The sequence below is a fragment of the Somniosus microcephalus genome, unplaced genomic scaffold (genome assembly GCF_052327205.1).
Source record: "Somniosus microcephalus isolate GS21.2 unplaced genomic scaffold, FLI_Smic_1.0 unresolved_chr3, whole genome shotgun sequence".
Lineage (NCBI taxonomy): Eukaryota > Metazoa > Chordata > Chondrichthyes > Squaliformes > Somniosidae > Somniosus > Somniosus microcephalus.
The window spans coordinates 61835700-61957595 of NW_028225181.1; the positions used below are offsets into that span (position 1 = coordinate 61835700).

A 121896-nucleotide genomic window follows, 5' to 3' on the forward strand; every position below is an offset into this window, starting at 1 on the left:
GTGAGAATGGTCAGATAAAGTCCCATTGACTCAGATACACACTGGTCCTTCAGATGGACTGTGGAGAAATGTCAGAGAGAGTCCCATTGACTCAGATAGACACTGGTGCTGGAGATGGAATGGGGAAAATGGTAAGAGAGAGTCCCATTGACTCAGATACACACTGGTCCTGTCTATTTATAAAGCCTCTGTCGCTGGTCCTGTCTCTTTATAAAGCCGGTGTTACTGGCCCTGTCTCTTTATAAAGCCTGTGAGACTGGTCCTGACTCTTTATAAAGCCTGTTTGACTGGTCCTGTCTCTTTATAAAGCCTGTGTGACTGGTCCTGTCTCTTTATAAAGCCTGTGTGACTGGTCCTGTCACTTTATAAAGCCTGTGTGTCTGGTTCTGTCTCTTTTGAAAGCCTGTGTGACTGGTCCTGTCTCTTTATAAAGCCTGTGTGACTGGTTCTGCCTCTTTAGAAAGACTGTGTGACTGGTCCTGTCTCTTTATAAAGCCTGTGTGTCTGGTCCTGTCACTTTATAAAGCCTGTGTGACTGGTCCTGTCTCTTTATAAAGCCAATTGTGACTGGTCCTGTTTCTTTATAAAGCCTGTGTGACTGGTCCTGTCTCTTTATAAACACTGTGTGACTGGTGCTGTCTCTTTATAAAGCCTGTTGACTGGTCCTGTTTCTTTTTAAAGCCCGTGTGACTGGTCCTGTCTCTTTATAAAGCCTGTGTGACTGGTCCTGTCTCTTTATAAAGCCCGTGTGTCTGGTCCTGTCTCTTTATAAAGCCTGTGTGACTGGTCCTGTCTCTTTATAAAGCCAGTGTTTCTGGTCCTGTCTCTTTATAAAGCCTGTGTGACTGGTCCTGTCTCTTTATAAAGCCTGTGTGACTGGTCCAGTCTCTTTATAACGCCTGTGTGTCTGTTCCTGTCTCTTTATAAACCTGTGTGACTGGTCCTGTCTCCTTATAAAGCCTGTGTGACTGGTCCTGTCTCTTTATAAAGCCTGTGTGTCTGGTCCTGTCTCATTATAAAGCCCGTGTGACTGGTCCTGTCTCTTCATAAAGCCTGTGTGACTAGTCCTGTCTCTTTATAATGTGTGTGTGACTGGTCCTGTCTCTTTTTAAGCCTGTGTGACTGGTCCTGTCTCTTTATAAAGCCTGTGTGACTGGTCCTGTCTCTTTATAAAGCCAGTGTGACTGGTCCTGTCTCTTTTTAAAGCCTGTGTGACTGGTCCTGTCTCTTTATAAAGCCTGTGTGACTGGTCCTGCCTCTTTATAAAGCCTGTGTGACTGGTCCTGTCTCTTTTTAATGTATGTGTGACTGGTCCTGTCTCTTTATAAAGCCTGTTTGACTGATCCTGTCTCTTTATAAAGCCTGTGTGACTGTTCCTGTCTCTTTATAAAGCCTGTGTGACTGGTCCTGTCTCTTTATAAAATATGTGTGACTGGTCCTGTCTCCTTATAAAGCCTGTCTGTCTGGTCCTGTCTCTTTATAAAGCCTGTGTGACTGGTCCTGTCTCTTTATAAAGCCTGTGTGACTGGTCCTGTCTCTTTATAAAATCTGTGTGACTGGTCCTGTCTCTTTATAAGAACTGTGTGACTGGTCCTGTCTCTTTATAAAGCCTGTGTGATTGGTCCTGTCTCTTTATAACGCCTGTGTGACTGGTCCTCTCTCATTATAAAGCCAGTGTGTCTGGTCCTCTCTTTATAAAGCCTGTGTGACTGGTCCTATCTCTTTATAAAGCCTGTGTGTCTGGTCCTGTCTCTTTATAAAGCCTGTGTGACTGGCCCTGTCTCTTTATAAGAACTGTGTGACTGGTCCTGTCTGTTTATAAAGCCTGTGTGACTGGTCCTGTCTCTTTATAAAGCCTGTGAGACTGGTCCTGTCTCTTTATAAAGCCTGTGTGACTGGTCCTGTCTATTTATAAAGCCTGTGTGACTGGTCCTGTCACTTTATAAAGACTGTGTGACTTGTCCTGTCTATTTATAAAGCCTCTGTCGCTGGTCCTGTCTCTTTATAAAGCCGGTGTGACTGGCCCTGTCTCTTTATAAAGCCTGTGAGACTGGTCCTGACTCTTTATAAAGCCTGTTTGACAGGTCCTGTCTCTTTATAATGCCTGTGTGACTGCTCCTGTCTCTTTATGAAATCTGTGTGACTGGTCCTGTCTCTATATAAAGCCTGAGTGACTGGTCCTGTCTCTTTATAATGCCTGTACATCTGGTCCTGTCTCTTTATAAAGCCTGTGTCACTGGTCCTGTCTCTTTATAAAGCCTGTGTGACAGGTCCTGTCTCTTTATAAAGCCTGTGTGTCTGGTCCTGTCTCTTAATAAAGGCTGTGTGTCTGGTCCTGTCTCTTTATAAAGCCTGTGTGACTGGTCCTGTCTCTTTATAAAGCCTCTGTGACTGGTCCTGTCTCTTTATAAAGCCTGTGTGACTGGTCCTGTCTCTTTATAAAGCCAGTGTGACTGGTCCTGTCTCTTTATAAAGCCTGTGTGACTTGTCCTGTCTCCTTATAAAGCCTGTGTGACTGGTCCTGTCTCTTTATAAAATATGTGTGACTGGTCCTGTCTCCTTATAAAGCCTGTGTGTCTGGTCCTGTCTCTTTATAAAGCCTGTGTGACTGGTCCTGTCTCTTTATAAAGCCTGTGTGACTGGTCCTGTCTCTTTATAAAATCTGTGTGACTTGTCCTGTCTCTTTATAAAGCCTGTGTGACTGGTCCTGTCTCTTTATAAGAACTGTGTGACTGATCCTGTCTCTTTATAAAGCCTGTGTGACTGGTCCTGTCTCTTTATAAAGCCTGTGTGTCTGGTCCTTTCTCTTTATAAGAACTGTGTGACTGGTCCTGTCTCTTTATAAAGCCTGTGTGACTGGTCCTGTCTCTTTATAAGAACTGTGTGACTGGTCCTGTCTCTTTATAAAGCCTGTGTGACTGGTCCTCTCTCTTTATAAAGGCTGTGTGTCTGGTCCTTTCTCTTTATAAAGCCTGTGTGTCTGGTCCTTTCTCTTTATAAAGCCTGTGTGACTGGTCCTCTCTCTTTAAAAAGCCTGTGTGACTGGTCCTATCTCTTTATAAAGCCTGTGTGTCTGGTCCTGTCTCTTTATAAAGCCTCTGTGACTGGCCCTGTCTCTTTATAAAGCCTGTGTGACTGGTCCTGTCTCTTTATAAAGCCTGTGTGACTGGTCCTGTCTCTTTATAAAGCCTGTGTGACTGGTCCTGTCTCTTTACAAAGCCTGTGTGACTGTTCCTGTCTCTTTATAAAGCCAATTGTGACTGGTCCTGTTTCTTTATAAAGCCTGTGTGACTGGTCCTGTCTCTTTATAAAGCCTGTGTGTCTGGTTCTGTCTCTTTTGAAAGCCTGTGTGACTGGTCCTGTCTCTTTATAAAGCCTGTGTGACTGGTCCTGTCTCTTTATAAAGCCTGTGTGACTGGTCCTGTCTCTTTATAAAGCCTGTGTGACTGGTCCTGTCTCTTTATAAAGCCTGTGTGTCTGGTCCTCTCTCATTATAAACCTGTGTGACTGGTCCTGTCTCTTTATAAAGCCTGTGTGACTGGTCCTGTCTCTTTATAAAGCCTGTGTGTCTGGTCCTGTCTCTTTATAAAGCCTGTGTGTCTGGTCCTGTTTCTTTATAAAGCCTGTGTGACTGGTCCTGTCTCTTTATAAAGCCTGTGTGACTGGTCCTGTCTATTTATAAAGCCTGTGTGACTGGTCCTGTCACTTTATAAAGCCTGTGTGACTGCTCCTGTCTATTTATAAAGCCTCTGTCGCTGGTCCTGTCTCTTTATAAAGCCGGTGTGACTGGCCCTGTCTCTTTACAAAGCCTGTGAGACTGGTCCTGACTCTTTACAAAGCCTGTTTGACTGGTCCTGTCTCTTTATAATGCCTGTGTGACTGGTCCTGTCTATTTATAAAGCCTCTGTCGCTGGTCCTGTCTCTTTATAAAGCCGGTGTGACTGGCCCTGTCTCTTTATAAAGCCTGTGAGACTGGTCCTGACTCTTTATAAAGCCTGTGTGACTGGTCCTGTCTTTTTATAAAACCTGTGTGACTGGTCCTGTCTCTTTATAAAGTCTGTGTGTCTGGTTCTGTCTCTTTTGAAAGCCTGTGTGACTGGTCCTGTCTCTTTATAAAGCCTGTGTGACTGGTCCTGTCTCTTTAGAAAGACTGTGTGACTGGTCCTCTCTCTTTATAAAGCCTGTGTGACTGGTCCTGTCTCTTTATAAAGCCTGTGTGACTGGTCCTGTCTCTTTATAAAGCCTGTGTGACTGGTCCTGTCTCTTTATAATGTGTGTGTGACTGGTCCTGTCTCTTTATAAAGCCTGTGTGACTGGTCCTGCCACTTTATAACGCCTGTGTGACTGGTCCTGTCTCTTTATAAAGCCTGTGTGACTGGGCATGTCTCTTTGTAAAGCCTGTGTGACTTGTCCTGTCTCTTTATAAAGCCTGAGTGACTGGTCCTGTCTCTTTATAAAGCCTGTGTGACTGGTCCTGTCTCTTTATAATGCCTGTGTGACTGGTCCTGTCTCTTTATAAAATCTGTGTGATCGGGCCTGTCTCTTTATAAAGCCTGAGTGACTGGTCCTGTCCCTTTATAATGCCTGTGTATCTGGTCCTGTCTCTTTATAAAGCCTGTGTCACTGGTCCTGTCTCTTTATAAAGCCTGTGTGACAGGTCCTGTCTCTTTATAAAGCCTGTGTGTCTGGTCCTGTCTCTTAATAAAGGCTGTGTGTCTGGTCCTGTCTCTTTATAAAGCCTGTGTGACTGGTCCTGTCTCTTTATAAAGCCTGTGTGACTGGTCCTGTCTCTTTATAAGGCCTGTGTGACTTGTCCTCTCTCTTTATAAAGCCTCTGTGACTGGTCCTGTCTCTTTATAAAGCCTGTGTGTCTGGTCCTGTCTCTTTATAATGCCTGTGTATCCGATCCAGTCTCTTTATAAAGCCTGTGTGACTGGTCCTGTCTATTTATAAAGCCTGTGTGACTGGTCCTGTCTCTTTATAACGCCTGTGTGTCTGTTCCTGTCTCTTTATAAACCTGTGTGACTGGTCCTGTCTCTTTATAAAGCCTGTGTGACTGGTCCTGTCTCTTTATAATGTGTGTGTGACTGGTCCTGTCTCTTTTTAAGCCTGTGTGACTGGTCCTGTCTCTTTATAAAACCTGTGTGACTGGTCCTGTCTCTTTTTAAAGCCAGTGTGACTGGTCCTGTCTCTTTATAAAGCCTGTGTGACTGGTCCTGTCTCTTTATTAAGCCTGTGTGACTGGTCCTGTCTCTTTATAAAGCCTGTGTGACTGGTCCTGTCTGTTTTTAATCTTTGTGTGACTGGTCCTGTCTCTTTATAAAGCCTGTTTGACTGGTCCTGTCTCTTTATAAAGTCTGTGTGACTGTTCCTGTCTCTTTATAAAGCCTGTGTGACTGGTCCTGTCTCTTTATAAAATATGTGTGACTGGTCCTGTATCTTTATAAAATATGTTTGTCTGGTCCTGTCTCCTTATAAAGCCTGTGTGTCTGGTCCTGTCTCTTTATAAAGCCTGTGTGACTGGTCCTGTCTCTTTATAAAGCCTGTGTGACTGGTCCTGTCTCTTTATAAAATCTGTGTGACTGGTCCTGTCTCTTTATAAAGCCTGTGTGACTGGTCCTGTCTCTTTATAAGAACTGTGTGACTGGTCCTGTCTCTTTATAAAACCTGTGTGACTGGTCCTGTCTCTTTATAACGCCTGTGTGACTGGTCCTCTCTCTTTATAAAGCCTGTGTGTCTGGTCCTGTCTCTTTATAAAGCCTGTGTGACTGGTCCTGTCTCTTTATAAAGCCTGTGTGACTGGTCCTGTCTATTTATAAAGCCTGTGTGACTGGTCCTGTCACTTTATAAAGACTGTGTGACTTGTCCTGTCTATTTATAAAGCCTCTGTCGCTGGTCCTGTCTCTTTATAAAGCCGGTGTGACTGGCCCTGTCTCTTTATAAAGCCTGTGAGACTGGTCCTGACTCTTTATGAAATCTGTGTGACTGGTCCTGTCTCTTTATAAAGCCTGTGTGACTGGTCCTGCCTCTTTAGAAAGACTGTGTGACTGGTCCTCTCTCTTTATAAAGCCTGTGTGACTGGTCCTGTCACTTCATAAAGCCTGTGTGACTGGTCCTGTCTCTTTATATAGCCTGTGTGACTGGTCCTGTCTCTTTACAAAGCCTGTGTGACTGTTCCTGTCTCTTTATAAAGCCAATTGTGACTGGTCCTGTTTCTTTATAAAGCCTGTGTGACTTGTCCTGTCTCTTTATAAACCCTGTGTGACTGGTGCTGTCTCTTTATAAAGCCTGTTGACTGGTCCTGTTTCTTTTTAAAGCCCGTGTGACTGGTCCTGTCTCTTTATAAAGCCTGTGTGACTGGTCCTGTCTCTTTATAAAGCCCGTGTGTCTGGTCCTGTCTCTTTATAAAGCCTGTGTGACTGGTCCTGTCTCTTTATAAAGCCAGTGTTTCTGGTCCTGTCTCTTTATAAAGCCTGTGTGACTTGTCCAGTCTCTTTATAAAGCCTGTGTGACTGGTCCTGTCTCTTTATAAAGCCTGTGTGACTGGTCCTGTCTCTTTATAATGTGTGTGTGACTGGTCCTGTCTCTTTATAAAGCCTGTGTGACTGGTCCTGTCTCTCTATAAAGGCTGTTTGACTGGTCCTGTCACTGTATAATGCCTGGGTGACTGTTCCTGTCTCTTTATAAAATCTGTGTGACTGGTCCTGTCTCTTTATAAAGCCTGTGTGACTGGTCCTGTCTCTTTATAAAGCCTGTGTGTCTGGTCCAGTCTCTTTAAAAAGTCTGTGTGACTGGTCCTGTCTCTTTATAAAGCCTGTGTGACTGGTCCTGACTCTTTATAAAGCCTGTTTGACTGGTCCTGTCTCTTTATAAAGCCTGTTTGACTGGTCCTGTCTCTTTATAAAGCCTGTGTGACTGGTCCTGTCTCTTTATAAAGCCTGTGTGTCTGGTTCTGTCTCTTTTGAAAGCCTGTGTGACTGGTCCTGTCTCTTTATAAAGCCTGTGTGACTGGTCCTGACTCTTTATAAAGCCTGTTTGACTGGTCCTGTCTCTTTATAAAGCCTGTGTGACTGGTCCTCTCTCATTATAAAGTCTGAGTGACTGGTCCTGTCTCTTTATAAAGCCTGTGTGACTGGTCCTCTCTCTTTATAAAGCCTGTGTGTCTGGCCCTGTCTCTTTATAAAGCCTGTGAGACTGGTCCTGACTCTTTACAAAGCCTGTTTGACTGGTCCTGTCTCTTTATAAAGCCTGTGTGACTGGTCCTGTCTATTTATAAAGCCTCTGTCGCTGGTCCTGTCTCTTTATAAAGCCGGTGTGACTGGCCCTGTCTCTTTATAAAGCCTGTGAGACTGGTCCTGACTCTTTATAAAGCCTGTGTGACTCGTCCTGTCTCTTTATAAAGCCTGTGTGACTGGTCCTGTCTCTTTATAAAGCCTGTGTGTCTGGTTCTGTCTCTTTTGAAAGCCTGTGTGACTGGTCCTGTCTCTTTATAAAGCCTGTGTGACTGGACCTGTCTCTTCAGAAAGACTGTGTGACTGGTCCTCTCTCTTTATAAAGCCTGCGTGACTGGTCCTGTCACTTTATAAAGCCTATGTGTCTGGTCCTGTCTCTTTATAAAGCCTGTGTGACTTGTCCTGTCTCTTTACAAAGCCTGTGTGACTGTTCCTGTCTCTTTATAAAGCCAATTGTGACTGGTCCTGTTTCTTTATAAAGCCTGTGTGACTGGTCCTGTCTCTTTATAAACCCTGTGTAACTGGTGCTGTCTCTTTATAAAGCCTGTCTGACTGGTCCTGTCTCTTTATAAAGCCTGTGTGTCTGGTTCTGTCTCTTTTGAAAGCCTGTGTGACTGGTCCTGTCTCTTTATAAAGCCTGTGTGACTGGTCCTGCCTCTTTAGAAAGACTGTGTGACTGGTCCTCTCTCTTTATAAAGCCTGTGTGACTGGTCCTGTCACTTCATAAAGCCTGTGTGACTGGTCCTGTCTCTTTATATAGCCTGTGTGACTGGTCCTGTCTCTTTACAAAGCCTGTGTGACTGTTCCTGTCTCTTTATAAAGCCAATTGTGACTGGTCCTGTTTCTTTATAAAGCCTGTGTGACTGGTCCTGTCTCTTTATAAACCCTGTGTGACTGGTGCTGTCTCTTTATAAAGCCTGTCTGACTGGTCCTGTCTCTTTATAAAGCCTGTGTGTCTGGTTCTGTCTCTTTTGAAAGCCTGTGTGACTGGTCCTGTCTCTTTATAAAGCCTGTGTGACTGGTCCTGCCTCTTTAGAAAGACTGTGTGACTGGTCCTCTCTCTTTATAAAGCCTGTGTGACTGGTCCTGTCACTTCATAAAGCCTGTGTGACTGGTCCTGTCTCTTTATATAGCCTGTGTGACTGGTCCTGTCTCTTTACAAAGCCTGTGTGACTGTTCCTGTCTCTTTATAAAGCCAATTGTGACTGGTCCTGTTTCTTTATAAAGCCTGTGTGACTGGTCCTGTCTCTTTATAAACCCTGTGTGACTGGTGCTGTCTCTTTATAAAGCCTGTTGACTGGTCCTGTTTCTTTTTAAAGCCCGTGTGACTGGTCCTGTCTCTTTATAAAGCCTGTGTGACTGGTCCTGTCTCTTTATAAAGCCCGTGTGTCTGGTCCTGTCTCTTTATAAAGCCTGTGTGACTGGTCCTGTCTCTTTATAAAGCCAGTGTTTCTGGTCCTGTCTCTTTATAAAGCCTGTGTGACTTGTCCAGTCTCTTTATAAAGCCTGTGTGACTGGTCCTGTCTCTTTATAAGGCCTGTGTGACTGGTCCTGTCTCTTTATAATGTGTGTGTGACTGGTCCTGTCTCTTTATAAAGCCTGTGTGACTGGTCCTGTCTCTCTATAAAGCCTGTTTGACTGGTCCTGTCTCTTTATAATGCCTGGGTGACTGTTCCTGTCTCTTTATAAAATCTGTGTGACTGGTCCTGTCTCTTTATAAAGCCTGTGTGTCTGGTCCAGTCTCTTTAAAAAGTCTGTGTGACTGGTCCTGTCTCTTTATAAAGCCTGTGTGACTGGTCCTGACTCTTTATAAAGCCTGTTTGACTGGTCCTGTCTCTTTATAAAGCCTGTTTGACAGGTCCTGTCTCTTTATAAAGCCTGTGTGACTGGTCCTGTCTCTTTATAAAGCCTGTGTGTCTGGTTCTGTCTCTTTTGAAAGCCTGTGTGACTGGTCCTGTCTCTTTATAAAGCCTGTGTGACTGGTCCTGACTCTTTATAAAGCCTGTTTGACTGGTCCTGTCTCTTTATAAAGCCTGTGTGACTGGTCCTCTCTCATTATAAAGTCTGAGTGACTGGTCCTGTCTCTTTATAAAGCCTGTGTGACTGGTCCTCTCTCTTTATAAAGCCTGTGTGTCTGGTCCTGTCTCTTTATAAAGCCTGTGTGACTGGTCCTATCTCTTTATATAGCCTGTGTGTCTGGTCCTGTCTCTTTATAAAGCCTGTGTGACTGGTCCTGTCTCTTTATAAGAACTGTGTGACTGGTCCTGTCTCTTTATAAAGCCTGAGTGACTGGTCCTGTCTCTTTATAAAGCCTGTGAGACTGGTCCTGTCTCTTTATAAAGCCTGTGTGTCTGGTCCTGTTTCTTTATAAAGCCTGTGTGACTGGTCCTGTCTCTTTATAAAGCCTGTGTGACTGGTCCTGTCTATTTATAAAGCCTGTGTGACTGGTCCTGTCACTTTATAAAGCCTGTGTGACTGGTCCTGTCTATTTATAAAGCCTCTGTCGCTGCTCCTGTCTCTTTATAAAGCCGGTGTGCCTGGCCCTGTCTCTTTATAAAGCCTGTGAGAATGGTCCTGACTCTTTACAAAGTCTGTTTGACTGGTCCTGTCTCTTTATAAAGCCTGTGTGACTGGTCCTGTCTATTTATAAAGCCTCTGTCGCTGGTCCTGTCTCTTTATAAAGCCAGTGTGACTGGCCCTGTCTCTTTATAAAGCCTGTGAGACTGGTCCTGACTCTTTATAAAGCCTGTGTGACTGGTCCTGTCTCTTTATAAAGCCTGTGTGACTGGTCCTGTCTCTTTATAAAGCCTGTGTGTCTGGTTCTGTCTCTTTTGAAAGCCTGTGTGACTGGTCCTGTCTCTTTATAAAGCCTGTGTGACTGGTCCTGTCTCTTTAGAAAGACTGTGTGACTGGTCCTCTCTCTTTATAAAGCCTGCGTGACTGGTCCTGTCACTTTATAAAGCCTATGTGTCTGGTCCTGTCTCTTCATAAAGCCTGTGTGACTTGTCCTGTCTCTTTAGAAAGCCTGTGTGACTGTTCCTGTCTCTTTATAAAGCCAATTGTGACTGGTCCTGTTTCTTTATAAAGGCTGTGTGACTGGTCCTGTCTCTTTATAAACCCTGTGTGACTGGTGCTGTCTCTTTATAAAGCCTGTTGACTGGTCCTGTCTCTTTATAAAGCCCGTGTGACTGGTCCTGTCTCTTTATAAAGCCTGTGTGACTGGTCCTGTCTCTTTATAAAGCCCGTGTGTCTGGTCCTGTCTCTTTATAAAGCCTGTGTGACTGGTCCTGTCTCTTTATAAAGCCAGTGTTTCTGGTCCTGTCTCTTTATAAAGCCTGTGTGACTGGTCCAGTCTCTTTATAAAGCCTGTGTGACTGGTCCTATCTCTTTATAAAGCCTGTGTGACTGGTCCTGTCTCTTTATAAAGCCTGTGTGACTGGTCCTGTCTCTTGATAAAGCCTGTGTGACTGGTCCTGTCTCTCTATAAAGCCTATTTGACTGGTCCTGTCTCTTTATAAAGCCTGTGTGACTGGTCCTGTCTCTTTATAAAATCTGTGTGACTGGTCCTGTCTCTTTATAAAGCCTGTGTGACTGGTCCTGTCTCTTTATAAAGCCTGTTTGACTGGTCCTGTCTCTTTATAAAGCCTGTGTGACTGGTCCTCTCTCATTATAAAGTCTGAGTGACTGGTCCTGTCTCTTTATAAAGCCTGTGTGACTGGTCCTCTCTCTTTATAAAGCCTGTGTGTCTGGTCCTGTCTCTTTATAAAGCCTGTGTGACTGGTCCTATCTCTTTATATAGCCTGTGTGTCTGGTCCTGTCTCTTTATAAAGCCTGTGTGACTGGTCCTGTCTCTTTATAAGAACTGTGTGACTGGTCCTGTCTCTTTATAAAGCCTGTGTGACTGGTCCTGTCTCTTTATAAAGCCTGTGAGATTGGTCCTGTCTCTTTATAAAGCCTGTGTGACTGGTCCTGTCTCTTTATAAAGCCTGTGTGACTGGTCCTGTCTCTTTATAAAGCCTGTGTGACTGGTTCTGTCTCTTTTGAAAGCCTGTGTGACTGGTCCTGTCTCTTTATAAAGCCTGTGTGACTGGTCCTGTCTCTTTAGAAAGACTGTGTGACTGGTCCTCTCTCTTTATAAAGCCTGCGTGACTGGTCCTGTCACTTTATAAAGCCTATGTGTCTGGTCCTGTCTCTTTATAAAGCCTGTGTGACTTGTCCTGTCTCTTTAGAAAGCCTGTGTGACTGTTCCTGTCTCTTTATAAAGCCAATTGTGACTGGTCCTGTTTCTTTATAAAGGCTGTGTGACTGGTCCTGTCTCTTTATAAACCCTGTGTGACTGGTGCTGTCTCTTTATAAAGCCTGTTGACTGGTCCTGTCTCTTTATAAAGCCCGTGTGACTGGTCCTGTCTCTTTATAAAGCCTGTGTGACTGGTCCTGTCTCTTTATAAAGCCCGTGTGTCTGGTCCTGTCTCTTTATAAAGCCTGTGTGACTGGTCCTGTCTCTTTATAAAGCCAGTGTTTCTGGTCCTGTCTCTTTATAAAGCCTGTGTGACTGGTCCAGTCTCTTTATAAAGCCTGTGTGACTGGTCCTATCTCTTTATAAAGCCTGTGTGACTGGTCCTGTCTCTTTATAAAGCCTGTGTGACTGGTCCTGTCTCTTGATAAAGCCTGTGTGACTGGTCCTGTCTCTCTATAAAGCCTATTTGACTGGTCCTGTCTCTTTATAAAGCCTGTGTGACTGGTCCTGTCTCTTTATAAAATCTGTGTGACTGGTCCTGCCTCTTTATAAAGCCTGTTGACTGGTCCTGTCTCTTTCTAAAGCCCGTGTGACTGGTCCTGTCTCTTTACAAAGCCTGTGTGACTGGTCCTGTCTCTTTATAAAGCCCGTGTGTCTGGTCCTGTCTCTTGAAAAAAGCCTGTGTGACTGGTCCTGTCTCTTTATAAAGCCAGTGTTTCTGGTCCTGTCTCTTTATAAAGCCTGTGTGACTGGTCCAGTCTCTTTATAAAGCCTGTGTGACTGGTCCTGTCTCTTTATAAAGCCGTTGTGACTGGTCCTGTCTCTTTATAATGTGTGTGTGACTGGTCCTGTCTCTTTATAAAGCCTGTGTGACTGGTCCTGTCTCTCTATAAAGCATGTTTGACTGGTCCTGTCTCTTTATAAAGCCTGTGTGACTGGTCCTGTCTCTTTATAAAATCTGTGTGACTGGTCCTGTCTCTTTATAAAGCCTGTGTGACTGGTTCTGTCTCTTTATAAAGCCTGTGTGTCTGGTCCTGTCTCTTTATAAAGCCTGTGTGACTGGTCCTGTCTCTTTATAAAGCCTGTGTGTCTGGTCCAGTCTCTTTAAAAGTCTGTGTGACTGGTCCTGTCTCTTTATGAAGCCTGTGTGACTGGTGCTGACTCTTTATAAAGCCTGTTTGACTGATCCTGTCTCTTTATAAAACCTGTGTGACTGGTCCTGTCTCTTTATAAAGCCTGTGTGACTGGTCCTGTCCCTTTATAAAGCCTGTGTGTCTGGTTCTGCCTCTTTATAAAGCCTGTTTGACTGGTCCTGTCTCTTTATAAAGCCTGTGTGACTGGTCCTGTCTCTTTATAAAGCCTGTGTGACTGGTCCTATCTCTTTATATAGCCTGTGTGTCTGGTCCTGTCTCTTTATAAAGCCTGTGTGACTGGTCCTGTCTCTTTATAAGAACTGTGTGACTGGTCCTGTCTCTTTATAAAGCCTGTGTGACTGGTCCTGTCTCTTTATAAAGCCTGTGAGACTGGTCCTGTCTCTTTATAAAGCCTGTGTGTCTGGTCCTGTTTCTTTATAAAGCCTGTGTGACTGGTCCTGTCTCTTTATAAAGCCTGTGTGACTGGTCCTGTCTATTTATAAAGCCTGTGTGACTGGTCCTGTCACTTTATAAAGCCTGTGTGACTGGTCCTGTCTATTTATAAAGCCTCTGTCGCTGCTCCTGTCTCTTTATAAAGCCGGTGTGCCTGGCCCTGTCTCTTTATAAAGCCTGTGAGACTGGTCCTGACTCTTTACAAAGCCTGTTTGACTAGTCCTGTCTCTTTATAAAGCCTGTGTGACTGGTCCTGTCTATTTATGAAGCCTCTGTCGCTGGTCCTGTCTCTTTATAAAGCCGGTGTGACTGGCCCTGTCTCTTTATAAAGCCTGTGAGACTGGTCCTGACTCTTTATAAAGCCTGTGTGACTGGTCCTGTCTCTTTATAAAGCCTGTGTGACTGGTCCTGTCTCTTTATAAAGCCTGTGTGTCTTGTTCTGTCTCTTTTGAAAGCCTGTGTGACTGGTCCTGTCTCTTTATAAAGCCTGTGTGACTGGTCCTGTCTCTTTAGAAAGACTGTGTGACTGGTCCTCTCTCTTTATAAAGCCTGCGTGACTGGTCCTGTCACTTTATAAAGCCTATGTGTCTGGTCCTGTCTCTTTATAAAGCCTGTGTGACTTGTCCTGTCTCTTTACAAAGCCTGTGTGACTGGTCCTGTCTCTTGATAAAGCCTGTGTGACTGGTCCTGTCTCTCTATAAAGCCTATTTGACTGGTCCTGTCTCTTTATAAAGCCTGTGTGACTGGTCCTGTCTCTTTATAAAATCTGTGTGACTGGTCCTGTCTCTTTATAAAGCCTGTGTGACTGGTCCTGTCTCTTTATAAAGCCTGTTTGACTGGTCCTGTCTCTTTATAAAGCCTGTGTGACTGGTCCTCTCTCATTATAAAGTCTGAGTGACTGGTCCTGTCTCTTTATAAAGCCTGTGTGACTGGTCCTCTCTCTTTATAAAGCCTGTGTGTCTGGTCCTGTCTCTTTATAAAGCCTGTGAGATTGGTCCTGTCTCTTTATAAAGCCTGTGTGACTGGTCCTGTCTCTTTATAAAGCCTGTGTGACTGGTCCTGTCTCTTTATAAAGCCTGTGTGACTGGTTCTGTCTCTTTTGAAAGCCTGTGTGACTGGTCCTGTCTCTTTATAAAGCCTGTGTGACTGGTCCTGTCTCTTTAGAAAGACTGTGTGACTGGTCCTCTCTCTTTATAAAGCCTGCGTGACTGGTCCTGTCACTTTATAAAGCCTATGTGTCTGGTCCTGTCTCTTTATAAAGCCTGTGTGACTTGTCCTGTCTCTTTAGAAAGCCTGTGTGACTGTTCCTGTCTCTTTATAAAGCCAATTGTGACTGGTCCTGTTTCTTTATAAAGGCTGTGTGACTGGTCCTGTCTCTTTATAAACCCTGTGTGACTGGTGCTGTCTCTTTATAAAGCCTGTTGACTGGTCCTGTCTCTTTATAAAGCCCGTGTGACTGGTCCTGTCTCTTTATAAAGCCTGTGTGACTGGTCCTGTCTCTTTATAAAGCCCGTGTGTCTGGTCCTGTCTCTTTATAAAGCCTGTGTGACTGCTCCTGTCTCTTTATAAAGCCAGTGTTTCTGGTCCTGTCTCTTTATAAAGCCTGTGTGACTGGTCCAGTCTCTTTATAAAGCCTGTGTGACTGGTCCTATCTCTTTATAAAGCCTGTGTGACTGGTCCTGTCTCTTTATAAAGCCTGTGTGACTGGTCCTGTCTCTTGATAAAGCCTGTGTGACTGGTCCTGTCTCTCTATAAAGCCTATTTGACTGGTCCTGTCTCTTTATAAAGCCTGTGTGACTGGTCCTGTCTCTTTATAAAATCTGTGTGACTGGTCCTGCCTCTTTATAAAGCCTGTTGACTGGTCCTGTCTCTTTCTAAAGCCCGTGTGACTGGTCCTGTCTCTTTACAAAGCCTGTGTGACTGGTCCTGTCTCTTTATAAAGCCCGTGTGTCTGGTCCTGTCTCTTGAAAAAAGCCTGTGTGACTGGTCCTGTCTCTTTATAAAGCCAGTGTTTCTGGTCCTGTCTCTTTATAAAGCCTGTGTGACTGGTCCAGTCTCTTTATAAAGCCTGTGTGACTGGTCCTGTCTCTTTATAAAGCCGTTGTGACTGGTCCTGTCTCTTTATAATGTGTGTGTGACTGGTCCTGTCTCTTTATAAAGCCTGTGTGACTGGTCCTGTCTCTCTATAAAGCATGTTTGACTGGTCCTGTCTCTTTATAAAGCCTGTGTGACTGGTCCTGTCTCTTTATAAAATCTGTGTGACTGGTCCTGTCTCTTTATAAAGCCTGTGTGACTGGTTCTGTCTCTTTATAAAGCCTGTGTGTCTGGTCCTGTCTCTTTATAAAGCCTGTGTGACTGGTCCTGTCTCTTTATAAAGCCTGTGTGTCTGGTCCAGTCTCTTTAAAAGTCTGTGTGACTGGTCCTGTCTCTTTATGAAGCCTGTGTGACTGGTGCTGACTCTTTATAAAGCCTGTTTGACTGATCCTGTCTCTTTATAAAACCTGTGTGACTGGTCCTGTCTCTTTATAAAGCCTGTGTGACTGGTCCTGTCCCTTTATAAAGCCTGTGTGTCTGGTTCTGCCTCTTTATAAAGCCTGTTTGACTGGTCCTGTCTCTTTATAAAGCCTGTGTGACTGGTCCTGTCTCTTTATAAAGCCTGTGTGACTGGTCCTATCTCTTTATATAGCCTGTGTGTCTGGTCCTGTCTCTTTATAAAGCCTGTGTGACTGGTCCTGTCTCTTTATAAGAACTGTGTGACTGGTCCTGTCTCTTTATAAAGCCTGTGTGACTGGTCCTGTCTCTTTATAAAGCCTGTGAGACTGGTCCTGTCTCTTTATAAAGCCTGTGTGTCTGGTCCTGTTTCTTTATAAAGCCTGTGTGACTGGTCCTGTCTCTTTATAAAGCCTGTGTGACTGGTCCTGTCTATTTATAAAGCCTGTGTGACTGGTCCTGTCACTTTATAAAGCCTGTGTGACTGGTCCTGTCTATTTATAAAGCCTCTGTCGCTGCTCCTGTCTCTTTATAAAGCCGGTGTGCCTGGCCCTGTCTCTTTATAAAGCCTGTGAGACTGGTCCTGAGTCTTTACAAAGCCTGTTTGACTAGTCCTGTCTCTTTATAAAGCCTGTGTGACTGGTCCTGTCTATTTATGAAGCCTCTGTCGCTGGTCCTGTCTCTTTATAAAGCCGGTGTGACTGGCCCTGTCTCTTTATAAAGCCTGTGAGACTGGTCCTGACTCTTTATAAAGCCTGTGTGACTGGTCCTGTCTCTTTATAAAGCCTGTGTGACTGGTCCTGTCTCTTTATAAAGCCTGTGTGTCTTGTTCTGTCTCTTTTGAAAGCCTGTGTGACTGGTCCTGTCTCTTTATAAAGCCTGTGTGACTGGTCCTGTCTCTTTAGAAAGACTGTGTGACTGGTCCTCTCTCTTTATAAAGCCTGCGTGACTGGTCCTGTCACTTTATAAAGCCTATGTGTCTGGTCCTGTCTCTTTATAAAGCCTGTGTGACTTGTCCTGTCTCTTTACAAAGCCTGTGTGACTGTTCCTGTCTCTTTATAAAGCCAATTGTGACTGGTCCTGTTTCTTTATAAAGCCTGTGTGACTGGTCCTGTCTCTTTATAAACCCTGTGTGACTAGTCCTGTCTCTTTATAAAGTTTCTCCGCCTCCGCCGTATCTGCTCCGACGATGCCACCTTCCACACCAGTGCTTCAGACATGTCTTCCTTTTTCCGCAACCGAGGATTCCCCTCTACCGTGGTTGACAATGCCCTCGACCGTGTCAGTTCTATCTCCCGCACCTCTGCCCTCACCCCTGCCCCTCCCTCCCGGAACCACGATAGGGTTCCCCTTGTCCTCACCTTTCACCCCACCAGCCTCCACATTCAACGGATCATCCTCCGGCATTTCCGCTACCTCCAAAGTGATCCCACCACCAAACATATCTTCCCCTCCCCTCCCCTTTCAGCATTCCGCAGGGACCGCTCGCTCCGAGACACCCTAGTCCACTCCTCTATCACCCCAAACAGCCCTTCCCCTTCGCCTGGCACCTTCCGTGCAAGCGGAGGAGATGTAACGCCTGCCCCTATACCTCCCCCCTCCCCACTGTCCAGGGCCCCAAACACCCCTTCCAGGTGAAACAGCGATTTACTTGTACTTCTCGCAATCTAGTATACTGTATTCGCTGCTCACGATGTGGTCTCCTCTACATTGGGGAGACCAAACGCAGATTGGGTGACCGCTTTGCGGAACACCTCCGTTCAGTCCGTAAGGGTGACCCCGAGATTCCGGTCGCCTGTCATTTCAATTCACGGCTCCATTCCCACTCGGACCTCACCGTCCTTGGCCTCTTGTACTGTTCCACGGAAGCTCAACGTAAACTCGAGGAACAGCATCTCATCTTTCGATTAGGCACTCGGCAGCCTTCCGGTCTCAATATCGAGTTCAACAATTTCAGATCATAACCTCGGCCCCTATTTCATTTTTACTTATATTTTTCCACTCCTTTCCTCCCCCCCGCCCTTTCCTTTTGTTTCTCTCTCACACCTGGCAGCTATCTTTCGCCCTGCCAGTACACTTTACACCTAAACCCAGCATATTACCATCTCGTCTAGCTTCTAATCTCCTTTACTTCTTTTGGGTCTTTTATTATTTTGTCCGATCGCAGCCCTGCCTTCGATCTAGTTCCTTTTCTCTCCAGTTTTGAAGAAGGGTCAAACCCGAAACATCAACTCAAATTTCTCTCCACGGATGTTGCCTGACCTGCTGAGTTTTTCCAGCATTTTCTGTTGTTATTTCTTTATAAAGCCTGTTTGACTGGTCCTGTCTCTTTATAAAGCCTGTGTGACTGGTCCTGTCTCTTTATAAAGCCTGTGTGACTGGTCTTCTCTCATTGGAAACCCGTGTGACTGGTCCTGTCTCTTTATAAAGCCTGTGTGACTGGTCCTGTCTCTTTATAAAGACAGTGCGACTGGTCCTCTCTCTTTATAAAGCCTGTGTGACTGGTCCTGTCTCTTTATAAAGCCTGTGTGGCTGGTCCTGCCTCTTTACAAAGCCTGTGTGACTGGTCCTGCCTCTTTATAAAGCCTGTTTGACTGGTCCTGTCTCTTTATAAAGCCTGTGTGACTGGTCCTGTCTCTTTATAAAGCCTCTGCGACTGGTCCTGTCTCTATATAAAGCCTGTGTGTCTGGTTCTGTCTCTTTATAAAGCCTGTGTGACTGGTCCTGTCTCTTTATAAAGCCTGTGTGACTGGTCCTGTCTCTTTATAAAGCCTGTGTGACTGGTCCTCTCTCTTTATAAAGCCTGTGTGACTGGTCCTGTCTCTTTATAAAGCCTGTGTGACTGGTCCTGTCTCTTTATAAAGCCTGTGTGACTGGTCCTCTCTCATTATAAACCTGTGTGACTGGTCCTGTCTCTTTATAAAGCCTGTGTGACTGCTCCTGTCACTTTATAAAGCCTGTGTGACTGGTCCTGTCTCTTTATAAAGCCTGTGTGACTGTTCCTCTCTCTTTATAAAGCCAGTGTGACTGGTCCTGTTTCATTATAAAGCCTGTGTGACTGGTCCTGTCTCTTTATAAACCCTGTGTGACTAGTCCTGTCTCTTTATAAAGTTTCTCCGCCTCCGCCGTATCTGCTCCGACGATGCCACCTTCCACACCAGTGCTTCAGACATGTCTTCCTTTTTCCGCAACCGAGGATTCCCCTCTACCGTGGTTGACAATGCCCTCGACCGTGTCAGTTCTATCTCCCGCACCTCTGCCCTCACCCCTGCCCCTCCCTCCCGGAACCACGATAGGGTTCCCCTTGTCCTCACCTTTCACCCCACCAGCCTCCACATTCAACGGATCATCCTCCGGCATTTCCGCTACCTCCAAAGTGATCCCACCACCAAACATATCTTCCCCTCCCCTCCCCTTTCAGCATTCCGCAGGGACCGCTCGATCCGAGACACCCTAGTCCACTCTTCTATCACCCCAAACAGCCCTTCCCCTTCGCCTGGCACCTTCCCGTGCAAGCGGAGGAGATGTAACGCCTGCCCCTATACCTCCCCCCTCCCCACTGTCCAGGGCCCCAAACACCCCTTCCAGGTGAAACAGCGATTTACTTGTACTTCTCGCAATCTAGTATACTGTATTCGCTGCTCACGATGTGGTCTCCTCTACATTGGGGAGACCAAACGCAGATTGGGTGACCGCTTTGCGGAACACCTCCGTTCAGTCCGTAAGGGTGACCCCGAGATTCCGGTCGCCTGTCATTTCAATTCACGGCTCCATTCCCACTCGGACCTCACCGTCCTTGGCCTCTTGTACTGTTCCACGGAAGCTCAACGTAAACTCGAGGAACAGCATCTCATCTTTCGATTAGGCACTCTGCAGCCTTCCGGTCTCAATATCGAGTTCAACAATTTCAGATCATAACCTCGGCCTCTATTTCATTTTTACTTATATTTTTCCACTCCTTTCCTCCCCCCCGCCCTTTCCTTTTGTTTCTCTCTCACACCTGGCAGCTATCTTTCGCCCTGCCAGTACACTTTACACCTAAACCCAGCATATTACCATCTCGTCTAGCTTCTAATCTCCTTTACTTCTTTTGGGTCTTTTATTCTTTTGTCCGATCGCAGCCCTGCCTTCGATCTAGTTCCTTTTCTCTCCAGTTTTGAAGAAGGGTCAAACCCGAAACATCAACTCAAATTTCTCTCCACGGATGTTGCCTGACCTGCTGAGTTTTTCCAGCATTTTCTGTTGTTATTTCTTTATAAAGCCTGTTTGACTGGTCCTGTCTCTTTATAAAGCCTGTGTGACTGGTCCTGTCTCTTTATAAAGCCTGTGTGACTGGTCTTCTCTCATTGGAAACCCGTGTGACTGGTCCTGTCTCTTTATAAAGCCTGTGTGACTGGTCCTGTCTCTTTATAAAGACAGTGCGACTGGTCCTCTCTCTTTATAAAGCCTGTGTGACTGGTCCTGTCTCTTTATAAAGCCTGTGTGGCTGGTCCTGCCTCTTTACAAAGCCTGTGTGACTGGTCCTGTCTCTTTATAAAGCCTGTTTGACTGGTCCTGTCTCTTTATAAAGCCTGTGTGACTGGTCCTGTCTCTTTATAAAGCCTCTGCGACTGGTCCTGTCTCTATATAAAGCCTGTGTGTCTGGTTCTGTCTCTTTTGAAAGCCTGTGTGACTGGTCCTGTCTCTTTATAAAGCCTGTGTGACTGGTCCTGTCTCTTTATAAAGCCTGTGTGACTGGTCCTCTCTCTTTATAAAGCCTGTGTGACTGGTCCTGTCTCTTTATAAAGCCTGAGTGACTGGTCCTGTCTCTTTATAAAGCCTGTGTGACTGGTCCTCTCTCATTATAAACCTGTGTGACTGGTCCTGTCTCTTTATAAAGCCTGTGTGACTGCTCCTGTCACTTTATAAAGCCTGTGTGACTGGTCCTGTCTCTTTATAAAGCCTGTGTGACTGTTCCTCTCTCTTTATAAAGCCAGTGTGACTGGTCCTGTTTCATTATAAAGCCTGTGTGACTGGTCCTGTCTCTTTACAAAGCCTGTGTGACTGTTCCTCTCTCTTTATAAAGCCAGTGTGACTGGTCCTGTTTCATTATAAAGCCTGTGTGACTGGTCCTGTCTCTTTATAAAGCCTGTGTGACTGGTCCTGTCTCTTTATAAAGCCCGTGTGTCTGCTCCTGTCTCTTTATAAAGCCTGTGTGACTGCTCCTGACTCTTGATAACGCCTGTGTGTCTGTTCCTGTCTCTTTATAAAGCCTGTGTGACTGGTCCTGTCTCATTATAAAGCCCGTGTGACTGGTCCTGTATCTTTTCAAGCCTGTGTGACTGGTCCTGTCTCTTTATGAAGCCTGTGTGACTGGTCCTGTCTCTTTAGAAAGCCTGTGTGACTGGTCCTGTCACTTTTTAAAGCCTGTGTGAATGGCCCGGTCTCTTTATAAAGCATGTGTGACAGGTCCTGTCTCTTTATAAAGCCTGTGTGACTCGTCCTGTCTCTCTATAAAGCCAGTGTGACTGGTCCTGTCTCTTTATAAAGCCTGTGTGACTGGTCCTGTCTCTTTATAAAGCCTGTGTGACTGTTCCTGTCTCTTTATAAAGCCAGTGTGACTGGTCCTGTTTCTTTTTAAGCTTGTGTGACTGGTCCTGTCTCTTTATAAAGTCTGTGTGACTGGCCCTGTCTCTTAATAAAGCCTGTGTGACTGGTCCTGTCTCTTTATAAAGCCTGTGTGACTGGTCCTGTCTCTTTATAAACCCTGTGTGACTGGTCCTGTCTCTTTATAAAGCCTGTTGACTGGTCCTGTCTCTTTATAAAGCCCGTGTGACTGGTCCTGTCTCTTTATAAAGCCTGTGTGACTGGTCCTGTCTCTTTATAAAGCCCGTGTGTCTGGTCCTGTCTCTTTATAAAGCCTGTGTGACTGGTCCTGTCTCTGTATAAAGCCTGTGTCTCTGGTCCTGTCTCTTTATAAAGCCTGTGTGACTAGTCCAGTCTCTTTATATAGCCGGTGTGACTGGTCCTATCTCTTTATAAAGCCTGTGTGACTGGTCCTGTCTCTTTATAAAGCCTGTGTGACTGGTCCTGTCTCTTTATAAAGCCTGTGTGACTGGTCGTGTCTCTTTATAATGTGTGTGTGACTGGTCCTGTCTCTTTATAAAGCCTGTGTGACTGGTCCTGTCTCTCTATAAAGCCTGTTTGACTGGTCCTGTCTCTTTATAAAGCCTGTGTGGCTGGTCCTGTCTCTTTATAAAATCTGTGTGACTTGTCCTGTCTCTTTATAAAGCCTGTGTGACTGGTCCTGTCTCTTTATAAAGCCTGTGTGTCTGGTCCTGTCTCTTTATAAAGCCTGTGTGACTGGTCCTGTCTCTTTATAAAGCCTCTGTGACTGGTCCTGTCTCTTTATAAAGCCTGTGTGGCTGGTCCTGTCTCTTTATAAAATCTGTGTGACTTGTCCTGTCTCTTTATAAAGCCTGTGTGACTGTTCCTCTCTCTTTATAAAGCCAGTGTGACTGGTCCTGTTTCATTATAAAGCCTGTGTGACTGGTCCTGTCTCTTTACAAAGCCTGTGTGACTGTTCCTCTCTCTTTATAAAGCCAGTGTGACTGGTCCTGTTTCATTATAAAGCCTGTGTGACTGGTCCTGTCTCTTTATAAAGCCTGTGTGACTGGTCCTGTCTCTTTATAAAGCCCGTGTGTCTGCTCCTGTCTCTTTATAAAGCCTGTGTGACTGCTCCTGACTCTTGATAACGCCTGTGTGTCTGTTCCTGTCTCTTTATAAAGCCTGTGTGACTGGTCCTGTCTCATTATAAAGCCCGTGTGACTGGTCCTGTATCTTTTCAAGCCTGTGTGACTGGTCCTGTCTCTTTATGAAGCCTGTGTGACTGGTCCTGTCTCTTTAGAAAGCCTGTGTGACTGGTCCTGTCACTTTTTAAAGCCTGTGTGAATGGCCCGGTCTCTTTATAAAGCATGTGTGACAGGTCCTGTCTCTTTATAAAGCCTGTGTGACTCGTCCTGTCTCTCTATAAAGCCAGTGTGACTGGTCCTGTCTCTTTATAAAGCCTGTGTGACTGGTCCTGTCTCTTTATAAAGCCTGTGTGACTGTTCCTGTCTCTTTATAAAGCCAGTGTGACTGGTCCTGTTTCTTTTTAAGCTTGTGTGACTGGTCCTGTCTCTTTATAAAGTCTGTGTGACTGGCCCTGTCTCTTAATAAAGCCTGTGTGACTGGTCCTGTCTCTTTATAAAGCCTGTGTGACTGGTCCTGTCTCTTTATAAACCCTGTGTGACTGGTCCTGTCTCTTTATAAAGCCTGTTGACTGGTCCTGTCTCTTTATAAAGCCCGTGTGACTGGTCCTGTCTCTTTATAAAGCCTGTGTGACTGGTCCTGTCTCTTTATAAAGCCCGTGTGTCTGGTCCTGTCTCTTTATAAAGCCTGTGTGACTGGTCCTGTCTCTGTATAAAGCCTGTGTCTCTGGTCCTGTCTCTTTATAAAGCCTGTGTGACTAGTCCAGTCTCTTTATATAGCCGGTGTGACTGGTCCTATCTATTTATAAAGCCTGTGTGACTGGTCCTGTCTCTTTATAAAGCCTGTGTGACTGGTCCTGTCTCTTTATAAAGCCTGTGTGACTGGTCGTGTCTCTTTATAATGTGTGTGTGACTGGTCCTGTCTCTTTATAAAGCCTGTGTGACTGGTCCTGTCTCTCTATAAAGCCTGTTTGACTGGTCCTGTCTCTTTATAAAGCCTGTGTGGCTGGTCCTGTCTCTTTATAAAATCTGTGTGACTTGTCCTGTCTCTTTATAAAGCCTGTGTGACTGGTCCTGTCTCTTTATAAAGCCTGTGTGTCTGGTCCTGTCTCTTTATAAAGCCTGTGTGACTGGTCCTGTCTCTTTATAAAGCCTCTGTGACTGGTCCTGTCTCTTTATAAAGCCTGTGTGTCTGGTCCTGTCGCTTTAAAAAGTCTGTGTGACTGGTCCTGTCTCTTTATAAAGCCTGTGTGACTGGTCCTGTCTCTTTATAAAGCCTGTGTGTCTGGTTCTGTCTCTTTTGAAAGCCTGTGTGACTGGTCCTGTCTCTTTATAAAGCCTGTGTGACTGGTCCTGTCTCTTTAGAAAGACTGTGTGACTGGTCCTCTCTCTTTATAAAGCCTGCGTGACTGGTCCTGTCACTTTATAAAGCCTATGTGTCTGGTCCTGTCTCTTTATAAAGCCTGTGTGACTTGTCCTGTCTCTTTACAAAGCCTGTGTGACTGTTCCTGTCTCTTTATAAAGCCAATTGTGACTGGTCCTGTTTCTTTATAAAGCCTGTGTGACTGGTCCTGTCTCTTTATAAACCCTGTGTGACTAGTCCTGTCTCTTTATAAAGTTTCTCCGCCTCCGCCGTATCTGCTCCGACGATGCCACCTTCCACACCAGTACTTCAGACATGTCTTCCTTTTTCCGCAACCGAGGATTCCCCTCTACCGTGGTTGACAATGCCCTCGACCGTGTCAGTTCTATCTCCCGCACCTCTGCCCTCACCCCTGCCCCTCCCTCCCGGAACCACGATAGGGTTCCCCTTGTCCTCACCTTTCACCCCACCAGCCTCCACATTCAACGGATCATCCTCCGGCATTTCCGCTACCTCCAAAGTGATCCCACCACCAAACATATCTTCCCCTCCCCTCCCCTTTCAGCATTCCGCAGGGACCGCTCGCTCCGAGACACCCTAGTCCACTCCTCTATCACCCCAAACAGCCTTTCCCCTTCGCCTGGCACCTTCCCGTGCAAGCGGAGGAGATGTAACGCCTGCCCCTATACCTCCCCCCTCCCCACTGTCCAGGGCCCCAAACACCCCTTCCAGGTGAAACAGCGATTTACTTGTACTTCTCGCAATCTAGTATACTGTATTCGCTGCTCACGATGTGGTCTCCTCTACATTGGGGAGACCAAACGCAGATTGGGTGACCGCTTTGCGGAACACCTCCGTTCAGTCCGTAAGGGTGACCCCGAGATTCCGGTCGCCTGTCATTTCAATTCACGGCTCCATTCCCACTCGGACCTCACCGTCCTTGGCCTCTTGTACTGTTCCACGGAAGCTCAACGTAAACTCGAGGAACAGCATCTCATCTTTCGATTAGGCACTCTGCAGCCTTCCGGTCTCAATATCGAGTTCAACAATTTCAGATCATAACCTCGGCCCCTATTTCATTTTTACTTATATTTTTCCACTCCTTTCCTCCCCCCCGCCCTTTCCTTTTGTTTCTCTCTCACACCTGGCAGCTATCTTTCGCCCTGCCAGTACACTTTACACCTAAACCCAGCATATTACCATCTCGTCTAGCTTCTAATCTCCTTTACTTCTTTTGGGTCTTTTATTCTTTTGTCCGATCGCAGCCCTGCCTTCGATCTAGTTCCTTTTCTCTCCAGTTTTGAAGAAGGGTCAAACCCGAAACATCAACTCAAATTTCTCTCCACGGATGTTGCCTGACCTGCTGAGTTTTTCCAGCATTTTCTGTTGTTATTTCTTTATAAAGCCTGTTTGACTGGTCCTGTCTCTTTATAAAGCCTGTGTGACTGGTCCTGTCTCTTTATAAAGCCTGTGTGACTGGTCTTCTCTCATTGGAAACCCGTGTGACTGGTCCTGTCTCTTTATAAAGCCTGTGTGACTGGTCCTGTCTCTTTATAAAGACAGTGCGACTGGTCCTCTCTCTTTATAAAGCCTGTGTGACTGGTCCTGTCTCTTTATAAAGCCTGTGTGGCTGGTCCTGCCTCTTTACAAAGCCTGTGTGACTGGTCCTGTCTCTTTATAAAGCCTGTTTGACTGGTCCTGTCTCTTTATAAAGCCTGTGTGACTGGTCCTGTCTCTTTATAAAGCCTCTGCGACTGGTCCTGTCTCTATATAAAGCCTGTGTGTCTGGTTCTGTCTCTTTTGAAAGCCTGTGTGACTGGTCCTGTCTCATTATAAAGCCTGTGTGACTGGTCCTGTCTCTTTATAAAGCCTGTGTGACTGGTCCTCTCTCTTTATAAAGCCTGTGTGACTGGTCCTGTCTCTTTATAAAGCCTGTGTGACTGGTCCTGTCTCTTTATAAAGCCTGTGTGACTGGTCCTCTCTCATTATAAACCTGTGTGACTGGTCCTGTCTCTTTATAAAGTCTGTGTGACTGCTCCTGTCACTTTATAAAGCCTGTGTGACTGGTCCTGTCTCTTTATAAAGCCTGTGTGACTGTTCCTCTCTCTTTATAAAGCCAGTGTGACTGGTCCTGTTTCATTATAAAGCCTGTGTGACTGGTCCTGTCTCTTTACAAAGCCTGTGTGACTGTTCCTCTCTCTTTATAAAGCCAGTGTGACTGGTCCTGTTTCATTATAAAGCCTGTGTGACTGGTCCTGTCTCTTTATAAAGCCTGTGTGACTGGTCCTGTCTCTTTATAAAGCCCGTGTGTCTGCTCCTGTCTCTTTATAAAGCCTGTGTGACTGCTCCTGACTCTTGATAACGCCTGTGTGTCTGTTCCTGTCTCTTTATAAAGCCTGTGTGACTGGTCCTGTCTCTTTATAAAGCCCGTGTGACTGGTCCTGTATCTTTTCAAGCCTGTGTGACTGGTCCTGTCTCTTTATGAAGCCTGTGTGACTGGTCCTGTCTCTTTACAAAGCCTGTGTGACTGGTCCTGTCACTTTTTAAAGCCTGTGTGAATGGCCCGGTCTCTTTATAAAGCATGTGTGACTGGTCCTGTCTCTTTATAAAGCCTGTGTGACTCGTCCTGTCTCTCTATAAAGCCAGTGTGACTGGTCCTGTCTCTTTATAAAGCCTGTGTGACTGGTCCTGTCTCTTTATAAAGCCTGTGTGACTGTTCCTGTCTCTTTATAAAGCCAGTGTGACTGGTCCTGTTTCTTTTTAAGCTTGTGTGACTGGTCCTGTCTCATTATAAAGTCTGTGTGACTGGTCCTGTCTCTTAATAAAGCCTGTGTGACTGGTCCTGTCTCTTTATAAAGCCTGTGTGACTGGTCCTGTCTCTTTATAAACCCTGTGTGACTGGTCCTGTCTCTTTATAAAGCCTGTTGACTGGTCCTGTCTCTTTATAAAGCCCGTGTGACTGGTCCTGTCTCTTTATAAAGCCTGTGTGACTGGTCCTGTCTCTTTATAAAGCCCGTGTGTCTGGTCCTGTCTCTTTATAAAGCCTGTGTGACTGGTCCTGTCTCTTTATAAAGCCTGTGTGTCTGGTCCAGTCTCTTTCTAAAGCCTGTGTGACGAGTCCAGTCTCTTTATATAGCCGGTGTGACTGGTCCTATCTCTTTATAAAGCCTGTGTGACTGGTCCTGTCTCTTTATAAAGCCTGTGTGACTGGTCCTGTCTCTTTATAAAGCCTGTGTGACTGGTCGTGTCTCTTTATAATGTGTGTGTGACTGGTCCTGTCTCTTTATAAAGCCTGTGTGTCTGGTTCTGTCTCTTTTGAAAGCCTGTGTGACTGGTCCTGTCTCTTTATAAAGCCTGTGTGACTGGTCCTGTCTCTTTAGAAAGACTGTGTGACTGGTCCTCTCTCTTTATAAAGCCTGCGTGACTGGTCCTGTCACTTTATAAAGCCTATGTGTCTGGTCCTGTCTCTTTATAAAGCCTGTGTGACTTGTCCTGTCTCTTTACAAAGCCTGTGTGACTGTTCCTGTCTCTTTATAAAGCCAATTGTGACTGGTCCTGTTTCTTTATAAAGCCTGTGTGACTGGTCCTGTCTCTTTATAAACCCTGTGTGACTAGTCCTGTCTCTTTATAAAGTTTCTCCGCCTCCGCCGTATCTGCTCCGACGATGCCACCTTCCACACCAGTACTTCAGACATGTCTTCCTTTTTCCGCAACCGAGGATTCCCCTCTACCGTGGTTGACAATGCCCTCGACCGTGTCAGTTCTATCTCCCGCACCTCTGCCCTCACCCCTGCCCCTCCCTCCCGGAACCACGATAGGGTTCCCCTTGTCCTCACCTTTCACCCCACCAGCCTCCACATTCAACGGATCATCCTCCGGCATTTCCGCTACCTCCAAAGTGATCCCACCACCAAACATATCTTCCCCTCCCCTCCCCTTTCAGCATTCCGCAGGGACCGCTCGCTCCGAGACACCCTAGTCCACTCCTCTATCACCCCAAACAGCCTTTCCCCTTCGCCTGGCACCTTCCCGTGCAAGCGGAGGAGATGTAACGCCTGCCCCTATACCTCCCCCCTCCCCACTGTCCAGGGCCCCAAACACCCCTTCCAGGTGAAACAGCGATTTACTTGTACTTCTCGCAATCTAGTATACTGTATTCGCTGCTCACGATGTGGTCTCCTCTACATTGGGGAGACCAAACGCAGATTGGGTGACCGCTTTGCGGAACACCTCCGTTCAGTCCGTAAGGGTGACCCCGAGATTCCGGTCGCCTGTCATTTCAATTCACGGCTCCATTCCCACTCGGACCTCACCGTCCTTGGCCTCTTGTACTGTTCCACGGAAGCTCAACGTAAACTCGAGGAACAGCATCTCATCTTTCGATTAGGCACTCTGCAGCCTTCCGGTCTCAATATCGAGTTCAACAATTTCAGATCATAACCTCGGCCCCTATTTCATTTTTACTTATATTTTTCCACTCCTTTCCTCCCCCCCGCCCTTTCCTTTTGTTTCTCTCTCACACCTGGCAGCTATCTTTCGCCCTGCCAGTACACTTTACACCTAAACCCAGCATATTACCATCTCGTCTAGCTTCTAATCTCCTTTACTTCTTTTGGGTCTTTTATTCTTTTGTCCGATCGCAGCCCTGCCTTCGATCTAGTTCCTTTTCTCTCCAGTTTTGAAGAAGGGTCAAACCCGAAACATCAACTCAAATTTCTCTCCACGGATGTTGCCTGACCTGCTGAGTTTTTCCAGCATTTTCTGTTGTTATTTCTTTATAAAGCCTGTTTGACTGGTCCTGTCTCTTTATAAAGCCTGTGTGACTGGTCCTGTCTCTTTATAAAGCCTGTGTGACTGGTCTTCTCTCATTGGAAACCCGTGTGACTGGTCCTGTCTCTTTATAAAGCCTGTGTGACTGGTCCTGTCTCTTTATAAAGACAGTGCGACTGGTCCTCTCTCTTTATAAAGCCTGTGTGACTGGTCCTGTCTCTTTATAAAGCCTGTGTGGCTGGTCCTGCCTCTTTACAAAGCCTGTGTGACTGGTCCTGTCTCTTTATAAAGCCTGTTTGACTGGTCCTGTCTCTTTATAAAGCCTGTGTGACTGGTCCTGTCTCTTTATAAAGCCTCTGCGACTGGTCCTGTCTCTATATAAAGCCTGTGTGTCTGGTTCTGTCTCTTTTGAAAGCCTGTGTGACTGGTCCTGTCTCTTTATAAAGCCTGTGTGACTGGTCCTGTCTCTTTATAAAGCCTGTGTGACTGGTCCTCTCTCTTTATAAAGCCTGTGTGACTGGTCCTGTCTCTTTATAAAGCCTGTGTGACTGGTCCTGTCTCTTTATAAAGCCTGTGTGACTGGTCCTCTCTCATTATAAACCTGTGTGACTGGTCCTGTCTCTTTATAAAGTCTGTGTGACTGCTCCTGTCACTTTATAAAGCCTGTGTGACTGGTCCTGTCTCTTTATAAAGCCTGTGTGACTGTTCCTCTCTCTTTATAAAGCCAGTGTGACTGGTCCTGTTTCATTATAAAGCCTGTGTGACTGGTCCTGTCTCTTTACAAAGCCTGTGTGACTGTTCCTCTCTCTTTATAAAGCCAGTGTGACTGGTCCTGTTTCATTATAAAGCCTGTGTGACTGGTCCTGTCTCTTTATAAAGCCTGTGTGACTGGTCCTGTCTCTTTATAAAGCCCGTGTGTCTGCTCCTGTCTCTTTATAAAGCCTGTGTGACTGCTCCTGACTCTTGATAACGCCTGTGTGTCTGTTCCTGTCTCTTTATAAAGCCTGTGTGACTGGTCCTGTCTCTTTATAAAGCCCGTGTGACTGGTCCTGTATCTTTTCAAGCCTGTGTGACTGGTCCTGTCTCTTTATGAAGCCTGTGTGACTGGTCCTGTCTCTTTAGAAAGCCTGTGTGACTGGTCCTGTCACTTTTTAAAGCCTGTGTGAATGGCCCGGTCTCTTTATAAAGCATGTGTGACTGGTCCTGTCTCTTTATAAAGCCTGTGTGACTCGTCCTGTCTCTCTATAAAGCCAGTGTGACTGGTCCTGTCTCTTTATAAAGCCTGTGTGACTGGTCCTGTCTCTTTATAAAGCCTGTGTGACTGTTCCTGTCTCTTTATAAAGCCAGTGTGACTGGTCCTGTTTCTTTTTAAGCTTGTGTGACTGGTCCTGTCTCATTATAAAGTCTGTGTGACTGGTCCTGTCTCTTAATAAAGCCTGTGTGACTGGTCCTGTCTCTTTATAAAGCCTGTGTGACTGGTCCTGTCTCTTTATAAACCCTGTGTGACTGGTCCTGTCTCTTTATAAAGCCTGTTGACTGGTCCTGTCTCTTTATAAAGCCCGTGTGACTGGTCCTGTCTCTTTATAAAGCCTGTGTGACTGGTCCTGTCTCTTTATAAAGCCCGTGTGTCTGGTCCTGTCTCTTTATAAAGCCTGTGTGACTGGTCCTGTCTCTTTATAAAGCCTGTGTGTCTGGTCCAGTCTCTTTATAAAGCCTGTGTGACGAGTCCAGTCTCTTTATATAGCCGGTGTGACTGGTCCTATCTCTTTATAAAGCCTGTGTGACTGGTCCTGTCTCTTTATAAAGCCTGTGTGACTGGTCCTGTCTCTTTATAAAGCCTGTGTGACTGGTCGTGTCTCTTTATAATGTGTGTGTGACTGGTCCTGTCTCTTTATAAAGCCTGTGTGACTGGTCCTGTCTCTTTATAAAGCCTGTTTGACTGGTCCTGTCTCTTTATAAAGCCTGTGTGACTGGTCCTGTCTCTTTATAAAATCTGTGTGACTGGTCCTGTCTCTTTATAAAGCCTGTGTGACTGGTCCTGTCTCTTTATAAAGCCTGTGTGTCTGGTCCTGTCTCTTTATAAAGCCTGTGTGACTGGTCCTGTCTCTTTATAAAGCCTGTGTGACTGGTCCTGTCTCTTTATAAAGCCTGTGTGTCTGGTCCTGTCTCTTTAAAAAGTCTGTGTGACTGGTCCTGTCTCTTTATAAAGCCTGTGTGACTGGTCCTGACTCTTTATAAAGCCTGTTTGACTGGTCCTGTCTCTTTATAAAGCCTGTGTGACTGGTCCTGTCTCTTTATGAAGCCTGTGTGGCTGGTCCTGTCTCTTTATAAAGCCTGTGTGTCTGGTTCTGTCTCTTTTGAAAGCCTGTGTGACTGGTCCTGTCTCTTTAGAAAGACTGTGTGACTGGTCCTGTCACTTTATAAAGCCTGTGTGACTGGTCCTGTCTCTTTATAAAGCCTGTGTGACTGGTCCTGTCTCTTTATAAAGCCTGTGTGACTGGTCCTGTCTCTTTACAAAGCCTGTGTGACTGTTCCTGTCTCTTTATAAAGCCAGTGTGACTGGTCCTGTCTCTTTATAAACCCTGAGTGACTGGTCCTGTCTCTTTATAAACCCTGTGTGACTGGTCCTGTCTCTTTATAAAGCCTGTGTGACTGGTCCTGTCTCTTTATAAAGCCCGGGTGTCTGCTCCTGTCTCTTTATAAAGCCTGTGTGACTGGTCCTGTCTCTTTATAAAGCCTGTGTGTCTGGTCCTGTCTCTTTATAAAGCCTGTGTGACTGGTCCTGTCTCTTTATAATGCCCGTGTGTCTGGTCCTGTCTCTTTATAAAGCCTGTGTGACTGGTCCTGTCTCTTTATAAAGCCTGTGTGACTGGTCCTGTCTCTTTATAAAGCCTGTGTGACTGGTCCTGTCTCTTTATAAAGCCTGTTTGACTGGTCCTGTCTCTTTATAAAGCCTGTGTGACTGGTCCTGTCTCTTTATAATGTGTGTGTGACTGGTCCTCTCTCTTTATAAAGTCTGTGTGTCTGGTCCTGTCTCTTTATAAAGCCTGTGTGACTGGTCCTGCCTCTTTATAAAGCCAGTGTGACTGGTCCTGTCTCTTTTTAAAGCCTGTGTGACTTGTCCTGTCTCTTTATAAAGCCTGTGTGACTAGTCCTGTCTCTTTATAAAGCCTGTGTGACTGGTCCTGCCTCTTTATAAAGCCTGTTTGACTGGTCCTGTCTCTTTATAAAGCCTGTGCGACTTGTCCTGTCTCTTTATAAAGCCAGTGCGACTTGTCCTGTCTCTTGAAAAAGCCTGTGTGACTGGTCCTGTCTCTTTAAAAAGCTGGTGTGACTGGTCCTGTCTCTTTATAAAGCCCATGTGACTGGTCCTGTCTCTTTATAAAGCCTGTGTGACTGATCCTGCCTCTTTATAAACCTGTTTGACTGGTCCTGTCTCTTTATAAAGCCTGTGTGACTGGTCCTGTCTCTTTATAAAGCCTGTGTGACTGGTCCTGTCTCTTTATAAAGCCTGTGTGACTGGTCCTGTCTCTTTATAAAGCCTGTGTGACTGGTCCTGTCTCTTTATAAAAACTGTGTGACTGGTCCTGTCTCTTAAAAAAGCCCTTGTGTCCGGTCCTGTCTCTTTATAAAGCCTGTGTGACTGGTCCTGTCTCTTTAAAAAGCCGGTGTGACTGGTCCTGTCTCTTTATAAAGCCAGTGTGACTGGTCCTGTCTCTTTATAAAGCCTGTGTGACTGGTCCTGTCTCTTTATAATGTGTGTGTGACTGGCCCTGTCTCTTTATAAAGTCTGTGTGACTGGCCCTGTCTCTTTATAAAGCCTGTGTGACTGGTCCTGTCTCTTTATAAAGCCAGTGTGACTGGTCCTGTCTCTTTTTCAAGCCTGTGTGACTGGTCCTGTCTCTTTATAAAGCCTGTTTGACTGGTCCTGTCTCTTTATAAAGCTGGTTTGACTGGTCCTGTCTCTTTATAAAGCCTGTGTGACTGGTCCTGTCTCTTTATAAAGCCTGTGTGACTGGTCCTGCCTCTTTATAAAGCCTGTTTGACTGGTCCTGTCTCTTTATAAAGCCTGTGAGACTGGTCCTGTCACTTTATAAAGCCTGTGTGACTGGTCCTGCCTCTTTATAAAGCCTGTTCGACTTGTCCTGTCTCTTTATAAAGCCTGTGTGACTGGTCCTGTCACTTTATAAAGCCTGTGTGAGTGGTCCTGTCACTTTATAAAGCCTGTGTGACTGGTCCTGTCTCTTTATTAAATCTGTGTGACTGGTCCTGCCTCTTTATAAAGCCTGTGTGTCTTGTCCTGTCTCTTTATAAAGCCTGTGTGACTGGTCCTGTCTCTTTATAAAGCCTGTGTGACTGGTCCTGTCTCTTTATAAAATCTGTGTGACTGGTCCTGTCTCTTTATAAAGCCCTTGTGTCCGGTCCTGTCTCTTTATAAAGCCTGTGTGACTGGTCCTGTCTCTTTATGATGCCTGAGTGACTGGTCCTGTCTCTTTATAAAATCTGTGTGACTGGTCCTGTCTCTTTATAAAGCCTGTGTGACTGGTCCTGTCTCTTTATAAAGCCCTTGTGTCCGGTCCTGTCTCTTTATAAAGCCTGTGTGACTGGTCCTGTCTCTTTATGAAGCCTGAGTGACTGGTCCTGTCTCTTTATAAAATCTGTGTGACTAGTCCTGTCTCTTTATAAAGCCTGTGTGACTGGTCCTGTCTCTTTATAAAGCCTGTGTGACTGGTCCTGTCTCTTTATAAAGTCTGTGTGACTGGTCCTGTCTCTTTATAAAACCTGTGTGACTGATCCTGTCTCTTTATAAAGCCTGTGTGACTGGTCCTGTCTCTTTATAAAGCCTGTGTGACTGATCCTGTCTCTTTATAAAGTCTGTGTGACTGGTCCTGTCTCTTTGTAAAGCCTGTGTGACTGGTCCTGTCTCTTTATAAAGCCTGTGTGACTGGTCCTGTCTATTTATAAAGCCTGTGTGACTGGTCCTGTCACTTTATAAAGCCTGTGTGACTGGTCCTGTCTCTTTATAACGCCTGTGTGTCTGGTCCAGTCTCTTTAAAAAGTCTGTGTGACTGGTCCTGTCTCTTTATAAAGCCCGTGTGACTAGTCCTGTCTCTTTATAAAGTTTCTCCGCCTCCGCCGTATCTGCTCCGACGATGCCAGCTTCCACACCAGTGCTTCAGACATGTCTTCCTTTTTCCGCAATCGAGGATTCCCCTCTACCATGGTTGACACTGCCCTCGACCATGTCAGTTCTATCTCCCGCACCTCTGCCCTCACCCCTGCCCCTCCCTCCCGGAACCACGATAGGGTTCCCCTTGTCCTCACCTTTCACCCCACCAGCCTCCACATTCAACGGATCATCCTCCGGCATTTCCGCTACCTCCAAAGTGATCCCACCACCAAACATATCTTCCCCTCCCCTCCCCTTTCAGCATTCCGCAGGGACCGGTCGCTCCGAGACACCCTAGTCCACTCCTCTATCACCCCAAACAGCCCTTCCCCTTAGCCTGGCACCTTCCCGTGCAAGCGGAGGAGATGTAACGCCTGCCCCTATACCTCCCCACTCCCCACTGTCCAGGGCCCCAAACACCCCTTCCAGGTGAAACAGCAATTTACTTGTACTTCTCGCAATCTAGTATACTGTATTCGCTGCTCACGATGCAGTCTCTTCTACATTGGGGAGACCAAACGCAGATTGGGTGACCGCTTTGCGGAACACCTCCGTTCAGTCCGTAAGGGTGACCCCGAGATTCCGGTCGCCTGTCATTTCAATTCACGGCTCCATTCCCACTCGGACCTCACCGTCCTTGGCCTCTTGTACTGTTCCACGGAAGCTCAACGTAAACTCGAGGAACAGCACCTCATCTTTCGATTAGGCACTCTGCAGCCTTCCGGTCTCAATATCGAGTTCAACAATTTCAGATCATAACCTCGGCCCCTACTTCATTTTTACTTATATTTTTCCAATCCTTTCATCCCCCCCGCCCTTTCCTTTTGTTTCTCTCTCACACCTGGCAGCTATCTTTCGCCCTGCCAGTACACTTTACACCTAAACCCAGCATATTACCATCTCGTCTAGCTTCTAATCTCTTTTACTTCTCTTGGGTCTTTTATTCTTTTGTCCGATCGCAGCCCTGCCTTCGATCTAGTTCCTTTTCTCTCCAGTTTTGAAGAAGGGTCAAACCCGAAACGTCAACTCAAATTTCTCTCCACGGATGTTGCCTGACCTGCTGAGTTTTTCCAGCATTTTCTGTTGTTATTTCTTTATAAAGCCTGTTTGACTGGTCCTGTCTCTTTATAAAGCCTGTGTGACTGGTCCTGTCTCTTTATAAAGCCTGTGTGACTGGTCTTCTCTCATTATAAACCCGTGTGACTGGTCCTGTCTCTTTATAAAGCCTGTGCGACTGGTCCTCTCTCTTTATAAGGCCTGTGTGACTGGTCCTGTCACTTTATAAAGCCTGTGTGACTGGTCCTGTCACTTTATAAAGCCTGTGTGACTGGTCCTGTCTCTTTATAAAGCCTGTGTGGCTGGTCCTGCCTCTTTACAAAGCCTGTGTGACTGTTCCTGTCTCTTTATAAAGCATGTTTGACTGGTCCTGTCTCTTTATAAAGCCTGTGTGACTGGTCCTGCCTCTTTATAAAGCCTCTGCGACTGGTCCTGTCTCTTTATAAAGCCTGTGTGTCTGGTTCTGTCTCTTTTGAAAGCCTCTGTGACTGGTCCTCTCTCATTATAAACCTGTGTGACTGGTCCTGTCTCTTTATAAAGACTGTGTGACTGGTCCTGTCTCTTTATAAAGCCTGTGTGACTGCTCCTGTCACTTTATAAAGCCTGTGTGACTGGTCCTGTCTCTTTATAAAGCCTGTGTGGCTGGTCCTGTCTCTTTACAAAGCCTGTGTGACTGGTCCTCTCTCTTTATAAAGCCAGTGTGACTGGTCCTGTTTCATTATAAAGCCTGTGTGACTGGTCCTGTCTCTTTATAAAGCCTGTGTGACTGGTCCTGTCTATTTATAAAGCCCGTGTGTCTGGTCCTGTCTCTTTATAAAGCCTGTGTGCCTGTTCCTGTCTCTTTATAAAGCCTGTGTGTCTGCTCCTGTCTCTTTATAGAGCCTGTGTGACTGCTCCTGACTCTTGATAACGCCTGTGTGTCTGTTCCTGTCTCTTTATAAAGCCTGTGTGACTGTTCCTGTCTCTTTATAAAGCCCGTGTGACTGGTCCTGTCTCTTTATAAAGCCTGTGTGACTGGTCCTGTCTCTTTATAATGCCTGTGTGACTGGTCCTGTCTCTTTATAAAGCCTGTGTGTCTGCTCCTGTCTCTTTATAAAGCCTGTGTGACTGCTCCTGACTCTTGATAACGCCTGTGTGTCTGTTCCTGTCTCTTTATAAAGCCTGTGTGACTGGTCCTGTCTCTTTATAAAGCCTGTGTGTCTGGTCCTCTCTCTTTATAAAGCCTGTGTGGCTGGTCCTGTCTCTTTATAAAGCCTGTGTGACTGTTCCTGTCTCTTTATAAAGCCAGTGTGACTGGTCCTGTTTCTTTATAAAGCTTGTGTGACTGGTCCTGTCTCTTTATAAAGTCTGTGTGACTGGTCCTGTCTCTTAATAAAGCCTGTGTGACTGGTCCTGTCTCTTTATAAAGCCTGTGTGACTGGTCCTGTCTCTTTATAAAGCCTGTGTGACTGGTCCTGTCTCTTTTGAAAGACTGTGTGACTGGTCCTGTCTCTTTATAAAGCCTGTGTGACTGGTCCTGTCTCTTTATAAAGACCATGTGACTGGTCCTGTCTCTTTATAAAGTTTCTCCGCCTCCGCCGTATCTGCTCCGACGATGCCACCTTCCACACCAGTGCTTCAGACATGTCTTCCTTTTTGCGCAACCGAGGATTCCCCTCTACCGTGGTTGACACTGCCCTCGACCGTGTCAGTTCTATCTCCCGCACCTCTGCCCTCACCCCTGCCCCTCCCTCCCAGAACCACGATGGGGTTCCCCTTGTCCTCACCTTTCACCCCACCAGCCTCCACATTCAACGGATCATCCTCCGGCATTTCCGCTACCTCCAAAGTGATCCCACCACCAAACATATCTTCCCCTCCCCTCCCCTTTCAGCATTCCGCAGGGACCGCTCGCTCCGACGCACCCTAGTCCACTCCTCTATCACCCCAAACAGCCCTTCCCCTTCGCCTGGCACCTTCCCGTGCAAGCGGAGGAGATGTAACACCTGCCCCGATACCTCCCCCCTCCCCACTGTCCAGGGCCCCAAACACCCCTTCCCGGTGAAACAGTGATTTACTTGTACTTCTCGCAATCTAGTATACTGTATTCGCTGCTCACGCTGCGGTCTCCTCTACATTGGGGAGACCAAACGCAGATTGGGTGACCGCTTTGCGGAACACCTCCGTTCAGTCCGTAAGGGTGACCCCGAGATTCCGGTCGCCTGTCATTTCAATTCACCGCTCCATTCCCACTCGGACCTCACCGTCCTTGGCCTCTTGTACTGTTCCACGGAAGCTCAAAGTAAACTCGAGGAACAGCACCTCGTCTTCCGATTAGGCACTCTGCAGCCTTCCGGTCTCAATATCGAGTTCAACATTTTCAGATCATAACCTCGGCCCCTATTTCATTATTATTTATATTTTTCCACTCCTTTCCTCCCCACCGCCCTTTCCTTTTGATTCTCTCTCACACCTGGCAGCTATCTTTCGCCCTGCCAGTGCACTTTACACCTAATCCCAGCATATTACCATCTCGTCTAGCTTCTAATCTCTTTTACTTCTTTTGGGTCTTTTATTCTTTTGTCCGATCACAGCCCTGCCTTCGATCTAGTTCCTTTTCTCTCCAGTTTTGAAGAAGGGTCAAACCCGAAACGTCAACACAAATTTCTCTCCACGGATGTTGCCTGACCTGCTGAGTTTTTCCAGCATTTTCTGTTGTTATTTCTTTATAAAGCCTGTCTGACTGGTCCTGTCTCTTTATAAAGCCTGTGTGGCTGGTCCTGTCTCTTTATAAAGCCTGTGTGACTGGTCCTGTCTCTTTATAAAGCCTGTGTGACTGGTCCTGTCTCTTTATAAACCCTGTGTGACTGGTCCTGTCTCTTTATAAAGCCTGTGTGACTGGTCCCGTCTCTTTATAAACCCTGTGTGACTGGTCCTGTCTCTTTATACAGCCTGTGTGACTGGTCCTGTCTCTTTATAAAACCTGTGTGACTGTTCCTGTCCCTTTATGAAGCCAGTGTGGCTGGTCCTGTTTCTTTATAAACCCCGTGTGACACACACACACAATTAATAATTAAATCACAATGTGATTGTGAGGATCGATTTTCGCCTCTTGATACCTTCCGTGTCCACCGGTCGAGGAAGGTATCAAGTGAACAGGTGGACACCGCCTGCTCCCTCTCCAGGGCCACCCGGGCAGGGACAAGACCATGGGAGAGAGGCAGGCAGCCAGAGTGACCCCATGGGCCCCGCCCATCCTGGGCCTACAAATTGCTGTTTTCGCCAGGCCCAAGAGCATGTCCAGGAGAAGATCCTCCCACTTACCCACCACCACTCCGCACGCGGTGGCCAAAGATTAGGAGCGTGGGGCTAAAGTGTAACCAAGAGTTGAGGAGCAGCCCCTTCAGGGAACTACACAGGGGCTGTAACCTCTCACACTGAATATATACACGGCCCATGGACTACTCTAGGCCACAGAAACCACACCTGGCCTTGGAGTCCAGAAATGAGCTTAAAAACTGTTGCACACGAGAGCTCCCTGCCACAGTCTCCACCCCAGATCCCCAATGGTGCTGGGAAGGACTCCCGCATAGAGAGCCCTCCATTGGGGACCCTCACCTCCGTCAGACAGCAAGATCACCCACCAGTCTGATTGAGATTGGGCAATAAACAAAATTAATCAATAAATTATACAGAAACCCGAGTCCCCGGGTCCTCAGCCCTGGTGTGAAGTACGCTGGCCACCAATTTTCCGTTACTAACTCGCACCTCAGGCCCCGCCCAGTCTGGTTTAATTACTAAATGTTTTCTAACTCAGGTTCAGGCCTGTCATTCTGAGGGAAAGAAGGCCTCATATATTGGTGTGTCCCACCCGAGCGGCTGTTAATGGCTTTAATAAACTGGTAGCAAGGTTTTTTTTAAAAAGGTGGAGAGGTGAAAAACGCAACTAGTGATGCCTCAAAACTCACGGAGAGAGAAATCCACTTCATCAGCGCCCCTGCCACAGGACTCAATATCCACCCCCTCCACCACTGGTGCACTGTGTCTGCAGTATGTACGGTCTACAAGAGGACTACGGTCAGGCCGTGTGGAGTCAAGGGCCAGGCAACAGAATGGATGGAAAGATCACAACATACTTCCCTTAACTCCAACCCTCTGATTTCTGATTTGTAGCCAGCTTTCCATCCATTCTGCTGCCTGGCCCTTCCCTCCACACGGCCTGACCTTGGTCATCTTGTCGATCTTACATACTGTTATGGATAGCAAGCTGGTCAAAAAACAGGAGTGTGTGTGTCGGGGTTAGTAATAGCTACTCAGACTGGCAAAAGGTGGGAAGTGGTGTTCCACAGGGATCGGCGCTGGGATCACTATTGTTCACCATTTACATAAACAATTTGGACGCGTGAATCAGAAGAACAATTTCAAAGTTTGTCGATAACACCAAATTGGGAGGTAGAGTTAATACTGAGGAAGACAAAATGCAAGACATTAATAAATTTCAGAATGGGCGTGTAATTGGCAAATGAATTTCACTGTAGATCAGTGTGAGGTGCTGTGTTAATGAATTTCACTGTAGATCAGTGTGAGGTGGTGTGTTAATGAATTTCACTATAGATCAGTGTGATGTGATGTGTTAATGAATTTCACTGCAGATCAGTGTGAGCGGGTGTGTTAATGAATTTCACTATAGATCAGTGTGAGGGGGTGTGTTAATGAATTTCACTATAGATCAGTGTGAGGGGGTGTGTTTTGGTGGGAAGAATAAGGAGGCCACTCACTACTTGGACAAGGGGGTGAAATTGGGTTGCTTTGTGCCTCCCGCGATATTCAGCGGGAGGTTAGCGGCGTAGGTAGTCGGTAGCTCCCCGTGGCACTGCACCGCCGGCAATGACATCATTGCCAAGCGCAGCACCCCGGGTTACGACCCCTGACCTATCACCGGACGATGTGTCCGACAGGGTCAGGGGTCGTTTCTGCAGCCGCGATGCCACTTAAAGGGCAGGTGTCGGGCGGCAACTTTTTATTTTGGCCGACTGCCAGCACCTGCCCCCTTCCCCTTTCTTCTTCGGGGTGTCGGCCGCAATCGCACAGCCCGGCGCTCCTCTTGATCCGACACCCCGCTCCCCGGTGGTCCAGCAGGGCCCAGATGTGCGCAGTGCTGCGCCCCTCCCCTTTAATCAGGGAGGGAGGTCTGCTATGGCATGGTGCTACGTGCCGACCGGCATGGCGCTGTGACACGAAGCACCGTGAAATTCACTGGTAGCGCCTCAAGAGGGAGGGGAACGCTTCCAGTAGAACCCTGCCTCCTGCCTGGGGCGCTACCACTGAATTTAATGCGCAGGGGCGCTAACTTTTTCAGGGCGTTAAAATTAGCCCCAGGGACGTTAGCGACCCAAAGGGGGCATCACCGAATTTCCCCCTAAGAGTCTAAATGGGCTGGAGGAGCAGAGGGATCCAGGGATCCAGATACACAAATCACTAAAAGTAGCAACACAGATTAATAAGGCCATTAAAATAAAAGCACTGGGGTACATTCCTAAAGGAGCCTTCTGTTCCGTGCCTAGGAGCTCTGAACCATGGCAGAGAGTGGCTGGGACACGTTTCTCACACGCCTCGAGATTAACCCGCACGGCAACTTTGCTGTCAGTGAAGAGAGACAAGAAAAACCAAAGTGCCATTTGCCCCTCTCAGTGTGGCCCTGAAGGACTGTGTCCAGGCTGGAATTCTGTTCCCACTGCACGATCCTCCCCTAGATTGTCCTTTGAGCTCCAGCCAGGTGATGCTAAACACTCAGGTGGGAAAGAAGAAAATCTACAATAATGTGTTTAAAAAAAAGCTGGTTTATTTGACATCTATCCAGAATATTAAACTCCAGCCCAGTTATAGGGGTCATTAACATCAGCAGAAACAAACCCCAACTGTCAGAATGAACATGGTTCAGTCCTGGATGTGATTAACAGCAGCAATAACAGCAGAATCCAACCCCTGCAGTCATTTGTGAACTCGCTGGTGTGTCAGCAGGTTGGATGACTGAGTGAATCCATTCCCTCACACGGAGCAGGTGAACGGCCTCTCCACAGTGTGAACTCGCTGGTGATTCAGCAGGTTGGATGACTCAATGAATCCCTTCCCACACTCAGAGCAGGTGAACAGCCTCTCCCCAGTGTGACTGCGCTGGTGTACAGTGAGCTCAGATGATCGCCTGAACCCAGTCCCGCAGTGAGAGCACCTGAACGGTCTCTCGTCAGTGTGAACACGTTGATGGTATGTCAGTTCCCTGGAACTTTTAAAGCACTTCTCACAGTCCGGGCAATTAAAAGGTCTCTCATCAGTGTGAACTCGCTGGTGATTCAGCAGGTTGGATGAATTAGTGAATCCCTTCCCACACTCAGCAGGTGAACGGCCTCTCCCCAGTGTGAATACGCTGGTGTCTCAGTAGGTGGGATGACTGAGTGAATCCCTTCCCACACTCAGTGCAGGTGAACGGCCTCTCTCCAGTGTGAACACGCTGGTGTGTCAGTAGGTGGGATGACTGAGTGAATCCCTTCCCACACTCAGTGCAGGTGAACGGTTTCTCTCCAGTGTGAACTCGCTGGTGATTCAGCAGGCTGGATGAATTAGTGAATCCCTTCCCACACTCAGTGCAGGTGAACGGCCTCTCTCCAGTGTGAACACGCTGGTGTGTCAGTAGGTGAGATGAATTAGTGAATCCCTTCCCACACTCAGAGCAGGTGAATGGCCTCTCCCCAGTGTGAACTCGCTGGTGTTTCAGCAGGCTGCATGACTGAGTGAATCCCTTCCCACACTCAGTGCAGGTGAACGGCCTCTCTCCAGTGTGAACACGCTGGTGTGTCAGTAGGTGAGATGAATTAGTGAATCCCTTCCCACACTCAGAGCAGGTGAATGGCCTCTCCCCAGTGTGAACTCGCTGGTGTTTCAGCAGGCTGCATGACTGAGTGAATCCCTTCCCACACTCAGTGCAGGTGAACGGCCTCTCTCCAGTGTGAACAAGCTGGTGTGTCAGTAGGTGAGATGAATTAGTGAATCCCTTCCCACACTCAGTGCAGGTGAACGGTCTCGCCCCGGTGTGAACACGCTGGTGTGTCTGAAGGTCACATGACTGAGTGAATCCCTTCCCACACAATGAGCAGGTGAATGGCCTCTCCCCAGTGTGAACTCGCTGGTGTGTCAGCAGGCTGGATGACTGAGTGAATCCCTTCCCACACTCAGAGCAGGTGAATGGCCTCTCCCCGGTGTGAATGCGCTTGTGTCTCGATAGGCCAGAGGGTTGGCTGAAGCCTCGTCCACACACAGAACACGTGTACGGTTTCTCCCCGCTGTGAATGGTGCTTTTTGCTTCCATGTTCAGAGGCCGGTGAGATTCAGATCCGGCGAGTAGTGACTCTGTCAGATCTTGAAGTGATGTTTGGTTTCAGCTTACCGTCTGTAAATCCTCCCCTTCCAGTGCCCTGTAAAATTAATATAAAACAGGGAGTGAGAGAGACAACCCACAGGAAAACAAAGGCAGGTTGTGAAATTGAGCTCAATGAATCTGGTCAATTGTGAAGTGACCATGAAAGCTGCCGGATTGTCATAAAAACCCAACTGGTTCACTGATGTCCTTCGGGAAGGGAATACGCCACCTGGTCTGGGCCTACACACAACTCTGGCCTCTATTTGGGGGGGGGGGGGCGGGTGGGGAGCGGGAGAGCAAAGGAAAGGAACTTTATACATCTGCAACTCGACCAGAACTTTGATAGAACCTCCAAAACCCGCAACCTCCACCACCTAGAAGGACAAGGGCAGCTGTTGTATGGGAGCACCATCACATCCAAGTTCCCCTCCAAGTCACACACCACCCTGACTCAGATATATTCATCGTTGCTGAGTCATAATCCTGGAACTCCTTACCGAACAACATTGTGGGAATACCTTCACCACACGGACTGCAGTAGTTCAAGAAGGTGACTCACCACCCCCTTCTCAACGGGAAACTGGGGATTGGCAATATTTGCTGCTCTTGCGAGCTACGCCCACATCCCAAGAATGAATTAAAACAAATCTGTAGATGTAAACTGGATTAAAAGCCTGTACAGAAATACTTATTCCTAAAACAATACTCTTTTACATTGTACGGACAGTGTCTGTGTAACAACCTAATCTCCCCTAGAATCCACCTCCCTTGACAGTCTCACATTGGAAATTGTTGGGTCCTCCTGGGCTCAGAAGTACTGGGGGTTAAACCCAGCAGCTTCTCCTCCATCTCCACTCCAGCTCAAACTGAAACATAGAAACATACAAACAAAGAAGATAGGAGCAGGAGTAGGCTATTCGGCCCCTCAAGCCTGCTCCGCCATTCAATGCGATCATGGCTGATCATCCAAATTCAGTACCCGGTCCCTGCTTTCTCCCCATATCCCTTGATCCCTTTAGCTTTAAGAAATATATCCAATTCCTTCTTGAATATATTTAATGTATTGGCCTCTACTGCCTTCTCTGGTAGAGAATTCCACAGGTTCACCACTCTCTGGGTGAAGAAATTCCTCCTCATTTCTGTCCTAAATGGCTTACCCCGTATCCTTAGACTGTGACCCCTGGTTCTGGACACCCCGACCATCAGGAACATCCTTCCTGCATCTAGTCTGTCCAGTCCTGCCAGAATTTTATAAGTTTCAATGAGATCCCCTCTCATTCTTGTAAACTCCAGCGAATACAAGCCCAATCATCCCAATCTCTCCTCATACATCATTCCTGCCATCCCAGGTATCAGCCTGGTGAATCTTCGTTGAACTCTTTCCACGGCAAGAACATCCTTCCTCAGATAAGGTGACCAAAACTGCACACAATACTCAAGATGTGGGCTCACCAAGGCCCTGTACAACTGCAGCAAGACATCCTTGTTCCTGTACTCAAACCCTCTCGCTACGAAGGCCAAGATACCATTTACCTTCTTAACTGCCTGCTGCACCTGCATGCTTACCTTCAGCGAGTGGTGCACAAGGACACCCAGGTCTCGTTGCACTTCCCCTTCTCCCAATCTATTGCCATTCAGATAATAATCTGCCTTCCTGTTTTTGCCAGCAAAGTGGATAACCTCACATTTATCCACGTAATATTGCATGTGCTATGCTTCTGCCCAATCACCCAACCTGTCCAAATCATCCTGTAGTTTCTCGGCATCCTCCTCGCAGCACACACGCCCACCCAGCTTTGTGTCATCTGCAAATTTGGAGATATTACATCTAGTTCCCTTGTCTAGATCATTAATATATATTGTGAATAGCTGGGGTCCAAGGACCGATCCCTGCAGTACCCCACTAGTCACTGCCTGCCACTCGGAAAAAGACCCGTTTATTCCAACTCTTTGCTTTCTGTCTGCCAACCAGTTCTCTATCCAAGTCAATACCTTGCCCCCAATCCCAGGTACCTTAACTTTACATGCTAATCTCTTATGCGGGACCTTATCGAAAGCCTTCTGAAAGTCCAAATACACATCCACTGGTTCTCCCTTATCTATTTTACTAGTTACATCCTCAACAATGAAGCAACAAAAAGACCTACACAGGCGGCCAGGGACCTACCTTCCGTCAGCCTGCAATAAAACTCTTCCCCACAGCCACTGACTAATGGCGGCTGCAGCACCCGCAATTCCCCGTGCCCCAGAAACCGCTCTATGCAACGCACCGATTTCCCCGCTGAGAGTGCGCATGCTCCCCGGGGCCGTGGGCCATTCTGGGAGCCTGGCTCCTGTCCTTTTCCCAATTTGGACTCGGTGGAACCGGCTGAAGAAACCGGGAAGCGGCGGCTCGGATGGGAGAGGCGCTGCACCCTGGGTTTCCTGGTGCCGGGGCCCTGGCCGCACGTCCGCCAGGCCCAGCCGCCCTGATTCTGATTGAGTTTTTGATGAGGTAACAGAGAGGGTTGATGAGGGCAATGTGGTTAACGTGGTGTACATGGATTTCCAAAAGGCGTTCGACAAGTGCCACATAATAGACTTGCCAGCAAAGTTGAAGCCCATGGAATAAAAGGGACAGTGGCAGCATGGATACGGAATTGGCAAAGTGACAGAAAACAGAGAGCAGTGGTGAACGGTTGTTTGTCGGACTGGAAGAAGGTATACAGTGGTGTTCCCCAGGGGTCGGCACTAGGACCACTGCTTTACTTGATATATATTAATGACTTAGACTTGGGTGTACAGTGCATAATTTCAAAATTTGCAGATGACACAAAACTTGGAAGTAAAGTGAACAGTGAGGAGGATAGTGATAGACTTCAAGAAGACAGACAGGCTGGTGGAATGGGCGGGCACGTGGCAGATGAAATTTAACGCAGAAAAGTGCGAAGTGATACATTTTGGTATGAAGAACCAAGTGAGGCAATATAAACTAAAGGGTACAATTCTAAAGTGTGTGCATGAACAGAGAGACCTGGGGGTATGTGTGCACAAATCATTGAAGGTGGCCGGGCAGGTTGAGAAAGCGGTTAAAAAAGCGTGCGGGATCCTGGGCTTAATAAATAGAGGCATAGAGTCCAAAAGCAAGGAGGTTATGATGAACCTTTATAAAACACTGGTTCGGCCTCAACTGGAGTATTGTGTCCAATTCTGGGCACCGCACTTTATGAAGGATGTGAAGGCCTCAGAGAGGGTGCAGAAAAGATTTACAAGAATGGTTCCAGGTATGAGGGACTTCAGTTAGGTGGATAGACTGAAGAAGCTGGGGTGGTTCTCCTTAGAGCAGAGAGGTTGAGAAGAGATTTGATAGAGGTGTTCAAAATCATGAGGGGTCTGGACAGAGTAGAGAGAGAGAAACTGTTCCCATTGGCGGAAGGGTCGAGAACCGGAGGACACAGATTTAAGGTGATTGCCAGAAGAACCAAACGCGACATGAGGGAAAACCTTTTTACTCATTGAGTGGTTAGGATCTGGAATGCACTGCCTGAAAGGGTGGTGGAGGCAAATTCAATCACTGCTTTCAAAAGGGAATTGTGTAAGTGCCTGAAGTAAAGAAATTTGCAGGGTTACGGGGAAAGGGCGGGGAGTGGGACTAGCTGAAGTGGTCTTGGAGAGCCGGCACGGGCTCGACGGGCCAAATGGCCTCCTTCTGTGCTGTAACCATTCTATGATTCTATAAAATATTAGAAAGTTTGTTCCGCAGAAGCACGAGGTTTATCTGCTTTTATTGATGAATTTAAAAAGTCTCTATTAAAACCTGAGCCAGTGTGTTGTGAGCCAAAGAGCCTTGTGTCCAATGAGGGGAATAAAGGCCCACAGCCTCCCCTGGCCCCGGGCCCTGAACAAGGGACTGGAGAAACTCGCTCCCCTGTGGGTCAGACAATCAGCCGGCGCTAGTCCCGCCCCTCGGGCTCCTCGATTGGTTGGAGGACCCGCCGCCGGCTCGCTCCTCCAGCCCCGCCCCGCTTGCTCCCTATTGGTCGGAAGCACCCGTCAATCAGGCCGCGGGCCCGGGTCACGTTTCCCGAGGAGCTCACGTCACCGTCCAACTGACGCCGCTCGGTCCGGGGCCTCGCGGACTCAGTTTTTACTGTTTCTCTTTATTCTCTCCCGATCCACCCCTCCCACACCACCCCGCGCAATTCTCCACCCAATCGGAGCGGAGAAAACTCACTTTGCGCCACCGATCACGAATCTGGAACCGACACCAAGGCCTTTCCCCGGAATGGCACGCACCAACTCCGTCCGGCAGGATCCAAGTGCGTAGGCGCAGCTCCGAGTGCAGCAGCGGGGTTGGTGTCCCCTGGGCATGCGCGGTTGTTGCCCTCGCTGACCGTGAGAGGTCGCTGTGCCGGATCCGGTCCAAACCGCCGCTCCCTGTGCGCATGCGCGGACTATCGTCTGTCAATCAACCATCAGCCAGAAGAGGTCGCTGGTGAGACCAGTGAAGAAAGAAAGACTTGCATTTCTATAGCGCCTTTCACCACCACCGGACGCCCCAAAGTGCTTCACAGCCAATGAAGTACTTTTGAAGTGTAGTCACTGTTGTAATGTAGGAAATGTGGCAGTCAAATAGCACACAGCAAGCTCCCACAAACAGCAATGTGATAATGACCAGATAATCTATCTTTTTGTTAACTCTGTTTCTCTCTCTACGGATGTTGCCTGGGCTGCTGAGTGTTTCCAGCATTTCCTGTTATTTCAGATTTCCAGCATCCGCAGTATTTTGCTATTATCCTTTTGTTACATTGATTGAGGGATAAACATTGGCTAGGACACCGGGGATATTTCCCCTGCTCTTTCCCCACATTACAACAGTGACTACACCTCAAAAGTACTTCATTGGCTGTAAAGCACTTCAAGACGTCTGCTGGTCATGAAAGCACTATATAAATGCAAGTCTTTCTGTCTCAAAATAGTGTCATGGGATCTTTTACATCCACCTGAGAGAGCAGGCAGGGCCTCAGTTTAATGTCTCATCCGAAAGACGCCACCTCTGACAGTGCCTCAGTACTGCACTGGAGTGTCAGCCTGAATTTTTGTGCTCAAGTCTCTGGAGTGAGACTTGAACCCACAACCTTATGCCTCAGAGGCAAGAGTGCTACCATAGAGTCATAGATTTATACAGCACAGAAAGGGGCCCTTCGGCCCATCGTGTCCGCGCCGGCCATCAAGCCCTGTCTATTCTAATCCCATTTTCCAGCACTTGGTACGTAGCCTTGTATGCTATGGCATTTCAAGTGCTCATCTAAATGCTTCTTGAATGTTGTGAGGGTTCCTGCCTCTACCACCCTTTCAGGCAGTGAGTTCCAGATTCCAACCACCCTCTGGGTGAAAAAGCTTTTCCTCAAATCCCCTCTAAACCTCCTGTCCCTTACCTTGAAACTATGCCCCCTGGTTATTGACCCCTTTACTAAGGGGAAAAGTTCTTTTCTATCTACCCTATCTATGCCCCTCATAATTTTGTACACCTCAACCAGGTCCCCCTTCAGCCTTCTCTCCTCTAAATTAGAGTACGAGAGATGGCAGTTGAATTGTACAGGTATTTTGTATTGGTCTTCACCACAGAGGATACAAGTAACATCCCAGAAATAGCTGTAAATCAGGAAATGGAAGGGAGGGAGGAACCAGTGTGTATCTGAGTCAATGGGACTCTCTTTGACCTTTCTCCCCAGTCCATCTCCAGGACCAGTGTGTATCTGAGTCAATGGGACTCTCTCGGACCTTTTCCCCCAGTCGATCTCTGGAAACTCTTTGAATCGGAAGAGTTCTCTCCGGTTGGTGCTCTCACAATCCTGTGTTGGTTCACCTGCTGTCGTTCCTCAGTCTACAATCCCTGTTTACTCTCAGCTGTGGACCTCTCAATCACTCAGTCTTTCACCAGGAGATCTAATTATGGCAGGACTGAAAATAACAACATGAATAGTGTGAAGTAATGTAATGTAGACTTTTCTTCAGCTTAATAAAAATAAAAGTTTGGGTCCGAGTGCTTCTGTCTGATGTTGTCCCTTTTCTCAGATCCCCGCCACGCCCGCCTGGGCTTCCAGCAAATCACCAAAGTTCTGGATAGAAATGCACAATTTCCCTGTGCTTTAGGCAAACCGAAGCTGGGGCCATCTTTCCCACGTAACACTGTCTGATCTCACTGGACCCATCCTCCCCGGGTTACACACTGTCTGATCACACTGGGCCCATCCTCCCCGGGTTACACACTGTCTGATCTCACTGGGCCCATCCTCCCCGGGTTACACACCGTCTGATCTCACTGGACCCATCCTCCCCGGGTTACACACTGTCTGATCTCACTGGGCCCATCCTCCCCAGGTAACACACTGTCTGATCTCAGTGGACCCATCCTCCCCGGGTTACACACTGTCTGATCTCACTGGGCCCATCCTCCCCGGGTTACACACTGTCTGATCTCACTGGGCCCATCTTTCCCAGGTAACAGACTATCTGATCTCACTGGACCCATCCTCCCCGGGTTACACACTGTCTGATCTCACTGGGCCCATCCTCCCCGGGTTACACACTGTCTGATCACACTGGGCCCATCCTCCACGGGTTACACAATCATAGAAATTTACTGCATAGAAGGCTGCCATTCAGCCCATCTTGTCCGAGCCGGCTGACAAAGATCTATCCACTCTAATCCCACTTTCCAGCACTTGGTCCGTAGCCTGGTAGCTTACGGCACTTCAAGTGCATATCCAAGCAGTTTTTAAACGTGATGAGCTTCTCTGCCTCTACCACCCTTTCAGGCAGTGAGTTCCAGACCTCCACCACCCTCTGGGTGTAAAAAACTTACCTCAAAACCCCTCTAACCCTTTGACCATCTGCTTTAAATCTATGCCCCCCTGATTATTGACCCTTCTGCTAAGGGAAATAGATCTTTCCTATCCACTCTATCTAGGCCCCTAATAATTTGATACACCTCAATCGAGTCTCCCCTTGGCCTTCTCTGTTCCAAAGAAAACAACCCCAGCCTATCCAATCTTTCCACATAGCAAAAATTCCCCAGCCCAGGCAAAATCCCCGTAAATCTCCTCTGCACCCTCTGTAATGCAATCACAGCCTTCCTGTAATGTGTTGACCAGAACTGCACGCAGTATTCTAGCTGCGGCCTAGCTATACAGTTCACGCATTACCTCCCAGCTCTTATATTCTATGCCTCGGCTAGTAAAGACCTTTCTCCCCAGTCCATCCACTAGAGGGTGCAGAGCAGATGTAATTTTTTTCACCCAGAGGGTGGTGGGAGTCTGGAACTCACTGTCCGAAAGGATGGTCGAGGCAGAGACCCTCAGCACATTTAAAAAGTACTTGGGTGTACACTTGAAGAGCCGTAACCTACAGGGCTGTGGAGCAAGAGTCTGCAGGACGGGTTCATGGAATCCATTCGGGACAGTTTCCTGGAACAAAATGTCATGGAACCAACAATGTTAGAACTTGTATTGTGTAATAAGACAGGGTTAATTAGCAATCTCATAGTAAAGCATCCTCTGGGGCAGAGTGATCATAATATGTTAGAACTTCACATTAATTTTTGAGAGTGACTTGCCTAAGTCCGAAACTAGTGTCTTAATCTTAAATAAAGCCAATTACATTAGGTATGAGGGGAGAGTTGGCTGAGGTAGATTGGAAAAATAGATTAAAAGGTATGGCGGTAGATAAGCAGTGGCTAGCATTTAAAGAAATATTTCATAATTCGCAACTAAAATACATTCCATTGAGAAACAAAAACTCCACGGGAAGTGATCCAACAATGGCTAACTAAAGAAGGTAAGGATAGCATTAGATTGACAGAAGCTTATAATGTTGCAAAGAATAATAGTAAGCCTGAGGATTGAGAGTTTCAGAAACCAGCAAAGATTGACCAAAAATTGATAAAAAATGCAATGACAGAAAACGAGCAAGAAATCTAAAAGCAGATTGTAAGAATTTCTACAAGTATGTAGGAAGGAAGAGAGTAGCAAAAGTAAACATTGGTCCCTTAGAGGCTGAGACAGGCGAAATTATTGTGGGGAATAAGGAAATGGCAGAAACGTTAAACAAGTATTTTGTATCTGTCTTCATAGAAGACACAAAAAGCAGACCAAAAATGGTGGGGAACCGAGGGTCTACTGAGGGTGAGGAACTGAACGTAATTCATATAAGTAGAGAAAAAGTACTAGAGAATCGAATAGGACTGAAAATCGACAAATCCCCTGGGCCCGACGACCTACATCCTAGGTGTTGTGTATGTACCTTTAAGAGAGAACTGTTTTCCAGCTCCTGTATACTGTAGTACCGGCAGTGACCACACCTGTATATAAAGCCGGAGCAGGATTCTGTACCCCAGTCTTGAGACTACTCCACTCCTGTAAATACCTGTTGATTGTTAAGTTACAGCATCCGTGTAGTTCTTGGGGAAACATCCTGTTTAAAGAATCACCGATCTAACAGTGGCGACCAGTGGCGATTCGAATCTACCTGCAACTCTGCATTTCCCTTCGAGGATTCGCTCCGGGAGGGCGGTGGAAGAAAGTCGAGGCCAGAAACACGGGCGTCGACCACGAGCAACCGCCTAGTCATCCGGCAGAGAGTGAACATCGCAGGGGAGGCTGTGGAGAGCCGGGCTTGGTTCCCCAGCCACGACGGTCAGCAACAGACTGACGACAGGTACAGCGCAGACCCTTCCCGGACAGCGGCGGCTGGAGCCGACCGACGGCAGAGAAAAAGCCGAGCAGCGTCGACGGGGTAAGATAGAGGGTGAAGCGTACAAGGCGCAGCCGGGGGTTGAAAACTGAGCGGCGTCGAGGAAAAACAAAACAGAGAGAGGGTAAAGCAGCAGCCGGGTTCAGGACCGAGCGGCGGAAACGGGAAAGGCGCACAGAAAAAAAAAACAAGCGCAGAACACAACCAGGGTTCAAGGGCTGAACAGTGTCCGCGGGGAGAAGAAGGGAGAGCGCGGGAGACGCCATTGAGCCGCGGAGAAGGAAGAGCGCGGGAGACGCCATTTTTAGAAGCCGCAGCGGAGAAGGGTGAGCGCGGCGAAGAAGGGAGAGCGCGGAGAAGAAGTGAAAGCGTGGGAGATACCATTTTTGACAGTTAAATCACACCCAGGGATGCCGAAGAGTGGCAGTATCTCTACGTTCGACAATGAAGTCGAAGATTGGGCGACATATGTGGAACGTATTGAGGTGTACTGCAGGGCGAATGAAGTGCCAGATGCTAGGAAAGCACTGGTTTTGTTAAATTCCATGGGTGCAAAAACTTATGGGTTACTGCAAAACCTAATAACCCCAGAGAAGCCTGTGAATAAGAATTTCGAAAGCATAGTAGAAATCCTACAGGACCACTTAAACCCCACACCGCTGCTGATAGCAGAACGATTTAAGTTCCATAAAAGGAACTAACACAAAGACGAAAGCAATGCTGAGTACTTAACGGAACTGCGCAAGCTATCGAAACACTGCCAGTTTGGAGTGGGACTAGCAGATACGTTAAGGGACAAGTTTGTGTGTGGGCTTCAAAGTGAAGGAACCCAGAAACGGCTTCTATCAGAAACGGATCTTACGCTGGACAAGGCTTTCAGTATGGCAGTATCACACGAAGCAGCCGCAAGGGGCGCTGCAGAGATACAACGGAGACCGCAAGAATATGGCACCAATGAAATGTCCTATGGAACAGGGAAGTGTTATCACTGCGGCAGAACAACACACAACCAGAAGGGTTGTTGGTTCAAGGACCAAGTGTGCAGACAGTGTGGAAAAGCAGGACACATAACAAGAGTCTGCAGGTCTGGGAAGAAAACCAACAGCAAGAAATCTCCACAGGAGAAGTACAAAAAGATACACAAGGTGATGGACAGTCGTTCAGACGAACAGAAAAGTGATAGACTCCGGAAGCAAGGAGCTGGGTTGTCTGAAACTACATAAGGTAACCAAAATGGAGGATCACCAGACTATCTGGGTTACACTCAAGATAGACGGAGTCCAAGTGAAAATGGAATTGGACACAGGATCAGCCCTAACAATCATAAACCAAAGGGACTACAAGCGGCTATTTTCACATATACCCTTGAAAGCTACAGAGATTGTCTTGAAGACGTACACTGGGCAAAAAGTCTACCCCAAAGGAAAAATAAGGGTAAAAGTGATATACAAAGGCCAGGAAATACCTAAAATAGACATATGTATTGCCAGATGGAGGACCACCACTGCTAGGACGTGAATGGATCCGGAAGATACAATTAGATTGGCATTCCATACAGGCACTAAAGGTTGAGGCCAAAAAGGATGATGACGTCACACCTGGACGACTGTCAAAAATGCTGACGCAAAAGAAGTGTTCCAGGAGGGACTCGGAACACTAAAAGGCATAACAGCAACGATTAAAATAGAGGAAAATGCAAGCCCAAAGTTTCTTAAGGCCAGACCAGTGCCTTATGCGGTCAGACCAGCCGTCGAAGCAGAGCTGGAAGGGTTGGAACGTTCAGGAGTACTGTCCAAAGTAGACTGGAGCGAGTGGGCTACACCCATCGTTCCTGTAATGAAGAAGTCGTTGAGTAATACGCCTGGGGAACCAAAGAAGGTCCGCATCTGTGGGGATTTTAAGGTGACAGTGAACCCAGTCCTTCACACTGTACAATATCCGCTTCCACGAATTGAGGATATTTTCGCCTCGCTTTCTGGAGCTAAACGCTTCACCAAAATTGATCTAGCCCAAGCATACTTGCAAATGGAGGTAGAAGAAGCCTCAAAACAATACCTCACGATCAACACTCAAAGGTCTCTATCAATACAACCGGCGGTGTTCGGGGTAGCATCGGCTCCGGCTATTTGGCAAAGGGCGATGGATCAAGTCCTGCAAGGGGTTCCAGGGACCCAGTGTTATTTGGACGACATCCTGGTCACGGGCGAAAATGACAGTGATCACCTCGCCAACTTGGAGAAGGTGCTCACCAGATTAAAGGAATATGGGCTACGAGCTAATCACCACAAGTGCGAGTTTTTCCAGAAGCAGATCTCGTATTGTGGCCACATCATCGATGAAGAGGGGGTTACATAAGTCCCCTGAAAAGATTGAGGCAGTAGTCAAGGCTCCAGCACCGGAAAATGTGTCACAACTGAGGTCGTTCCTCGGGCTGGTAAACTACTACCATAAGTTCTTACCAAATTTGTCCACGGTATTACACCCACTGAACACCCTACTGCAAACAGGGGTGCCATGGAAGTGGAATGACGAACGTAGACGAGCTTTCCAGAAGTGTAAAGAATTGATCACATCAAAAGAGGTGTTGGCCCATTTCAACCCAGCACTACCAATTCGTTTGGCATGTGATGCATCACCCTATGGTATTGGAGCGGTACTGTCGCACAAATTCCCAGACGGGTTGGAGAGGCCAGTAGCCTTTGCGTCTCGGTCACTAACCTCAGCCGAGCGCAACTACGCCCAGATTGACAGGGAGGCCCTCAGCCTAGTATGGGGAGTAAAAAGATTCAACCACTATCTGCATGGGCAGAAGTTCACCTTGCTGACTGACCACCAACCACTTGTCTCCATCTTTAATCCTAAGACGGGCGTTCCAGTGATGACTGCACAACGGTTACAAAGACGGTCCTTGTTTCTAGGGGCGAATCAATATGAAATAGAATATAAAGGCACGAAACAGCATGGAAACGCTGATGGGCTATCACGCCTGCCACTGCCTACTGAGAAGGAAGCACCAGCAGTGGACCCTATCGAGATATTTTATTCATCAATAATTGAAAGATTGCCAGTAACGAACGCGGATATAGAGGGGACCCACAATGATCCGACATTGTCTCGGGTATATGATTTGACGGTGAGGGGATGGCCAACACATGGCGACTCACTGCTGCCAGCATTCTCATCCAGAAGAGAACAGCTGTCAGTATGCCAGGGGACAGTGATGTGTGGATCCCGAGTGGTGATTCCACCCAAGTTAAGGGAGTGAGTGCTACATGAGCTTCATGAAGGTCATCTGGGAGGGGTGAAAATGAAAAGCCTTGCTAGGGCTTGTGTGGGGTGGCCGGGGATCGATCAGCAAATCGAGGACCTAACCAAGAGCGGCTCAGGATGCCAGAAGGTCCAAAATGCACCACCACATGCCCCTCTACACCCATGGGAGTGGCCCTCCTCTCCATGGCAACGGGTGCATATTGATTTTGCTGGTCCATTCATGGACTTAATGTTCTTAATAGCAGTGGATGCTCACTCGAAATGGCCTGAGGTGATAAAGATGTCTTCAACCACTACAGAGAAAACAATTGCAGTCCTACGGACCATATTTGCCAGGAACGGCTTACCAGAGCAGATTTGCTCTGATAATGGACCACAGTTTGTGTCCGAAGAGTTTTGTAAATTTATGAGAAGGAATGGGGTAAGGCATTACACATCCGCCCCGTATCAGCCAGCCACAAATGGATTGGCTGAAAGGTTCGTACAAACCTTTAAAAAGGCGATAAAGGCCATGTGCGATGATGAAATTCCACTACAGCATAAGGTGGACAATTTCCTATTAGCCTACAGAAATGCGACACATGCAGTTACCAACCAGACCCCGGCCATGATGTTCTTTAACCAAAGGTTGAGCTCTCATCTGGATTTGCTCAGACCCAATGTGCGAAGAAATGTTGAGGATAAACAATTCCAGCACATCAACGAGAAGCCGACAAGGAGCTTCAATGTAGGACAACCAGTCTTGGCCCGTGACTACAGAACAGAGAAATGGCAACCCGGAACGATATGCACAAGGCAGGGGCCATTAATGTACACAGTGGATGTTGGGGAGAACATTGTGAGATGCTACGTCGATCAGATCTTAGCGTCACAGGAACGAGTCTACCTCATGTCTCGAGTACCTGGGGATGAACCCGACATACCGGTAGCATCTACCTCCGAACCAGTAGCAGTAGAAACCGATGAACTAACCGACAAAAAGGGGCCAGAATCGCCTCCGCACCAAGAACAAGAACCTCAGGAAAGGCGCTATCCCGAAAGGATCAGGAAGCCGCCCCAAAGACTGAATCTATAAATGGACTATTTTCAGTTAATGTTGCATGTTAAAGATGTTAATTGTTAAATGAATGTTATGGTACTGTTCATCTAAAAGGGGAAGAATTGTTGTGTATGTACCTTTAAGAGAGAACTGTTTTACAGCTCCTGTATACTGTAGTACCGGCAGTGACCACACCTGTATATAAAGCCGGAGCAGGATTCTGTACCCCAGTCTTGAGACTACTCTATTCCAGTAAATACCTGTTGATTGTTAAGTTACAGCATCCGTGTAGTTCTTGGGGAAACATCCTGTTTAAAGAATCACGGATCTAACACTAGGGTTGTAAAAGAGGTGGCTGAAGAGATAGTGGATACATTGGTTTTGATCTTCCAAAATTCCCTAGATTCTGGAATGGTCCCAGCGGATTGGAAGGTCGCAAATGTAACACCGCTATTCAAGAAAGGAGGGAAGAGAGAAAACAGGGCACTGCAGGCCAGTTAGTCCGACATCAGTCATTCGGAAAACACTGGAATCCAGTGTTAAGGAAGTGGTATCAGGGCACTTAGAAAAATCATAACATGACTAGGCAGAGTCAACATGGTTTTATGAAAGGGAAATCATGTTTGACAAACTTATTAGAGATTTTTTGATGATGTTACTAGCAGGGTAGATAAAGGGGAACCAGTGGATGTAGTATATTTAGATTTCCAAAAGGCATTCGATAAGGTGTCACATAAAAGGTTATTGCACAAGATTCGGGCTCATGGGGTTGGGGTAATATAGTAGCATGGATCAAGGATTGGTTAACAGACAGAAAACAGAGAGTAGGGATAAACGGACCTTTTTCAGGTCGGCAGGCTGTAACTAGTGGGGTGTCGCAAGGATCAGTGTTGGGGCCTCAGCTATTTACAATCTACATTAATGACCTAGATGAAGGGACAATGTGTAATGTATCCAAGTTTGCTGACGATACAAATCTAGGTGGGACGGTAAGCTGTGAGGAGAACACAAAGACCTCGAGTCGCTTCGCCAGGAGCAATTGGAAGACAAGCACAGGCAGCGCATGTCAACCCAAGCGCCCCACCCACACCCCACACCGCCCTCTTCGCCCCAAGCGCGCGCGCGCACCCCGCCACACTCACCGCACCATCCGCCGCTCCTCAGTCCCGCCGCCATTTTATCTCCTTCCTCAAACAGGAGCCTCATCCGGGGACTGCGAGCAGCGCCGTGCATGCGCACTGCGGCCACGCAGCGCGCGCTTAAAGTCCCTCACGGAGTCCATCTCTTCTATTGGCTGCGACTCGTAGATTGACAGCTGCGCTAACCAATCGCAGCCCACAACGCCTCGGGGCCCCGCCCACTGTGTTAAAAGGCCGCCGCCAGCTCCGGGGTCACGTGGCTCCTGATCGGCCGTTCAACCGCCTCAGCGCGCGGGTGAGGTCATAGCCCCGCCCACCCGCGAACCCTTGTTGCCCAAGGTGCCGGCCGACTGCTGTCCCTTCTCCCCGGGCGGGCGGCTGTCCTTCCCCCGGGGGGGGGGTGGACTCCTCTCTAACTCGGTTCTCCAACTGCTCCTCCCCCCCCCCCCGCTCCGGCTTTTATAGCAGCCGCCGGCCCCGCCCAGCCCAGCCGCGCCTTCTGACTGGCTGAAAACCCGGCAAATCTCCGCCTCTGATTGGCGCGTTTTTCAATCCGCTCCAACCTCGGACACCAACGAAAAAGGCGGCTTATAGAATAAGAGCTCGTCTGTGAATCAGACTCGTTATTGTTAGTGATGGCCCTCTGTGGGACTGAATATTAACCAGTTATTAAAATAATTGCATCTGTGGGACTGAATATTAACCAGTTATTAAAATCACTGCATCTGTAGGACTGAATAATAATCATTATTGTTTAAATTATTGCATCTGTGGGATTGAATAATAATCATTATTGTTAAAATAATTGCATCTGTGGGATTGAATAATAATCATTATTGTTTAAATTATTGCATCTGTGGGATTGAATAATAATCGTTAAAATTATGGTATCTGGGACTGAATAATAATTAAAACTATGGCATTTGTGAGACTAAATAATAATCATTACTGCTAAAGATTGTCATCTGTGGGACTGAATAATCATTAAAATGGCATCTGTGAGACTGAATAATTCATTATTAAATTGTGAATTATGGCAAATTGATCCTTTAAAATTACTGGTTCCTGAATTGACAGATTTAATTTCATTTTAGCTTTTCAGCGACCCGCTTGTAAATGAGATGCCGGTGTCGGGTCGGGGTGGACCTGCTTCAGCACCTTGTAGATGTAGATGCTGTAACTCTGCTTCCTGCGCTTCTTCTCGCCTTTGGCCCGCTTCTTGGTGGCCGCTTTCTTCGGCCCCTTTTTCGGGGCGATGCCCCTGGACGCCGCTTCAGTCCTGGTGAATGGACGCGAGGGTTTGTGATGGAGAAAGTCTCCCGGACGCGCTATTTAATAGCTAGCCGTATGCAAATGAGGAATCAGAAAGTGAAGGATTCCTATTGGTGAACCAGCGCATAAGTATCTATTGTGAGTTAGGAACAAGGGGTGCAACCTGGCCAATCAGAAACGCTCATGGTGTTGCAGCTGGTTTCAGGCACGTGGGGGAGAGTCTCCACATGGCTGCAGCTTGAAAAATATATTACAATAGGAAAATACTGCGGAATCTGAAATAGCAACAGAAAATGCTGGAAATACTTGATGAAGGGTCCCAGACCTGAAACGTTAACTCTGTTTCTCTCTCCACGGATGCTGCCTTGCCAGCTGATTATTTCCAGCATTTTCTGTTGAAAAATATATTTTTGGTACCATAAGTTGCCCTGTTAAATTGCAGACTGCTTGCCCGACATTGATCCAGCTGAATGTTGGGAAGACCGGTCCCCGCCACTAACTGCGTCCCCACGTCACCGACTCCCTCCCTCTCCCTGGGCAGCTGGCTGAACCAGACTGTTCGCAACTGTGGTGCCATATTTAAACCCCCACCCCCGCCCCCTCAGATGAGCTTCCAACCACATATCCACGCCAGCACTAAGACCGCCGATTTCCGCCGCCGGTACATCACCCGACCCCGCCTCTGCCTCAGCTCATCTGCTGCTGAAACCCTCATCCACGCCTTTGTTATCTCTAGACTTGACTATTCCAATGCACTCCTGGCCGGCCTCCCACATTCCACCCTACGTAAACTTGAGGTCATCCAAAACTCTGCTGCCCGTGTCCGCACTTGCACCAAGTCCCGTTCAACCATTACCCCTTGTGCTCGCTGACCTACAGAGGCTCCCGCTTAAGCAACGCCTCAATTAAAAAATCTCATCCTTGTTTTCAAATTCCTCCATGGACTTGCACCCCCCCTCCTCCCCCACACACACACAAAGCTAGGTGGGCATGTGTGCTGTGAGGAGGATGCCGAGAAACTCCAAGATGATTTGGACAGGTTGGGCAATTGGGCAGATGCATGGCAGATGCAGTATAATGTGGATAAATGCGAGGTTATCCACTTTCGTGGCAAAAACAGGAAGGCAGATTATTATCTGAATGGCAATAGATTGGGAAAAGGGGTAGTGCAACAAGACCTGGGTGTCCTTGTGCACCAGTTGTTGAAGGTAAGCATGCAGGTGCAGCAGACAGTTAAGAAGGCAAATGGTATGTTGGCCTTCATAGCGAGAGGATTCGAGTACAGGAGCAACGATGTGCTGCAGTTGTACAGGGCCTTGATGAAACCACACTTTGAGTATTGTGTGCAGTTTTGGTCGCCTTATCTGAGGAAGGATGTTCTTGCCATGGAGGGAGTGCAGCGAAGATTCACCAGACTGATACCTGGGATGGCAGGAATGACGTATGAAGAGAGATTGGGTCGATTAGGCTCATATTCGCTAGAGTTTAGAAGAATGAGAGGGGATCTCATTGAAACTCATAAAATTCTAACAGGACTAGACAGACTAGATGCAGGAAGGCTGTTCCCGATGGCGGGGAGTCCAGAACCAGGGGTCATAGTATAAGGATAAGGGGTAAGCCATTTAGGACGGAGATGAGGAGGAATTTCTTCACCCAGAGAGTGGTGAACCTGTGGAATTCTCTACCACAGAAGAGAGTTGAGTCCAATTCATTAAATATATTCAAGAAGGAGTTGGATATATTTCTTAAGGCTAAAGGGATCAAGGGATATGGGGAGAAAGCAGGGACCAGGTACTGAATTTGGATGATCAGTCATGATCGCATTGAATGGCAGAGCAGGCTCAAGGGGCCGAATGGCCTACTCCTGCTCCTATCTTCTATGTTTCTATGTTTCCAGATTCGTCGTGGTTTGCTGTGCACTTCACAACATGGTACAGCATCGTGTCTTGCAGATGCCTGAGGAACAAGTGGCTCATCACATAGCCTCCTCAGATGAGGAGGAGGAGGAGGAGGAGAGTGACAACGACCAGCTTGCAGAGGCGCATCAACCAGCGGCAGCAGCATGCGAGCACATTGCTGGCCGGGATGCAAGGCACGCACTCATCTTGGCCAGATTTGCTTAACCTAGCCAATCAAGCACTTTTGCCTCACAGCTTCTTACCAGAGCATCGACAATGGCCAAGAACCTGCAGTTCCTACCACTCTGACCACCATACTGACAATTGCAAGTCATCCTAAGCCCTCAATGTGGAAGTCCCATTAGCGATATTACACACGCCACAACTGCAACAGTTGACATCAGAATTTTTAATGACAATAACCAACTGATGGCTTTTTAACATTAAACATAACGGCCCAGAAATTCGGGTCGGGGGCTTCCCGCGGGTGCAAGCCCCCGACCTACACTTACCTAGCGCTCCGGCCGTTGAGGCCTGGGCCTGCGTGAATTTCCTCTCTGAGGCCTGGCCCAGAGGTCAGTGCGCTGTGCTTCCGTGTTCCAGGGGCGTAGTTAGTGTGATGCGTCCCCTGGGATCATGTGAGCCATGGGCAGCCAATCAGAGGAGGGAGAAGATTGACAGAAAGACCTGTCAGAACGTATGAATGCTGAGGGCCCAAAACAGTACTTAGCATTCAAATAAAAAAAAATTTAAATCACACTTTTTAAATAAACTACAAATTACATTAAATAACTATTTTAAACAATAATTTAAATTTTTGAAAATAATAATTTTATAAAAAAACAGGGCTAAAAATAAACTTACCTTACTTTAAAGTATTTAAAAATAATTAACCTGTGGAAAAAATGTTTTAATTTTAATTAATTGACCACTTACCTTGTAAAAAGCAGGCTTTACGCCTGCTTTTTAAATGTGTAAATCCTACAGGCTTACCCTCAAGTGAAAACCTGTAAAAAAAAACTAAGTTCAAAGCGGACGCGCAGCCTCCCCTGCGCGCGCGTTCCACCGCTGAACCCCTTTGTTCAGAGGATCGGAAGTGCCGGTTTCCCGCGCATGCGCTGTGCATGCAAGAAACTGGTACTTCCATCGGGTCCACGCGTGAGTACCCCGTGCGTACTCACGCGCTGGGACCAGAATTTCTGGGCCAATATTTCACCCAAGTGACTACCCTTGTGACTACTTGTGCATTATCTTCCTTTTACGCGTGCTCCTACGTGGTGCTTCCCCTGTGGCTTCAGCGGATGTGGAGGCCCCTTGCTCACTTTTTTGCTGCTCCTGTCTCGACACCTTTGACGGGTGTCCTCTGGGATTGCGAACATGTGGGGGCTCGGCAACAGTCTGCTGCTCCTGCGACTGTGCAGGGGTTGAGATGCCGATTTCAGTTGGGTGGGGACTCTGGTGGGTCTCTGACCGAGGTCTCTGCAGTGGCATGGTCGTGTGAGCGCTTGGAGTGGAGCCCCCACTTCCTTGTTGTATGCCACCAACATCCCTCTAATGTGTCAGCTCCACTTCAGAGCTAGCAAGTAGCTTGACAGCACCTTAGAGCTGACCATTGCTCCTCAAGAGATATCAGTCTATTCTGAACAAATACCATGTTTTCCATACCCTGGCGACTAAGCTCCTCCATGGACGTAGTCATCCTCTCCTCTACCATTGCCATCCTCTCCTCTACCGTAGCCAGCCTTACCATGGAGGTAGCCATCCTTTCCGCGGAGGTTGCCATCATTTCTGTGGTGATGCATTCATGCGCCAACGCCTCCACAAAGGCTCTGCTCATGTTAGTGAAGGACTCCTCCATTCACTCCACACTCGCAGCGACCCTGGAGACAAAACCTGCCAGAGACTCCTGCACCTGTTCCTGGAGTTCCAGCACTGCTCTTCTTCTGGATGGACCCGGAGGCAGAGGGTCAACATGCTGCTGAGCCGAGCTGGCAGAGTCCTGCGCCCTCCGACTAGGACTCTCCACAGCTGTCCCTGTCTCCACCATCTGCTGATGCTCACTTGTGCGCTGTGATACACCAGGTGACAACACTGCACTATCTCGCAAAGGTACCACCGAAGTGTGAGTGTCTGCGCTGGTGCTGGGTGCACTGAATTTTGCTGACGCTGCACCCTCAGAGGTTGCAGCTTCCTCTGAGGAGTTTGGAGGCTCAGGCTGTTCCTCCTGGATAGTGGGGACGGGGGCTTTTGATGGTCCTGTGGGGGAGTAAAGGAAAGAGTCAGAGATGTGATGCCAAGGTTACATGCACATTGAATATTGCAGATGATCAAAAGTCAATCTGTTAGAGCATCAGAATCATTATCAGTGACTCATGCATTGACAATGAGAGAGATGATAAACTATTCTGTCACCAGCTTGCTCTGATGCACCCGTCTGTCCGTCCCCCACTTGCGCATCCTCCTCCACGCCCATGATCTCCAGGGCCGGCTCCTCCGAGGGGGTGAGCTGGGCTACTGAGGGTGGCCTTCCTCCTGTCCTCACTCTTTCCCTCTTATTGTGAGTGATCTTTTCCTGCAATGAGGGAGACAAGTGGAGTTTGAGTGAGAATGAAGGAGTGAGTGTAGAGAATCCATATCATTGGTGGTTAGAAGGAGACAAAGATGGAGTGAGATGGCAAGACCAAGGGCCCTCCCTGTGTGTTGTAAGTTGTTTTCATAGCATCACAGCGATAGGGAGTGTGAGGGCTGCATAGTCGAATAGTTAGGTGAATGTGACCATAGAGAGAGAGGGAATGGGTAAGGGTTCAGGGATGTCAGTGTCAAGTGGGATGTGGAGGAAGAGGTTGTCAAAGCTGAGTGCTGACAAGGAGAGGCAATGGGGATCAGATTGAGGGTGATGGCAAAGGCATACTCACTTTTCCAGTGCGCAGAAGGTCATGAAACCTCTTCCTGCACTGAAGCCAGGTTCTGCGGATGAGGGACAACGAGTTGACCTCCTAGGCCACCTGGATCCGCACAGCCTTCGTCTGCTGGGGAGGCTTCTTCCTCCCTGAAGAAGGGAAGAGCACCTCCTTACTAGCTCTTGCTCCCTCCACCAAAGCTTGCAGGGCGACGTCATCAAATCTGGGAGCAGACTTAGGTCTCCCGCTGCTCATTCTGCCTCCAGGTCCCTCTCACTACAAAGGCCAAAAGGTTGGCAGTCTGCAGAAGAAGCAAGGCTTCTTGCAGACCTTAAATGCAGAAGCAATGATGACGTCATCGGAGGCGAGCTTCAGACTGAAAAAACTAATTGGGCCATGGGTTCCCACACGCTGGAACTCAATTGCCCAATTATGTGAAAATCGCATCAATCTCCCACATCGATTTGGAATGGGGTGGATAACACGAAAAGTGGATGACATGACCCCAGCCCGCCTCAAAGACAAAATCCAGCCTTTGGACTCCAGGGGAATCAAGGGATATGGGGATTGGGTGGGAAAGTGGAGTTGAGGTTGATGATCAGTCATGATCTTATTGAATGGCAGAGTAGGCTCGAGGGGCCGTGTGACCCACTCCTGCTCCTAATTCTTATGTTCTTATGTAAAACTTTAAAAGGAGTAGAGGAGCAGAGTGATTCAGGAGTTCAGGTACAGAAATCTTTAACAGTGAGCAGACAAGTTGATGAAGCTGTTTTAGAAATTGTATAGTGGGCTTTAATAAATAGGGGTGTAGAGTACAAAAGGGCAGAGCTCATGTAAACCTGTACAAAATCATTGGTGAGGCTGCAGTTAGAATATTGTGTCAGGTTCTGGGGCATCTTACTCAAAGAAGGATGTCAAGGCCGTGGAGAGGTTGCAGAGAGATTCACTGAGAGGATACCAGGGAAGAGAGCCTTTAGTTATCAGGAGAGATTGGAGAAACTGGGCTCTTTTCATTAGAACAAAGAAGGGTGAGAAGAAATCTGAGGGAGGTGTTTAAAATCTGTTCAGGAAGATCAGGAAAAAGTATTTCACTGGTCGGTGAGTCAGTAACTAGAGGGACTTAATTTCAGATTATCACCGGAAGAATGAAGGGGGTTTGGAGGATTTGTTTCAGCAGAGGATTCGGACGCAGAAGGCCCAGGGTGGAAGACCCAGAGGAGAGAGTCCTAGGCGGGAGGCCCAGCATGGGGGACCCCAGGTGGGAGGCCCAGCATGGAGGACCCTAGGTGGGAGGCCCAGCACGGAGGACCCTAGGCAGGGGGCCCAGGGCGGAGGACACAGAGGAGAGTGTCCTCGGCGGGAGGCCCAGCATGGAGGACCCCAGGCGGGGGGCCCAGGGCGGAAGACCCAGAGGAGAGTGTCCCAGGTGGGAGGCCCAGCACGGAAGACCCCAGGCGGGAGGCCCAGCACGGAGGACGCTAGGCGGGGGGCCCAGGGTGGAAGACCCAGAGGAGAGTGTCCTAGGCGGGAGGCCCAGCACGGAGGACCCCAGGTGGGGGGCCCAGGGCGGAAGACCCAGAGGAGAGAGTCCTAGGTGGGAGCCCCAGCACGGAGGACCCCAGGCGGGGGCCCAGGACGGAGGACCCAGAGGAGAGTGTCCCAGGCGGGAGGCCCAGCATGGAGGACACCAGGCGGGAGGCCCAGGGCGGAGGACCCAGAGGAGAGTGTCCCAGGCGGGAGGCCCAGCACGGAGGACCCCAGGCGGGGGGCCCAGCACGGAGGCCCAGGGTGGAAGGCCCAGAGGAGAGAGTCCTAGGCGGGAGGCCCAGCACGGAGGACACCAGGCAGGAGGCCCAGCACGGAGGACCCCAGGCGGGGGACCCAGCACGGAGGACCCCAGGCAGGTGGCGCAGCACGGAGGACCCCAGGCGGGGGCACAGCACGGAGGACTCCAGGCGGGGGGCCCAGCACGGAGGACCCACGGCGGGGGGCCCAGCACAGAGGACCCCAGGCGGGGGGCCCAGCATGGAGGACCCCAGGCGGGGGGCTCAGCACGGAGGACCCCAGGCGGGGGGCCCAGCATGGAGGACCCCAGGCGGGGGGCCCAGCACGGAGGACCCCAGGCGGGGGGCCCAGGGTGGAAGACCCAGAGGAGAGTGTCCTAGGCGGGAGGCCCAGCACGGAGGACCCCAGGTGGGGGGCCCAGCATGGAGGACCCCAGTCAGGAGGCCCAGCACGGAGGACCCCAGGCGGGGGGCCCAGGGCGGAGCGGCTGGTCGACAGAAGCGGAGTCGGGAGATGCTGTGGGTGAGCATGCTGCACGGTTTCTAAAGTTGAAGAACGGTCTCCGGCCCGAATGAGTTCCAGCGGCCCCGCCTGTGCTCCATTTGGTGGCAGCTGTGATGCTTTTTCTTGGTAACGGGTGCCGGTTTGTGCGCTGCCATTCTGGTGGAGGAAAGACAGACTGTTTCCATCTGTAGTATGGAGCTTGAGCGGCCATAAGATGGGAAAAGAGAACGGAATAAAAGTGAAAAAGGAAAATAAAAGGAAGATAAAAGGCAAAACACAGTAATATCGGCAAGGAATAATGAATGTCTTGATGGCTGGGTCCTGTGAGTGATAACAGCAAGAAGAAGGAAATTTGAGTAGTCGTTTTCCTCTTTTACGTATTTGAGAAAGTGGTCGGCTTCTTTTCTGTGGGAAAGTTGAAGACTGTGGACAAGGATCATGACATTATATGGTTAGATAACATCAAGTGAAAACGAGGAGTTATTAGAGTGCCAATAGGACTGGCGTAGAACTGGTATTTACTTGTTTTGTTGAAGAAGTTTCGGGTTCTGGTTAAAAGTAGTTTACTTGAAGTTTTAATTGATTTCTGATATGGTTATGGGACTTTGTATATTGTGGTGTTATTTAGTGTTAAAGCCTTCCTTAATCGAACGAACGAAGGCTCAAGTGAACGCATGCATGCGGACACAAATAATACGCACGCACACACAATGGAACTTACATTCGACCAAATGAAGGGCCCTCGCTCCCCAGGATGAAGGCCCGCTTGGTGAGCGTGAGGCCTGCCGGACGGATGAACAAACGCATGCATACACACAGGTAGACAAATGACACGTACGCACGCATACACAATGGAACTTACGTTCGACCGAATGAGGGGTTCTCGCTCCCTAGGATGAAAGTTGGCATCCTATTGGGTGAGCGTGAGGCCTGTCTGGACGGATGAATGAACGCACGCATGCGCACATGTAGACAAATGAAATGCAGACCTGCACAATGGAAGTGACGCTTGAGCGAACGAATGAATGGAGGAATGAATGACCGAATGATTGAGCGATGCCAGTTGGACTTTCTTTTCTTGGTTTATTAAATAGTGGCAGTTTGTACTGTAAACATTATTGATTTACCTGTAAAAATGTATTATTGTATTTATATTGTTGACCATAAAGCCATTTTTTGAGGCTTTATCCTTTTTATTGTGGTCAATGAATGTAACGGATTTACTATGTAATTGATGAGTTATATAAGTACTGTTGTACTTGAATGTTAAAAAAGGACAACAGGTAATACCAAGCAAAAACAAAGAGTTACCAGATTGCCAATGGGACTGGCGTAAAATTGTTTTTCACTATGGGTACCTGTACTGTTAATATTATTGGTTTATCTGTAAAATTTACCACTGCATTTATACTGTTAACCCTAAAGCTGTTTTTAAGGCTTTGTTTTATTGCGGCTAATGAATGTAATGGATTTATTATGTCATTGATGAGTTGTAACAAGTACCACCATATTTAAATAAATATGTTTGATTTTTTTTTAAATGAACCCCGGGGGGGCACGGGCTGCTCACACCCCGAGTGCGGCCCCAGGCCCCATTATTAAAACACTCAACATTATCCGCTTCACACACACCCCGAGTGCGGCCCCAGGCCCCATTATTAAAACACTCAACATTATCCACTTCACACACACCCCAAGTGCGGCCCCAGGCCCCATTATTAAAACACTCAACATTGTCCGATTCACACACACCTGGGGTGGGCCTCAGGCCCCGAACAAGAGCCTCCGGGCCGGGCGTTTGCCCCGAGCGGGGCGGCAGCTGCGGGGCTTTCTCCCGGCGACAGGCCCGGGGTAATGGCCACCATCTTGAGAGGCTCAGGGGGCAGCAGGGCGCATGCGCAGCCTCCTTGGCCAGGAACCAGGAGGAGAGAATCTTGTCAATTTCTATCCTGGACTCACAGTGATGGCTTTTGTAAACTCCTTTTACAGGCTGTGAGAAGGGCAGCATTTACACACCACAAACTCAGACCAACAACTACTTTCCTTTATATAGCACCTTTAGAAAGTCACAGTAACGCAGTCAGACAATAATCGATACACATACTTTGTTTGTGGTCCAGTGCACTAACACAAAGTTCCTTCACAACTGTAACAATTTTATTGCGGTTGCTGTGAAGGCTGCGCTAACTCTGCTTGTACACCTGGTCTCCAAAGGAGACAAAACCGGACTAATGCTGCCGAGCTCAGCTCTCCATGTTTTTCCAGTGGCTGAAGGGTCTGTAACCCTGTCAGGGGCGCCCCTGCCACAGGACTCAATATCCACCCCCTCCACAACTGGTGCACTGTGTCTGCAGTATGTACGGTCTACAAGATGACCACGGTCAGGCCGTGTGGAGTCAATGGCCAGGCAGGAGAATGGATGGAAAGATCACAACAAACTTCCCTCAACTCCAACCCTCTGATTTCCATTTTGTAGCCATCTTTCCATCCATTCTGCTGCCGGGCCCTTCACTCCACACGGCCTGACCTGGGTCATCTTGTCGATCTTACAAACTGTTAATGGATCGCAAGCTGGTTACAAAACAGAAAACAGAGAGTAGGGGTTGGGAGTAGCTACTCAGACTGGCAAAAGGTGGGAAGTGGTGTTCCACAGGGATCGATGCTGGGATCACTGTTGTCCATAAACGATTTTGACTCGGGAATCAGAAGAACAATTTCAAAGTTTGTCGATAACACCGAAAAAGGTAGAGTTAATACTGAGGAAGACAAAATGCAAGAAGCTATTAATACATTTCAGCATGGGGGTGTAATTGGCAAATGAATTTCACTGTAGATCAGTGTGAGGTGGTGTGTTAATGAATTTCACTATAGATCAGTGTGAGGTGGTGTGTTTTGGTGGGAAGAATAAGGAGGCCACACATTACTTGGAAAAGGGGGTGAAATTGGGTTGCTTTGTGACTGTGATATTCAGCAGGAGGTTAGCGGCGGTGGTAGCCGGTAGCACCCCGCGGCACTGCACGGCCGGCAATGACGTCCTCGCCATGCGCAGCACCCCGGCTGCAACCTTGGGTTGCACCCCCTGACCTATCGCCGGACGATATGTCCAACAGGGTCAGGGGTCGTTCTTGCAGCCGTGGCAGCACCAGTTAAAGGGAAGCTGTCGGGCGGCAACATTTCATTTTGGCCGACTGCCAGCACCTGCATCCCTTCCCCTTCTTTGGGGTGTCAGCCGCGATCGCTCAGCCCGGCGTTCCTCTTGATCCGACACCCGCTCCCCTGTGGTCCAGCAGGGCCCCAGTGTGCGCAGTGCTAGGCCCCTCCCCTTTAGTCACGGAGGGAGGTCTGCTATGACACGGTGCTATGTGCCGACGGGCGTGGCGCTGTTACATGAAGCACCGCGAAATTCACTGGTAGCGCCTCAAGAGGGAGGGGAGCGCTTCCAGTGGCACCCCGCCTCCTGCTTGGGGCGCTAGCACTGAATTTAATGCGCAGGGGCGCATACTTTGTCAGGGGGCTAAAATTAGCCCTGGTGATGTTAGCAACCCAAAGGGGGTGCCACCGAATTTCCCCCTAAGAGTCTAAAGGGGCTGGAGGAGCAGAGGGATCCAGGGATCCAGATACACAAATCACTAAAAGTAGCAACACAGGTTAATAAGGCCATTAAAAAAAAGCACTGGGGTACATTCCTAAAGGAGCCTTCTGTTCCGTGCCTAGGAGCTCTGAAACATGGCAGTGAGCGGCTGGGACATGTTTCTCACATGCCTCGAGATTAACCCTCATGGGGACTTTGCTGTCAGTGAAGAGAGAGAAGAAAGACCAAAGTGCCGTTTGCCCCTCTCAGTGTGGCCCTGAAGGACTGTGTCCAGGCTGGAGTTCTGTTCCTGTCGTACGATCCTCCCCCAGATTGTCCTTTCTGAGCTCCAGCCAGGTGATGCTAAACACTCAGGTGGGAAAGACAAAAATCTACAACAATGTGTTTTTAAAAAAGTTGATTTATTTGACATATATCCAGAATATTAAACTCCAGCCAAGTTCCCGGAGTTATTAACATCAGCAGAAACAATCCCCACCTGTCAGAATGAACATGGTTCAGTCCTGGATGTGATTAACAGCAGCAACAACAGCAGCAGAATCCAATCCCTGCAGTCACTTGTGCACTCGCTGGTGTGTCAGGAGGTGGGATGACTGAGTGAATCCCTTCCCACACTCAGGGCAGGTGAACGGCCTCTCCCCAGTGTGAACTCGCTGGTGTGTCAGCAGGTGGGATGAGCAAGTGAATCCCTTCCCACACACGGAGCAGGTGAACGGCCTCTCCCCAGTGTGAACTCGCTGGTGATTCAGCAGGTTGGATGACTGAGTGAATCTCTTCCCACACTCAGAGCAGGTGAACGGCCTCTCCCCAGTGTGAACTCGCTGGTGATTCAGCAGGGTGGATGACTGAGTGAATCCCTTCCCACACACGGAGCAGGTGAACGGCCTCTCCCCAGTGTGAACTCGCTGGTGATTCAGCAGGTTGGATAACTCAGTGAATCCCTTCCCACACTCAGAGCAGGTGAACGGCCTCTCCCCAGTGTGAACTCGCTGGTGATTCATCAGGTTGGATGACTGAGTGAATCTCTTCCCACACTCAGGGCAGGTGAACGGCCTCTCCCCAGTGTGAGTGCGCTGGTGTACAGTGAGCCCAGATGATCGCCTGAACCCAGTCCCGCAGTGAGAGCACCTGAACGGTCTCTCGTCAGTGTGAACACGTTGATGGCACATCAGTTCCCCGGAACTTTTAAAGCACTTCCCACAGTCCGAGCAATTAAAAGGTCTCTCGTCAGTGTGAACTCGCCGGTGTGACAGCAGTTTGTATGAATTAGTGAATCCCTTCCCACACTCAGAGCAGGTGAACGGCCTCTCCCCGGTGTGAACGGTGCTTTTTGCTTCCATATTCAAAGGCCGATGATATTCAGTTCCTGATGAATCGAGTGACTGTCAGATCTTGACGTGATGTTTGGTTTGAGTTTCCCGTCTGCAAATCCTCCCCTTCCAATACCCTGTAAAATGAATTTAAAACAGGGAGCGTGAGAGAACCCACTAAAGAGGCAGGTTGTGAAATTGAGCTCAATGAATCTGGTCATTTGTGGGGCCGGCACTAGAAAAAAGTGACCATGAAAGCTGCTGGATTGTCATAAAATCCGACTGGTTCACTAATGTCCCTCAGTGAAGGGAATCTGTCACCTGGTCTGGGCCTCTGGCCTCTATGGGAGGAGAGAGAGAGAGAGAGAGAGGTGGGAGTGGGAGGGGGCAAAGGAGATGGACTTTATACATCTGCAACTCGACCAGAACTTTGACAGAACCTCCAAAACCCACAACCTCCAGCACCTAGAAGGACAAAGGCAGAAGGTGCATGGGAGCACCATCACCTCCAAGTTCTCCAAGTCACACACCATCCTGACTTGGACATATATCGCCGTTGCTACATCATCACTGGGTGAAAATCCTGGAACTCCTTACACAACAGCATTGTGGGAGTACCTTCACCACACAGACTGCAGCGGTTCAAGAAGGCGGCCCACCATCACCTTCTCAACGGGAAAATGGGGATTGGCAACATATTCTGGTCTTGCGAGCGACGCCCACATCCCAAGGATGAATTAAAACAAATCTGCAGATGTAAACTGGATTAAAAGCCTCTACAGAAATACTTATTCCTAAAACAATACTCTTTTACATTGTAGGGACAGTGTCTGTGTAACAACCTAATCTCCCCCAGAATCCACCTCCCTTGACAGTCTCACATTGGAAATTGTTGGGTCCTCCTGGGCTCAGAAGTACTGGGGGTTAAACCCAGCTGCTTCTGCTCCATCTCCACTCCAGCTCAAACAGAAGCAACAAAAAGACCTACACAGGCGGCCAGGGACCTACCGTCAGCCTGCAATAAAACTCTTCCCGACAGCTGCTGACTAATGGCGGCCGCAGCACCCACAATTCACCGCGCCCCAGAAACCACTCTATCCAACTCGCTGATTTACCCGCTGAGAGTGCGCATGCTCCCCGGGGCTGCGGGCCATTCTGGGAGCCTGGCTCCTGTCCTTTGGCCTGAGTCGGACTTGGTGGAACCGGCTGAAGAAACCGGAAAGCGGCGGCTCGGATGGGGGAGGCGCTGCACCCAGGGTTTCCTGGTGCCAGGGCCCTGGCTGCATGTCTGCCGGGCCCGGCCGCTCTGATTCTGATTGAGGTTCTTGATGAGGTAACAGAGAGGGTTAATGAGGGCAATGCGGTTAACATGTTGTACATGGATTTCCAAAAGGCGTTCGACAAGTGCCACATAATAGGCTTGCCAGCAAAGTTGAAGCCCATGGAATAAAAGCGACAGTGGCAGCATGGATACGGAATTGGCAAAGTGACAGGAAATAGAGTAGTGGTGAACGGTTGTTTTTCAGACTGGAGGAAGGTATCCAGTGGTGTTCCCCAGGGGTCGGTACTAGGACCACTGCTTTTCTTGAGATATATATATATATACATACATATATATATATATCTATATATATAAAGCGGCTCTTCTGTCTGTCCCGATGTCTGTCTGTCTGTCCGCCTGGTCTATATACGTTTGGAAGTTACAGAGCGTACCAACGCGCGCGTCGCCTCAAAAGAAAGCTTGCGATTCCGGACCGGTCATAGGCGTATTTACGTTTCGGCCGGACAAAAATCCCGCCCGCGGTATCCCAAAAACGTTCAGTGTTCCGCTCATTAGCATCTCATTAGCGACCGTGTGACGTCGAGGTCTTCCTACAGTTGAGTGTCGAGTGACTCGACGATTGACCAATCCTACGCTTCGGTGACCTGACCGGTCGACCAATCGGTGCGTGTGTGGGCGGGCCTTATCCTTCTGAACCGAGGTGTGTGGCCGCCATCTTGATTTTCCACGATTTTTTCCCCCACACTTTCTGTGTGTTAGGGAACTAAGGTAAATATTTCAATTATGTGTTAGGCAATTAATTAACAATTTATTTGAGTTTTATATTGTGTTTAGCAACCCCCCCCCCACCTCCTCCTCACCCTCGCGCAGGGGGGACTCGGGGCCTGAAGCTGAAAAAATTTCTCTCTCTCTCTCTCTCTCTCTTCCCTCTCTCCTTCTCCTCTTCCCTCTCTCTCCTTCTCCTCTTCCCGCTCTCTCCTTCTCCTCTTCCCTCTCTGTCTCTCTCTACTTCCCCCTCTCAGGTGTCGCGGACGGAGCGCGGGCGCGCCGCCCGAAGTTTCCCGCTCGCTAACGGCCTTGCCGGCTCCCGCGGGCCGCTCGCACTGACCGCGCATTCGCCGCCCGCACTGACCGCGCATGCGCTGCCCGCACTCACCGCGCATGCGCCGCCCGCACTCACCGCGCATGCGCCGCCCGCCCACCCGCAGCGGCCGTCCATCAGCCGCGCGATACGCGGGGGACCTCAGCAACGGCACCGGACCTCAGGCGCTAGGCAGGGGGAGGGGCCGGAGAGAGGGAGAGAGGGGAGTGGGGGAGCGGAGGGGTGAGAGGGAGACAGGGGAGGGGAGGGAGAGAGGGGAGAGGAGGGGAGGGAGAGAGGGGAGGGAGGGATAGGACAGGGAGAGGACATGATAGGGAGAGCGGGGACACACAGGGGCAGGGAGACCAAACGCCCCAAAATTGCCCTCGCGCCCCAAAATTGCCCTCGCAACGCAGGGCTCCCCAGCTCGTGCATGTATGTATGAGTCGATCTCTCTGTCTGTCCTTCTGTCCTCGGGTGTGCGTCTGTCCGGCTATGCACTCGAAAGTTATAGAGCGTACCTACGCGCGCGTTACCTCCGAAGAAAGCTTACGCTTCCGGGACGGTCGTAAGCGTATTTACTTTTCGGTCGCACGAAAATTGTTCGCGCCTTATGCAAAAAACCTTCAAAATTAAACTCATTATCTGCTACTTAGCATTGATTGACTGACGTCAAGGTTCGACCAATCCTGTGCCGTCACGATTGACCAATCCGACAGTATGGTCCCCTGATGGTTGGCCAATCGGTGTGTGTGTGTGTGGGCGGGACTAATCGTTTTCATCTCAGGGATCTGGCAGCCATTGTTTCACTACCATTACTTCAGCTTCCAGCTCAAACTACTTTGATCATCCAGCTTTGAAAAAGTTAGTATCTCTTTTAAAAATAACATAAGATTTACCAAAAACGTTTTATAAGTACTTTCACTTTCATCTTTCAAAGTATTAAAAGGTAGAAATGTTGCCCGGCAGCAGATTCACAAAGGGACAGAGACAGGGCCCAAAAGCCTGGGACTCGATTTAAAATGTTGCCCGGCAGCAGATTCACAGAGGGACAGACAGGCCCCAAAGCCTCGCACTCGATTTAAACCGCCCAGCCCAAAACAGCCCTGGCAAAGCCGGGCTCCCCCAGCTAGTATATATTATATCTATCTATCTAGGATACATCTGTCTGTCTATCTGTCTGTCTGTCGAGCTATACACTCTAAAGCTATAGAGCGTACCTACACGTGCGTTACATCAAAAGAAAGCTTGCGATTCCGGAACGGTCGTAAGCGTATTTACGTTTCGGCCGGACAAAAATTGCGCCCGCAGTATCCAAAAAACGTTCAAAATTCTGCTCATTATCTGCTCATTAGCATTGAGTTACATCGAGGTCGACCAATCGTATGGTCCAGCGACCCGACGGTCGACTAATCGCGGTGTGGCGGGGGCGGGTTCCTGGCGTGTGTGGGCGGGCCCCCCTAGAGTCGAGTGACAGGACGATTGACCAATCCTACGCTTCAGTGACCTAACGGTCGACCAATCGGTGCGTGTGTGGGCGGGCCTTATCGTTCTGAACCGAGGTGAGTCGACGCTATCGTGATTCCAAACTTTTCATTTCTTTTTCCCGCTTTCTGCGTGTTTCTTTTCAAATCTACATTTCCACCAAAAAAAGTCGCTTTTAAAACACAAAATGTTTAAAAAAGTTAATTCATTTGTAAATCTTTTTTCTAACCTCTATAATTTTCCTACCTTTCACCGTTTTTCCAGGCAGGCCTCGAAACCTGGGCGTCTGTTGCCCAGCCACGCCCGAGCTACGCACCGGCCATCCCGCTGGGCCCGATTCCGAACCAGCGGCCAGCCATCTTGGTAAAGGCTGGCTGGGCTCACTGCAAGCTCCTCGCGCTGCACGGCGCACCTCCACACAGAGCGCGGCCAGAGGGAAGCGAGCAGGCTCGGGGGGGGGCGGGGCTCGGGAGGGGGAGCGGAGAGGTTTACTCCGGCAACCGGGCTCGCCAGCCGCAATCGGCCGTCTCAAGCCGCTCAGGCCCGGAGATCGGGAGGCGGAGAGTTACCAAGGCAACCAGGCCCGGCCAGCCGCAATCGGCCGTCTCAGGCCCGGCCTCGGAAGGGCGGGGCTCGGGCTCACTGGGGCGCTGCGCTCGGCATGTCAGTGCGTGGGGCGGCACGGAGCTCAGCGGAGCCATCGCCGGCAGAGGGGAGAGGGTCTGCTGGCTCCCCCCTCCCTTCCTCCCCCCCTTGGTGACCGGGAGGGGTCGCTGTGCCGGACTCAGTCCAAACCGTCGCTCCCTGTGCGCATGCGCGGACTATCGTCTGTCAATCAACCATCAGCCAGAAGAGGTCGCTGGTGAGACCAGTGAAGAAAGAAACACTTGCATTTCTATAGCGCCTTTCACCATCACCGGATGCCCCAAAGTGCTTTACAGCCAATCAAGTACTTTTGAAGTGTAGTCACTGCTGTAATGTAGGAAATGCGGCAGTCAAATTGTGCACAGCAAGCTCCCACAAACAGCAATGTGATAATGACCAGATAATCTATCTTTTTGTTAAATCTGTTTCTCTCTCTACGGATGTTGCCTGGCCTGCTGAGTGTTTCCAGCATTTCCTGTTGTTATTTCAGATTTCCAGCATCCGCAGTATTTTGCTATTATCCTTTTGTTACATTGATTGAGGGATAAACATTGGCTAGGACACCGGGGATATTTCCCCTGCTCTTTCCCAACAAACCGTCTATATTCTCCTGTAGCCTGAGGCTTCCCTCCTCGCTATTTACCACTCCACCAATTTTCGTGTCATCTGCGAACTTACTGATCATACCTCCTACATTCATATCTAAATCATTAATGTACACTACAAACAACAAAGGACCCAGACCCTGTGGTACACCACTGGACACAGGCTTCCAGTCACAAAAACAACCTTCGACCATCACCCTCTGCCTCCTGCCACTAAGCCAATTTTGGATCCAATGTGCCAAATTGCCCTGGATCCCATGGGGTCTTACCTTCTTGACCAGTCTCCCATGTGGGACTTTGTCAAAAGCCTTACTGAAGTCCATGTAGACTACATCAACTGGACTGCCCTCATCCACACACCTAGTCACCCACATCGAAAAATTTAATCAAATTGGTTAGACATGATCTCCCCCTGACAAAGCTATGCTGACTATCCTTGGTTAATCCTTGCCTCTCCAAGTGGAGACTAATTCTGTCCCTCAGAATTTTATCCAATAATTTCCCTACCATTGATGTTCGGCTCACTGGCCTGTAATTCCCTGATATATCCCTACTACTACCCTTCTTGAATAATGGTACTACGTTAGCTGTTCTCCAGTCCTCTGGCACCTCCCCTGTGGCCAGAGAGGTTCTGAAAATTTGTGTCAGAGCCGCTGCAATCTCCTCCCTTGCCTCACACAGCAGGCTGGGATACATCTCGTCTGGGCCTAGGGGTTTATCCACTTTTAAGCCCGCTAAAACCACTAATACCTCCTCCCTCTCAATACTAATTTGTTCAAGTATATCACAATCCCCCTGCCTGATTTCTATGCCTGCATTGTCCTTATCCATAGTGAACACAGATGCAAAATATTTATTTAAAACCTCACCTACATCTTCTGGCTCTGCACACAGATTGCCACTTTGGTCCCAAATGGGCTCTACTCTTTCCCTGGTTATCCTCTTGCCCTTAATATACTAACAAAACACCTTGGGATGTTCCTTTATTTTGCCCGCCAGTGTTTTTTCATGACCCCTCTTCGCTCTCCTAATTCCTTTTTTTAAGTACCCCCCTGCACTTTCTGTACTCCTCTCGGGCTTCCACTGCTTTTAGTCCTTTGTATCTGCCAAAAGCCACCCTTTTTTTCCTAATCCATTCTTGTATGTCCATCTCCAGCACCGGTGTGTATCTGAGTCAATGGGCCTCTCTCTGACCATTCTCCCCAGTCCATCTCCAGGACCAGTGTGTATCTGAGTCAATGGAACTTTCTCCCCAGTCCAACTCCAGGACCAGTGTGTATGAGTCACAGGGACGCTCTCTGACCTTTCTCCCCAGTCCATCTCCAGGACCAGTGTGTATCTGAGTCAATGGGACTCTCTCTGAACTTTCTCCCCAGTCCATCTCCAGGACCAGTGTGTATCTGAGTCAATGGGACTCTGACCTCTCTCCCCAGTCCATGTCCAGGACTAGTGTGTATCTAAGTCAATGGGACACTCTCTGACCTTTCTCCCCAGCCCATCTCCAGGACCAATGTGTACCTGAGTCAATGGGGCTCTCTCTGACCTTTCTCCCCAGTCTATCTCCAGGACCAGCGTGTATCTGAGTCAATGGGACTCTCTCTGACCTTTCTCCCCAGTCCATCTCCAGGACCAGTGTGTATCTGAGTCAATGGGACTCTCTCTGACCTTTCTCCCCAGTCCATCTCCAGGACCAGTGTGTATCTGAGTCAATGGGACTCTCTCTGGCCTTTCTCCCCAGTCCATATCAGTCTTTACAGTAGAAGACACTAAGAATATCCCAACACTGGACAAACAGGGGGCTAAAGGGGGGGAGGAGCTAAACATGATCAAAATCACGAAGGAAGTGGTACTCGGTAAAATAATGGGACTCAAGGCAGATAAATCACCTGGACCTGATGGCTTACATCCTAGGGTCTTGAGGGAAGTGGCGGTAGGGATTGTGGATGCATTGGTAATAATTTTCCAAAACTCCCTGGACTCGGCAAAGGTCCCAGCAGACTGGAAAACTGCTAATGTAACACCCTTATTTAAAAAGGGCAGTAGACAGAAGGCTGGAAACTATAGACCGGTTAGCCTAACATCTGTGGTAGGTAAAATTTTGGAGTCCATTATTAAGGAGACAGTAACAGGACATTTGGATAATCATAATTTAATAGGACAAAGTCAGCATGGTTTTATGAAGGGGAAGTCATGTTTGACAAATTTGCTGGAGTTCTTTGAGGAAGTAACATATAGGGTGGATAAAGGGGAACCAGTGGATGTAGTGTATTTAGACTTCCAAAAGGCATTTGACAAGGTGCCATGCAAAAGATTATTGCTTAAGATAAAAAACCACGGGATTGGGGTAATATTCTGGCATGGATAGACGATTGGCTATCTAACAGAAGGCAGAGAGTTGGGATAAATGGTTCATTCTCAGACTGGCAATCAGTAACTAGTGGTGTTCCGCAGGGGTCAGTGCTGGGTCCCCAACTCTTTACAATCTATATTAACGATTTGGAGGAGGGGACCGAGTGTAACATATCAAAGTTTGCAGATGATACTAAGATGGGAGGGAAAGTAGTGAGTGAGGAGGACATAAAAAACCTGCAAGGGGACATAGACAGGCTAAGTAAGTGGGCAGAGATTTGGCAGATGGAATACAATACTGGAAAGTGTGAGGTTATGCACTTTGGCAGGAAAAATCGTAGAGCAAGTTATTATCTTAATGGCAAGAAACTGGAAAGTACTGAAGTACAAAGGGATCTGGGGGTCCTGGTGCACGAAACTCAAAAGGTTAGTATGCAGGTGCAGCAAGTGACTAAGAAGGCCAATGGAATGTTGGCTTTCATTGCTAGGGGGATAGAATATAAAAATAGGGAGGTATTGCTTCAGTTGTACAATGTATTGGTGAGACCGCACCTGGAACACTGCATACAGTTTTGGTGTCCATACTTAAGAAAGGACATACTTGCTCTCGAGTCAGTACAAAGAAGGTTAATTCAGTTAATCCCGGGGATGAGGGGATGGACATATGAGGAGAGGTTGAGTAGATTGGGACTCTACTCATTGGAGTTCAGAAGAATGAGAGGCGATCTTATTGAAACATATAAGATTGTGAAGGGGTTGGATCAGGTGGATGCAGGGAAGATGTTCCCGATGATGGGTGAAACTAGAACTAGGGGGCATAGTCTTAGAATAAGGGGCTGCTCTTTCAAAACTGAGATGAGGAGGAACTACTTCACTCAGAGGGTGGTAGGTCCATGGAATATGCTGCCCCAAAAAGCTGTAGAAGCTACATCATTACATAAATTTAAAAGAGAAATAGACAGTTTCCTAGAAGTAAAGGGAATTAAGGGTTACGGGGAGCGGGCAGGAATTTGGACGAGTCTAGGTTCGGATCGGTCATGGCCCTGAGGGTAGCGGAGCGGGCCCAGGGGCTGTGTAGCCTGATCCTGCTCCTATTTCGTGTGTCTAATTCTGTTAGATTCAGGAGATGGTTCTGTGATAGTGGATTGGCGTTTAGGACCAGGTCAGCCATGATCTTATTGAATGGCGGAGCAGGCTCGAGGGGCCGATTGGCCTACTCCTGCTCCTATTTCTTATGTTCTTATGATATGTCAGACAGGGTCAGGGGTCGTTCCTGCAGCTGCGGCGACACCACTTAAAGGACAGGTGTCGGGCGGCAAATGTTTATTTTGGCCGACTGCCAGCACCTGCCCCCTTCTCCTTTCTTCTTCGGGGTGTCAGCCGTGATTGCTCAGCCCAGCGCTCCTCTTGATCCGACACCGCACTCCCCGGTGGTCCAGCAGGGCCCCGGTGTGCGCAGTGCTAGGCTCCTCCCCTTTAATCAGGGAGGGAGGTCTGCTATGACGCGGTGCTATGTGCCGACGGGCGTGGCGCTGTTACACGAAGCACCATGAAATTCACTGGTAGCGCCTCAAGAGGGAGGGGAGCACTTCCAGTAGCACCCCGCCTCCTGCTTGGGGCGCTACCACTGAATTTAATGCGCAGGGGCGCTAACTTTTTTAGGGGGCTAAAATTAGCCCCGGAAACGTTAGCAACCCAAAGGGGGCGCCACCGAATTTCCCCCTAAGAGTCTAAATGGGCTGGAGGAGCAGAGGGATCCAGGGACACAGATAAACAAATCACTAAAAGTAGCAACACAGGTTAATAAGGCCATAAAAAAAAGCACTGGGGTACATTCCTAAAGGAGCCTTCTGTTCCGTGCCTAGGAGCTCTGAACCATGGCAGAGTGTGGCTGGGATACGTTTCTCACACGCCTCGAGATTAACCCGCACGGCAACTTTGCTGTCAGTGAAGAGAGACAAGAAAGACCAAGTGCCGTTTGCCCCTCTCAGTGTGGCCCTGAAGGACTGTGTCCAGGCTGGAGTTCTGCTCCCGCCGTACGATCCTCCCCCAGATTGTCCTTTCTGAGCTCCAGCCAGGTGATGCTAAACACTCAGGTGGGAAAGACAAAGATCTACAACAATGTGTTTAAAACAAAGTTGATTTATTTGACATCTATCCAGAATATTAATAACTCCGGGAAATGGGCTGGAATTTATCAGCAGAAACAATCCCCAACTGTCAGAATGAACATGGTTCAGTCCTGGATGTGATTAACAGCAGCAACAACAGAATCCAACCCCTGCAGTCACTTGTGAACTCGCTGGTGTCTCAGCAGGTTGGATGACTGAGTGAATCCCTTCCCACACTCAGAGCAGGTGAACGGCCTCTCCCTAGTGTGAACTCGCTGGTGTCTCAGCAGGTTGGATGACTGAGTGAATCCCTTCCCACACATGGAGCAGGTGAACGGCCTCTCCCCAGTGTGAGTGCGCTGGTGGACAGTGAGCGCAGATGACTGCCTGAACCGAGTCCCGCAGTGATGGCACCTGAACGGCATCTCCCCAGTGTGAGTGCGCTGGTGTACAATGAGCTCAGATGACCACCTGAACCCAGTCCCGCAGTGAGAGCAGGTGAACGGTCTCTCCCCAGTGTGAACACGTTGATGGTGTATCAGTTCCCCGGAACCTTTATAGCACTTCCCACAGTCCGAGCAGTTAAAAGGTCTCTCGTCAGTGTGAACTCGCTGGTGATTCAGCAGGGTGGATGAATCAGTGAATCCCTTCCCACACTCGGAGCAGGTGAACGGCCTCTCCCCGGTGTGAACACGCTGGTGTGTCAGCAAGTTGGATGAATTAGTGAATCCCTTCCCACACTCGGAGCAGGTGAACGGCCTCTCCCCGGTGTGAACACGCTGGTGTGTCAGCAAGTTGGATGGATTAGTGAATCCCTTCCCACACTCGGAGCAGGTGAACGGCCTCTCCCCGGTGTGAACACGCTGGTGTGTCAGCAGGTTGGATGAATTAGTGAATCCCTTCCCACACTCGGAGCAGGTGAACGGCCTCTCCCCGGTGTGAACACGCTGGTGTGTCAGCAAGTTGGATGAATTAGTGAATCCCTTCCCACACTCGGAGCAGGTAAACGGCCTCTCCCCAGTGTGAACTCGCTGGTGTATCAGCAGGTTGGATGAATTAGTGAATCCCTTCCCACACTCAGAGCAGGTGAACGGCCTCTCCCCGGTGTGAATGCGCTTGTGTCTCGATAGGCCAGAGGGTTGGCTGAAGCTTCGTCCACACACAGAACACGTGTACGGTTTCTCCCCACTGTGAACGGTGCTTTTTGCTTCCATGTTCAGAGGCCGGTGATATTCAGATCCGATGAGTCGACTGACTCTGTCAGATCTTGAAGTGATGTTTGGTTTGAGCTTACCATCTGTAAGTCCTCCCCTTTCAGTGCCCTGTAAAATTAATTTAAAACAGGGAGCGTGAGAGACAACCCACAAAGGCAGGTTGTGAAATTGAGCTCAGTGAATCTGGTCATTTGGTGGGCCGGCACTAGAAAAAAGTGACCATGAAAGCTGCTGGATTGTCATAAAAACCCAACTGATTCACTAATGTCCTTCAGGGAAGGGAATCCACCACCTGGTCTGGGCCTACACAAGACTCTGGCCTCTATGGGAGGAGAGAGAGAGGTGGGAGTGGGAGGGGGAGGGGGCGAAGGAAAGGAACTTTATACATCTGCAACTCAACCAGAACTTTGATAGAACCTCCAAAACCCGCAACCTCCACCGCCTAGAAGGACAAGGGCAGCTGTTGTATGGGAGAACCATCATATCCAAGTTCCCCTCCAAGTCACACATCATCCTGACTCAGATATATTCATCGTTGCTGGGTCATAATCCTGGAACTCCTTACCGAACAACATTGTGGGAATACCTTCACCACACGGACTGCAGTAGTTCAAGAAGGCGACTCACCACCCCCTTCTCAACGGGAAACTGGGGATTGGCAATATTTGCTGCTCTTGCGAGCTACGCCCACATCCCAAGAATGAATTAAAACAAATCTGTAGATGTAAACTGGATTAAAAGCCTGTACAGAAATGCTTGTTCCTAAAACAATACTCTTTTACATTGAACGGACAGTGTCTGTTTAACAACCTAATCTCCCCTAGAATCCACCTCCCTTGACAGTCTCACATTGGAAATTGTTGGGTCCTCCTGGGCTCAGAAGTACTGGGGGTTAAACCCAGCAGCTTCTCCTGTATCTCCACTCCAGCTCAAACTGAAGCATAGAAACATACAAACATAGAAGATAGGAGCAGGAGTAGGCCATTCGGCCCCTCAAGCCTGCGCCGCCATTCAATGCGATCATGCTGATCATCAAAATTCAGTCCCCGGTCCCTGTTTTCTCCCCATACCCCTTGATCTCTTTAGCCTTAAGAAATATATCCAACTCCTTCTTGAATATATTTAATGTATTGGCCTCTACTGCCTTCTGTGGTAGAGAATTCCACAGGTTCACCACTCTATGGGTGAAGAAATTCCTCCTAATTTCTGTCCTAAATGGCTTACCCCGTATCCTTAGACTGTGACCCCTGGTTCTGGACTCCCTGACCATCGGGAACATCCTTCCTGCATCTAGTCTGTCCAGTCCTATCAGAATTTCATAAGTTTCAATGAGATCCCCTCTCATTCTTCTAAACTCCAGTGAGTACAAGCCCAATCGTCCCAATCTCTCCTCATACGTCATTCCTGCCATCCCAGGTATCAGCCTGGTGAATCTTTGTTGAACTCCCTCCCCGGCAAGAACATCCTTCCTCAGATAAGGCGACCAAAACTGCACACAATACTCACGATGTGGTCTCACCAAGGCCCTGTACAACTGCAGCAAGACATCCTTGTTCCTGTACTCAAACCCTCTCGCTACGAAGGCCAACATACCTTTTGCCTTCTTAACTGCCTGCTGCACCTGCATGCTTACCTTCAGCGACTGGTGCACAAGGACACCCAGGTCTCGTTGCACTTCCCCTTCTCACAATCTACTGCCATTCAGATAATAATCTGCCTTCCTGTTTTTGCCACCAAAGTGGATAACCTCGCATTTATCCACATTATACTGCATCTGCTATGCTTCTGCCTAATCACCCAACCTGTCCAAATTATACCGGAGTTTTTCAGCATCCTCCTCACACACGCCCACCCTGCTTTGTGTCGTCTGCAAACTTGAAGATGTTACATCTAGTTCCCTCGTCTAGATCATTTATATATATTGTGAATAGCTGGGGTCCTAGGACCGATCCCTGCGCTACCCCATTAGTCACTGCCTGCCACTCAGAAAAAGACCCGTTTATTCCAACTCTTTGCTTCCTGTCTGCCAACCAGTTCTCTATCCAAGTCAGTACCTTGCCCCCAATCCCATGTGCCTTAACTTTACACGCTAATCTCTTCTACGGTACCTTATCGAAAGCCTTCTGAAAGTCCAAATACACCACATCCACTGGTTCTCCCTTATCTATTCTACCAGTTACAATCTCAAAAAATTGCAGTAGATTAGTCAAGCATGATTTACCTTTTGTAAATCCATGTTGACTTTGTCCGATCCTGTCACTGTTTTCCAAGTGCTCTGCTATTACATCTTTTATAATGGACTCTAGCATTTTCCCCACTACCGATATAATTCCCCGTTTTCTCTCTACCACCTTTTTTGAATAGTGGGGTAATATTAGCTACCCTCCAATCCATGGGAACTGTTCCAGAGACGAGCGAATTTTGGAAGATGACCAGCAATGCATCTACTATTTCTAGGGCTACTTCCTTAAGTACCCTAGGATGTCGATTATCAGGCCCTGGGGATTTATCGGCCTTCAATCCCGTCAATTTCCCCTAACACCATTTCCCTACAAATACTGATTTCTTTCAGTTCCTCCCTCTCATTAGACCCTATGTTCCCCGACATCTCTGGAAGGTTATTTGTGTCCTCCTTTGTGAAGACAGAACCAAAGAATGTATTTAATTGGCCTGTCATTTCTTTGTTCCCCATTATAAATTCCCCTGATTTTGACTGCAAGGGTCCTATGCTTGACTTCACCAATCTTTTTCTCTTCACATATCTACAGTTAGTTTTTATGTTCCCTGAAAGCTTACTCTCATACTCTATTTTCCCCCTCTTAATTAATCCCTTTGTCCTGCTTTGCTGAATCCTAAACTGCTCCCAATCCTCAGGTTTACTACTTTTTCTGGCCAATTTATATGTCCTCTCCTTGGATCTTATGCTATCCCTAATTTCCCTTGTTAGCCACGGTTGAGTCACCTTTTTTGTTTTATTTTTATGCCAAACAGGAATGAACAAATTCTGTAGTTCATCCATGCAATCTTTGAATGTTTGCCATTGCCTATCCACCATCAAGCCTTTGAGTAACATTCCCCAAGCAATCCTACCCAACTCGCGCCTCATACCATCGTAGTTTCCTTTATTTAAATTCAGGACCCTAGTCTCTGAGTCAACTACTTCACTCTCCATCTTAATGAAGAATTCTATCATATTATGATCGCTCTGACCCAAGGGGCCTCGCACAACAAGATTGCTAATTAATTCTTTCTCATTACATAATACCCAGTCTAAGATGGCCTGATCTCTAGTTGGTTCCTCGACATATTGGTCCAGGAAACCATCCCGTAAACACTCCAGGAATTCCTCCTCCAGAGGATGGTTACTAATTTGTTTAGCCCAATCTATATGTAGATTAAAGTCACCCATGATAACTGCTGTGCCCTTATTGCACGCATCTCTAATTTCCCATTTAATGCAATCCCCAACCTCTGCATTACTGTTTGGAGGTCTGTATAACACTCCCACTAACGTTTTCTGCCCCTTGGTATTTCTCAGCTCTACCCATACAGATTCCACATCATCAGAGCTAATATCCTTCTTTTCAATTGTGTTAATCTCCTCTTTAAAAAGCAATGCTACCCCACCTCCTTTTCCTTTTTGCCTATCTTTCCTGAATATTGAATACCCCTGGATGTTGAGTTCCCAGCCTTGGTCACCCTGGAGCCATGTTTCCGGAATCCCAATCATATCATATCCGTTTACATCTATTTGCGCAACTAATTCATCCACCTTATTACGAATGCTCTTTGCATTAAGACACAAGGCCTTCAGGCTTGTCTTTTTAACACTCTTACACCTTTTAGAATTATTATTTACTGTGGCTATGTTTGATTTAAACCCATGATTTCTCTGACTGCCACTTTTGTTTTTCTCCTTCCTGTCTTTTGCTTCTATCCTTGTTTCCCTTTCCTCTGTCTCCCTGCTCAGGTTCCCAACCCCCTGCCATTTTAGTTTAAACCTTCCCCCAGAGCACTAGCAAACACTCCCCCTCGGACATCAGTCCCGGTCCTGCCCAGGTGCAAACCGTCCGGTTTGTACTAGCCCCACCTCCCCCAGAACTGGTTCCAATGTCCCAGGAATTTGAATCCCTCCCCCTTGCACCATTCCTCTAGCCACGTAGTCATCTGAAATATCCTTCTATTTCTACTCTGACTAGCACGTGGCACTGGTAGCAATCCTGAGATTACTACCTTGGAGGTCCTATTTTTTAATTTACCTCCTAACTCCATTTATTCAGCTTTTAGGACCTCATCCCATTTTTTTACCTATACCGTTGGTACCTATATGCACCACGACAATTGGCTGTTCACCCTCCCCTTCCAAAATGTTCTGCAGCCGCTCTGAGACATCCTTAACCCTTGCACCAGGAAGGCAACATACCATCCTGGAGTCACGTTTGCGGCCGCAGAAACGCCTATCTATTCCCCTTACAATAGAATCAATTCAATTCAATTCAATTCAAATCGCTTTATTGGCATGATAAGGTACATCTTATGTTGCCAAAGCATCAAAATACATTCATGGTTGAACACATAAACGCAGTTCTATTCATACAGTGTATAAACAGGTATATCCCTGAGTGTATAAATATACATTCGCATTATTTATATATACTCTTTTCTTAGGTTTACTGGTTGTCCCTCTGTTCATGGCAAGCTGTAACCTAGTGTGCCGCCAGTGCTACACAGCTTCTCTCCTCCCCCAGTAGGTATGGGAGTTTTTGGTCGTCATTCAGATTTCTGAATTCAGGGCATATTTGTGAGAATTTTTGGTAGAAATTCTCCCTGATGCCCTGATATTTTCCACAGGCTGTGAGGAAGTGCATCTCTGTCTCCACTACTCCCTGACTGCAGTGAGAGCATATCCTGTCCTCTCTTGGCAGCCTGGTCTGCCTGTGTCTGCCTTTTTCGATCGCTTATTACTATAGCTCTCCCACTCTTTTTCCTCCTGTCCTGTGCAGCAGAACCACCCACGGTGCCAGGAAATTGACTGCTGCTGCCTTCCCCTGATAAGCCATCTTCCCCAACAATATCCAAAGTGGTATATCTGTTTGAGAGGGGGATGCCCACTGTAATGAAATCTGTTTGTTCTTGCCTGTATTCGTTTTGCACTCATGTATATTACCCTCCCCCACACGGTGTATGGTTTCACTTCCTCTTTCCTGACTAACCTGTATGGCTCATTCCTGCGAGCCAGTCAGTGTGTTGAGATGTTAGCTCTGATCTTAGTGATTAAAAGCCAACTTGTTAAAGTCTATAACTTCTAGTTTTGTGGTTATTGAAGGCACATCACCCACAGGGGACCCCTGCACTACCTGCCTGCGCCTGCTACTCTGCCTGGTGGTCATCCATTCTCTTCCTGCCTGTGCAGCCTTTACCTGCGCTGTGACCAACTCCCTAAACGTGCTATCCACGATGTCCTCAGCATCGCGAATTCTCCAGTATGTATCCACTCACAGCTCCAGCGCCGCAATGCGGTCTGTCAGTAGCTGCAGCTGGATACACTTCCCGCACACATGGTTATCAGGGACACAGGAATCGTCACAAGAATTACAGACACCCTATAAACTCCGCCGCCTCGCTCTTTATATCACCGCCGCCGCTCCTCACAGGTCCACTGCTGTGGGGCCAACCTGCTCCACCACCTCACTTTATATCACCGCCGCCGCTCCTCACAGGTCCGCCGCCACCGCCACTGTGGGGCCTACCTGTGCCTCGGATTATAGATACATAGAAGATAGGAGCAGGAGTTGGCCATTCGGACCCTCGAATACCTGAAGGAAAGAAATTTGCAGGGTTACAGGGAAAGGGCGGGGAGTGGGACTCCCTGAAGTGGTCTTGTAGAGAGCCGGCATGGCTCAACAGGCCGAATGGCTTCCTTCTGTGCTGTAACCATTCTATGATTCTATAAAATATTAGAAAGTTTGTTCCACAGAAGCACCAGGTTTATCTGCTTTTATTGATGAATTTAAAAAGTCTCTATTAAAACCTGAGCCAGTGTGTTGTGAGCCAAAGAGCCTTGTGTCCAATGAGGGGAATAAAGGCCCACAGCCTCCCCTGGCCCCGGGCCCTGAACAAGGGACTGGAGAAACTCGCTGCCCTGCGGATCAGGCAATCAGCCAGCGCTAGTCCCGCCCCTCGGGCTCTCCGATTGGTTGGAGGACCCGCCACCGGCTCGCTCCTCCAGCCCCGCCCCGCTCGCTCCCTATTGGTCGGAAGCTCCCGTCAATCAGGCCGCGGGCCCGGGTCACGTGTCCCCGAGGAGCTCACGTCACCGTCCAACTGACGCCGCTCGGTCTGGGGCCTCGCGGACTCTCAGGTTTTTCTATTTCTCTTTATTCTCTCCCGATCCCCCCCTCCCCCCCCCAACCCACGCGATTCTCCGCCCAATCGGAGCAGAGAAAACTCACTTTGCATCACTGATTGCGACTCTGGAACCGACATCAAGGCCTTTCCACGGAATGCCCCGCGCCAACTCCGTCCGGCAGGATCCGAGTGCGCAGGCGCAGCTCCGAGTGTGGGGGGGTGTTTGGTGTCCTCTGGGCATGCACAGTTATTACCCTTGGTGACCGGGAGGGGTCGCTGTACCGGACTCGGCCCAAACCATCGCTCCGTGTGCGCATGCGCGGACTCTCGGCTGTCAATCAATCAACTAACTGCCAGAAGAGGTCGCTGGTGAGAACAGTGAAGAAAGAAAGACTTGCATTTCTATAGCGCCTTTCACCACCACCGGACGCCCCAAAGTGCTTTACAGCCAGTGAAGTATTTTTGAAGTGTAGTCACTGTTGTAATGTAGGAAACGCAGCAGTCAATTAGCGCGCAGCAAGCTCCCACAAACAGCAATGTGATAATGACCAGATATTCTATCATTTTGTTACATTGATTGAGGGATAAACATTGACTATGACACCGGGGATAATTTCCCTGCTCTTTCCCACATTACAACAGTGACTACACTCCAAAAGTACTTCATTGGTTGTAAAGCACTTCAAGACGTCTGGTGGTCATGAAAGGCACTATATAAATGCAAGCCTTTCTTTCTTGAAATAGTGCCATAGGATCATTGACGTCCACCTGCGAGAGCAGACGGGGCCTCAGTTTAACGTCTCATCTGAAAGATGCCACCTCCGACAGTGCCGCACTCCCTCAGTACTGCACTGCAGTGCCAGCCTAGATTTTTGTGCTCAAATCTCTGGAGTGGGACTTGAACCCACAGCTTTCTGACTCAGAGACGAGAGTGCTACCACCTGAGCCACAGCTGACACTAAATAAGTAGTTCTGACGAAAGGTCATCGACCTGAAACGTTAACTCTGTTTCTCTCTCCACAGATGCTGCCTGACCTGCTCAGTTTTTCCAGCATTTTCTGTTGTTATTAAAGAAACGAGGGAGTGATTGCTGATGGGAAGAATGTTGGGTTGTCCTGCGCATGCGCACCTCCCTGGCGGCTGAGGCGAAACACTGACTCGCTCCCACCTGAGCCGCGCACGCATACCAGATGTTGCGGCCCCGCATGTGCGCCCGATGTTCCACCCGCGGGATTTTGTGCGCTGAGCATGCGCATTGCGGACCGATCGGAACGGGTGATTGTACAGCATGAGTGAAAGCGCGGGGGCCATGAGCACATGCGCAGGACTCGGCGTCAACAGAGCGCTTTCTGCAGTGCCGGGGGCTTGTGGGTATTACAGCCGCCATTACTGCTGATCCTTTCAACCAACCTGTGCAGCAGCTGGGGCCTGAAAATCAGCTTCACTGCCCCTAGGTTCAGAAATGTGAAAATTAAACAACAGCTTGCCTCTGATCCTTTTCTGAACTCGATTTACAGGGTTATAGAAGTGGAGCAGTTACAGACGGGAAGCTCAGACCAAACATCACGTCAAAATCTGAGGGTCGCTCGATTCATCAGGACCTGAATATCATCGGCCTTTGCACATGGAAGGAGAAAGCAGCGATGACAAACCGCACACGTGTTCAGTGTGTAGACACGGATTCAGCCGATCGCCTGACCTGGTGGGACACGTGCAACGTCACACCGGGGAGAAACCGGGTAAAGGTGGGGACAGTGGGAAGGGAGTCAGTTCCCCGTCTGCATTGGAAGTTCAACGGCGCAGTCACACCAGGGACAGTCCATTCACCTGCTCCGTGTGTGGAAAGGGATTTGTTTGTTCATCCCATCTGCAAACACACCAGCGAGTTCACACTGGGGAGAGACCATTTCAATGTCCTGACTGTGGGAAGAGCTTTAAAGGCCTCGGGATCTGAAGGGACACCAGTGCCTCCACACTGTGGAGAGGCCATTCACCTGCACCGTGCGTGGGAAGGGATTCTTGCAGTCCTCCACACTGCTGACACACCAGCTTGTTCACACTGATGAAAGGCCATTTAAATGTTCTCACTGTGGGAAGAGCTTTAAAATCCCCCGGGAGCTCAAGCAACACCAGCGAGTTCACACTGGAGAGAGGTCATTCACCTGCTCCGTGCGTGGGAAGGGATTCTTGCAGTCCTCCACCCTGCAGACACACCAGCTTGCTCACACTGACGAGAGACCCTTTAAATGTTCTGACTGTGGGAAGAGCTTTAAAAGCTACTGGGAGCTGAAGAGACACAACACCTACACACTGGGGAGAGGCTGTTCACCTGCTCCGTGTGTGGGAAGGGATTCGCTCAGCCCTCCAACCTGCTGATACACCAGCGAGTTCACACTGACGAGAGACCCTTTAAATGTTCTGACTGTGGGAAAAGCTTTAAAAGCCCTGGGGAGCTGAAGAGACACTGGCTCCTCCATGCTGGGGAGAGGCCATTCACCTGATCTGTGTGTGGGAAGGGATTCGCTCGGTCCTCCAACCTGCTGGCCCATCAGCGAGTTCACACTGGAGAGAACGCCTTTAAATGTTCTGGCTGTGGGAAAAGATTTAAAAGCTCCAGGGAGCTGAAGAGACACCGGCTCCTATACACTGGTGAGAGGCCGTTCACCTGCTCCGTGTGTGGGAAGGGATTCACTCAGTCATCCCACCTGCTGATACACCAGCGAGTTCACACTGACGAGAGCCCCTTTAAATGTTCTGACTGTGGGAAGAGCTTTAAAATCTCAAAGAGCCTTAAGAGACACCAGCGTGTTCACACTGATCATCAAATCCAACAGCACAGAAGGAGGTGTTTCGGCCCATCGAGTCTGTGCCGGCTCTTTGAAAGAGCTGTCCAATTTAGTCCCAAACCCCAGCTTTATCCCCAGAACTGTGCAAACTAGTCCTCTTCAAGGATATGTCCAATTACTGTTTGAAAGTTCCTGTGGAACCTGATTCCAGCATCCTTTCAGATGGTGCGTTCCAGATCTTAACAACCCTCTGTGTGAAAACAATTCTCCTCATTCCCCTCTAGTTCTTTTAGCAACTATTTTAAATCTGTGACCTTTGGTTACCGACCCACTTGCCAGAGTGAACAGTTTCTCCCTACTTGCTCGATCAAAACCCCTCATCATTAGGTCTCCTCTTAACCTTCTCTGCTCTAAGGGGAACAATCCCAGCTTCTCCAATCTCTCCACATAACTGAAGTCCCTCATCCCTGGTACCATCCTGGTCAACCTCCTCTGCACCCTCTCCAAGGCCTTGACATCCTTCCTAAAGTGTGGTGCCCAGAACTGTACACAAGACTCCAGCTGAGGCCAAAACCCTGCAGCTGTACAACACCCTGGTTAGACCACACCTGGAGTACTGTGAGCAGTTCTGGGCACCACACCTTAGGAAGGATATATTGGCCTTGGAGGGAGTGCAGCGTAGGTTTACCAGAATGATGCCCGGACTTCAAGGGTTAAGTTACGAGGAGAGATTATATAAATTAGGGTTGTATTCCCTAGAATTTAGAAGATTAAGGTGTGATCTGATCGATGTTTTCAGGATATTAAGGGGAACAGATAGGGTAGATAGAGAGAAACTATTTCCGCTGGTTGGGGATTCTAGGACTGGGGGCAGTCTAAAAATTAGAGCCAGACCTTTCAGGAGTGAAATTAGGAAACACTTCTACACACAAAGGGTGGTAGAAGTTTGGAACTCTCTTCCACAAATGGCAATTGATGCGAGATCAATTGTTAATTTTCAATCTGAGATTGATAGGTTTTTGTTACCCAAAGGTATCAAGGGATATGGGCCAAAGGCGGGTGTATGGAGTTAGGTCACAGATCAGCCATGATCTCATTGAAAGGCGGAACAGGCTCGAGGGGCTGAATGGCCTCCTCCTGTCCTGATACAAAGATGGGTGGGAAAGCAAGTTGTGCAGAGGACTCAAAGAACCTGCAAAGGGATATAGACAGGCTAAGTGAGTGGGCAAACATTTGGCAGATGGAGTATAATGTGGGAAAGTGCGAGGTTATACACTTTGGCAGGAAAAATAAAAAAACAAATTATTTAAATGGAGAGAGATTACAAAATGCTACAGTTCAGCGGGACCTGGGGGTCCTTGTGTATGAAACACAAAAAGTTACCATGCAGGTACAGCAAGTAATCAAAAAGGCAAATGGGATGTTGGCCTTTATTTCAAGGGGGTTGGAGTATATAAGCAGGGAAGTCCTGCTCCAACTGTACAGGGTATTGGTGAGACCACACCTGGAGTACTGCGTACAGTTTTGGTCTCCTTATTTAAGGAAGGATATACTTGCATTGGAGGCAGTTCAGAGACGATTCACGAGGTTGATTCCAAAGATGAAGGGGTTAACTTATGAAGAAAGGTTGAGCAGGCTGGGCCTAAACTCATTGGAATTTAGAATAACGAGAGGTGATCTTATTGAAACATATAAGATACTGAGGGGGCTCGACAAGGTAGATGCAGAGAGGATGTTTCCCCTCGTGGGGAAATCTAGAACGCAGGGGCACAGATTCAGAATAAAGGGTCGCCCTTTTAGAACGGAGATGAGGAGGAATTTCTTCTCTCAGAGGGTCGTAAATCTGTGGAATTCTCTGCCGCAGAGAGCTGTGCAGGCTGGGTCATTAAATATATTTAAGGTGGAGATAGACACATTTTTGCAAGATATGGGAGTGAAGGGTTATGGGGAGCGGGCAGGGAAGTGGCTTTGAGCCCAAGATCAGCCATGATCTTATTGAATGGCGGAACAGGCTCGAGGGGCTGAATGGCCTCCTCCTGTGCTATGTTCCTAACTAGTGATTTGTAAAGATTTAGTATAACTTCCTTGTTTTTGTATTCAATGGCCCTATTTACAAAGCCAAGTATCCCATACGCTTTCTGAAACCTCACCAACTTGCCGTGGCACTTTCAAAGATTTGTGAATATGGACCCCCAGGCCCCTCTGCTCTTGCACCCCCTCAAAATAGTCCCATTTAGATTATACGGCCTCTCCCTGTTGTTTCTCCCAAAGTGCATCACTTCACACTTATCCTCATTTAATTTCACCTGCCTTGTGTCTGCTCATTTCACAGTCTGTCTCTGTCCTCCTGAAGTCTGCTACTACTATGCTCACTATTTACTACGTTGCCAAGTTTTGTATCATCTGCAAACTTTGAAATTGTACACCTATACCCAAGTCCAGGTCAGTTATATATAACAAGAAAAGCAATGGTCCTAATCCTGACCCCTGGGGGAACCCACTGCATACTTCCCTCCAGTCAGAAAAACATCCCTCAGCACTGCTCACTGCCTCCTCTCCCTTAGCCAATTAGCAGGAGTGGGCCATTCGGCCCCTCGAGCCTGCTCCACCATTCAGTAAGATCATGGCTGATCATCGATCTCCATATCCCATGATTCCCCCAGAGTCCACAATCTATCGATCTCAGCCTTGAATATACTCAAAGACTCAGCATTCACAGCCCTCTGGGGCAGAGAATTACAAAGATTCACAACCCTCTGAGTGAAGAAATTCCTCCTCATCTCAGTCTTAAATGGCCGGCCCCTTATCCTGAGACTGTGCCCCCTAGTTCTAGACACTCCAGCCAGGGGAAACAACCTCGCAGCATCTACCCTGTCAATCCCCTTCAGAATCTTGTATGTTTCAATGAGATCACCTCTCATTCTTCTAAACTCCAGAGAGTATCGGCCCATTCTACACAATCTCTCATCATCGGACAGCCCTCTCATCCCAGGAATCAATCTAGTGAACCTTCGTTGCACCGCCTCCAAGGCAAGTATATCCTTCCTTAGATAAGGAGACCAAAACCGTGCACAGTACTCCAGGTGTGGTCTCACCAAGGCCCTGTACAATTGGAGCAAGACTTCCTTACTCTTATACTCCAATCCCCTTGTAATAAAGGCCAACATGCCACTTGCCTTCCTTATTGCTTGCTGTACCTGCACGCTAGCTTTCTGTGTTTCTTGCACGAGGACACCCAAATCCTTCTGAACACCAACATTTGAAAGTTTCTCACCATTTAAAAAAGATTCTGTTTTTGTATTCTTCCTACCAAAGTGAATAACCTCACATTTCCCCACATTACACTCCATCTGCCACCTTACTGCCCACTCACTGAGTCTATCTATATCCCTTTGCAGAGTCTCTGTGTTCTCCTCACAGCTTACTGTCCCACCTAGCTTTGTATCATCAGCAAACTTGGATACATTACACTCGGTCCCTTCATCTAGGTCATTAATATAGATTGTAAATAGCTGAGGCCCCAACACTGATCCTTGCGGCACCCCACTAGTTACAGCCTGCCAACCTGAAAAAGGTCCGTTTATCCCTACTCTCTGTTTTCTGCCTGTTAACCAATCCTCTATCCATGCTACTATATTACCCCCAACCCCGTGAGCCCGAATCTTGTGTAATAATATTTTATGTGGCACCTTGTCGAATGCCTTTTGGAAATCCAAATATACTACATCCACTGGTTCCCCTTTATCTACCCTGCTAGTTACATCCTCCAATAACTCAAATTTGTCAAACACGATTTCCCATTCATAAAACCATGTTCACTCAGCCTAACCATGTTATGATTTTCTAAGTGCCCTGATACAACTTCCGTAACAATGGATTCCAGCATTTTCCCAACGACTGATGTCAGGCTAACTGGCCTGTCGTTCCCTGTTTTTTCTCTCCCTCCTTTCTTGAATAGCGGTGTTACATTTGCGACCTTCCAATCCGCTGGGACCGTTCTAGAATCTCGGGAATTTTGGAAGATCAAAACCAATGCATCCACGATCTCTTCAGCCACCTGTTTTAGAACCCTAGGATGTAGGCCGTCAGGTCCAGGGGATTTGTCGGCTTTTAGTACCATTAGTTTCTCTAGTACTTTACATGAAGTTCCTCACCCTCATTAAACCCTCGGTTCCCCACCATCTTTGGTATGCTTTTGGGTCTTCTACTGTGAAGACAGATACAAAATATTTGTTTTAACGTTTCTGCCATTTCCTTATTCCCCATAATAATTTCTCCTGTCTCTACCTCTAAGGGACCAACGTTGTCAGCTATAGCTCAGCTGGCAGCTCATTATCAAGATGTTGTAAATGTTCTTAATGTTCAATATATTTATTAAAAAAATAGTTGGTAGCTCACTCGCCTCTGGGTCAAAGGGTTGTGGGTTCAAGTCCCACTCCAGGGACTCGAGCACATGAAGCTAGGCAGACACTCCAGTGCAGTGCTGAGGGAGTGCTGCACTGTCGGAGGGGCCGTCTTTCTGATGAGACGTTAAACCGAGGCCCCGTCTGCTCTCTCAGGTGGATGTAAAAGATCCCATGGCACTATTTCGAAGAGGAGTAGGGAAGTTATCCCGGAGTCCTGGCCTATTTATCCCACAACCAACATAACAAAATCAGATTATCTGGTCATTATCACTTTGCTGTTTGTGGCAGCTTGCTGTGCGCTGCCACATTTCAACAGTGACTCCACTTCAAAAAGTACTTCATTGACTGTAAAGCGCTTTGAGACGTCCGCTGGTCGTGAATGGCGCTATATAAATGCAAGTCTTTCTTTACTTATGCTACTCTCTTCCTCTTTGATGCTTTTGATTTAATTTTTAAACATTTAAGAAATTATTGCAGTGACAAAGGCTGTCTCTGAAACTGCAGAAAATTTGTCTTTAAATAAGCTTTTTAAAAATTTATTATTTTAAAAATTTGCCAGGCCGGCAGTCTGCGGCCCCTCCCCCAGATTCCAGCCCCAGCTCTGTGCTGACTGCGGCCCCTCTCCCAGATTCCAGCCCCAGCTCTGTGCTGACTGCGGCCCCTCTCCCAGATTCCAGCCCCAGCTCTGTGCTGCCTGCGGCCCCTCTCCCAGATTCCAGCCCCAGCTCTGTGCTGCCTGCGGCCCCTCTCCCAGATTCCAGCCCCGGCTCTGTGCTGACTGCGGCCCCTCTCCCAGATTCCAGCCCCAGCTCTGTGCTGACTGCGGCCCCTCTCCCAGATTCCAGCCCCAGCTCTGTGCTGACTGCGGCCCCTCTCCCAGATTCCAGCCCCAGCTCTGTGCTGACTGCGGCCCCTCTCCCAGATTCCAGCCCCAGCTCTGTGCTGACTGAGCTGCTCTCACCTGGGGACAGCGCGTCACAATCGGCCCCAGCTCACCTGAGCTGGAGAGGAGGCCCCGCCCCCTTGCCGCGCCAGCATTGGTGGGCGGACCCGGGCCCGCCCTCTTCCTATTGGTCAGAGCTCCCGTCAGTCACAAGGTGGGCCGGCCTCCATCTTCCTCTGATGACGTCACAATCGGGCCCCAGCCTCAGCGCCGGGTAGAAAGGTCACGCCCCCTAGCCGCGCCGCCATTGATTGGAGGACCAGGCCGCCCAGTTCAGTCCTCCCAGCTCAGCCCTCTTCCTATTGGTCAGCGCTCCCGTCAGTCACAATCACCTTACTCCGGCTCACTCCGCCACAGCTTGCGGTTCAATCCGCTCCGTCCGGTGTCCGCGGAGGCCCCGCCCGCCCCGACTCTCAGGTTTGGTTTTCTCGTATTTTACTTTATAATCTCACTCTCCGCTCCCCCCTCACCTCGATTTAAATCGATTCCCAAACACTTTACTTTATCCGGCCGCTGATTCCGCCTCTTCCCGGGCCCAGGCCTTCCGTCTGCGCTCTGCAGGCCCCGCGCAGGCGCACTGGCAGTCTCGTTTTCTGGTCGGGCCGAATAAGCATGCGCGGCCCCGCCCCGCCACATTTAAAGACACACCCACCCCCTCCACATTTAAAGGGACACCCAACCCCTCCACATTTAAAAGGACACCCACCCCCTCCACATTTAAAAGGACATCCACCCCCTCCACATTGAAAGGGACACCCACCCCCCTCCACATTTAAAGGGACACCCGCCCCCTCCACATTTAAAAGGACACCCACCCCCTCCACATTTAAAGGGAGAACCACTCCCTCCACATTTAAAGGGACTCCCTCCCCCCTCTCGTGCGTTCTTCTGATTAAAGGGACAGCGACAATTCCCCCGGCCACCGCACCTTAGCAAGGATGTGAAAGACCTTGAGAGCGGGAAGAGGTTTACGCACTCATCCGATCATGGCTGATCATCCAAATTCAGTACCCGGTCCCTGCTTTCTCCCCATACCCCTTGATCCCTTTAGCCTTAAGAAATATATCCAACTCCTTCATGAATATATTTAATGAAGTGGCCTCCACTGCCTTCTGTGGTGGAGAATTCCACAGGTTCACCACTCTCTGGGTGAAGAAATTCCTCCTCATTTCTGTCCTAAATGGCCTACCCTTTATCCTTAGACTGTGTCCCCTGGTTCTGGACTCCCCGACCATCGGGAACATCCTTCCTGCATCTAGTTTGTCCAGTCCTGTCAGAATTTTATAAGTTTCAATGAGATCACCTCTCATTCTTCTAAACTCCAGTGAGTACAAGTCCAATCGACCCAATCTCTCCTCATACGTCATTCCTGCCATCCCAGGTATCAGCCTGGTTAATCTTCGCTGAACTCCTTCCATGGCAAGAACATCCTTCCTCAGATAAGGCGACCAAAACTGCACACAATACTCAAGATGTGGTCTCACCAAGGCCCTTTACAACTGCAGCAAGACATCCTTGTTCCTGTACTCAAAACCTCTCGCTACGAAGGCCAACATACCATTTGCCTTCTTAACTGCCTGCTGCACCTGCATGCTTACCTTCAGCGACTGGTGCACAAGGACACCCAGGTCTCGTTGCACTTCCCCTTCTCCCAATCTATTGCCATTTAGATAATAATCTGCCTTCCTGTTTTTGACACCAAAGTGAATAACCTCACATTTATCCACATTATATTGCATCTGCCATGTTTCTGACCAATCACCCAACATGTCCAAATCATACTGGAGTTTCTCGACATCCTCCTCACAGCACACACGCCCACCCAGCTTTGTGTCATCTGCAAATTTGGAGATATTACATCTAGTTCCCTTGTCCAGATCATTTATATATATTGTGAATAGCTGGTGTCCTAGGACCGATCCTTGCGGTACCCCACTAGTCACTGCCTGCCATTCGGAAAAAGACCCGTTTATTCCAACTCTTTGCTTTCTGTCTGCCAACCAGTTCTCTATCCAAGTCAATACCTTGCCCCCAATCCCATGTGCCTTAACTTTACACGCTAATCTCTTATGCGGGACTTTATCGAAGGCCTTCTGAAAGTCCAGATACACCACATCCACTGGTTCTCCCTTATCTATTTTACCAGTTACATCCTCAAAAAATTCCAGTAGATTAGTCAAGCAGGATTTACCTTTTGTGAATCCATGTTGACTTTGTCTGATCCTGTCACTGTTTTCCAAGTGCTCTGCTATTACATTTTTATATCGGACTCTAGCATTTTCCCCACTACCGATGTCAGGCTAACCGGTCTGTAATTCCCCGTTTTCTCTCTACCACCTTTTTTGAATAGTGGGGTAACATTAGCTACCCTCCAATCCATGGGTACTGTTCCAGATTCCATCGCATGTTGGAAGATGATCAGCAATGCATCTACTATTTCTAGGGCCACCTCCTTAAGTACCCTAGGATGTAGATTATCAGGCCCTGGGGATTTATCGGCCTTCAATCGCATCAATTTCCCTAACACCATTTCCCTACAAATACTGATTTCTTTCAGTTCCACCCTTTCATCAGACCCTATGTTCCCCGGCATCTCTGGGAGGTTATTAGTGTCCTCCTTTGTGAAGACAGAACCAAAATATGTATTTAGTTGGTCTGCCATTTCTTTGTTCCCCATTATAAATTCCCCTGATTCTGACTGCAAGGGACCTACGCTTGACTTCACCAATCTTTTTCTCTTCACATATCTATAAAAGCTTTTACACTCAGTTTTTATGTTCCCTGCAAGCTTACTCTCATATTCTATTTTCCCCTTCTTAATTAATCTCTTTGTCCTCCTTTGTTGAATCCTAAACTGCTCCCAATCCTCAGGATTATTGCTTTTTCTGGCCAATTTATGTGTCCTCTCCTTGGATCTTATGCTATCCCTAATTTCCCTTGTTAGCCACGGTTAAGTCACCTTTTTTGTTTTATTTTTATGCCAAACTGGGATGAACAAATTCTGTAGTTCATCCATGTGATCTTTGAATGTTTGCCAATGCCTATCCACCATCAACCCTTTGAGTGCCATTACCCAATCAATCCTACCCAACTCGCTCCTCAGACCATCGTAGTTTCCTTTATTTAAATTGAGGACCCCAGTCTCTGAGTCAACTACTTCATTCTCCATATAAATGAAGAATTCGATCATATTATGACCCAAGGGGCCTCGTACAACAAGATTGCTAATTAATCCTTTCTCGTCACATAATACCCAGTCTAAGAAGGCAGATGAGGCCAATTCATTAAATATATTCAAGAAAGAGTTGGATATATTTCTTAAGGCTAAAGGGATCAAGGGATATGGGGAGAAGGCAGGGACCGGGTACTGAGTTTGGATGATCAGCCATGATCGCATTGAATGGCGGAGCCGGCTCGAGGGGCCGAATGGCCTACTCCTGCTCCTATCTTTTATGTTTCTAAAATAGACTTTGCTTGCTTTGCTGACTCAGCAAACCTCATTTGCTTTGCTGTTTTTTGGCTGACTAAATAAAAGTTTTTTTTTGGCTGCATGCAGGTATTTAATTGAATTAGTTGATGCTTGCTGTCAGTCCTGGCCCTGGTCCCGCCCCTTCCTGCACCTCATTGGCTGACGCCGCTGTCAATCGACACCACGAGGGGATTGACAGTTGACGATTGATAGAAGCGCCTGCCCGCGCTGTGATTGGTGCAGGGGACTGCCAGTGGGCGTGTCCGGCCCCCGGGCCCACGTGGGGGAGTCAAAGGTTGGCTGGAGCGCATGCGCAGTCAGCCTGGCACCGTTGGGAAGCTTTTCAAAAAAAAAATTATCCCGAAACAAACTGAAAACACTCATTAATTGCCCGAACTCTCCTCCCCTCTAAAGTGCGATTATTATTATTCTTCGTTTTCCTCATTTGTGCGGCGTGTCTTTTTTTTACCTTGCGGTGGCGTGCGCCGATCCAACCGACCCCTGGGCGTTGCGTGCTGGCGTCAGCTCGTAAACGGTGGGGGGGGGGATTGATTGACGCGAGGCGCCCACCAATCAGAAGCGGGGAAAACGCTGGGAGGACCGGGCGGGCTGACGGTCCTCCAAGCAATGGCGGCGCGGGAGGGGGGCGGGACCTTATTGGGCTGCGTGCGCCGATCCAACCGACCCTTGGGTGTTGCGTGCATGCGTCAGCTCGTAAGCGGAGGGGGGGGGTGTTGATTTACGCGAGGCGCCCGCCAATCAGGAGCGCGGAGATCGCTGGGAGGACCGGACGGGCTGACAGTCCTCCAACCAATGGCGGCGCGGGAGGGGGGCGGTACCTCGGTGGGCTGCAGGCCGCTTTCCTGCTTTCATTCCCTATTATTTTATTTCCTTTCCAGTTTGAAAAAGGGTTCGACCCGAAACGTCACTCTAATTTCTCTCCCGGATGTTGCCTGGCCTGCTGAGTTTTTCCAGCATTTTATGTTGTTGTTTCCTGCTTTCATTGTCTGCAGGAGCTGTTAAAGGGGAGGAGGCGGAGGAGAGTGGAAAAACCCCCCAGCTTGTGAGTGTTTATTCCTTTGCATTACCTTTATTGCAAGGCTATTCATCAATTGCATTCATTTAAAAATAAGTGAACCTTTTCTCTTTTTGACTTTTATCCAAAACAAAAGTGCTGTGAACATTTTGGTGGGCAGCCACTTTTAAAGAGACAAAGACCAGCATTCTTCCTCCTCTCTCTCTCTCTCTCTTGTGAGTATTTGTGGTGGGTGAGAGGGGGGGTGTGCGAGAGGGTGGGGGGGTGAGTCAAAGGGGACTGCGGCCCCTTTCAACAAAAAAAATTGCTTGGCCATTTAAAGGGGAATGGGTGCCCCCCAGGTATTTAAAGGGGCAGTGCCTCTTTCTGTATCATGTAAGAGCAGGGAGGTTCTGCTTGAACTGTACAAAACACCAGTTAGGCCACCGGCTAGAGTGCTGCGTGCAGTTCTGCTCGCCCCATTGCAGGAAAGATGTGACTGCTCGAGACAGGCGATTTACGAGGATGTTGCCAGGACTAGAGAATTTCAGCTACAAGGAAAGATTGAATACATAGAAACATAGAAGATAATCTACATCCTAGGGTACTTAAGGACGTGGCCCTAGAAATAATAGATGCATGGCTGGTCATCTTCCAAAATTCGATAGACTCTGGAACAGTACCCATGGGTTGGAGGGTAGCTAATGTTACACCACAGTTCAAAAAAGGTGGTGGAGAGAAAAATAGGGAATTACAGACCGGTAAGCCTGACATCGGTAGTGGGGAAAATGCTAGAGTCCATTATAAAAGATGTAATAGCAGAGCACTTGGAAAACAGTGACAGGATCGGACAAAGTCAACATGGATTTACAAAAGGTAAATCGTGCTTGACTAATCTACTGGAAATTTTTGAGGATGTAACTGTTAAAATAGATAAGGGAGAACCAGTGGATGTGGTGTATTTGGATTTTCAAAAGGCTTTCGGTAAGGTCCCACATAGATTAGCGTGTAAAGTTAAGGCACATGGGATTGGGGGCAAGGTATTGACTTGGATGGAGAACTAGTTGGCAGACAGGAAGCAAAGAGTTGGAATAAACGGTTCTTTTTCCGAGTGACAGGCAGTGACTAGTGGGGTACAGCAGGGATCGGTCCTTGGATCCCAGCTATTCACAATATATATTAATGATCTCGACGAGGGAACTAGATGTATTATCTCCAAGTTTGCAGACGACACAAAGCTGGGTGGGCGTGTGTGCTGTGAGGAGGATGCCGAGAAACTCCAGTATGATTTGGACAGGTTGGGTGACTGGGCAGAAGCATGGCAGATGCAATATAACGTGGATAAATGCGAGGTTATCCACTTTGGTGTCAAAAACAGGAAGGTAGATTATTATCTGAATGGCAATAGATTGGGAGAAGGGGAAGTGCAACGAGACCTGGGTGTCCTTGTGCACCAGTCGCTGAAGGTAAGCATGCAGGTGCAGCAGGCGGTTAAGAAGGCAAATGGTATGTTGGCCTTCGTAGCGAGAGGGTTTGAGTACAGGAACAAGGATGTGTTGCTACAGTTGTACAGGGCCTTGGTGAGACCACATCTTGAGTATTGTGTGCAGTTTTGGTCGCTTTATCTGAGGAAGGATGTTCTTGCCACGGAAGGAGTGCAGCGAAGATTCACCAGGCTGATACCTGGGATGGCAGGAATGACGTATGAGGAGAGATTGGGTCGATTGGGCTTGTACTCGCTGGAGTTTACAAGAATGAGAGGGGATCTCATTGAAACTTATAAAATTCTAACAGGACTAGACAGACTAGATGCAGACAGGATGTTCCCGATGGTCGGGGAGTCCAGAACCAGGGGTCACAGTCTAAGGATACGGGGTAAGCCATTTAGGACAGAGATGAGGAGGAATTTCTTCACCCAGAGAGTGGTGAACCTGTGGAATTCTCTACCACAGAAGGCAGTAGAGGCCAATTCATTAAATATATTCAAGAAGGAGTTGGATATATTTCTTCAGGCTAAAGGGATCAAGGGATCTGGGGAGAAGGCAGGGACCGGGTACAGAATTTGGATGATCAGCCATGATCTCGTTGAATGGCGGAGCAGGCTCAAGGGGCCGAATGGCCTACTCCTGCTCCTATCTTCTATGTTTCCATGTGTCCCCAGGTATTTAAAGGGGCAGTGCCTCTCTCTTTCTGTATCATGTAAGAGCAGGGAGATTCTGCTTGAACTGTACAAAAACACCAGTTAGGCCACCGCGTGCAGTTCTGGTCGTCCCCATTGCAGGAAAGATGTGACTGCACGAGACTGGAGATTTACGAGGATGTTGCCAGGACTAGAGAATTTCAGCTGCAAGGAAAGATTGAATACATAGAAACATAGAAGATAGGAGCAGGAGTAGGCCATTCGGCCCCTCGAGCCTGCACCGCCATTCAGTGAGATCATGGCTGATCATCCAAACTCAGTACCCTGTCCCTGCCTTCTCCCTATATCCCTTGATCCCTTTAGCCTTAAGAAATATATCTAAATCCTTCTTGAATATATTTAATGAATTGGCCTCAACTGCCTTCTGTGGTAGAGAATTCCACAGGTTCACCACTCTCTGGGTGAAGAAATTCCTCCTCATCTCTGTCCTAAATGGCTTACCCCTTATCCTTAGACTGTGACCCCTGGTTCTGGACGTCCCGACCATCGAGAACATCCTTCCTGCGTCTAGTCTGTCTAGTCCTGTTAGAATTTTATAAGTTTCAATGAGATCCCCTCTCCTTCTTCTAAACTCCAGCGAGTATAAGCCCAATCGACCCAATCTCTCCTCATACATCATTCCTGCCATCCCAGGTATCAGCCTGGTGAATCTTCGCTGCACTCCCTCCATGGCAAGAACATCCTTGGCAACCAAAACTGCACACAATACTCAGGGTGCGGTCTCACCAAGGCCCTGCACAACTGCAGCAAGACATCCTTGTTCCTGTACTCGAATCCTCTCTATTAGCCTGTCTATGTCCTCTTGAAGTCTATCACTATCATCCTCACTGTTCACTATACTTCCAAGTTTTGTGTCATCTGCAAATTTTGAAATAGTGCCCTGTACACCCACGGCCAAGTCATTGATATATATCAACAACAACAACTTGTATTTCTATAGCGCCTTTAACGTAGTAAAACGTCCCAAGGTGCTGCACAGGAGTATTTTAAGACAAAAAAATCTGACACCGAGCCACATGGGAAATTAGGGCAGGTGACCAAAAGAGGCAGGTTTTAAGGAGGTTTAGGGAGGGAATTCCAGAGCTTAGGGCCCAGGCAGCTGAAGGCACAGCCACCAAAGGTTGAGTGATTATAATCAGGGATGCTCAAGAGGGCAGAATTAGAGGAGTGCAGATATCTCGGGGGATTGTGGGGCTGAAGGAGATTAACATAGAAACATAGAATATAGGAGCAGGAGTAGGCCATTCGGCCCCTCGAGCCTGCTCCACCATTCAATGCGATCATGGCTGATCATCCAAATTCAGTACCCGGTCCCTGCTTTCTCCCCATATCCCTTGATCCCTTTAGCCTGAAGAAATATATCCAACTCTTTTTTGAATATATTTAATGTATTGGCCTCTACTGCCTTCTGTGGTAGAGAATTCCACAGGTTCACCACTCTCTGGGTGAAGAAATTCCTCCTCATTTCAGTCCTAAATGGCTTACCCCTTATCCTTAGACTGTGACCCCTGGTTCTGCACTCCCCCGCCATCAGAAACATCCTTCCTGCACCTAGTCTGTCCAGGCCTGACAGAATTTTATAGGTTTCGATGAGATCCCCTCTCAGTCTTCTAAACTCCAGTGAGTATAAGCCTAATCGACACAATCTCTCCTCATACGTCATTCCTGCCATCCCAGGTATCAGCCTGGTGAATCTTCGCTGCACTCCTTCCATGGCAAGAACGTCCTTCCTCCGGTAAGGCGACCAAAACTGCACACAATACTCAAGGTGTGGTCTCACCAAGGCCCTGTACAACTGTAGCAAGACATCCTTGTTCCTGTACTCGAACCCTCTTGCTACGAAGGACAACATACCATTTGCCTTCTTAACCGCCTGCTGCACCTGCATGCTTACCTTCAGCAACTGGTGCACAAGAACACCCAGGTCTCTTTGCACTTCCCTTTCTCCCAATCTATTGCCATTCAAATAATAATCTGCCTTCCTGTTTTTGCCACCAAAGTGGATAACCTCACATTTATCCACATTGTAGTGCATTTGCCATGTTTCTGCCCAATCACCCAACCTGTCCAAATCGTACTGGAGTTTCACGACATCCTCCTCACAGCTTACCCTCCCACCCAGCTTTGTGTCGTCTGCAAATTTGGAGATATTACATCCAATTCCCTTGTCCAGATCATTAATATATATTGTGAACAGCTGGGGTCCTAGGACCGATCCTTGCGGTACCCCACTAGTCACTGCCTGCCACTCGGAAAACGACCCGTTTATTCCAACTCTTTGCTTTCTGTCCGCCAACCAGTTCTCTATCCAAGTCAATACCTTGCCCCCAATCCCATGTGCCTTAATTTTGCACGCTAATCTCTTATGTGGGACCTTATCGAAAGCCTTCTGAAAGTCCAAATACACCACATCCACTGGTTCTCCCTTATCTATTTTACCAGTTACATCCTCAAAAAATTCCAGTAGGTTAGTCAAGCATGATTTACCTTTTGTAAATCCATGTTGACTTTGTCCGATCCTGTCACTGCTTACCAAGTGCTCTGCTATTACATCTTTTATTTATAATGGACTCTAGCATTTTCCCCACTACTGATGTCAGGCTTACCGGTCTATAATTCCCTGTTTTCTCTCTACCACTTTTTTTGAATAGTGGGGTAATATTCTCTACCCTCCAATCCATGGGCACTGTTCCAGAGTCTATCGAATTTTGGAAGATGACCAGCAATGCCTCTACTATTTCTAGAGCCACTTCCTTAAGTACCCTGGGATGTAGATTATCAGGCCCTGGGGATTTATTGGCCTTCAGTCCCATCAATTTTCCTAACACCATTTCCCTACAAATACTGATTTCTTTCAGTTCCACCCTTTCATCAGACGCTATGTTCCCCGGCATCTCTGGGAGGTTATTTGTGTCCTCCTTTGTGAAGACAGAACCAAAGTATGAATTTAGTTGGTCTGCCATTTCTTTGTTCCCCATTATAAATTCCGCTGATTCTGACTGCAAGGGGCCTACACTTGACTTCACCAATCTTTTTCTCTTCACATATCTATAAAAGCTTTTACAGTCAGTTTTTATGTTGCCTGCTGGCTTACTCTCATATTCTATTTTCCCTTTCTTAATTAATCCCTTTGTCCGCCTTTGTTGAATCCTAAACTGCTCCCAATCCTCAGGATTATTGCTTTTTCTGGCCAATCTTTTATATGTCATCTCCTTGAATCTTATGCTATCCCTAATTTCCCTTGTTAGCCACGGTTGAGTCACCTTTTTTGTTTTATTTTTATGCCAAGCTGGGATCAACAAATTCTGTAGCTCATCCATTCGGTCTTTGAATGTTTGCCATTGCCTATCCACCGTCAACCCTTTGAGTGCCATTCCCCAATCAATCCTACCCAACTCGCTCCTCAGACCATCGTAGTTTCCTTTATTTAAATTGAGGACCCTTGTCTCTGAGTCAACTACTTCATTCTTCGTCTTAATGAAGAATTCGATCATATTATGATCGCTCAGACCCAAGGGGCCTCGTACAACAAGATTGCTAATTAATCCTTTCTCGTTACATAATACCCAGTCTAAGATGGCCTGATCTCTGGTTGGTTCCTCAACATATTGGTCCAAGAAACCATCCCGTAAACACTCCAGGAATTCCTCCTCCACAGTACTGTTACTAATTTGGTTAGCCCAATCTATATGTAGATTAAAGCCACCCATGATGACTGCTGTGCCCTTATTGCACGCTTCTTTAATTTCCCTTTTAATGCCATCCCCAACCTTCGCCTTACTGTTGGGAGGTCTATATACCACTCCCACTAATGTTTTTTTCCCCCTTTAGTATTTCTCAATTCTACTCATACAGATTCCACATCATCAGAGCTAATATCCTTCATTACAATTGTATTAATCCCTTCTTTAACCAGTAATGCTACCCCACCTCCCTTTCCTTTTTGCCTATCTTTCCTGAATATCGAATACCCCTGGATGTTGAGTTCCCAGTCTTGGCCATCCTTGAGCCACGTTTCCGTAATCCCAACCAAATCATATTCGTTTACCTCTATTTGCGCAGCCAATTTGTCCACCTTATTACAAATGCTCCTCGCATTAAGACACAAAGCCTTCAGGCTTGTTTTTTTAACGCTCTTCGACCTATTAGAATTATTATTTACTGTGGCCACGTTTGATTTAAACCGTTGATTTCTCTGACTGCCACTTTTGTTTTTCTCCTTCCTATCTTTTGCTTTTATCCCTGTTTCCCTTTCCTCTGTCTCCCTGCTCAGGTTCCCAACCCCCTGCCATTTTAGTTTAAACCCCCCCGAACTGTGCTCGCAAACCTCCCCGCAAGGATATTTGTCCCGCTCTGGTTCAGGTGCAACCCGTCCGACTTGTACAAGTCCCACCTTCCCCAGAAGCAGGCCCAGTGATCCAGGAAACTAAAGCCCTCCCTCCTGCACCAACTCTTTAGCCACGCATTCATCTGCTCTATCCTCCTATTCCTATACTCACTAGCACGTGGCACCGGGAGTAATCCAGAGATAGGAAGGGGTGAGGCCATGGAGGGATTTGAAAACAAGGATGAGAATTTTGCAATCGAGGCGTTGCTTAACCAGGAGCCAATGTAGGTCAGCGAGCACAGGGGTGATGGGTGAACGGGACTTGGTGCGAGTTAGGACACGGGCAGCCGAGTTTTGATTGACCTCAAGTTTCCGTGGGATGGAATGTGGGAGACCAGCCAGGAGTGTGTTGGAATAGTCAAGTCTAGAGGTAACAAAAGGCCCGGATGAGGGTTTCAGCAGCGGATGAGCTGAGGCGATGTCACGGAGCGATGTTACCGAGGTGGAAGTAGGCGGTCTTGGTTATGCTGCAGATATGTGGTCAGAAGCTCATTTCAGGGTCAAATATGACACCAAGGTTGCGAACAGTGTGGTTCAGCCTCAGACAGATGTTAAGAAGAGGGATGGAGTCAGTGGCTCGGGAACGGAGTTCGTGGTGGGGACCGAAAACAATGGCTTTGGTCTTCCCAATATTTAATTGGAGAAAATATTTGCTCATCCAGAACATATCAAGAAAAGCAGTGGTCCTCGAACCAACACCTGGGGAACGCCACTGTGTACCTTCCTCCGGTCCGAAAAACAACCGTTCACCACTACTCTCTGTTTCCTGTCACTGGGCCAATTTCATATCCATGCTGCCACTGTCCCTTTTATTAATGGGCTTGCCAGAAAAGTTGAAGCCCATGGTTGTGGCACTTTATCAAATGCCTTTTGGAAATCCATGTACACCACAGCACAGGAACATAGAAGGTAGGAGCAGGAGTAGGCCATTGGGCCCCTTGAGCCTGTTCCGCCATTTAATGAGATCATGGCTGTTTATCCAATTTCAGTACCCTGTCCCTGCTTTCTCCCCATACCCCTTCATCCCTTTCGCCTTAAGAAATATATCTAACTCCTTCTTGAATATATTTAATGAATTGGCCTCCACTGCCTTCTGTGGTAGAGAATTCCACAGGTTCACCACTCTTCGGGTGAAGAAATTCCTCCTCATCTCTGTCCTAAATGGCTTACCCCTTATCCTTAGACTGTGACCCCTGGTTCTGGACTCCCCGGCTATCAGAAACATCCTTCCTGCATCTAGTCTGTCCAGTCCTGTTAGAATTTTATAAGTTTCAATGAGATCCCCTCTCATTCTTCTAAACTCCAGCGAGTATAAGCCCAATCGACCCAATCTCTCCTCATACGTCATTCCTGTCATCCCAGGTATCAGTCTGGTGAATCTTCGCTGCACTCCCTCCATGGCAAGAGCATCCTTCCTCAGATAAGGCGACCAAAATTGCACACATTACTCAAGGTGTGGTCTCACCAAGGCCCTGTACAACTGCAGCAAGACATCCTTGTTCCTGTACTCAAACCCTCTCGCTACGAAGGTCAACATACCATTTGCCTTCTTAACCGCCTGCTGCACCTGCATGCTTGCCTTCAGCGATTGGTGCACAAGGACACCCAGGTCTCGTTGCACTTCCCCCTTCTCCCAGTCTATTGCCGTTCAGATAATCTGCCTTCCTGTTTTTGCCACCAAAGTGGATAACCTCGCATTTATCCACATTATACTGCATCTGCCCAATCACCCAAACTGTCCAAATCATCCTGGAGTTTCTCGGCATCCTCCTCACAGCACACACGCCCACCCAGCTTTGTGTCGTCTGCAAACTTGGAGATATTACATCTAGTTCCCTCGTCTAGATCATTAATATATATTGTGAATAGCTGGGATCCAAGGACCGATCCCTGCGGTACCCCACTAGTCACTGACTGCCATTCGGAAAAAGACCCATTTATTCCAACACTTTGCTTCCTGTCTGCCAACCAGTTCTCTATCCAAGTCCGTACCTTGCCCCCAATCCCATGTGCCTTAACTTTACACACTAATCTCTTATGTGGGACCTTATCGAAAGCCTTCTGAAAGTCCAAATACACCACATCCACTGGTTCTCCCTTATCTATTTTACCAGTTACATCCTCTAAAAATTCCAGTAGATTAGTCAAGCATGATTTACCTTTTGTAAATCCATGTTGACTTTGTCCGATCCTGTCACTGTTTTCCAAGTGCTCTGCTATTACATCTTTTATAATGGACTCTAGCATTTTCCCCAGTACTGATGTCAGGCTTATAATTCCCCATTTTCTCTCTACCACATTTTTTGAATAGTGGGGTAACATTAGCTACCCTCCAATCCATGGGAACTGTTCCAGAGTCTATCGAATTTTGGAAGATGACCAGCAATGCATCTACTATTTCTAGGGCCACTTCCTCGAGTACCCTCGGATGTAGATTATCAGGCCCTGGGGATTTATCGGCCTTCAATCCCGTCAATTTCCCTAATACCATTTCCCTACAAATATCTATTTCTTTCAGCTCCTCCCTCTCATTAGACCCTATGTTCCCCGAAATCTCTGGGAGGTTATTTGTGTCCTCCTTTGTGAAGACAGAACCAAAGTATATATTTCATTGGTCTGCCATTTCTTTGTTCCCCATTATAAATTTCCCTGATTCTGACTGCAAGGGACCTATGCTTGATTTCACCAATCTTTTTCTCTTCACATATATATAGAAGCTTTTAAAGTCAGTTTTTATGTTCCCTGCAAGCTTACTCTCATACTCTATTTCCCCCCTCTTAATTGATCCCTTTGTCCTCCTTTGCTGAATCCTAAACTGCTCCCAATCCTCAGGTTTGCTGCTTTTTCTGGCCAATTTATATGTCCTCTCCTTGGATCTTATGCTATCCCTAATTTCCCTTATTAGCCACGGTTGATTCACCTTTTTTGTTTTATTTTTATGCCAAACGGGGATGAACAAATTCTGTAGTTCATCCATGTGATCTTTAATAGTTTGCAATTGCCTATCCACCGTCAACCCTTTGAGTGTCATTCCCCAATCAATCCTACCCAACTCGCGCCTCATACTATCATAGTTTCCTTTATTTAAATTCAGGACCCTTGTCTCTGAGTCAAATACTTCACTCTCCATCTTAATGAAGAATTCGATCATCATATGATCGCTATGCCCCAAGGGGCCTCGCACAACAAGATTGTTAATTATTCCTTTCTCATTACATAATACCCAGTCTAAGATGGCCTGATCTCTAGTTGGCTCCTTGACATATTGGTCCCGGAAACCATCCTGTATACACGCCAGGAATTCCTCCTCCACAGTATTGTTACTAATTTGGTTAGCCCAATCTATATGTAGATTAAAGTCACCCATGATAACTGCTGTGCCCTTATTACACGTGTCTCTAATTTCCCGTTTACTGCCATCCCCAACCTTAGCATTACTGTTTGGAGGTCTATATACCACTCCCACTAATGTTTTCTGTCCCTTTTTTATTTCTCAGCTCTACCCATACAGATTCCACATCATCAGCGCTAATATCCTTCCTTACAATTGTGTTAATCTCCTCTTTAACCAGCAATGGTACCCCACCTCCTTTTCCTTTTTGCCTGTCTTTCCTGAATATTGAATACCCCTGGATGTTGAGTTCCCAGCCCTGGTCACCCTGGAGCCATGTTTCCGTAATCCCAATCATATCATATACCTCAATGGCTTCGGTCTTCTCGATATTTAATTGGAGAACATTTCTGCTAATCCAGAACTGGATGTCGGACAAGCAGTCTGACCATTTAGAGACAGTGGAGGGGTTGAGAGAAGTGGTAGTGATGTAGAGCTGGGTGTCGTCGGCGTACATGTGGAAACTGTGGGGGGGGAAATGGAATTAAACTTCATCTTCAGAAAACAGAGAGACTGTTCAAGAAAGCCTGAAGTCTCTCAAAATGGACAGGTTCACAGTACAGAAATCTACACCAACAACAAGAAGTATTTATATAGCACCTTTAAAATAGTAAAATGTCACAAGGTGCTTCACAGGAGTATTAGAAGACAAAAAATTTGACACCGAGCCACATAAGGAGATATTAGGGGAGATGGCCAAAAGCTTGGTCACAGAGGTGGGTTTTAAGGAGCATCTTAAAGGAGGAAAGAGAGGCGGAGAGGTTTAGGGAGGGAATTCCAGAGCTTAAGGCCCAGGCAGCTGAAGGCACGGCCGCCAATGGTGGAGCGATTAAAAATCAGGGATGCTCAAGAGGCCAGAATTGGAGGAGCGCAGAGATCTCTTTTGGGGGGGTGGTGGCTGGAGGAGATTGCAGAGATGGGGAGGGGGGTGAGGCCACGGAGCGATCTGCGCCAGGATGAGAATTTTGAAATCGATTGTACGAACAGTTCTCCACCCAGATTTCATCCCCTGTCAGCCTGACTGTCTACCCTGACTGTAACTGGTAGAATAGATAAGGGAGATAAGTGGATGTGGTGTATTTGGACTTTCAGAAGGCTTTCAATACGGTTCCGCATAAGAGATTAGCGTGCAAAGTTAAAGCACATGGGATTGGGGGCAAAGTACTGACTTGGATAGAGAACTGGTTGGCAGACAGGAAGCAAAGAGTTGGAATAAACGGGTCTTTTTCCGAGTGACAGGCAGTGACTAGTGGGGTACCACAGGGATCGGTCCTGGGACCCCAGCTATTCACAATATATATAAATTATCGAGACGAGGGAACTAGATGTAATATCTCCAAGTTTGCAGACAAAAACAAAGCTGGGTGGGCATGTGTGCTCTGACGATGCAGAGAAACTCCAGTATGATTTGGACAGGTTGGGTGATTGGGCAGAAGCATAGCAGATGCAATATAATGCGAGGTTATCCACTTTGGTGGCAAAAACAGGAAGGCAGATTATTATCTGAATGGCAATAGATTGGGAGAAGGGGAAGTGCAACGAGACCTGGGTGTCCTTGTGCACCAGTCGCTGAAGGTAAGCATGCAGGTGCAGCAGGTGGTTAAGAAGGCAAATGGTATTTTGGCCTTCGTAGCGAGAGGGTTTGAGTACAGGAACAAGGATGTCTTGCTGCAGTTGTACAGGGCCTTGGTGAGACCGCACCTTGAGTATTGTGTGCAGTTTTGGTCGCCTATTCTGAGGAAGGACGTTCTTGCCATGGAGAGAGTGCAGCGAAGATTCACCAGACTGATACCTGGGTAAATGTTTGTCCCTCAACCAACATCACTAGGAGGCGGATGGTGTGGTCATTGTCGCATTGCTGTCTGTGGTAGCTTGCTGTGTGCGGGTTGTCTGCCGCATTTCCTGCATTGCAGCGGTGACTACACTTCAAAGAGACTACTTCATTGGCTGTGAGGCGCTTTGGGACGTCCTGAGGTGGTGAAAGGGGGCTGGAGAAATGTGAATATTAACGATTTGGAGGAAGGGACCGAGTGCAACATATCCAAGTTTGCCGACGATACAAAGATGGGAGGGAAAGCAGCGAGTGAGGAGGACATAAAAAAAGCTGCAAAAGGACATAGACAGGCTAAGTGAGTGGGCAGAAATTTGGCAGATGGAATATAATGTTGGAAAGTGTGAGGTTATGCACTTTGACAGAAAAAATTAAAGAGCAAGTTATTATCTAAATGGAGAGAAACTGCAAAGTGCTACAGTACAAAGGGATCTGGGGGTCCTGGTACATGAAACACAAAGGTTAGTATGCAAGTACAGCAGGTGATCAGGAAGGCCAATGGAATCTTGGCTTTTATTGCAAGGGGGATGGAGTATAAAAGCAGGGAAGTCTTGCTTCAGTTATACAGGGTACTGGTGAGGCCACACCTGGAATACTGCGTACAGTTTTGGTTTCCATATTTAAGAAAAGATATACTTGCTCTCGAGGCAGTTCAGAGAAGGTTCACTCGGTTGATTCCGGAGATGAGGGGGTTGACTTATGAGGAAAGGTTGAGTAGGTTGGGCCTCTACTCATTGGAATTCAGGAGAATGAGAGGCGATCGTATCGAAACATATAAGATTGTGAGGGGGCTTGATCGGGTGGATGAGGTGAGGATGTTTCCGCTGATGGGTGAAGCTAGAACTAGGGGGCATAATCTTAGAATAAGGGGCTGCCCTTTCAAAACTGAGATGAGGAGAAACTTCTTCACTCAGAGGGTAGTAAATCTATGGAATTTGCTACCCCAGAGAGCTGTGGAAGCTGCGACATTAAATACATTTAAAACGGAGATAGACAGTTTCCTAGCTGATAAGGGAATTAGGGGTTACGGGGAGCGGGCAGGGAAGTGGACGTGAGTCTAGGTTCGGATCAGCCATGATCCTATTGAATGGCGGAGCAGGCCCGAGGGGCCGTATGGCCTACTCCTGCTCCTACTTCTTATGTTCTTATGGCAGGAATGAGGTATGAGGAGAGATTGGGTCGATTGGGCTTATACTCGCTGGAGTTTAGAAGAATGAGAGGGGATCTCATTGAAACTTCTAAAATTCTAACAGGACTAGACAGACTAGATGTAGGAAGGATGTTCCCGATGGTCGGGGAGTCCAGAACCAGGGGTCACAGTCTAAGGATAAGGGGTAAGCCATTTAGGACAGAGATGAGGAGGAATTTCTTCACCCAGAGAATGGTGAACCTGTGGAATTCTCTACCACAGAAGGCAGTGGAGGCCAATTCATTAAATATATTCAAGAAGGAGTTAGATATATTTCTTAAGGCTAAAGGGATCAAGGGGTATGGGGAGAAAGCAGTGACAGGGTACTGAATTTGGATGATCAGCCATGGTCTCATTGAATGGCGGAGCAGGCTCGAGGGGCTGAATGGCCTACTCCTGCTCCTATCTTCTATGTTTCTGTCCTATGAATGTGCCTCCTTATTGTTGCTTCTGCATGCTAACTTCTGAAAGTTAGCATGCAGGTACAGCAAGTAATTAGAAAGGCAAATGGAATTGCCTTTATTGTAAGGGGTATGGAGTATAAAAGAGGGGAAGTTTTGATGCAACTTTACAGGGCGCTGGTGAGACCACACCTTGAGTACTGCGTACAGTTTTGGTCTCCTTATTTAAGGAAGGATATACTTGCATTGGATGCAGTGCAGAGAAACATAGAAAAATAGGAGCAGGAGTCGGCCATTCGGCCCTTCGAGCCTGCTCCGCCATTCAATATGATCATGGCTGTTCCTCTGTCTCAATACCATATTCCCGCTCTCTCCCCATACCCCTTGATGCCTTTTGTGTCTAGAAATCTATCCATCTCCTTCTTAAATATATTCAGTGACTTGGCCTCCACAGCCTTCTGTGGTAGAGAATTCCACAGGTTCACCACCCTCCGAGTGAAGAAATTTCTCCTCATCTCAGTCTTAAATGTCCTACCCTGTATCCTGAGACTGTGACCCCTCGTTCTAGAATCCCCAGCCAGGGTAAACATTCTCCCTGCATCCAGTCTGTCTAGCCCTGTCAGAATTTTATACGTTTCAATGAGATCCCCTCTCATTCTTCTAAACTCTAGTGAATACAAGCCTAGTCGACCCAATCTCTCCTCATGCGACAGTCCTGCCATCCCAGGAATCGGTCTGGTGAACCTTCGCTGCACTCCCTCTATGGCAAGTCTTAGGTAGGTCAGGAGACCAAAACTGCACACAGTACTCCAGGTGTGGTCTCACCAAGGCCCTATATAACTGGAGTAAGACATCCTTGCTCCTGTACTCAAATCCTCTTGCAATGAAGGCCAACATACCATTTGCCTTCCTAACTGCTTGCTGCACCTGCATGTTTGCTTTCAGTGACTGGTGTACCAGGACACCCAGGTCCCTCTGTACATCAACATTTCCCAATCTATCACCATTTAAGTAATACTCTGCCTTTCTGTTTTTCCTACTGAAGTGGATAACTTCACATTTATCCACATTCTACTGCATCTGCCATGTATTTGCCCGCTCACTCAACTTGTCTAAATCGCCTTGAAGCCTCTTTGCATCCTCCTCACAACTCACAAACCCACCTAGTTTCGTGTCATCAGCGGACTTGGAAATATTACATTTGGTTCCCTCATCCAAATCATTGATATATATATTGTGAATAGCTGGGGCCCAAGCACTGATCCCTGCGGTACCCCACTAGTCACCGCCTGCCACCCTGAAAAAGACCCATTTATTCCTACTCTCTGTTTCCTGTCTGTCAACCAATTTTCAATCCATGCCAGTATAGTACCCGCAATCCCATTGCCTTAATTTTGCACACTAACCTCTTTTTACGTGGGACTTTATCAAAGGCCTTTTGAAAATCCAAATACACCACATCCACCAGTTCTCCATTATCTATTCTACCAGTTACATCCTCAAAAGGCTCCAGTAGGTTTACATAAGAACATAAGAAATAGGAGCAGGAGTAGGCCAATCGGCCCCTCGAGCCTGCTCCGCCATTCAATAAGATCATGGCTGATCTGATCCTAACCGCCAATCTACTATCACAGAACCATCTCCTGAATCTAATAGAATTAGACACACGAAATAGGAGCAGGATCGGGCTACACGGCCCCTGGGCCCGCTCCGCTACCCACAGGGCCATGACCGATCCGAACCTAGACTCATGTCCAAATTCCTGCCCGCTCCCTGTAACCCTTAATTCCCTTTACTTCTAGGAAACTGTCTATTTCTGTTTTAAATGTATGTAATGATGTAGCTTCTACAACTTTTTGGGGCAGCATATTCCATGGATCTACCACCCTCTGAGTGAAGTAGTTCCTCCTCATCTCAGTTTTGAAAGAGCAGCCCCTTATTCTAAGACTATGCCCCCTGGTTCTAGTTTCACCCATCATCGGGAACATCCTCTCCGCATCCACCCGATCCAACCCCTTCACAATCTTATATGTTTCAATAAGATCGCCTCTCATTCTTCTGAACTCCAATGAGTAGAGTCCCAATCTACTCAACCTCTCCTCATATGTCCATCCCCTCATCCCCGGGATTAACCGAGTGAACCTTCTTTGTACTGACTCGAGAGCAAGTATGTCTTTTCTTAAGTATGGACACCAAAACTGTATGCAGTATTCCAGGTGCAGTCTCACCAATACCTTGTACAACTGAAGCAATACCTCCCTATTTTTATATTCTATCCCCCTAGCAATGAAAGCCAACATTCCATTGGCCTTCTTAATCACTTGCTGCACCTGCATACTAACCTTTTGAGTTTCGTGCACCAGGACCCCCAGATCCCTTTGTACTTCAGTACTTTCCAGTTCCTTGCCATTAGATAATAACTTGCTCTACGATTTTTCCTGCCAAAGTGCATAACCTCACACTTTCCAGTATTATATTCCATCTGCCAAATCTCTGCCCACCTACTTAGCCTGTCTATGTCCCCTTGCAGGTTTTTTATGTCCTCCTCACTCACTACTTTCCCTCCCATCTTAGTATCATCTGCAAACTTTGGTATGTTACACTCGGTCCCCTCCTCCAAATCGTTAATATAGATTGTAAAGAGTTGGGGACCCAGCACTGACCCCTGCGGAACACCACTAGTTACTGATTGCCTGTCTGAGAATGAACCATTTATCCCAACTCTCTGCCTTCTGTTAGATAGCCAATCCTCTATCCATGCCAGAATATTACCCCCAATCCCGTGAATTTTTATCTTAAGCAATAATCTTTTGTGTGGCACCTTGTCAAATGCCTTTTGGAAGTCTAAATACACTACGTCCACTGGTTCCCCTTTATCCACCCTATATGTTACTTCCTCAAAGAACTCCAGCAAATTTGTCAAACATGACTTCCCCTTCATAAAACCATGCTGACTTTGTCCTATTAAATTATGTTTATCCAAATGTCCTGTTACTGTCTCCTTAATAATGGACTCCAAAATTTTACCTACCACAGATGTTAGGCTAACCGGTCTATAGTTTCCAGCCTTCTGTTTACTGCCCTTTTTAAATAAGGGTGTTACATTAGCAGTTTTCCAGTCTGCCGGGACCTTTGCTGAGTCCAGGGAGTTTTGGAAAATTATTACCAATGCATCCACAATCCCTACCGCCACTTCCCTCAAGACCCTAGGATGTAAGCCATCAGGTCCAGGTGATTTATCCGCCTTGAGTCCCATTATTTTACCGAGTACCACTTCCTTAGTGATTTTGATCGTGTTTAGCTCCTCCCCCCCCCCCCCCCCCCCTATAGCCCCCTGTTTGTCCAGTGTTGGGATATTCTTAGTGTCCTCTACTGTAAAGACTGATACAAAATATTCATTCAGTGTTTTTGCCATCTCCATATTTCCCACGATTAATTTCCCAGTCTCATCCTCTAAGGGACCAACACTTACTTTAGCCACCCTTTTTCTTTTTATATAACTATTGATGCGCTTTCAATTACTCATAAAAGACTGAGAGTTAAGAGAGTAACTAAAGGCTTTTATTAACAAAAGAATGAAGGTCTGCCTCGAGTGGTCGACCGGTCCAGAAATACAAAGGGCTGGGGCGCAGTCACCTTTATACTAGGACTTGTGGGAGGAGTCAGCCGAGGCATGTCCAGGCATGTACACAGTGGAATACAAACAGTGGTTTACCACAACTATAAAAACTCTTACTATCTGTTTTTATATTTTTTGCTAATTTACTTTCATAATCTATCTTCCCTTTCTTAATCAATCTTTTTGTTATTTTTTGCTGTCTTTTAAAGTTTTCCCAATCCTCTATCCTCCCACAAGATTTGGCTACCTTATATGCCCTTGTTTTTAGTCGAATACTATCCTTAATTTCGTTACTTAGCCACGGATGGCTGTCTTTTCTTTTATACCCTTTTCTTCTCAGTGGAATATATTTTTTTTGGAAGTTGTAAAATAACTCCTTAAATGTACACCACTGATCATGTATCGTCTTACCCTTTAATCTATTTTCCCAATCCACTCTACTCAATTCCGCTCTCATACCTTCATAGTCTCCTTTATTCAAGCTTAGCACGCTTGTTTGAGATCCAACCTCCTCACCCTCTAATTGAATATGGAATTCAACCATGTTGTGGTCACTCATTCCAAGGGGATCCTTTACCAGGACATTTTTAATTAATCCTGTCTCGTTACACAGGACCAGATCTAAGGTTGCTTGCCCCCTGGTCGGTTCAGTTACAAACTACTCAAGAAACCCATCCCTAATACACTCAATGAACTCATCCTCAAGGCAGCCCTGCGCAATTTGATTTGTCCAATTAATATGAGAGTTAAAATCCCCCATAATTATAGATGTTCCCTTATTACAAGCCTCAACTATTTCCTGATTGATACTCCGTCCAACAGAGTTGCAACTGTTCGGAGGCCTATAGACTACGCCCACTAGTGTTTTTTCCCCTTATTATTCCTTATCTCCACCCAAACTGTTTCATTATCCTGATCTTTTGACCCAATATCATTTCTCTGTATTACAGTGATTCCTTCCTTTATTAACATAGCCACCCCACCTCCCATTCCTTCCTGCCTGTCCTTCCTGATCGTTAAATAACCTGGTATGTTTAATTCCCAGGCATTGTCACCCTGCAGCCATGTTTCTGTAATGGCCACAAGATCATACCCATATGTAGTTATTTATGCCATTAACTCGTCTATTTTGTTACGAATGCTACGTGCATTCAGATAGAGAACTTTCAAAGATGTTTTGTGACACTTAGTTCCTGCTTTTGCCCTTTTTATTACTTTACCTTTTACTCCATACCTTCTGCCTCTTCCTGACACGCTCTGGTTTTTAATTTCCCCACTGCTACCTAAGTCTATGACCTTCTCTGTTGTCATTTTTATTATTTGCTCTCTAGGAACCTCCCCCACCACTAGTTAGTTTAAAGCCCTCTCTACAGCCCTAGTTATATGATTCACCAGAACTCTAGTCCCAGCACTGGCCAAGTGAAGCCCATCCCAACGGAACAGTTCCCTCCTGCCCCAGTAATGTTGCCAGTGTCCCAGGAAGCAAAACCCATTTCTCCCACACCAGTCTTTGAGCCACGCATTTAACTCTCTAATTTTATTTGTCCTAGCCAAATTCGCTCGTGGCTCAGGTAATAATCCAGAGATTATTACCCTTGAGGTTCTGTTTTTTAATTTGACCCCTAGCTGTTCATACTCCTTTAACAGAACCGGCTTCCTAGTCCTATCTACATCGTTTGTACCAACATGGACCACGACAACTGGATCCACCCCCTCCCACTGCAAATTTCTTTCCAGCCCAGAGGAGATATCCTTAACCCTGGCAACACAGCCTTCGGGACTCTCGCTCTCGGCTGCAGAGAACTCTATCTATCCCCCTAATAATACTATCCCCTACCACTACAACATTTCTATTTACTCCCCACTCTTGAATGGCCCCCCGTTCCACGGTGATGTGGCCAGGTTGCTCATCCTCCCTGCAGTCCCTGCTCCCGTCCCCACAGGGAGTAAGAACCTCGAACCTGTTGGACAAGGGCTGCGGCTCCTCCAACACTACCTCCTGGATCCCTGTACCTGCCTCACTCGTAGTCACACCGTCCTGTCCCTGACCATGGGCTACATCTGAATTAATTAACTTCATAGGTGTGACCACCTCCTGAAACACAGAGTCCAGGTACTTCTCCCCCTCCCTGATGTGTCGCAGTGTCTGAAGCTCAGACTCCAGCTCATCAACATGGAGCTGGAGTTCCTGTAGCAGCAGACACTTGTCACAGATGTAATCACCGTGAGCCTCAATGGGGTCCACTGGCTTCCACATCTCGCAACAGTAACACATCACCTGCTCCATTCTATGTAATTAATTAAATTTTTTATTGTTAGTTATGGACACCCTCTATCCGATTATAGATGCTAGTATCCCCTTTAATTAATTGGATTTAAATTAAATCAATCCCTCTAATTAGACCAGTTAAATGGTTTACCAACAGTCACTCTGCACCAGAAAGGCCTTATTAACTACAACCCACAGAGTTAAAGTTTGAAAAGAGCACCTAACACCCCACTTACCCTAACTCACACTTAGCTAAACTCACAGCACTCTCTGCTGACTCGCACTCAGTGCTTGCTCGCACTAGCACTGGTCTTTTTATACTGTTTGTTTGTTTACAGCCAAATGAGTCACCCCTGCTGATTGGTTAGAGAACTGGTTTCCACTGCCTGCTGTGCCAATTTACTCCTACTGCAGTGTAACCTTGTTTTACTCTTCTTAAACCAACAGAATCCCAAATATTTAACTTCTCCCCTTTACTTAAACTGCTTAAGTAATCTTATCAAGAATGATTTAAAGAGAAATAACAATTAAAGAACTCTCACACTTACCCAAACTCTCAGCACTCTCTGCTGACTCGCACTCAAACACGATTTCCCTTTCATAAATCCGTGCTGACTTTGTCTGATCCCGTTGATATTTTCTAAGTGTCCTGTTATCACATCCTTTATAATAGACTCTTTAGCATTTTCCCTACTACTGATGGTAGGCTAACCAACTTGTGCAGCAGCTGGGGCCTGAAAATCAGCTGCACTGCCCCTGGGCTGGGAAAGGGGGACATGAGGCAACATTCTCCCTCTTACCCCTTTCTACACTCCTTTTACAGGGTTTTAGAAGTGGAGCATTTACAGACGGGAAGCTCAGACCAAACATCACGTCAGGGTCTGACAGAGTCGCTCGATTCATCAGGACCTGAATATCATCGGCCTTTGCACATGGAAGGAGAGAGCAGCGATCGCAGCGCAAACAAACTGCACACGTGTTCCGTGTGTGGACTCGGATTCAGCCGATCGCCTGACCTGGCGAGACATGTGCACCGTCACACTGGGGAGAAACCGGGTAAAGGTGGGGACGGCGGGAATGGATTCAGTTCCCCGTCTACGTCAGAAGTTCATCCGCACAGTCACCCTGGGGACGGTCCGTTCACCTGCTCCGTCTTTGGGAAGGAATACACTCGCACATCCCACCTGCTGAGACACCAGCTTGTCCACACTGATGAGAGACCGTTTCAATGTTCTGACTGTGGGAAGAGGTTTAAAAGCTCCACGAATCTGATGACACACCAGCGGTCTCACACTGGAGAGAGACTGTTCATCTGCTCTGTGTGTGGGAAGGGTTTCACTGTGTCATCCAACCTGCTGCAATATGAGCGAGTTCACACTGGAGAGAGGCATTTCTCCTGCTGTGAGTGTGGGAAACATTTCACTCAGTCATCCATCCTGCAGACACAGCAGCGAGTTCACACTGGGGCGAGGCCGTTTAAATGTTCCGACTGTGGGAAGAGCTTTAAATACCCTGGGGACTTGAAGCAACACCAGCTTGCTCACACTGATGCGAGGCTGTTTAAATGTTCTGACTGTGGGAAGAGCTTTAAAAACTCAGGGAATCTGACCAGACACCAACGAGTTCACACTGATGAGAGAGCATTTAAATGTTCCGACTGTGGGAAGAGCTTTAAAAGCTCCGGGGAGCTGACCAGCCACCAGCTTGCTCACACTGATGAGAGAGCATTTCAATGTTCTGACTGTGGGAAGAGCTTTAAAAGACCCGGGGTTCTGACCAGACACCAGCGAGTTCACACTGGGGAGGGTCTGTTTACCTGCTCCATGTGTGGAAAGGGATTCACTGAGTCAGCTACCTTGCTGAGACACCAGCTTGTTCACACTGATGAGAGACCCTTTAAATGTTCTGACTGTGGGAAGAGCTTTAAATGCTCTGGGCATCTGAAGCAACACCAGCAAGTTCACACTGTTCTGTAGTGCAGGGCCCTGCAGACAGCTGGGTGACATGAACATGGAATGGATGAATGTTTTATAAATTCCTGTACTATTGTTTAATCTTTCAAACTGTTGTGCCGATGATTCCCTTGATTTGACTGTTCGTTATTTTTTTCCCTTATCACAGGCAATTGCCTATTAAAAGTCAACCATGTGCCCCTTTAAAAAGGGGGCACAACCAATAAAATGTGTAACATAACAAAAAAAAGTTTAAAGGGAACTTAACAAATGAAATTAAAATTCTATTTTCGGTGGTGGTGATGATGCACGCCAGTCCCTCCAGTACCCACCGGTTGTGGAAGGCCTCGAGTGCGCCGGTGGACTGTTCATGTTATCACATAGAATAGGTCGACAAGTAAAGGCACAACGTCTGGGTGTGAATCTAATAATAACCTCACGGACCGTATAGGTGTGATACCCAGACGGGCTTGTGGTTATAGTCTGGTCACAGATGGACTAAATCCCCTTTACTCACCTCTACAACAGGTGATGGAGATTCACAATCTGCACAGGGTGGGGAAGGGACCTAGGAACAGGACGAGGCCATTCAGCCCCTCGAGCCTATTCCGCCATTCAATCAGATCACGGCTAATCCGTATCTCACTCCATCTACCTGCTCTGGTTCCATAAGCCTTAATACCCATACCCAACAAATTCTATCATTCTCCATTTGATATTTTCAGTTGACCCCCAGCCTCAACAGCTTTTTGTGGGAGTGTGATCCAGATTTCCACTACCCTGTGTGTGAAGAAGTGCTTCTTGACATCACCCCTGAAGGGCTTAGCTCTAATTTTAAGGTTGTGCCCCCTTGTTCTGGACTCCCCACAGCTCCACCAGAGAAAATAGTTTCTCTCTCTCGACCCGATCAACTCCTTTAGTCATCTTAAACACCTCATTAGATCACCCCTTAATCTCCTACACTCGAGGGAATACCAGCCCAGTCTGTGCAACCTGGCCTCATAACTTAACCCTTTCAGCTCCGGTATCATTCTGGTGAATCTGTGCTGCGTCCCTCCAAGGCCAGTATATCCTTCCTGAGGGGCGGGGCCCAGAACAGAACAGGAGGGCAACAGAAAATGCTGAAAATACTCAGCAGGCCAGGCAGCATCCGTGGAGAGAGAAACAGAGTTAACGTTTCAGGTCTGGGACCCTTCATCAGAACTGGAAAAAGCTGTAGATGTAACAGATATTAAGCAGGTGCAGAGACGGCGGGGGGGGAGAGTTAGGAGGGGAGGAAGGAATTGAAGAACATCCTGTACTTTTGTAAGAGGCAGGAAAGATAAAATGTTGCAAATGGGAGTGGCAAAAATAATACTGCATGAAAAATGGGGGCAGGGATAATTATCTGAAATTGTTAAACTCGATGTTGAGTCCGGCAGACTGCAAAGTGCCTAATCGAAAGATGAGGT

General features: G+C 47.8%; 2 protein-coding genes and 1 pseudogene across 3 annotated transcripts; 1 reads left to right on the forward strand and 2 right to left on the reverse strand.

The window, feature by feature from the left end:
• Positions 1-40435: 40435 nt before the first annotated feature.
• LOC147091603 (uncharacterized) lies at positions 40436-46478 on the reverse strand (annotated as a pseudogene). The gene is made up of 2 exons (XR_015075224.1): positions 46239-46478; positions 40436-42080 (listed from the first exon to the last, which is right to left on the reverse strand). The product of XR_015075224.1 is annotated as an uncharacterized LOC147091603 (transcript).
• Positions 46479-68545: 22067 nt separating this feature from the next.
• Positions 68546-95304, reverse strand: LOC147091604 (uncharacterized). The gene is made up of 3 exons (XM_085976831.1): positions 95193-95304; positions 79214-80347; positions 68546-69230 (listed from the first exon to the last, which is right to left on the reverse strand). The coding sequence occupies exons 2-3, from the start codon at positions 80237-80239 to the stop codon at positions 68712-68714; spliced, it is 1545 nt and encodes a 514-aa protein (XP_085832957.1). The 5' UTR covers positions 80240-80347; positions 95193-95304; the 3' UTR covers positions 68546-68711.
• A 3707-nt stretch (positions 95305-99011) lies between these two features.
• LOC147091605 (uncharacterized) lies at positions 99012-121228 on the forward strand. Its single transcript, XM_085976832.1, has 2 exons — positions 99012-99254; positions 119317-121228. Exon 2 carries the CDS (start codon positions 119426-119428, stop codon positions 120467-120469), a length of 1044 nt encoding a protein of 347 aa, XP_085832958.1. The 5' UTR covers positions 99012-99254; positions 119317-119425; the 3' UTR covers positions 120470-121228.
• Positions 121229-121896: the final 668 nt, after the last annotated feature.

What these genes read in the sequence shown, in the direction of transcription:
- LOC147091604 (XM_085976831.1), bottom strand. Translation starts at nt 80,239, where the DNA reads ATGGAAGCAAAAAGCACCGTTCACAGTGGGGAGAAACCGTACACGTGT. An exon ending in ACCTGCTGAGACACCAGCGA is followed by an intron (nt 69,231 to 79,213) that starts GTTCACAAGTGA and finishes ACTGTACACCAG; the next exon opens with CGCACTCACACTGGGGAGAG.
- LOC147091605 (XM_085976832.1), top strand. Translation starts at nt 119,426, where the DNA reads ATGGAAGGAGAGAGCAGCGATCGCAGCGCAAACAAACTGCACACGTGT.